This window comes from Podarcis raffonei, chromosome 11 (assembly GCF_027172205.1).
Source record: "Podarcis raffonei isolate rPodRaf1 chromosome 11, rPodRaf1.pri, whole genome shotgun sequence".
NCBI lineage: Eukaryota > Metazoa > Chordata > Lepidosauria > Squamata > Lacertidae > Podarcis > Podarcis raffonei.
Genome location: NC_070612.1, coordinates 33,649,602 through 33,793,780, shown reverse-complemented (window position 1 = coordinate 33,793,780; position 144,179 = coordinate 33,649,602). Strand labels below are relative to the sequence as shown.

General features: G+C 40.8%; 1 long non-coding RNA gene across 2 annotated transcripts; it reads right to left on the bottom strand.

Moving 5' to 3' along the window:
• Positions 1 to 51,810: 51,810 nt before the first annotated feature.
• On the bottom strand, positions 51,811 to 133,171 carry LOC128422999 (uncharacterized). Of its 2 annotated transcripts, XR_008332639.1 has the most exons (4): positions 133,057 to 133,171; positions 87,174 to 87,285; positions 86,371 to 86,471; positions 51,811 to 52,096 (listed from the first exon to the last, which is right to left on the bottom strand). It is a non-coding gene; the product is annotated as an uncharacterized LOC128422999 (long non-coding RNA). The 2 variants fall into 2 exon arrangements; XR_008332640.1 differs by lacking the exon at positions 87,174 to 87,285.
• Between the last annotated feature and the right edge of the window lie 11,008 nt (positions 133,172 to 144,179).

Here is a 144,179-nt window from a genome sequence, read left to right as displayed (position 1 = left end):
TCTTTTAATATGTGTTGGAAAATCAATAAAAATTTATATATATATAAAAAAAGAAAGTTAGTGGCTTCAAGTGGTTTCAGACCATACCCTGGACCTCTAGATATTTTGTAATGAGTCACAGTGGGAGAGCCACTGGAATAGTATTTTTTTTTCAAGGACAACTTTTTTGAGTGGGGGTCCCAGGGGCATATACAGGTCAGTCACTGGTGAATTAGTGTATCAAGTCTTTAAAATAGAGGGTACAGTCTATTTCAACATGCATAATGACTATTAAACTAAATTAAAAAATAAATAAATTAAACGAGGAGATTCCCATTTCAAAATCTAATAAATAAATGCTGGGGGGAGGGGTTCATGAAAAGTGATTTTTTAACAAAACATTTTAATACTAGTATCACAATCCTATGCATGTCTGGTTACAAGTGAGTCCTACTGAGTTCTGCAGATGTTATTCACAGTCCTAGATAAGCGTGTATAGGAGTGTAGGCTGCTTGTAATCTTCTACACAACTCCCTGGGAGTTCTACTGAAATCAAGTCGTAGTGAATTGGCCTGCTTTTGTGTCATTATGCATAGGGATTGCATTGTTATCCCAGTTAAGCTAGAGGAAGATGGAATTTACTCCCTCCTCAATATTCAATCCTGGTGTTGCCGTATTTCAAAAAGTAACATTCCTGACACCCACAAAGTTGAGCTTTTTTAAAAGAAGACCCCAAAATTGTTGAACTTTTTTAAAGAAACCCACCAAAATTGTTGAGTGATTTAAAGCTTTTTGAGCTGTTTCAGCTGCTTTTTCTATCACATTGCCATGCAGCTGGGTTTTCCCTGACATTTTTCTGGTTCGGCAAAATTCCCCCCAACGCCATCTTTACACCTGAAAACCAGGACATGTCAGGAATTTTCCTGATGTATGGCAAGCCTATTCACTCCTTGTGAATTACCTAGAAGTTACTGATATAGGAAGGACTGAAGCAAACAGACAACAAACCATAAAGCAACCTTCTCTGTTCCCCACACATATGTGTATATGATGCCTGACCTTTTGAATGAAATTGCTTAACTCAGTTTTAACCATGTGAAATGGTTGCTGGAATCACCACTTGGGACTCAACCCTTGACACGCTTTCCATGGTCTGCCGCGCAGTTATGAATTATGGCAGAATAGCATTGTTTCGATTTGCACTGCGGAGCTGACTTGGGAAACAAGAAACAACATTGGCGCTGTTTTTTCCTTTGGGGGATTACTAAAAAGGTCCATCAAGAGCTCCACCAAAGAGCTTCCTGATCACTAAAAAGCCTCATCCTGAAGCCAGTTCTGTCAGCTGTTAGGGCTAAGTGAATATCTGTTCTAATTACAGGGGGGAAACAGACAGCATTTTTCATTAACATTATTAATAGTCACTAGACCCTTACCATCTGTCTTGGAGGCATGGATCTGATTCCTGAAGAGAAATGTCACCAGCCTGGAGCATAATTCCGAGGTTAAGGAAAACAGACCATCGGGGCTCCAACACCTCTTGTTACCAAGGCTTTTCAGTCTTGGCTCAGAAGCACATATTGATTCTGGCACACAGACTGCAACCTGGCCTTTAGATGTCAAATCTGTTACAGTGCTTCTTCCCACTATAACACTGCTCAGCTTGCCAGCAGAGAGACTTTTGATATTTGTGGTCAGCTGGGAAGGAGGCCTTTGTTGCCAAAAGGAGGATGAATTGATTTTTAATTTTATACACACACACACACACACACACAGAGAGAGAGAGAGAGAGAGAGAGAGAGAGAGAGAGAGAGAGAGACTCCTGGGCTGGAAATGCCTTTGCTGTGGCTCAGTTGTGAAGTATAACGGTAGTGATGCTGTGCAGTTGGAGAGTGGAAGCCCCAAATGAGATTTTCTGTGCTCAAGAACCAAGCAGGATTCTACAAACAGGAAGTTGCCTGTCTAGCTAAGAATTGTCTACATCAGGGGTGGGGAGCTTGGGGCCCTGCAGATGAGACTTCAACTCTCATCAGCACCAGCCTCCATGGATAGTGGTCAAGGATGATCAGTGCCGCAGTCAAACAACCTGTGGAGGTTCCCTACATCCAGGGCTTGAGACAGGAGTCTTTCTTGAGATGCCTACCTTGAAGATGCAAGAGATTGAACCCTGGGGCATTTGCATGTAAGCATATGGTGTACCACTGAGCTATGATGATGTGGCAGCCAGGGAAGATCCAGCCAGTGATACAATTGCCAGGAGCAAAACTGGCATTTATCTACGATTGTGTGAATATTTGTCTGCATCACCATGGCTGCAATCTGACATCGGGGCTGTTGCATTAGTTTTCCTGGTTATAATGCTAGCACTTCTGTCCCAGTTTCAAATGTTCCTTTTACATTGTGGCATTATGGAACTGAGGTTTTTTGATAGCTACACCTCCATGCTGTACTAAATTTTAAAAAGAATTGCATGTCAAGATACCACCCCAAATTTGTCACGTGAAATTATGACACAAAACTCCTGCAATTTTCAAAGTTAACAAGGTTGCAAATGGATTCCCCCCCCCCTGGAAATAATTATCATGGAAATTAGCACATTTTTTTCCTCTAGATTCCACTAGATTCCCAGAAGTGGCTTTTATGTTGTGTAAAATAATCACATAAAATTATTATGTCCACTCCCAGCACAGCAAGCACCAGAAAAGGCTGATGTGAAGTTGCCGGTGTTTTCAAATGTCTACATGCAAGAGGACATGCCACTCATCCACCTTGGCCAAACTATTTCAAATCAAACCAAGGGAACTTCAACCCATTCTTCATGAAGATGAGGATTTAGAAACACTGCAGTTCAACCTTTTTCTGCATGCAATACATGGTATCCAAAGAAGCTTGCTCCCAAGTGATTTTACAGCTTAATCCCATGCTGTTTGGCACCCCTAAAACCATGGGTTTGGACTCAAGAGCCCCAAACTGCATTGGATTGCAGCTTTGGCATATTTTCAGATTCACCCTTTGCAAACAGTGGAAGAAAGCACGATAAGCACTCATGTGTAAACACCCTCTTTTCAATTCTTATGTTTGATGGAAGTCCTTTTCAGGTTACCCGAAATGGAGACAGTCCAAATCTGGCAGTCCAAAGACTCATCTTTTCATGAATCAGGAAGTTCTGGCATCACTATTTCACATCTCTTGTTTCATCATTTCATCATGTTTACTCAGAAGTAAGTACCTTTGAGCTCAATGAAATTTACTGCCAGATGAACGTGTATATGATTGCAACCTTAAAGTAGTCCATAAAGAAAGCTCATCTCCTAGGGATTTTGATTGATACTAAGACAATGTAGAAAACGTGACTACATTCCCCCCCCCATGTAAATTCTGAATGACCTCCCCAATAATCAATGTCACATGATGTATTCAGTGCTTATGCTATAAGGAACCAATGTTAGTTCCCATCCCATCTTGCCAGCTGTTTCTGCATATGCGTCACTAATTATGTGCATTAATTTGCCCAAGATTTACATGTATTAATTATGTATACAGTATGGTCACCTGCAACAATGTCTTTGGATTAAGACTTAATCCTGTTACTAGAATTTGTGAAGTGAACTTTCACTCGGCTGTGTGGTCATTATTAACTAGGACATATGAACTATGACGCTAATGAAATATGTATTCATATTAAGAAAATGTATCATTTCCAGTTCCATAATGCCAAGGGGTGTTTGTGTATGTGTGTTTAATGGTAACATTATCAATATTTTGTCATGCTGAGCTCTGCAGAAACTGGGACTTAAATTTTACCTATCCCTGGTTCCTCAGTGAATGAATGGGTTGTACTCAACCCAGTTTTACTCAGAGTAAATCCATTAAAATGAACAACCCTAACTCATTTCTATTGATTTTAATGGATCTACTCTGAAAAGGACTTAGAGTGAATACAACTCAATATGATTCCACTATGCTGGTCCTGATTGTGCTCTAAAAAACAGTTTTACCGGGTACATTAATTAGGACAGCTGTTTTAAGGTCATTCACCAATATTTGAGACACACATAGGGTCCTCCCCACATACTTTTTATATATGGAGAGGTAAAAATGTGCAGAAAATAGTGATTGGTGAATATCACATTTCCACACCATTATTTTCTGACATTGTAAAGTCAACATGAAGGTATGGGTCTCCCCGCTCCCTTATATCAATTTTGCATCATGAATATCCTTATATCCTCATAGAGTGTGAGCTGGAAAGTACCATCACAGGATAAACTCTAATTGCCTGTGGGTTCCCTTCAGGAAGTAGAATACCACCTCTTAACATGTAAAAAATATATACCATAGGCTTGTACCCATGCCTGTTTACTCTGCATCCAGCACGCTCTGGTTTGGGAAGCCACACAAATATACAATATATACTCCATAGTCTCCAGCGGTCTATGTTCATACCACCTTGCCATTTCTCCTACCAGTCTTCTCGCAGCTTTTGTCTAAACTCAGAGCTTTCACAGATAAGTGGAGGCAGATTTCTGCGGTGATTTTTGTGCTCCCGGTGGAGACCAGTTTCACCAGTCTCTAGGTGTGCCTTTGGCTGGTTTTGCTTTCTTGTGGCCTATCCAAGTAATTGGTCTGAGTTTCTGGAGTGAGCCCAAGTGGGGCTCCTTCTCTTCCTCCTAGCTGCTTTCTGTTCAACCTCCCCACCTCTGTTTTTGACTATTAAATGCTATTGAACATCAGCCTTGCCCTGTGGGGATCCCTTCCAGACAACCACTGTCCTTGGAGACAGAGAGTCAGGTTGTGTACCCACAGCAGTGACGAGAGAAGGAAGGGAGCGCAGAGAGAAGAAATGCCATGGTGCATCTGCAGCATGGATTGTTTTATCTACCTGAGCTGCAACAAAACATGTCTTTTCCTCATCGGTTTCCACAGCGACAGCAGATGCTACAAACTTCCAATAGTTTGACTTCATCCCAAAAGGCATTCTCCTCCATTGTCTCCTGAGATGGATGGATGCCAACAACAACCTGCTTCTAGGGTCTCATGTTGCGTGTATGTGGACAAATCTCTCATTTTTTGAAGCACTGTTTTCGGTTACTGTCATCACTGCATGGGACAAGGGTCTTGCTACCTAAGCAAGTCTAAGGCAGAAGGCATTAAAGCAGATGGCGCTGTTGAAAGCTCCTAAAATTATATCAGATAATTTCAAAATGCCCTTTTGAAAAGAGGTGTTCTTCTTAGGAGAGTGTAAGACCGGCAGACAGTGTGATCATTTCCATAGAAGGGCCACACAGAGTCTGGACAAGGGACAGACAATTGTTGAAATTCCTTGGAGGGACCTTTGAACAGCATCTTGCACTTGGAGTCCATATAGTTGTGAAACTGGATCCCCCCCCTTTCCTTTTCTTTTTAGGTTGTGCTCTGCTCCGCCTCTCTTCTCTCTCTTTCTCGTTGTGTCATTCACTCAGCTGCTCCACGCCATGTCAAAGGTGACTGACCTTTTCCCTCGGATGACAAAAAAGCACTGGGAACGGATTGTGCTCACATAATTTGTCAGTCGGTGTTTTTAAAAAGAGATGAACAAGGAGTCTAAATGCAAAGCTTTGTCTTTGGAGTGTTGTCTCTTTAACCAGATTTTCTTTAAATTGCAATAAAGGCAGTCACTTCCATTTACTCCCAGGCCCTTTGGTACAGAGTAAACTTCCTACTAATCTTTCTTTGCTGAATTTAAATTTGATGCCTATCTCCCCCATGCAGTCCACTGCTTCTCTTAGGCAAGTTGGAATCTCACTGATTCCCACCCCCTCCTGTCAGCAGATCCAATTCATGTTGATTTTTAAGAGAAATTTATTGAAAACCCCCATCCTGCCCCACCTCAGGTGAAGACTGCAACAAACTCTGGCCTGCAAATATTGGAAAGCTGAAGGCAGCTTCTGTAAGGCCAGTTTCCTTTGGAGAAGAAATAACTACTAATCTGGGGTGTCTGTCATTGGTTATAACAGGGTGCATAAGTCCGTGTGCGATTCTAGACTCACACCAATGACTTAGTGACTTAGACTTCCTTGTGGAAACAGTACAAAAAGCAAGAAAGTACTGAACAAGAGACAGTACTAGTACCACATGAATATGTACATAGAATCATAGAACTGTAGAGTTGGACAGGATCACAAGGGTAATCTAATCTACACACACATCCCCGTAATGCAGGAACCTATTGCCCAATGCGGAGCTCAAACCCACAACTCTGAAATTAAGAGTCTCATGCTCCACCAACTGAGCTAACATGTTCTGCCACCATAATTCCCTGTGGGTGCAAAGCCCACAATGCACACATGGAGCTTGTGCACCTGCCTGGACTTTTCTATATATTTTAGTAAACTGGGAAGCTTCCTGTTCATAAGTGGGTGGTGGTATCTGATTGTCATCCTTCTGCTGAAGCAGTCTCCATCAGTGGAATGGGATGGTAGAAAAGACAATTGCTCTTCACCTTGCACCCCCCCGCCTTGCATTCCAGAGGAGATCTGGGGTGTGGGGGGCTTTGTGGGGAAGGGAATCACCCAGAATTACTTTCCTCCCTGTTCTGCTGATGTATGCCTTTTGTCAGCAGAAGGGTGGTAACTGGATACCACCCAGAGTGTCTGTCTCCGTTGCAGTGAGGCTGCACATGCAACATTTCTAACCAGGTTGGGGAAAAGAAATAGCAATGTGATATATATACCCTCTTTTCTCTGCAAAAACTTTAATCATATTCCATTTCTTTCCAGCATTCCGCATTAATTTCTTGTCTTCTTTAGGCAACATTTCATAACTGAGAACTACATACACAGAGACAGGCAACATGTACCTGGGCAACTGTGAATCTGTGTGTTGTGTTAACAACTCCCATGGATCTATCAAAGCTGTGAGGAGAGCATAGCTATTAATTAATGGGAGATATTACCATAACGGAGACATTGTGAGAGTCTTCATAGAGCTGTCAAAACATTAGGTGAGTTCTATGCAACTGGCATTCACATTCCTGACAAAACTGTATCTAAAATTTTGCTTTCTTCCCTTTGTTAGGCAAATGCAACAAAACAGGTTTTTGTGCCACCTACTAATCTTTTATCAATCAGGAATAAGTGTTTATGGCAAGCAAATCAAGTTTATTTTCATACCGAAGACATCTGTGAAAGCTATGGAAGATAATCCAAAAACTAAGAGCAACTTGGAGGGTGGGTGGGGAATTCAGATGTTGCTCCGATTAAATGGTGCAAAATATGTTGCTTGTCCATACTAATGCTAGCAGCATGTGAATAAGCAAACAAAATGATTGATGAATAGCCACTATCATCTGTGGAAGAGCCTGACTGCTCCTGGTGGCTCAGGATGGAGCTTTCTGAACGTGATTGTGGGAAGAGTGAATGACAACACCTTTCAAGCTAATCAAAAAATAATCTCCCGCCACCGATTCTGACCCCTCACCCAGAGATTTCCCTCTTTCTGTTTGAGAACCTAAGGAGGAAACAATTTTGGTCAAACTGTGCAACCTTTGATTTGTTTACCACACCTATATGCTGCCCAGTAATTGCTGGTTGGCTGTCAGCGGCCAGGCTGAGGAGTACTGCTCGGATGAGGAATGGTGGGAGTCTCCCCATCCCCACCCCCTGCTCCTGACCAGGATCCTGAAGCTGCCCAGGAGCAGTGGAGCAGTATAGATTTGGAACAGTTGTTTGCAGAGGGGCATAGTTCTGAAGACCAAAGTTCGGATGAACTGAAGGGTGAACAGCAAAGTGAAGAAGAACTGGAAGATAGTGAACAGACTCTCTCTCACTAGAAAGTGTTCCCCTTATCAGTCCAAGGTCACGTAGAGCAGATAAGGTGGCTACACAAAATGCACAGTGGTTGTGAGATCAGGTTGCAAGATGCAAAGTGATTCGGGGGAAGTGGGGGAAAACCTTAATTGGGAACACCGTCATTCCGAGAATGGCTACCTTGTTCTTTTGCTGTGATCATTAAAGATTCTTTAAATGGTAAGTGACTCTTTTCGCTTTGTCCTGCTTATCTATGTCCAAAGGGGCAGGGGAGGCGAGTCCCCGAAGCCTGACACTGGCTTACAGTATCAATAAAATATTAAAATAAATCACCAAACAATAAAACAGGAGATTTAAATAACAATATTTTAAAAAGTTATAGGAGATCTTTGAAAGTCTTAAAAGACATCAGAAAATAAAATAAAAGACCTGGTACCAAAATGGCTCCAGGTGAGCCTCTTTAGATAAAGCATTCTATAAGTGGGGTGCTAATACCAAAAAGGCCCTATTCTTAATATTCACTTAGTAGCCCTCCAGGCTGGTCTGGGTATATTCTGCAAACATATTTGTTGCCACAATAATAGTGCGTTAGTAATGGATTATTCTGCTTTACTTTGTTCTGTGATGCTTCTCCAAGGCATTATTGCTGTCAGGAGGAGCTATAATGCTACAAAAGTGGGACAACAATAAACCAGAACATCTGTGGTATAAATGATTTCAGCAGGAAGTTACTGGATATCCACTGACACGAAATGAATCAGTGTGACTACCTCAAAATGTGTCTGGACACAAACAGTATTGAAAGTGTGGTTGTATATGACTGCCCTGATAGCATCATGTGGACAAATCATCATGAATGTGCATTTAAAAAGGATGTCTGGAAGAACCCTTGGTGGCGGCCCAGGAGAAGATCTTGTGAAGATGGCCTCAAGATCTAGGTAGGTCTATATGGAAGGATCCTTCAATTAACCTGATCCCAGGATCTCAGGGACAGCACTTTATAACCCTAGGCTGCTTCCAGACTGTTTATATTGTGTCAGTGGGGTTCATTTGCATACTAGCAAATTCATGTCATGCAATTAAAGTTGATTTGGCACTTTTGAACAACCGATCCACATTTCAAAAGAAGCAGACTTTTTGTGGTAAGGAAAGTGGCAGGAAAATACACTGGAAAGGTGAGATAACAATTGCTTGACATGATGTCCTATAACTCTCCACAAGCAAATTAGAATGAATGCCCAAGAGACAGTGGATGTCACGTAACATCCAAACAAACTTCATGCTATGAAATCAGGATTAAATAAATAAACAGGATGCTAAATAAACAGGTTGTCAAGTGACCATAGAATAAGCTGTCGGCTTTAGTAGAATTCAGATGGTCAAAGTGGAAAATGCATAACTAGAGGCTGGTGTTTTGCATCTGATTCATAGACAGGTTGAAAATTCATACCAACTTCAGCTCTGCTTCTTTCTACGGTGTCCTGCAAGATGGGCAGATGCTCCCTGCTGTGCAGTGCTCTGCATTGAACAGCTGGTGAGCAGGCGTTATAGCATATAGCAAGATGGTGCTATGTTTTATTATATGCTATACAGAGCAGAAAGACTGAAGTCGGATTTTCAGTTTAATAGGCCTGCCGTGTGTTTGGTGTGTGTAGTCAGTGATTGATAAGCTTAAGCATGTAAAATAAACAGCAAATGAAATCAAATATGTCACCCAATATACCCACCAGTCAGCCAAATGTTCCTTTCTAATGGCTTTGCATGCTGGTAAACTGTCATTTAGTCACAGGGCTTCACAAGTGACTCAGCCAAATATGACTATACCATGAAGGCTGTCAGTTTCTACACCACTGGTCCCTAGGACATACTTTTCAGCTTGCAAAACAATTCTTTGCGGAGCAACAGAGGTCATGCTTGGCTTTCACAACATATAATGCAGAGGTTTCTTTTATTTTTGAAAAACAACAACAAGGTACCAAAGTTAGAATTAAGCTGCGTACGTGCCATACATTTAAAGCACATGACTTTCCCCAAGGAATCCTGGGAATTGTAGTTTGTTGAAGGTGCTGGGAATTGTTGGCCTCTACCAATCTTACAGCATCAAACTGAGTAATATGGCACCACTTATATTAGACAAAAATGTGTCAGGCTCCTCACTTAAATGGGAAACATGGAATGGCTTTTGCTGGTGGTGTGTGTGTGTGTAAGGAGTGCCGAAAAAGGCCTTTAATAGTTGGGAGAAAAGAGCATTTCAAAATATAATGGGCCTATTTTAGCTAACATGTTGTCAGCGGTTAATGACTAGTGGTGTAACAGATGGCTTTGATGTAATTTCTTTTGAAAACACGAGATTACAAGCAGTTTATTGCATTCCTGTCACCAGACTGCTCCTTGGATACAGCCGAATGTCAACGAGGTCAAAGGTCTAAAGCCACAAGCCAAAGGATTTGTCATCGTTTTACAGGTCACTTGTTGCTATGCACTGGGCAGGAAGGACAACTCCACGGAGCCTACCCAATTGGCAGGATTGACTCCGTTTGTTCAGAAATCTCATAGGAAAACGTCACTTAAAATTTGATTAATATAGTTTGCATCTTTATATCCAAGTGGTCCTCCACAGAGCTCCATTAGCCATATCTAAGGCTCCCAAGTGGTCCTCCTGATCAGACATTCACAAAACTTACAGAGTAATCCTCATATGATCTGGGAAGGAGTGGAGTGGCTGGCTCACCAATGTATCTCAAGCTCTTCCAGCTCATTCCAGCCAGGTGGGAAAAGGAGGCAATTCATTATTGCTATGCCAGCTCCAGGCTGGCAACGGCGAGGTGCACAAGAGTCATGCCAGTGGTAGGATCTGCAGAGATCTGCAACCTCCAGAGCCACAAGTGCCCCACACCACAATCTTATATGTGTCTACTCAGAAGTAAGCACTGCTGAGTTGGGTTGGGGTTTATTCCTAAGCGGCTGCTTAAAAGGATGAACCACATTTACATGTATTTAATTTAACTTTTAAATAAATGGGGTTTAAGAGGATGGTGCTCAGTGGTTTGAAGATATTGATACTGATTGAAGATATTGATATTCAACTTTTTTTAAAAAAAGCAAAAAGAAAATATAGTTGGTCAAAGTTTGGCTCAACAACCTTTTTGGTATTTTGCATTCATAAGGCAATGTTAATTTAACACAAATTATCAAAATATGTAAAAAGGTGAGTGTGCTGCTCTCCTGAGAACCTGACTAACAGTGGAGTAGCATGTGGAATTCTGACAGTGGATCCTTTTCTGACACAGGTGACTCAAAAGCTTCTCTGTTCCCTCAAAAGATAAGATTTAGCTCGCTTCACAACATTTATTTCATTCGGTTGAATTATTATTATCAAAAGGTTAATGAGAACTTAGCGGACAGAGAGGGGAGGTTCATTGCTGTTGCTCCCCTGTTGTCATTGCTCTGGTAGTGGAGAGGGCAAAAAGGGTCATGTGGAGGTCAGCTTCAGGGCGATGGGGCTGTTTAGTCTGGAGCACTTATTAAGGAGCAATGAGAGGGGAACACATCACCCAAATCCAGTGTGATGTACTGCTGGACTACGACCTGGGAGACCAGGGTTCAAATAACCCACTAGGCTCACTGGGTGTGACCAGTCACTTTCTCTTAGCCTAACCTACCTTACAGGGTTGTTCTGAGGACAAAACAGGTGAGGGGAAAACAAAACAGGTCAGGGGGGAGAACCAGTGCTATATTTCTAGAAAAAGAAGTGCCAGAACTCAGAATGAACACCTCCCTTTCTTTCTTAGAATGGCAATGGTGCCCACCTGAGATGTGCCGGAATTGAGTTCCTGTGAGTTCTGGCTGGAAAAAAAAGCCCTGGGCAGAACCATGCAGTGGTGTAGGAAGGAAGGTGTGGTGGGTGTGGCCGCCCCAGGAGGGGGGTGACAAAATGGCAAAAATATGTTTTTTTAAAAAAAAGGGGAGGCTCATGGCACCTTTTTTGAAAAAATAGTATTATTTAAAACGAGTTTAATAACTTTGTCTTACAATTAATTAACCTCAACAAGTCAACATAATATGTATTGAAACTTTTTAGTTCAGTCAACAAACGCAACGAAACGTGGCTGAACTTGACACTGTGTAATGGAGAGCGTATGGATAAGGAAGGGCAGGGGGGTGTTTCTTTCTGCCGATTCGCCAAAGTCTGTCTCTGCGGTTTGTACTCGAGCGAGATGTAAACAACCGGTGACTCATCATCACTCAACCCGCAACCAATCTTATCCTCTGCCATGCCAGTCAGTCACCCCACGTCATTCTGTTGAGTTAGTTGTGCATTATTATACTGAAGGTTATAAGTGCTGTGCTGAATTTATTTTTGTTACATTTTTTAGTTCATTGATTCATTGTGATCATCCTCTTCTCTATGATATTGAGTTTGGTAAGTAACGTAAACGTTATGATGCATCCTGTTTGTTTGTATTTGTACGTTAAGCCAAAACTGCAAAATTGTGAAATTAAGTAAAAAAATTCATCCATAAGAAATTCCCATTGTGAAAAAAAGGTTTTAAGTGCTTATGCTCACAATGTTAAGTAAATAAACCAGAAAATAACACTTGCAACTGTAAGTATCTTATTTTTCCTTCTTTTAATAATTTCAATGTGTGTGGGGGGGAGGACAAGAAATTTTCTGCACTGGGCACCACCTGACCTTGCTACGCCACTGGAAAACCATATACACCACCTTGAGCACTTTGGAGGAAGGGAGGGCTATAAATATCAGTTAATTAATTAAGAAGTAGAGAAACGGGGGGGGGGGATCCCATCACCCTTCCACCACAATTGCAGCAAGACTTTGGATTTGGTGGTTCGTCTACCATGGCTACTCCCTCCTGAAAAACCCTGCAGGACTGCTCTTCTTACATTGATGAAGGGCAGTGAAGGGAATAAATCATGGAGGGGCCATAGCTCAGAGGTAGGATATTTCTTTTGCATACAGAAAGTTCCAGGTTCAGTCAGTTCATTATTGGGGCAGGGGGCCCTCTGCTGGTCTTGGGGCCCTAATAAATGCCCAACTCTGCCAACCTCTGGATTCACCCCTGAACACCCCTTTTCAGTGGTGGCTCCCCAACTGTGAAATGCTCTTCTCATGGCTTCTCATCTGGAATCTAATCTGATATGTTTTAGACATCAGGGTAAGACCTTTCCATTCATCCTTCAACTACTGTTTGATAGCATTTTAACATATCCTGCCAACATTTAAACAACAACCCTGATTTAGTGTTCCATTGTATTCTTTTTCGGAAATCAGCTTTGAAATTGAGATGTAAAAGCCATTGTGGGTGTGTTAAAATAAATAAATAAAGTTGCTCTTTTGAGGAGTTTTACACATTTTGTAAATATGTTGCCTGGATATGTTTGGAGCATGCTGCCAATTTCTATTCAAAAATGCAGTAGATGTCGTTCTAATGAGAAGGGCTCATTGTGAAAATGTTCAGTGGTCTCAAGGGAGCACAATTTAAATTGAGCGAAATGTCTCTCTTTGGGGGGGGGGATGTCTCACATTTTGTCGTTTGTTTCATGGCTTCCTTGTAGTCAAAGCAAACACAAACTACCGCATAAAACACCTGTTTAAAAGAGGAGTGAGCGTTTCATAATTTTTTTTTAAAAAAAAGACGCCATATGCAGAATGATGGACTATCACTTTGCAAACAATTGCACACAGCAGAATTATCTGTAACCCTGAATGTATACCACAATGTTTGGGAGTTTTCAACCCAAAATAGGACAGCCATAGCCATACAACTCAATTAAACTGAAGGACTAGGATTTAAGACGATCAGTTTCAATGGCAGTAAATTAAGCACTTTCTCTTAATCTGACTCAAGAACTTCAACTCTAATGCATGGTTGCCTGCGTAATAAATTTGATTTCTTTTGTGATGTATATTGATGTGACTCCTGGGGAATCTAAATTTATAACAAAATGTTATAAGACCTGAAAATTGCTTTGTATATCCTTGATAAATTCATCCTCCCTACCCCTTTAAGTCAGATTCAGGTATATGTGCAAAAACATCTACAAGATAGGGCTGACCTTTCTGGCTGGCTTTTGTTAGTAATGATACCAGTATTTTAAAGACACTTAAAAACAGCCTTCCTGGGTCTTCTATTACCCGTGTCGTTTAGAGCAGGTTAGATTAGGAACACATTTACTGCTAGCTTTATTCAATGCCTATCATGTCCAGAGGAACTAGCCTAAGGGACAGAATAAGAAACCTGACCGCTGTCAGCATCCTTTTGTCCCTCCCCATATGGGGAGGACATGATTCCACAGGATTAGCCCACAATTATGTGCTCTGGACTGATCAGTTCAGTCAATTTACTGTGTAAAGTAAATTGATCCTTTGGAACAAAGGATCCTGTATTCAGCTGTTTGTACTACAGGTAGCTGAGAAAGCCCTGTGCCTCTGTAAACAGTTGTCCCTGCCCTCATGTGGAGTGGACCAGCGCCATATGGTGCCACTATGAACTTATTAACTGGTGGATTAACTCATCTCAGCATTTGGGATCCCCAGTTTCCAGCTGTGAGAATGATTGATGGGTTAACTACTGCTTCAGTCTTGAAAGTTATTTCCTCCATTTAACAGAGTCAAGAAGACAGAAAATTGCCCCCTTTGTAAATGCTAATCTCACCACTCCTTCGAACACCCAACATAACAATTTATTCAAGGCAAAGTCTTAAAATTGGTATAGTACACATCAAATGCATACTAATTAGCAATTTCTTTTGAAGGCTCTATCACTTATTAAGGGTCTCCTTTTCCATATGTTCATCATGCCCCACTTCACCCTTTAATTACAAAACAGCACTTTCTATTAATTGTGAGAAGGTACATTGTCCCCGGTATCCGTATTAAATACTACACCTTCAGAGGCCCAGTTTAGGGTCAGAGAAAAGGCCGTCATTAAAGCTTAGTACCATGGCCATCATTTTAAGCATATTCAATTTTTTCCCCTCAGTGGATGTGCTGGTTAAGGAGATTTGCTTGAAAAGAGTTTTTCTTTCAATATGTCAATTTCTGTGTTCCTGTTATAGTACTACTGGCCCTAGATAAAGAGATGGTGATTACTCCACTATGGTTAAGTGGCAATTATTCTACTGTCGACATTGAGCAAGAAAGTGCACGGTTCCCACTTGGAACCACAGCTTTAAGGTTCTCTGCCCCTCTTGTTTTGTAAACGCCCCCCTCCAAAAAAAATAAAAAATACATTGGGTCCTGTAATCAATGGAATAAAAGTCAATCCAAAAAAATCATACACAGGACAGTATTCATGAGAAACTGGTTTTTATTGAGGTTGATTAAAAATCAACGGCAACTAATTGCACCCTTAAGTGTGTTTATCAAATAGGCTAATTCACAGATTGGACATTTCCCAGTTAGTTATGCTATGTATGGGTTATGGGTCAACACAATAAATTGTAAAAGGAAATACACATGTACTATCAAGAACTGATCTCATGTCCTTTTAAAATTAGAAGTATAGATATTTCTTGAGCTCAGCTTTTACACATTGACAAAATAAGCTTGAGGTTTTAAGCTTCTTATGGTTGTTGCTATCTACATCAAGAACTGGCAGAGAAACAACTGCTGGTCAATCTCTTACTTAGATAAAATTGGCACAATTGACAAAATTCTTGTCAACTGGATTGTTAATACTTTGGTTGAGTTTATTCATAGCTTGAAAAATGCAGCCATTAAAGTATTGAGTGATATTTAAATAAATATATGAAACAAGTATACAGAAACTAGATATGGCAGGATGCCTTACTTCCCTCCCTCCCTCCCTCCTCTATTTCCCAGAAATAGTGTTCCCAGAGCATGTTTTAACTCTTCAAAAATAGCCACTGCTGCATTGCTGCTCCACTTGCAGAATGGCTTTTGATCCCGTGGAGCCAGCCACTAACTAAAAAGGAGAGGTGATTTTCTTCAGTTTCCCATTCAGCCCTCTATGCCACCTTCCATGTTATTCTGGAGGGTCCTGCAATCTTTGGAACAGATTTTCAGGGGGCTCAGGAGGCTGCAGTGGGAAGGTAGTATCAGTGGAAATTGTCTCCCCTAAGAACGTGAGAGCGTTAGCTGATGGCTCCATTGCAGAGGCAGCCCATTGATGAGGCTGAGTGAAGCACCAGCTCAGGTAGCAGAAACACAAGAGGCAGTGCCCTGTCTGCCCTACCAGTTCTGCCACTGGAGGAATGTCCCACTCTCACTTGGGGGTGTTCCCTGGTCTTCCCTGGTGGAGATGACAAACAGCAGTGCCTTGAGGAGTACCCCAGCTCTTTCTGAGTTTGGCGAGAGATTCCTCAAAGTGTTGCTACTCATCTCCCCCCCCCCCAAGCACTTTGTGGAATGCTCCAGCTCTCACCAAACTCATTGAGAGCTGGGACATTCCAATGATGGTGGAAGTGAGGGGCAGATGGCAGGGGGAGGGCAGGCAGTGGCACATTCCTGTTTGACCTCAGCTGGCAAAATGGTATAGGCTTCCCCTGCTCCATTAGATCAAAAAGCTGTTCTGCAAGTGGCACAGAATTTCACCCATTGGCCTTTTCAGAGAATATTGGTAGATAATTTCTCTACTATTTAAAATAACACGAATTCACATTATACAACCAAGTACTTACAACAGTGGTACAGGCTGTACGATGGACATTATTTCCATTTGGTGTTCCTATGCTACCTTTTCTTGTTATTACTGTCATTTCACTTCCATTCCCCACCAGGAAACCTCTTTTGACTGATAAGAAATCCACCTCAGGATGTACCCATCTCCATACTCTTGTTGACATCTCTCAGGCATTCCTTGCAGATGTGGGAATGTATCTCAGTGTTGATTTGCCAGAATCATAAGGAAGCACCAAGTGTCAGGAATCAGCAGGAAAAAGAAATTGGTAAAGAAAGGCAGACTGGGGGAAAAGAAACCAGCCTTCAAGGCATGTTTGAAGGCCTGCACTGAAGTTCCATAGGGGAGGAGTTCCACAACCATGGGGCCACCATCAAGAAGGTCTTATCCATTGTCAGTGGTCATGCTCATATATATATATACACACTTTAAAAGTTGGCTCCGTAAAGCACAAAAAGATTTAAAGGGCACATATATGTAAAACAACTTTTAAAAAATGAAACAATTTTATCATGTTTAAAAGTAATCCTATACTCTCCAAACAAGTCTGGCAAACAAACAACAAAACAGAAATAAAGCATATTTGTACAGTATCTGTTTTTGTTGTATCCAGTTAAATTATATCATTGAAATTAATGGACTTAAGTTAGCCAAATGAAGTAATTTCAATGGATCTACTCAGAGTAACAGCAACTTAGATTTAAAAAAACACCACACCATTAGGCAAACAAGAACTCTCAGAAATGAGCAGAACCATTTTTGTCAGGCTTTCAGTGCTTTTATAGCTAGGAAACACTCCACATGGAAATGTCTTAGAAGTTGTCTTTCTCTTGATTGTTCCAAAGAATGGTTTCCCTCCCTGCTCACGCCAGACCCCCTTCATGGGGAAGAGACAAAATTACATCTGGCTGTCAATTTAGACAATGTGCCAGATTTCAACCTCTTGTATTTTGAAATGGGCCAATATTTTAAATACCCAAACCCATGGTTTAAAATGGAACTGACAGCCTCCTAACTACAGCCTAGCAAATGCTGATGCTATCATAATGAAATGTAATTAAATTGTCTCTGTCAGGGAGAGAGCTGACCAGTCATTCAATGTATATCTTATTGCTGTCATTCATTTAATTAGCTATTAGCTTCATTATCCTTAGGTGTTTTATTTTCAACCAAATGATCACACTTCTCTCATTCCTGACATAGCCTCTTTCTGTATTCATTCCTAAACCAACTTTTTTTTAATAATAATAAAAAATCAGACAACCCCCGCTTCCATTTGACAAGAAGAAAGTAATGCTAATCATTTTATTTCCTTTTTTAAACACAGGACTGCCAGATTGGAACCCATAAATACTGCCTAACCAGGTGTAAGAGTAATTTCTCTCTAGAGTTTTATGTAGTTTTTTATAAAGCAGGTGTCAAAATTGACCAGTGCAGGGGTTGGCTAGGCAAAACCATCAGATGTCACACTCTTCCTTTTAGGTACAGGGGTCTAGCAGCAGAAGTGTGGGGCACTGTGGACATCGTAACTGCAGCAGGCAGCAATGGATACTATGATGAATGGTACTGAAAACTGCTTAGAGGTACAAGGGAATCAACAAAAGTCACTTTCCACCTGTCTCTCTCCTGGTGTAGGTCATCCAACAGGGGAACCAAGAACTTCTCCATGACATTCTGAGGCCTAAAGCCAGACTTAAAGAGAACTTCTCCAACCTGCTGTTCTCCTGTAAATCTCACCAGCCCCAGACAAATTGGTCATGCTAGCTAGGATGGCTGGTGGTTGTAGTCAGTGCTATTTTTCTACAAAAAGAGGTGCCGGAACTCACCATGAACACTTCCCTCGTTCTCTTGGAATGGCAGCGACACCCACCTGAGGCATTCCAGCAAGTTCCAGCTGAAAAAATGCCCTCTTGTAGACCAAAACATCTGAAGGGCACCAGGCTAGAGGAGGCTGTTGCTAACAATTAAACCTGGGACCTTCTGCATGTGAAGCAGATGTGAAGCTCTGAGCTACATCCGTCCACCAAATTTCCTCCCAATTCAAATATCAGTTTCAAAGAATGATATTTCTCAGCAAGGGAGGAGATGGTTAAAATTCCCTCTCACATCTGCCGCAGCATCATTATCAGCCTGTAACAGATGCTATTTAAAGGGTGGGTATGAATGTTTTAAAACAACCTGCACCTTAAATGCAAAAATGCATTTAACTGGGCTGTTAGGTGAGGTCTCAAGCACCTTCTATGTGCAGGAAGAGAACCCATTTCCAAATGTCACCATCATGGTTTTTAGGACTGTTCAGTCCATTGTGTATGCCCACCATAGTAACCCACTATCCAACCAAAATAACAACAACAACAACAAGTTAATGCTATATCAAAAGGTGAAATGCAAACTGAAGTACTAAAGTGCTCAAGTTCCGAAATGCATGTTCATTTTGTAGCCTTTGCTAACAGTGTTGCATGAAATTGGATTCATGTTTTGATCAGGGGCACATGAATACCAAAATTCCATTCATGAATATGCATTTGGTCAATTCATCCCAACTCCATTGAAAATTTTTGCAGCTGCTGTGTGCCAACGGAATGTCAAAGGAATCACACGGCCTCTTTCACATCCCAGTTCAATTGAATCACTTGTATTTAAGCTGATTTAGTCCCACTGAACTCAGGCAGTCTTATCCTGTGGGTCCAATTTAGCTACAGTGGCACAAACAGTGGCTTAATTTATTTACCTACCTTCTGTTATGCTTTGACACTCTTACTATTTGCAGCTTGGATCTTAACTGTGTGTCCTGTATGCATCTAATAAAAAACGACTGTGTTCTTTTTTCTGCTTAGAACATTTATTGAACTTTGGATTTTGAAGGTGTGCTTCAGTTCTAAATCAGGCACTGAAGAGGCCTGGGGAAGGGTTCTGCATAATCTGAAAGTTTGCATCAAATTAGGGTCAAATTAGATATTATTCTAATTTTCTAGTTAGCAACCATGTCTGCTTTTTAAATAAAATAAAGTAAAATAAAATAAAAAATGTTAGGCATCAGGGGAGACCTGATTGCCATCAGAACTCCAGAGTTTGGGTAGCAAAGTTGTACCCTTCTCTTTCTAGCTAAAATGTTAAAGAATATCTTCTCCACATTTAGGAGGTGCCAATGGAAGATCCCCCCTCCCGAGATTAATTAGAGTGTGTGTGAATTTTTATTAGGATTATAGCTAAAGAGAAACAGGTGAAACCTCCCTTTCCCACACACTGCAGTCCTGATGAAAATCAGCCCTCTAGTAGTAGTAATGGTTTTCCCAGTAGTGATGTATGGAAGTGAGAGCTGGACCATAAAGAAGGCTGATCACCGAAGCATTGATGCATTTGAATTATGGTGTTGGAGGAGACTTTTGAGAGTCCCGTGGACTGCAAGAAGATCAAACCTCTCCATTATTAAGGAAATCAGCCCTGAGTGCTCACTGGAAGGACAGATCATGAAGCTGAGGCTCCAATACTTTGGCCACCTCACGAGAAGAGAAGACTCCCTGGAAAAGACCCTGATGTTGGGAAAGATGGAGGGCACAAGGAGAAGGGGACGACAGAAGATGAGATGGCTGGACAGCTTTCTCGAAGCTACCAGCATGAGTTTGACCAAACTGCAGGAGGCAGTGGAAGACAGGAGTGCCTGGCGTGCTCTGGTCCATGGGGTCACGAAGAGTCGGACACGACTAAACAACAACAACAAAGTAGTAGTAGTATTTCAATAAAAACAGGCGTGATTGCTAAACATGCAACTAAAGTAATATGTAATTTGGCCTGAAGTGGGCCTCAAGGCCATACGGAATATGATGCCCAGTTGAAGTGCAGGGGTTATTTATTTATCATTAATAGCTGCCAAGGGTGTGTGGAAGAGATTTGTCAGGCCTGCAACACACAGAGAGGAGGTTAACTCTTTCCTCTACTGCCACTTACCCTACAAAAACAGTCTTCTCCCGACTCATAGTAAGTGCCCAAAGGTGGTATTAACAATTACCTTTATATTGCACATGAAAGATTACCCAGTCAAAATCTTTTAACCTCACTTCTGCAGCTTTCCCCAGGAAAACCCAGTTTTTAATCCTGAATTGGAACAAATGGCAGTTCAATGGTAAAGAGAGGGTATTCATGGTGAAAGCACTAGGACAAAAAAAGCACTCAGACCCAGTGCTTTAAAGTGTGGACCTGTGTCTAGAAATGTGACTCAAAAGGAAGTCTGGATGAGCCCTGATATCTAGCAATTTTTAACTGTCTATAAAATGTCTTTTGTCTATTGATCAGACTTAGAAAAACACATGCAATCAGAGGGTCAGATCTCCCACTCCAATCATTAGGTTTTTCTCTTAGAAGTTGATAGAGATAGATGATAGATAGATAGATAGATAGATAGATAGATAGAGATAGATAGATAAATAGATAGATAGATGGATAGAGATAGATGATAGATAGATGATAGATAGATGATAGGTAGATGATAGATATAGATAGATAGATAGATGATTGATAGATAGATAGATAGATAGATAGATAGATAGATATAGATGATAGACCACAGATGCTCAGAAAACAGAAAACAGATGTGGCTGGGGAGCAGTCAAAGAAACAATGGCTGTGTATGTACTAAACACCACTGATGAGCTGAGTCCCCAGAGTACATGAGACTTCTATAGAGGTGAAAGGGCACAGAATTAATGAGAAGGTCTCAACAGTGAGTGTGAAGGGAAAGGTAAGTCTGTGTTCCTGGCATTGATCTTGAATGTCCTTTTATTGGACACATTGTCCAAGGTCATCAGTTACAAGTGAAGGCATTGTAATGGTCAGGTTAAATTAAGTAGAATTCTAGGATATGCCACCCCACTAAGATACCAACTCCCCACTTCATATTCCAAAAGTTAAGGCTTTTGCAAATTCTCTTGCAGAACCATCTTGGCTAATTCATGGAGCCATATTTAATGATCAGATAATCAACTTTCCACTTTGCTTTTCCCTGGTGAAGCTAGATATAGGCACTTCATAAAAGGTACATGGCAACTCTTACACTAAGTAAAATATCTGGGGTGGATAAGTTTCTAGGTGCTGGATGTGCAACAACCAGTAGACAGATTTATATTGTGTTTGGTGAGCCTGCCCCTCAGACGATGACTCTCTGCACATGCGTAATGGCACACTTTCCTAAATAAGGGCTGTACAAGTCCTATTGTGATGAAAACAGCAAGCTTAAACATTGCAGTCCTACCATGTCAAAATGTTCCAGACGCTACTACTTACTCTGGTGTAATTTACATCAGATCTCTGTGCTCAGGATGCTCTCCTTGCTTGGATTTCTTACCCACTTTTCACTATAAGGTCTCAAGGCAGGTTCCAGCACTTAAACACAGCTATCTTTCAAAGTTCCCCTTTCCCCTGAAGTTTGCAATGCAATTCTCTCACCCCTTGTGTAATGTGTTGTATTTTAGGAAATTGCTTGCCAAAAAAATGTACATTTTAGAAATGCACATAAAAATGCATACTAATTTTAACATGGACTTAAAAAAGAATTGGAATCTCATGTGGGAAAGGGGTGAACCGAGAGATTCATCCATTCTGCTGCTTGCAGCTTCTCATAATGAGTAAGTAGTCCCAGTGCTTTTTGATGCTGTTAAAAAAAGGAGGCACCAGTATTCATATCCTGATCACGTGCCGTGGGTGCCAGCACAAAATGGCTGCCATGGGCACCAAAACAAAAGAGGTGATGGTACTCCATACTAGCAAATACTGTCAAAGAAAGACCACTGCTAAGCCCAGGTTTGTTGTATTAAATGGCTCTTAGTCATAACTATTGGCTAAATTGTGGTTGGTGTGTCTAGCCTTCCTGCTGCCCAACTATCCAATTCCCTGGTCACATCTCTTTAATGACTAGCGTGACATTTTAAAGCATTTATGGTGGTGGTGGTGGTGGGGTGCTGCTGTGATGAGTAGGTGTGATTTGGTCTTCTAGGATGAATTGCAGCTGAAATACATGAATTAATTCCATGGAATAGTAATAAAGGGTAAATACAAAAAGGAGAATAGACATGCCTCTGAATCCTCAAATCTTTATCCTTGGGGATTTGGATTCCATTACAAATATTAGCAAAGATCAAGGACATTTTATTTTAAGGGCAAGTCTAATTGGAAAGGAGTTAATTCTACCAATCTGGAAGTCAGCTAAAGAAATTAAAATTGATGTGCGCAAATGTAGAGGGAAGCATTTGCTCCTTCAGGGTGCAACTTACATTTGAGCTCAACCTGAATCTCCAAGGTATCTCACTCATATATTCAGTTATATACCTGCCTCCGAGTCATGAAAATCTCCACATTACAGTTCATGAAAGTCTCTTAAGGATTTACAACTCTCATGATTTTTATCATGCCTCTCTTTTAGGTGTATTCTTAAATCCTAAATGCCTGATACCAGGTAAAACTTAGCCTCTTTATCATATTATTTTTTGATGTGGTACAGCCACGGTGATATTTTCCCTGCCATTTTCACACAGTGAACCGCATGTAGTAAGATTTGTGCCCTGAGTTGGTAAAGCTGATCAGGGCAGGGGCTGGGGCAGTCTTAAGGGCCAGGCTGCATGTCACAGCTTTGGTACAGACATTTTCTTAAATCACTCCACACTGCAGTTGAAACGGTGTGGTGAGCTGGTTGCATAATGTGATTCATGCCGATTGGAAATTGACTCTGGCTCCCTCTTCAGCAGGAGTCTTCACTGTGTTGAAGCCCTTTCTGCAAATGGAGGGGCACATCTGGATTCAACCCATATTTTTCAACAATGTCCACAACAGTGTTCTCTTGTTTTTTTTACATTTTTATTTTTATTTTAAAAGAACAATACAACTACAATAGCCATACGTATCAGAACCTCACCGCAAAGTATATGTTTTATATAAGACTTGAGATTGAGTCCAGCATATGATTACAGCCCTGTAATGATAAATACTTGAAATTTCAGGTCATCTGAATAGTTAACATTACCTTAGCCCAGCTGTTATAAACTGGAAATGTCAGAAAAGGAAAGCTTCAGGGTGGTTGTGTATCCTGCTTTACACAGCACAGTTGTCTATTTGAAGGGATGGCAGAGGGCTGTCCTTTATTTTAAATAGTCCCCTAGCAGAAGAGCTGGTCTAAGTCTAGTCTAAAAATGAAGAACCACAGGAAAGGAGAGTAAGGACCCTGAGGCTGTCCATCAAAGGTTAGCACCTGAACAGCAGATGGGCCCAGCACACAGGTCACAGTCTTCCCTGCTATTTCTACTGAAATTATAGTCATTTCTAAAACTCCAGATACAAGCATAAATTAGCACATGCCAGTTTTATGCAGATCTCTATCTTCTCTGGTCCTCTTTTTAAAGCAATGCTGTGAAAGCAGCCACCTTACTTGCAACAGCATGATAAGGCGCAAGTGGTTGAAACATGCCTCTTGAAGAGGCAACGAACATCAAGTGGAGCTCATTGGAGCAGCTTCCATAGATTGACCATGGTCTGTAAAACATCTCACAACATACCCAGTAGAGGTTAAGCAGTGAACCAGGAGGAACGCCATTCACTTCTTGATTGGGCCACGAATGCAAGTCAATATTCTCTTAGCCTCAGCATCCTGCCTGTGAAACTAATGTTGGACTACCTCATAGAGCTGTTGATAGGTTCACTAAGCTACTGTATTTGAAGTACTTAAATTCAGCTTCGTAGCAGAGGAGGCAAACTTGGGAAAAGCAGGTAAGGAATAGACCTGTGTTAAGACTGAAAATGTATCCTGTGCCATGGATGGACTTTTGCCCCTCCTCATGAACGGCACATAAAATGGTCAAAAACAACTGCAGAATAAATTGTGCAAAGTAAGATAAATTATTCAAATGTATGTATAACTCACACAAAGCCAGTCCAGCTCTTCTTGGTGTAGAATGTGAGTGACCGTGACAGAGTATTTTGACACACGTAGAAGCAGATACAGCTGTACCCAACCTACAGGGCAGGATCTTGCAACACATCTTTACCTCTGACTTATCTCTACCATGGGGAGCCATTTTGAGTAGCCTCCAAGTGGTATATTATAATTTGATCAGGCCCTTTGAGTTCTTGAGAAAACAACAAGAGGGGTTTTCAAACAAAGCTAAAACTTTGCTTACTCTGCATGCCTTGCAGGGAAGTTGCAAGGCTTAGCAGGGAAGAGCGCTTTTAATTGCCTAGCAGCATTCCATCATGGAGTCTACTTTAGGCCTAGCCTTTAGTTCTTGGGCACACCTATGGTTTGAAGGATTGCAGCTGGCTCCAAAACAGGCAGCTACTGCAGTTGAGACAGAATGTGCTGTCAAGAAAAGAGGAGAGAGAGCGCATGTCCTCTGAGAGGGTCGTTCTTCTGGGTCACAGGTGAGGAACAAAAACAGCAGGGGTTAGACTCTCTAGGTAGCACATGGCTATTTATTAAGGTGGGGGAGGGGAGATGGCATTACAGGCTTTTGTGTCACCATTCTGAAAATGAAATGGGACATTAACTGATTCAGGTGAAGGCTGCAAATGTTGCTACGTGTACCCCTAAAAATAAGATCTTTGCAAACAGACATATACCCTGCTGGTACATGCTCCAGGGATTTGGAATCTGTTGCTTCAGCCTGTACAAATAAGAGTTGGCAACTCTGCCGTGTCAGTTCTCTGTTTAAAAGGCTAGAGATGTGGCAGCAACAGCTTGATTTTATCATGATATCATGATCTTCAGGGCCACCTTGAGTGTGAGGTTGCTGCCTGTGCCTCCTACCAGTGCTGCTTGGTTATTTAGCAGCAGTTGAGCATGTGCAGTACCAGGCATGAGACAACTATGTCATTGGGAGTGGGTGGGTGGGAGTAGTTTTACATCCCGCAGGGTGAGAGACTGCTGTGGTGTAAAATTGGGCCCCTCCCAGGTGAGAGATGAAAAGAAGCATCAGATAGTCTGGTGGTGGTGAGGTACAAGCCAATTAGTGCTTCAGAAATGGAAAGTATTTTATACATGTATGCTAGGCAGGGGTCCTTCCTAGGTGATTGGTGAGTTGATGGAAAGAGTGTTTGATGTGGTGAATGATTATAGTGGTCATGTTGAAGAGTGTGTGAGATTGGGTGAGTGGTTGTTACAATAATGTGTATTACAATTGTTTGAATTCTATATTATACAGGCAACTCCCCATTTACGCAGGGGCTATGTTCCGAGGTACCACACGTTTAAGTGAAATCATGTATATCTGAAACACCATCGGAAAAGCCTGCAAACATACTATAAACCTCTAACTCTGCCAAATTCCACCACATTCACTCCTCCCAAACCTCCTTGCTCAAACTCCAACTCTCCACAGGCTTCAACCGTCAGTGCAAATGCTCGTGGGATTGCTAAGTGCTGTTTTCACACCTTTTCTGTCTATTCTCGGCTCTTTTAGGGCATTTTAAGCCATTTTTAAAGTCACTTCCAGGTTCCGTGCAGTGCACATATGCGTGGTCACACAACAATTGGATGTGCATAAATTGGTTGTTGCCCATATTGCTTTTTTAAAGCTCTCTGGTTGTATTTGTATTAATATTATTTATATGTAGGGTATTGTGTACACATTTGTCCTCGTATGTAAATTATTTGACATGATTTTTATTGTGTGTGTATGTGTAGTATTTATCTGTTGTAAACTGCTTATAATGCTAAGTGGTCTATAAATGGGAAATAACAAATAAAAATAAATAACCCACATCCCACTGAAATTAAATATTTGGGTTATGTTATGTCTCAGCAATGAATTAATAGGGGGCACATCAAAGCTCACCACTTTGGCCTCAGAAATGAGTTCTCATCTCAGAAGAAGAAACAAACATTACAAGGTACCAAACTCATCTGCCCCTTAGATTAAGATCTGGTTTAGAGAAGAATTCCCAGCTTCCTTCCTGCTCTTCACAACTTTGCTTCCCAATGGCATCATCAGTCCACAGGAAGAGGGAAGGAGAGAGGTCTATCCCTTCCTTTCATTTTCCACTGCCCTCAGTGTGAAAACTTTGTTGATCCTAGGGAAATATACTTCCAAGAACTCCTGGAATGGAACTCCTGGAACTTCTTTCTTTCTTTCTCTCTCTCTTTCTTTCTTTCTTTCTTTCTTATATTTTTATTATTTTTTTACCCAAAATTTGACATTATTCAATTCACTTTCAACAGTGATCTCTTGAATGTGTATATGCAGAAGACAGCAATAGCAGGAATCTAGTCATTCCAAGAGTGCAGCATGGCAGATGGCTTTTACCAAGAAGAAAATAAAATAAATGAGAATTTTTTAAAAAAACAGCAACACATATACCTGGGCGGGGGGATATCCAGGATACACAGAAATGAGCAATCTTTTCCTTTAATATGTGCCCATTTAATGCTCATGAGCCATCAGAACTATAAGATTTTATTTCCTATCTGAAAGGTGACACTTTAAAGAATATCCTTGGGTTTAAAACATTGTCTCCCTCCATACATCCAAGCATTTCTAGGTGAGATATACAAAACAACAAAATAAAACAATATAAGCACCAAAGCTGAAGGTAAAAATACAGTTAAGAGTCAGTGGTGGATATGACATGATTCATGTTTATCATTTGGGATCCAGTTTTTATTGCTACTCTTTTATCGATAAGCCTTAGGCAACCAGCCAAGCAATGAGCCGCTGATTAATATTACAGCACCACACCAAGCCTAGGCTTAGAGACTGTGTTTTGTTTTTCTCAAATTGTCTCTCTTAGAGCCAATGTTGCCTTCAGGGGCAGGATCTTGGGGCAAAAGGTGGCATGTCCCACTAAGCAGAATAAGAAGCAGGGCATGTGGAGCACAGCAACTTTCTGAAGTAAGTGAAGGAGGGAGACCCAAAAAGAGACATTTCGTCTGGAATTACTGAACGGTACCTCTTGTAAAGAGATCCTGAATTTAAGATCTTGATCCAGAATTTAAGGATGGAGGAGAAATTTGATAACTTTTGGATTTAAAGGCAAACCTACCTAATTCACATTTTCTGAAATTTCTTCTTCTTTGGCGATCACTTGTAGCCGAGTAAGATTGTCTTCCATAAACACGGTTTTAACAATGAGTCCGTAAGTGACTGTGGAGGCCAATTCTGGACCCACACGTCCTTCCACAGTGGGGACATTGGTTCCCGGGTGGGAGTTGATTACAGTGTGGATTTGCCATGCGTGCCTTCCTCTTAGCACGTTTCTCCCTTGCGTTCTGAGTTCGATTGTCTTCAAAGTCCATGACACCTTTGGTAAAGGCTGTTCTCCAACTGGAGTGCTCGCAGGCCAGTGTTTCCCAGTTGTCGGTGTTTAAACTACGTTTTTAAAGATTTGCCTTGAGACAGTCTTTAAACTTCTTTTGTTGACCACCAACATTACGCTTTCCATTTTTAAGTTCAAAATAGAGTAGATGCTTTGGAAGACGATAATCAGGCATCCACACAACATGACCAGTCCAACGAAGTTGATGTTGAAGAATCATTGCTTCAACACTGGTGATCTTTGCTTCATCCAGTACACTGATATTAGTTCTCCTGCCTTCCCAAGTGATGTGTAAAAATTTTCAGAGACACCGTTGATGGACTCTTTCAAGAAGTTGGTGATGGCATTTGTATGTGGTCCATGTTTCACAAGCATACAGTATAAGGTTGGTAGTACAATAGCTTTGTAAACAAGCATTTTGGTTTCCGTGTGAATGTCCTAGTCTTCAAACACTCTGCATTTCAATCGGAAGAAAGCTGCACTTGCAGAGTTCAGGCGATGCTGGATTTTGGCATCAATGTTGACCCTTGTGGAAAGATAACTGCCAAGGTAGGAGAAGTGATCAACCTTTTCCAACGTTACACCATTGAGTTGGATTTGTGGCACTGCAGAGGGGTTATTTTGTACTTGTTGGTGCAGCACTTTGGTTTTTTTGATGTTGAGTGACAGGCCAAGCTTTTGTAAGCTTCTACGAAGATATTTAGGATGGTTTGGAGGTCATCCTCTGAGCATGCACACACTACGTTGTCATCAGCATACTGAAGCTCTATGACAGAAGTTATGGTAACCTTATGCTTTGCTTTCAGCCTGCTCAGATTGAAGAGCTTTCCATCTGTTCGATATATGATTTCTACCCCAGTGGAGAGTTTCCCTTCGACAAAGTGTAGAATCATGGCAATGAAAAGAATGAATAGAGTTGGGGCAATAACACAACCCTGTTTAACACCTGATCCCACTGTGAATGGTTCACTTTGAGAGCCATTGTTATCTGCGATTGTTGCTGGTATATTATCATGGAGGAGCTGAATGATGTTTACAAATTTATCTGGGTAGCCAATTTTCAGAAGGACAGTCCACAGGGCATTACAACTTACAGTGCCGAAAGCCTTAGTCAGGTTGATAAACGCCATATACAGGGGTTGGTTTTGCTCTCTGCATTTTTCCTGAAGCTGTCAAGCGGTGAAAATCATGTCCACTGTTCCCCTAGAAGGCCGAAAACCATTTTGGGATTCAGGAAGATCACCTTGGATATTGCTAAGAGACGGTTTGCTAAGATCCTTGCAAAAATTCTGCTGGCTGCAGCTAATACAGAGATGCCTGGATAGTTTCCACAATCAGTTCTCTCACCTTTTTTAAAGAGATTGATAATTTTGGCATCCCTAAAGTCTGCTGGGATCGTATTAGTAGGTGACCTGTCCAGCAGTTGTCGGTGCTTGTCATAGCTCTGGTAAGGAGCACATCACGTCGATCTTTAGCACAGACAATAACATAGTCTAAGAAGTGCCAGTACTTTGACTGAGGATGCCTCCATGAAGTTTTTAATTTATTTTTCTGTCAAAAGCCTGTGTTGGTAATAACAAGGTTATTCCTTTGAAATTTGCATTTTCCGAATTTTCCAATAAAGTTTCCCAGATAAGTAATGTGTACAAAAATGACACTAATGTGAAATGTGCATATAAATGCATAGATTGTTGAAAACAATGTGCAAAATGCTGAAAATAACATACAGCAGTGATTCAGAATGCGTTACTTTGGGAGTAAGGGATGATATCTAAGAATTTTTGTTGGGGTGAACTTACCAGTGGAAATTGGGCAAAAGAGGTACTGCCAGTCCCCACCTTCTTACATACAACCTGTCCAGGGAAAGGCACTGGTTGTCACTTTCCTGCCACTCATCTATCTCACTATTGCTGATGTAGCAGGGAGACGGATGGGACTAAAATAAGGAGGCCCCGGCTGCCATTGGCCTTGGTTCCGCCCACTGTTAGTCTCCTGGCCTTCCACCTTGCCTGCCTTAGTCTACACCAGTCACCAGTGATCTTACCATTAAGGCAAAGTACTGGAGGGTTTTTTGTTTTTTTTTATAAAACTTCTTTGCTTTTTTGTTAGCAGCCCATTCACATTCTTCATTCCAAAAATAAAAATAAAAAAAATGTATCCATGGGACTCTTGCTACATTCTAAGCAGTATTCAACTAACTTTCTGCTTGCACAGAACAAGGCCCTCTAGCGCAACAGGACTTTTCTGCTCTGGAGAGTTGGGAGAAGCTCTGAAACTCACAAGTAAGGAGGAGGCACAGAGCCCCATTGCCCAAGTGCAAGTCCTATTTTGAATAAAGTGTTCACTTCAGAGATGCACAGTAGACACACAAAAAATGCATCTTTCCTGAATTGGGTGAAGCTAAACTCTTAAAAGCACAATGGCCTTTTTGATGCTTCAGGTCCAAAGGGTCTGTGGTCCACTGTGCTGTAAGAGTGTACCCTCATAATATCCTTCAGGGACCGAAGGAACTGAACAAATTACTCTTAAGTTTAATGACATACCTTATAACCCAGTTCTTCTATTAAAAACGTTTAAGATGGTTCAATTACTTAAATGGCAAGGGAGGATGAGGCATGATGACTACCTAATTTCAAGATAAGTATTGCGTTCCGAAAATGGAAACCCCAAATGATGCCACCCCAATTCTGAGCACTAGATTTGTGCTGCTCTGGAAAAAGTTTCTTTGCAGATACCATAGAAGGTAGGTTTTCTTTCTTTCTCTTTCTTTCTTTCTTTCTTTCTTTCTTTCTTTCTTTCTTTCTTTTAAAAAAGGCCTACAGCAAAGTTCCATGGTGCTGAAGGAACTTGCACTTCCGCAAGTTTGTTTTCTGTTGTTATGTTGGGGTGTAGCTTAATGTAGATCTGTTTTGCACATGTAAAATTCCAGGTTCAATTCTTGGGATTTCCAGCTAGGGTTGGGGATATCCCATTTTTGAAACCCCAGAGAGCTGTTGCCAGTCAGTGCAGACAGCACTGAGCTATCTGGAACAATGGTTCTGACTCACTCTAAGGCAACTTTGAGGGTTTGTTTGTTTTTCTAAAGTCAAGCGGTAGATAATTTTTTTTATGAAATAAACGAAATAAGCTTCCTATGTTGCATTTGAGATGTGTGCTTTTTGTCCACCTTAAAATCTTAAAGCGAGATTGGGGGATCTGTGGTCCTTCAGATGTTGTCAGACTCCAACTCCTATCAACCCCTGATAGGAGGTGCAGTCCAGCAATGTGGATGCTCTCAAGTTCCCCATCCCTACCTTAAATGCGCAATTAACACAAAATCTCATATACAAGCTTCCCAGAAATTAACAGAAGGTGGACAAGAGCTCTGGAGGGTGACAGTACCATTAACAGTATGGTCCTCAGCCTAACACTGGTCTAAATTATATATTTACTTATTATATTTATATACCACCTTTGTCTTCCAAGGATTTCAAGGTCTCCTCCTCCTCATTTCACCCTCACAACAACCCTGTGAGGTAGATTAGGCTAAGAGATGGTGACTGGCCCAAGGTCACCCATTGAGCTTCAAGACTAAGTGGGGATTCAAACCCTTCTTTCCCAGGTACAACACTCTAACCATTATACCATTAAGTTTTATAGATATTTGTAGACTGATTTTATGGTATCTTCTATATTGCCATCTTGTTATATTTTATGAAAGAGTGCATTTTATTTTCAAATAAACAAACAAACAAGATGATGGAGAAGTGCAGAAACATTTGAAGGCATTGAAACTCTTCCTCAACCTGGATGCTAAGCATTTTTTATTTTTTTTAAAAGGGAGGGTAGGAGAGAATACAATGAAGCAGAACATCATAAGCAAATCCTTTTCTGCAGTTTGGAAATAGTCTTAAAAATGGAATGGGGAAAGTGTTAATGCAAATTTAATTAGGTTAGGTCATCCTAACCAGATCTCAGTTTTCATCAAAAGCTACAGAGAAAAGTGGCTGCTCTCCCTTCGAAATGATAAAGGCTAGTGGTTCTTCACACAGCACATAGTTAAACTATGGCACCCACTCCCACAAATGCCGTGATGGATGACTTGAAAAGAGGATTGGACCAATTCATGAAGGCTAAGATCATCAGTGGCTGCTAGCCATGAGGCTATGCTCTACCTCTATGGTATCAGTTGCTGGGATCACAGGTAGGGTCAGTGCTGTTGTGCTCAGCTTTTGTTTGTGGGCTTTCCAGTGGCATTTTATTTGCCCCTGCGAAAGCAGCAGAGATACTATATTCTTCATTACTCCATTCTGTCCAATCAAAACACAAATGGCTCTTGTCAGACAAAGAGAAAATCATGGTAGCCTTATATTAGCAAAGGTGGAGGCTACTTTTAGCGGATGCACCAAGTATAAAAGTCTATAGAAGACAAATTGAGTGGTGTTACCTAGTGGTTTGGGAGCATGCTATTTCTCACATAAATAAATTCCATTAGTGGGTGGGAGAAGGTATGGTCATCCAATGCTAGACTCCTCCACTCAGATGGTTAAATGTGGGATTCTCCTAAGGAGGGACAAACCCCACAAGTAACTGTGTTGTTCAATTAGGATTCAATTTAAATGCTTGGTACTCAGCCTGATAAAAACTCTTAATTACTTTTGCTCACTTTTTGTGATTTGTTAATTGTTCCTAATCCAGGTATTATCCTAGTTGCTTTTGGAATTTTTTCACCCAGTGACCAAAAGGGCTGCTAGCATTTTCTATCTGCTTTAGTAATATTCCAGTAACATTGTACAGAATGGAACATTAGGAAGCTCCACAGGGTGTCTGAAAAGGTATCGCACCAAAGGCAGCAAGCATTTTTTCACACAATCCTTGTACGTCATTTAGCATTAAAGGAATTAAATTGGGAAGGGATGATGTGATTAGGGCCCAGAAGGGGAAATCCTTTAAAGTCCAGAGCAGATTTTAATAAATTAGGACTATCCAATTTATGACACTGCAGCACTCGTTTTTAAGAAATTCTGTCACATCCACAAGTGAAGCTTCTCCAGTTGATGGAGCCAGAGTCCTGCTGTTTTCTAACTACCAGAAAAGCAAAAGTGTGGGATTGTGCCTTCAGAACAATTGTGAAACCAAAGAATCTCATTAGTTTCTAAAACAAGAGTTCATTAGATCTAAAACAACTAATTTCAGCAGTGGTCTCCTAAAGTTTGAGGGCCATTTTCCCTCAGGAATGGCAGCAACTAGAAATGAGCTGTCAGACGAGCTTTACAGAATTTTGTCTTCTAGGAGACTCCATGGCTGCTTAGGTCTTTCACACCTTGTCAACAATTTCCTTGCTTTTGTCTCCTTAAAGCAATATGTTGCTATCTCCTCATGTTTGCTATGGAAAAATGGTGAGGGAATCTAGAGAACTGATTTTGTTCTCAGTCCAGCACAGACTCGCTATCATCTCTGAAGTCCTCAATGGCCTTGCTTACATATATCACCACCCTAATAGAATAATATATTCCAGCTTTTGCGCTTCCTTCCTCCATCTCTACCTTCCTCCATCTCTATTGTCAAACTTCTGTTGCTCTTTCATTACACGTTCTTCCTTGCCATACCCTCTCTCCAAGAATGCCACCTAGAAAACCTGTGAGATGCCACCACCATCTCCTTTCAAATTCTTCCTACCTTTTCTGTGAAACCTTGGCCTAACTCTTTTGCCATCATTCCATATTTGTGTGACTGATCTCCTATTCCTTCTTTGTTATCCCCACTTCCTCCTCTCCTTCTGATGTGTTGTAGACTGTAAGTACTTCAGGGCCAAGATACCCATTTCTATTACTCTGTAAAGCACTATGCATACTGCAGAATAACAGCTACAACAAATAACAGTAATAGCTGTTCCCCTACTTGGCATTCCTTTTCTCTCTCCCCACAGAGGACTCCTAGACTTGCTCTATTTTATGTAAGGTACTTCTAACCAAAATTTAACCTAAACCTAAAACTTCTAAATTTAAAATTTTAAAAGATGATGCTGTTAAGGTGCTACACTCAATATGCCAGCAAGTTTGGAAAACTCAGCAGTGGCCAGAAGATTGGAGAAGATCAGTCTACATCCCAGTCCCAAAGAAGGGCAGTGCCAAAGAGTGCTCCAGCTACCGCACAATTGCACTCATTTCACACGCTAGCAAGGTTATGCTTAAAATTCTACAAGGAAGGCTCAAGCAGTATGTGGACCGAGAACTCCCAGAAGTGCAAGCTGGATTTAGAAGAGGCAGAGAAACCAGAGACCAAATTGCAAACATGCGCTGGATTATGGAGAAAGCTAGAGAGTTCCAGAAAGACATCTCAATTCAATTCAAAATCCTTTATTAGGCATATCACACCTCACATTAACAAACAAACATCATATACAGACTGTATAAAATACGGGCTCAGCGAACACAATTTATCCCAGTCCTATTCTTAACTCCAAAAAATAAATCAATGTACATAAATAATATAATACAACACAGCAACATCACCTACCATTAAAACCACTAAGTCTCTTTATCATGGCCCATTCTTTCTTCATGGACAGCACTTAAAAATTCAGCCGCTATTAAAGTAATTTGATCATCGCTGTCCGCCAGCAGGTCCTGAACAGTTGGTTGTGTAAAAAACTGTCTATTAAATTTTAGGGCCTCAAATAATTGTCTTCTGGCATAGCTGCCAAAATCACAGGAAAAGAATATATGCTCTAGAGTATCGGGTTCCTGTTTTCTGCATTTACAGAGACGCTCTGATTCTGGGATAGCTAAGTATCTTCCTCTCACTACCGCCGAGGGAAACATGTTAAATCTGGCCAACATAAACAGCCTACACGATTCATGTTTCTTCAGATTTGTCATGTATCCCTTTTGGAAATCTCTACACAAAGGGAGATTTAGGTGGATAGGAGAGCAGGTGCTGCGCTTTGCAACCTCAAGCATGGCGAGAACACTTTTTTCTGTGAGGGTCTTCCTGATAATTTCCCATATATCTTTGGGATCAGAGATTTCAAAATCAGGTAGTCAAGCTTCCAGAAAGACATCTACTTCTGCTTCATTGACTATGCAGAAGCCTTTGACTGTGTCGACCACAGCAAACTATGGCAAGTTCTTAAAGAAATGGGAGTGCCTGATCACCTCATCTGTCTCCTGAGAAATCTCTATGTGGGACAAGAAGCTACAGTTAGAACTGGATATGGAACAACTGATTGGTTCAAAATTGGAAAAGGAGTATGACAAGGCTGTATTTTGTCTCCCTGCTTATTTAACTTATATGCAGAATTCATCATGCGAAAGGCTGGGCTGGATGAATCCCTAGCCGGAATTAAGATTGCCGGAAGAAATATCAACAACCTCAGATATGCAGATGACACAACCTTGATGGCAGAAAGTGAGGAGGAATTAAAGAACCTTTTATTGAGGGTGAAAGAGGAGAGCGCAAAATATGGTCTGAAGCTCAACATAAAAAAAACGAAGATCATGGCCACTGGTCCCATCACCTCCTGGCAAATAGAAGGGGAAGAAATGGAGGCAGTTAGAGATTTTATTTTCTTGGGCTCCATGATCACTGCAGATGGTGACAGCAGTCACGAAATTAAAAGACGCCTGCTTCTTGAGAGAAGGGCAATGACAGGCCTAGACAGCATCTTGAGAAGTAGAGACATCACCTTGCCAACAAAGGTTCGTATAGTTAAAGCTATGGTTTTCCCAGTAGTGATGTATGGAAGTGAGAGCTGGATCATAAAGAAGGCTGATCGCCGAAGAATTGATGCTTTTGAATTATGGTGCTGGAGGAGACTCTTGAGAGTCCCATGGACTGCAAGAAGATCAAACCTCTCCATTCTGAAGGAAATCAGCCCTGAGTGCTCACTGGAAGGACAGATTGTGAAACTGAGGCTCCAGTACTTTGGCCACCTCATGAGAAGAGAAGACTCCCTGGAAAAGACCCTGATGTTGGGAAAGATGGAGGGCACAAGGAGAAGGGGGCGACAGAGGACGAGATGGTTGGGTAGTGTTTTCGAGGTTACCAGCATGAGTTTGACCAAACTGCGGGAGGCAGTGGAGGACAGAGGTGCCTGGCGTTCTCTGGTCCATGGGGTCACGAAGAGTCGGACACGACTAAACGACTAAACAACAACAACAACTTCTAACCTGCCCTTCACCATTAAGTGATGTGCTAAAACCAACAATAAAATCAATTTAAGTCTGTAAACTGTTTCTTATTGTTGTTGTCATTAATGGTTTCTATTGATTGATTTATTGGTTTGTTTGTTGCTCATATAAGATATTCTGTTTTTTAATATTTGATGCTCTGTTGTGTTTTTATATATGTTGTAAGCCATCCAGAGTGGCAGGGGAAACCCAGCAAGATGGGCGGGATATAGATTAAAAAATTATTATTATTTATTTTTATTCCTTGAAACCTACTGTCTTTAGCCTGCAGCTGAAAGTTGATAAGTTGAAAGGTATCTATTAAAAATTCATGTCCATTAATAAAAAGGTCAACCTTCTTGTTATTTCCTCCTGAACTTGATCTGCCTTTTTGATGAAGCAGAAATTGTTTTGTATACCTGCAATGAGTGAAACATTAGGTATTTCAAATATGGGGAATGTTTAAACAAAAACAAATACACCAAGGAACATAACAGCTAAATTTGCAGGTGCTATTGTTTTCCTCCCTTCATTGTCTAATGAGGTTAATGACCTGGGCTGTTTCTCTTCCCCAAGCCTGGAAATACTCCTAAAAAAAAATGACTTGCAAAAAGTTGAAGTACAATTCCTCAGATCTCCTGATTTTGACAGACAATGACTCTGCCATAGAATCAAAGCACTTCCTATCACAATAAATGTAGAAGCACGATTCACTAGAGGTGTCCTTGGGGCACTGTGTACGTGTGGTTGTGTGTATATGTGTCAGAGAAAGAGGCAAAAGAAAAAGCAATACTATATAGCATCCAGCACATAGAAGATTTGCCTTTCCCTCAAATACAGCTGTGCCAGGGGACCCAGTTGCAACATAGTCTCATTGTGCTGTGCAGATGGTACCTTGACCTTTGAGTCTGGCTATACAATGCAGCCAAGGTTCCATCGATGCAACAAAATAAAACCATGTTTTAACTTGTTCAAGGGACAACCCGGTTGTCGAAGTGTGTTTCCTTGACAAGCACCTTCTTTTTAATACCGGCTAGCCTTTACAAAGCTGGTTATTCTATTATCTGCTAAAGCAAATTATTGTTGGTGTTATAAAAGTCTCATCTATTCCCATCCTGTAACCTCTGCTGTGTAAAAGGAAACCATTTGCCAGTGGCAACAGCTGTAATTCATTCTTTTCAAGTTATGCTATTATGGATTGTTAAATAATGTAGTTTTCAATAAAGCCACAGCTGGAAATTTTGCTTCCACAATGAGCAGAAGAAGAGCTATGCTGGATTGGACCAAGCATCTATGCCTGTAAGTCCAGGATTCTGCTTCTAAAAGTGGACAGATAGATGTTTATGGGAAACCCATCGAAGGGCATGAAACCTACTCTTCGCTATCATATAGCAATCATGCCTGAGCATCAAGTGATGCTAGCAACAAAATGTTGTACTATATCTGAAGTCCCTAAGATGGGGCTTTTCTGTTCAGGGGGTCAGCCAGCCTGGAACAGGAGCCTTGCAGTACTATTCAGGCCTCCTGAGATGAAGAATTCATTTTTCTTTCCCATCCTCACTAAGGCCTCCCACTTTCTATGCTCTACCACCTCAGCCAGAGGTTTTAGGTTTGGAGCTGGTGGCCAGTTCTGAATTGGTACATTTGATTGCTGTACAGTGGCAAGGGAGATGCTCTGGTGAATGGAGAAGATATGAATGAATGTTGCCATAGAGCACAGGGAGGAGAGGGATGCTCTTGCTGCTGCTTCTTTTCTTTTTTTCTAAACGCAGAAACAAAACATCTCGTGGCCCGTGTGCCCCAACCTAATCCACCAGCCAGGGCTAGGGGAACCTTGTAAGCCCAAGGACCACATTTCCTTGTGGGCAATCCACATGCCAGTGATGGGCATGGCTAAAGGCAAACGTGTGTGGGCAATGGAGGTGATTCTTACCTATGGGTAGGCAAACTAAGGCCCGGGGGCCAGATCCGGCCCAATCGTCTTCTCAATCCGCCCCGAGGACGATCTGGGAATCAGCGTGTTTTTACATGAGTAGAATGTGTCCTTTTATTTAAAATGCATCTCTGGGTTATTTGTGGGGCATAGGAATTCATTCATCCCCCCCAAAAAAAAATATAATCCAGCCCCCCACAAGGTCTGAGGGACAGTGGACCGGCCCCCTGCTGAAAAGGTTTGCTGACCTCTGTTCTTACCTTTGTTCCATCGGCTACATTCCTGCCATGCCCACACTTAGAGAGGCAAACAACCTCTTCCATTCAACTAAGCAAGAGCTCTTACCACAGTTTAATGACATAGTCTAGTACCTGAGGAGGGTAGAAGCAGGGCTGGGGTGGGAGGGTTCTGAATGGGTCAAATATATTTCTTGTGTCTGGGGTGCAAATGTGACCCAGTGGTTGTCTTTTCTCCTTCTGGGCTAGGGACATGTGTGCCTATGTATTTCCCCTCAGAGGTGAAAATGCTTTGAAGTGATGGATTCGGAAGGAAGCTGGAAACTGAAGGATTAAGCGGTCTCCCGCCTTTTCTGCTCAAACTCAGCTTCCCCAATGTTATTTCATGTGTGTGTGTGTGTTTCTAAAAATGTAACTGTGTACCCATTTATGCACAGCTTTGTTCCAGGCAATTTCCTTGGCGCACTCTAAACCTTCATAAGGACCCAAATCAAAGAGTAATTCAGTCTGTTCTCAATGCAGATCATGAACAGATGGTTTCTGCTGAATAAACAAATAAATCCTGGTTTCTGGACCTTTTATTTCTCTGATGAAGGCATCAACCTGCAAATAACTTTCTGTTCTGTCTTGGGCATGCTGTTGACAGCCTAAAACATAGCCTATAATTGATAAGAGAAGAACGCAGAAGGCGAAGCCAGTCTAGATGGGACAGAGGTAGGGCCATTTGTGGGATCTGCTCCATTCATATGGTGTGTGTCTTATTTTGAGCCATACTCTCCCTGTACCCACCATTTGCTTCCCACAAAGGTTTTTCTTCTAATATCAGAGCTCAGTGAAAGGGTGGGAAAAGAAAACACTTGAGGAGACAGTACCTGTGGAGAACTAAGCCAGAAGCATGGGAGATTTTAGCACACTCCATCCAAGCACCTTATTTCCCTTTTATATATGGTTGAAACGAACCATGGTTTAATCAGACAGGTCTGCTGCCACCACTTCTAGTTTGGCCTTCACACACCAGCCAATATCTTGGCCAAAGGCATCACCACACTGAAAGGATTTTGAAATGACACAATTTGGCCTCCAGGAATTTCAGGCAAATCAACCATGAAAGTAAGCATGACTCCTGCTATTTATAAGTAGAAGACTTCAGAAGGTATTTGCACAATTTCTCATCTATTAGCCATGATGTCTATGCTCTGCCTCCATGGCTGGAGACAAGAATGCTTCTGAATACCAGTTGCTGGAAACCTCAGGTAGAGAGGGTGCTGTTTTGCTCAGGTCCTGCTTGAGAGAAAGATGTAGGTTAACCAATTTGGCTTTGGTACGTTTAGAAGACGCCTGCACAACCTTTTACCAACAGGATTGTTTATACAAATGAATGGCTTGCAATTGGGTGTTTACAGCATCATTCTTAAGATTTACCCCAATTCAGCAAAAGCAACACATGCACATCGGAGCTGACACATGCACATTATCTACTGGACTGGAAGCCATGCACTGGAAGAACTGCTGTATTAGGCCTGGTTCTGGGTCTCACATTGTTGTGTCCATTTCCCTTTAGTGGATCAGGAGCTCAACTTACAGCCCCAGCTGGATGCTTGGCACTGTACACTTTGAGAACAGTCACTTTTGGAGGGTGGCATGGATTCCAACTCACACCACATTCGAGCAAACAGTTGGTGCTGTTAAACCTAGAAGCAGTGATTGACAGGAGAGTATGTACAGGGGTGTGCTGTGGCACTAGAATGTGACCATTGTCTTTTACAGATTAATGTTCTTCAGTGGGAATAAAAAAATCAATCACATAAGTGGTTTGGAAAAAATGCTTAAAGATGAGTCTAGGTTTATTGTTATTGTACTTCCACCACATGCAACTCCCAATATGTTACAGACTCCTGTTGGAGGGCAGGGATAGTTGATAGTACTGTGACTAGGAATAGGAGGATCTGCCAAGTTTTCTTCTCTCAGTTTCTCATTTTTCCCAGCCATAAATTCAGTTCTTTACATTCTGGGAGCACATGAAAAATTTTCAGCATTTTAATTCAAATTCTTTCTAATAAACATATTTTTGTATGAACCTTTGGTGAATGTACACATTTTTGCAAGCAATTTCTCCACATATAATGAATTTTTGTATATTGTTTTCAGGAATATAATCATATTTACACTACACTACACTACACTACACTACACTACACACACACACACACACACACACATTTTTGTAAACCTTATTTGGTTGGAGAACTGTCTCACAAAATTTAGATAAATGCTGATTTCAAAGGACTGCTGGGTGTGTTTCAGGTCTCATACTTTTTCAGAAAGTGTGAATTCAATAGATTGCCTACAAATGCAAACTGAATCAAATTTATCCTCCTTTCCTAGTACTGGTGGTGCCAAATGACAGTGGAACAAACTATCTGTGGGATTGCAACAAAGCAGAAGGCTGGCATTGCTGCTGTCTCCCTCCTTTCTTGCCCAACAGCCAAATGTTCTCTTTGGTCTGTGAGTAATGGAAGAACTATCAGTAAACAGTAGCACATGTTTGGCTCGAAAACAATTGTCAGGCTCTGATATAAAGTTTAGAACAAATTTATTTCATGCTAGGGGAAGATTTGAGGCCTCATAAAACTCTTTGGTTTCAACCCAATGAAATAAGGTTAGCAAAATACATAAACTCTGATACAGCAGGGTGAAGCATGCCTTCCATCAACCGCAATTCACCAGTGGCTTTCCATGAGATATGCCACTGCAGCTTGGTTGCTTGACGCTGGTTTCGACCAAAGTTGCATCCTTACAGCTTCTCTTCCTCCTCACCTCCTGCCCCCACTTCTTCATGCTGTATGCCAGGCTAGGGGATTGAGATTTACTGATTGCAACCATCAGTGCTCAGTATTGATGTTTCAGCAGAATCTGCAGCAAGCCACTTGAATGATAAAGACTGTGTTAGCAAGCACCAGCCTGAGACAGAAATGCACACTTGTAGAATTAAAAACAAAACCAAACCACCAGCAGATGAGCAGCAAAAGCGGGGGTGGGGGCGGTGGAATCAGCTTTGATGATGACTGGCCTGTATCATAGGGAGGAAAAAGCACCAGGCAGAAACACCATTTCGCCCCCACTCCTCCATTCTCTTATATTTCATACACCATTGATGTGATGCTGAACAAGTGCTATTAATCAAGCGGTCTGTAATTCATTAGGCACCACGATCTACTTGAAATGTGATATTGTTCAAAGCTTCTGTAACTGATTGGGAAGAAAGTAAGCCAAGATGAATTAGTGACTGCATTTCTAAAATCAAGGGCAAACATTAATAGGGAATAGTCATTTACTTCCTATAAACTCCCATGATAATAGGAATAATATATACAGGGCCAGCCCACCCACCTCTTCCCACTGTAGCTCCTGGTGTGATTCCCCAATCTGCTTTAGAGGGTTGAGAGACCCTCTGGAGCAGATTTGCAGAGCATAGGCAACTGCAAGAAAATGAGGAAAAGGGGGAAACTGCTTGTGCAACACTGGATAAGTCTTATGAATCTCCTCTACTGCAAAAAAGCTAAGAAAAAGAAATAGAGTTTCCCATAGACAGTAAATATGAATTCATTCATATTCTCAGATCTTCTGAGTTTTTAATTGGTTTTCTTTTTGTTGTGTTTTTATCAGTCTGTATTCTGCTCTATGTGCTAGAGAAGAAACAAATGTACTGCAAATATACCAAATATACTGCTAATATCAGTGGGTGCCTGACACCCAGCAAGTTGGTTAAAATGTATAGAAAGGGATCTAAATTGTGCTGTAAGTGTTAAGAGGTTGAAGGAACCTTTATGCACATGTGGTGAACATGTAAACAAGCCAAGGGTTATTGGGAAATGATCTATGTAGAGCTAAAAAAGATCTTAAAATTTATATTCCCCCCCAAACCCGAGACCTTCCTACTAGGCTTAACATATGATGATATCCCCAAGAAGGCACTCTGTCCCTTCTTATATGCAACAGTAGCAGCCCGAATAATGTATGCCAAAAAATGGGAGGAAAGAGAGACCTCAACTAAAGAACAATGGCAGAATGAATTTATAGAATACATGGAGCTAGCATATATGACAGCGAAAATAAGAAACCAAATAAGAAAATAAGAAACCAATATAAGATACAGATAAGAGATGAGTGGCAATACCTGGGAGAGTACTTAAAGAGATATAATATTTAAATTAACTTAAATGTAGGAATAGCAGCATGAGCAGCAGTTACTAATAATAAGGGATATTTATAGGACAAAACAGGGTAGAAGAAAAGTATACGCAGCAAAATAAGGTTTGAATCAGGTGCCACGGGAGGATGGACTGGGAAGTCCTGAGAAAAATGATTTATTATGGAAAACATATGAAGTATATTCAAAAATCTGAAACAATTTTATAAAGAAAAATAAATAGTTGGCATTAAGTGGCAAGTATTTATGGGCTATTTGAAAAGAACCAGGGCAGGAGGGAAGAGTCATGGTGTTACATCTTCCTTTATACCCACTTCTCAATGGGTAATGTAAGCCACTGCACTTCTGGTTCTGATGACACAGTTAGTGTGTGTCCAACATAACCAATTGAGAAGCTGCCTTGAGGAAGTCCCTTTAAAATGAATGGCCATTGTACAAGAGCAATATTTCCACATGCACTGAGAAACATGAGATTCAGGGCTGGCATTACAGGTGAGTGAGCTGTGTTTTCAATCTGGGTGCCAAGCTCAAGGGGGTGCCAGTGTCTTGGTGTGACCAAGGCAAGATACCTGAGAGGTAGGTCTGGGCCCTTATCATGGACATTGCTGGGAAAGCCTAGGAAAAGGGGAATCTGTCACACTGCTAAGTTTTGCAGACTTGTGCAAGTCACATTGCTTGGCAATGCTGCAAGGCTGACCACAGGGTGGGGTGCAGCTGAAGGCACTGTTAGCCCAGGGTGCTATTTACCTAATGAATGCTGTTAAGTGGCCCTAATCCATTAGAAGAAACCACATTTATATGCTGAGGCGGGTGCACAAATGACACTTCTTTTGGAAGCAGGGTGAGACCAGCTGCCATGTCTGTCTCTGAAATACTTGCAGTCAGCTACCAGCTCCTTCCGTGTAATTCCGGACAGCCATGAACCTCAAGTGGCAGAAGAAAAGCTAAACATTTTGCTTCATGAAGAGGTTTCACAAGACATCTCAAAATGCATTTGACATCAGCCCTATTGAAAAATCTCTTTTGTTAGCGAGGAGGATTTAACTGGTCCTTTCTCTCAGGTTTGTGTGTTTAATTAGCTGACAGAACAGCGAAAACAGCAGGAGCCTGAAAGCTGAGGACTCTCTGCTTCTGTATGGAAGCACACGGATGATCTGAATGTGTCAAACACTGTTAAAGAACAAAAACAGGGTGGAATTTAACTGGAGACCTGCTTACCTTCTTCCCATGGGCATGTGGTTGGTGATGCTGAGACGAGATTGTAGACTAGAGGATGGCCTTTGGCCTGGTCTAGCAGAGTTCTTCTTAGGACCATTGCCTGACTATTGGAATGAGCTACAACAGCTTTTTGGTGCTTACTAAAAACATGCCTGTGATCCTGGGCTTTTGCGGGTGCTTAATTTCCAGTATAACATCCTTGGGGTTTTAAACTTCCATCAATATATTGCAATTTTCATGGTGATGTCTGTACTTCTCAAGTTGCTGTTTGACGCCTTGGAATTGGATGTGAAAGGCTGTATAGAAATACTTTAATAAAATAAATAATAGAAATAAATGAGAAATTCTTTGTCAAATTACCCTCAAGGCAAAGGTGCAGTGCTATTCTTCAAGGAGTTTCGAATAACTTCAAGAGAAAGGCATTTAAGCTGCAATCCTAATCAAGTTTACTCAGAAGTAAGTCCCACTGAATTAAGTGGGGTTTACTCCAAGGTATGCGGAGTTAGGATTACAACCTCAGGCTGCTAACTACTGCTATGCATGCTTACCTGTGTAAAAGTCTCATTGAACACAGTGTTTGTGTAGGACTGGATTGTCAGAGCGCCTCGGATTGGAATGTCAGTAGAGGATTGGAAAGTTAGAGTGCATTACGCACCCCATTCAACCTATCAGCAGAAATCTGATTGAGTTCAATGGCTTCCTGGATCACAAATTCTGGGAGAAACCCCACCCATAGGCAAATGTGATGCAATCAAGTAATTCCACTTATACTGCACTCCTGAGAATATGTCCTATTGAACTCAATGTAGCTTACTTCTGAGTAGATTTGTAACTGGCTGACTGACCGAACCCAAAGGGTGCTCATCAATGGTTCCTCTTCATCCTGGAGAAGAGTGACTAGTGGGGTGCCACAGGGTTCTGTCTTGGGCCCGGTCTTATTCAACATCTTTATCAAAGACTTGGATGATGGACTCAAGGGCATCCTGATCAAATTTGCAGATGACACCAAACTGGGAGGGGTGGCTAACACCCCAGAGGACAGGATCACACTTCAAAACGACCTTGACAGATTAGAGAACTGGGCCAAAACAAACAAGATGAATTTTAACAGGGAGAAATGTAAAGTATTGCACTTGGGCAAAAAAAATGAGAGGCACAAATACAAGATGGGTGACACCTGGCTTGAGAGCAGTACATGTGAAAAGGATCTAGGAGTCTTGGTTGACCACAAACTTGACATGAGCCAACAGTGTGACGCGGCAGCTAAAAAAGCCAATGCAATTCTGGGCTGCGTCAATAGAAGTATAGCATCTAGATCAAGGGAAGTAATAGTGCCACTGTATTCTGCTCTGGTCAGACCTCACCTGAAGTACTGTGTCCAGTTCTGGGCACCACAGTTCAAGAAGGAAACTGACAAACTGGAACGTGTCCAGAGGGGGGCAACCAAAATGGTCAAAGGCCTGGAAACGATGCCTTATGAGGAACGGCTAAGGGAGCTGGGCATGTTTAGCCTGGAGAAGAGGAGGTTAAGGGGTGATATGATAGCCATGTTCAAATATATAAAAGGATGTCACATAGAGGAGGGAGAAAGGTTGTTTTCTGCTGCTCCAGAGAAGCGGACACGGAGCAATGGATCCAAACTACAAGAACGAAGATTCCACCTAAACATTAGGAAGAACTTCCTGACAGTAAGAGCTGTTCGACAGTGGAATTTGCTGCCAAGGAGTGTGGTGGAGTCTCCTTCTTTGGAGGTCTTTAAGCAGAGGCTTGACAACCATATGTCAGGAGTGCTCTGATGGTGTTTCCTGCTTGGCAGGGGGTTGGACTCGATGGCCCTTCTGGTCTCTTCCAACTCTATGATTCTATGAGATAGGCATATGATTGCATAGTTCTGTAGTTCCACTGCATTCAATTGTTAACAGATGAGGAAACGTTCTGGAGAAAAGGAGAGAGCGCAAACCAAAAACGCCATAATTAATGCTTGCCTATATGCATGGGGATAAAGGATTCTGAGCAGCTGGGCACTGAGCTATTCACAACTATGGCTTGAAAATGGTGTTCCCTTATACTGAGTCAATACATTGGTCCATCTAGTTCAATATTGTCTACCCTGATGGGCAACGGCAGCCCAAGGTCTGAGGCAGGAACCTTTCCCCACTATATTTGGAGAGGCCAAGGATTGAACCTGGGACCTTCTTCATTCAAGGTAGATGATCTACCACGGAGCTATGGCCCTTCTGCTATGTGATCCTGCCCTTAATATCAGCTGGTGAGGTACTTTTCTGGGTTATTCTGCTGACTTATTCCTGCTGAGGTCTGGCAGGTCAATAGTGGCAAATGAGCATCTTTGTGGTGGCACTCCATTTGTGGAACTCCCTCTGCGGATTGGTGCACTTGGTGTGAACACATGTGCATTCAGCACTAGGGATGAGTGAATCCTGTCATTTTCAGTTTTGTCCCATTTCTCATTTTTCCAGTTGTAACTTCAGATCTCCACATTTCCACATCAGTTTGCTTTTTTTAAGTGCACATTTCTCCTAATTATTACCTTTGGAAAGCAATTTTACTTACTATAATGCATTTTTGTATACTTTACCCTAGCATATGCAGTTTTATACACATTATTAGCAGGAGAACTGCATTGCAAAATTCAGAGAAGGGGCCGTTGCAAAGCATGGCTGTATTTTGCTTTGTGTTTGCAGCTGCTGTTGTTATTTCTTTAGGTTCTTTCCACTGAAAATTTATCTGGATTTCTTTCCCTGTTACTTGTTCTGAAAATATAATAGCATCTCAAGAGGCCTTAACAGCTTGTACAAGTACCTTACTCTTTTCCTGTTGTCTGTTTCATCAATGTGTCACATGATCATATTTGAACTGTTATCTCTAGCCAGTCAAACTTTCTGTCTTTTTTAAAAAATAGTGTGGGTGTATGAAGTGGTGGATCATCCAGTACTTCCAAAAGCCTGCCAGCTTTTTATTTCCAGGTGGGAGTGTGGCATTTTTCCTTTTGTCTTGCCTGGTGGATCTCCATCTTTCAGAATTACCCATCCCATTAAAATCAGTGAGGCATGGGCATGATCCTGGTGTTCATCTGGAGCTTTGGATCCAGCAGATAAAGCCTACCTCTTCCCTGACTCTGCCCCCAAAATGCCCTGTTTTGAGACCTCACACTGACCACCAACGACAGTAGATTCATTCCTTAAGAGATTTCCATGGGTATAGCGGAAGGTTTCTGAGGCAGACAATGGAGACCTCTGCCCCATCCTAACTGGGGTTAGGATTGTGCTCTGTAATAGGATCAGGACACCAGTTTATTTTGTTGCTATCAAAGGTATTTCAAAGAGAATCTAGGTGCCTAAATGCCCTGTTGTTGGCCACTTTGGAGTTAAATATTTCTTCTAGAGGAGCAGAATAGCTAGCTGGATAATTCCCCCCACCCTGTTCCTTTCTGTTTGAATAATCAGCCAGCAATAAATTTACTGATCTAGAGAATTTGGCGCAAAGTGAAAGTACTGTAACTTAATGATATAAAATAACTCCTCCCTAGAAATTGAAGAAGAAAGCCTACACTTTCCTTACATTATCATACATTAGTAACAATCCCAAATAATTGTAATGTATGGAAATTGGGTTTCTTGACTAGAATAACCATCTCTTCGGCATGCAAGAGTAGTGGATAAATGCTTCATCGTCTCAAGTATTCATGGAAGAGGGACTTTTAGCAAGTGAATAAAAATATATCAATGTGAAACATGTTAACTCAATGTAACAGTGTATAATTTAGCATTCACATTAAATGTGTGTTATAAAAGCATCATCAACTTTATTTTAGTTTTAACAGAGAAAATTAAATGCACAAATTGTGCTAATGTAATGGTGTAGCTCAGAAGTGTAACAGAGAAGTTGAAAAATCAGGATCATGCTCTGCCCCCACCCGCAACTCTGGCAACTTCTTCAGCAAATGCAATGGTTATTTTCGAGGGTTTAATTTAGCACTTAGCTTCATTCAAAAAGTCCCATTTTAGGTGCTTAAGTGAAGGGGATATGTGGGATGCATGTTCAAATATTACATCAATGCTGGACCTAAGAACCATCTGCATTGTTAACATTGTAGGTGGGTTACACCATTTGGGACTTTTCAGTTTAGGGAAAATGGTGAGTGAGGGGAGGACCCGACAGAGCTGCAGACAATTACGTATGGTGTGGAGAATATGAATAGAGTCCTTTTCTCTAAAAATACTAGAACTCAGAGCCATACAATGAAGGTGAATGTTGGAAGATACAGGTTAGACAAAAGAAATTACTTCACAGAGCATATAGTTAAACTGTGGAATTCACTCCCACTAGAAGTGGTGATGGTCACAAACGTGGGTGGTTTTAGGAGAATTAGGCAAATTCATAGAGGATAAGATTATTGGGGCTACTAGCCACAATCACTATGTTTTACCACCACTGTTAGATGCAGTTTCCCCCTGAATACCAGGTGCTGGGTAAAACAATTGGTTTGACACAGTTAAAACCAATTAAAACTCAGTTAGAATCCTGTGATCTGTGGAGCTCTGGAGCCTGTTTTCTGATCCATCACCATCTTAACTGGAAGTCATCTTAACCAGAAACCCAGGTGTTACATACTCAGGTGCTAGATTTTGTGCTGCCATGATGGTTATTTATCAAAGGATGGTTTGTGCCACAAACTACGCCTAAACAGAAGGCCCAAAATGCAAGACCTGTTTTCCATCACTCTCCCTCTTAACTGCTTGTCTTTGTTTTTATCTTTTTAAGTTATGTATGATATAATCATTTTTTAACTACCAGTTTTTATCCCTTACCTGTTTTAAGCCTTATGTGTTCAGTTTATCCATATGTTTTATCATATGCTTGTCTGTGACCGAAAAAAAGTTTGATACAGGAGCTGGGAATCACAAGTAGGGAGAGGCTATTCTGCTCCTGCTTGCAGGCTTCCCATAGGCAGTTTACAAAAATATAAAATAAAACATGAAGGTTCTTGATTTTAAAAAAACACAGCCTGATTAAAGCAAGTATTGAAAAACATTCAAAATATGATTAAAGACAGCAGTAGCTAAAAAGAGATAAAACACATGTAACTTCCACATGTCTGAATGGCATAGCTTTCAACTTTTCCCTTTTCTTGCAAGGAATCCTATTCGGAATAAGGGAATTTCCCTTAAAAAAAGGGAAATGTTGACAGTTATGCTGAATGGGTTTACCTCACTGCTATTTTTCTAGAAAAAGAGGTGCCACAACTCACTATGGACATGGCCCTTGTTCTCTTAGAATGGCACTGGCACCCACCTGAGAGGTGCCGGAACTGAGTTTTGGTGAGTTCCGGCTGAAAAAGAGCCCTGGTTTGCCAAAACAAATATGTTTTAAGCAAGCACTGAAAAAACTATAGCAAATGTGCTTGTTTGATTTCAACAAATGGGGCTTCAGCCTGATCCAGAAGGATCCTTCTGATGACAACCTGCATCATGAGAAGAATGCAAATATGCTACATATCCCGGGCGTTCACTGTTACTCTTGCAGTAGGGCTGCTATTGTATAAGCCATGACACGAGTAGAAAGAAGTGGCCACTTCTACTCTGATCCAGGTTGGCCTGCATATGAGACTGACCAAAACAGTTACCTCAGGCGGTTGAATCCTATAAGGCAGTGGTGCCCCTGTAGGCCCCTTGCCTGCCCCTGCTGCCAGAGCCACACAGCTTCACAGGCAGCTGCAGCTTCCAGCGAGATCTTGTGAGAGTTATGAGGAAGATTTTCTCATGAGATCTCACCAGAAGTTGCTGTGTGTCCCCAGCAAGCAAGGCTTTGGTGGGGGTGGCAGAAGTAGAGGGGCATCTTCCTGTTTTGCCTCAGATAGCAAATGGGACAGGCTGCCCCAACTCTAATAAAACTAAGAGGAAAGCTTTGAGAATTAACAATTTGAAGTATGCACCAGCACTGGAAACTCACTCCAAGGAACGCTGGATGGGTGCAAAGAACTGGCTACTATCCCGGTTATTGCCACTTAGGCGCTAGGAGAGAGCAGGTCACTGAATCACAACTAGGGGAAAGGAGCTATATGCACCAACATAGCCTGAGTGAGATTTTCTGCTTGTATGCACTGCAAAGAATTGGATTAGACTCTTAGGTTGGAGACAGACAAAGCTGAAGATGGCATGAAAGAGTCATCATTGCCCACGGTATGTGAAATCATCCCACTTGTCATTTCTCTTCATAAGTTTTGCTGGATTTTGTACCTATGCTTTCAGCTCACAAAAGATACTTGATAGATCCCAACCCACAATATTTAGAATTTAGATCTGAGACATCAGAAATAGTACCCTTCAGATGTTCTGGACTACAACTTCCATTAGTCCTAGCCAGCACCACCAATGTTCAGGGATGCTGGGAGTTGCAGTCCAGCATATCTGATGGCAACCCAATATCTGGATTTCACTAGTGTGAGCTTGCTTTTTATTTATTTATGTTTGGTGCATGTAATAGAAACTGAACGAAAAAGAGAGAGCTTAACATAGGTTTGACAGACCCCACCCCCAAACCACAAAAATTTAATACATTCACATAGCCTGCATCTTACATGTATATCCAGGTGGTTTTCCTTTTACCTTTAACTCCATACTAGAATGTTCCATATACCTCTGATTTAAGAGGTCATTTGAGGACACTGCATTCCACTGCAATGAAGAGCAATAAACCGGTAGTTTGGAAATGTAGCAAAAATGGGAACTCCCCCAAAGGATGTGGAAGTGGAATCAAAAAGTAATGGGGCAGTCAAGAGAGAGGTTTATTGAGCCAATGTGTTCCGGACCCTACTGGTCCTCCTTCAAGGAAATTAAGAGAATGAACAATTCAACAATTAGATGTGCTGCTGTTTCTTTCCTTATGCTTAGGGCCTGAAATGTGCTGGATTAATAGTAATCTCTTTTGCCTACTCCATTGCTTTTTTGCTTCCACTTCCAGTTAGGATTTTTGTTTGCTTGCTTTAAGCCTCTACAGCACCACATCAGAAATGGAAGTGCAATGGGTAGGAATTTATGGAGTGTCAATGAGGAAGACCTAATCATTAAAATTCTGAGCATGAAAGTCTGAGGAGCTAAAGAAAACTTAGAGAATAGTAAAGGTTTGGTACATTAAAGTAGCAAAAGGGAACTTCTCTCTAGACCTATGCAATATGGTGAGAATATGGTTTCTCTTTCCCCCCAACACACACACAAATGTGCACACACATACACACAGAGTTGAGCAAAACCTCTTCATTTGAGCTCTTCCGTAGGAGATGCTAATTGGCCTATAAGGAATAATCTCCCTCTGATGCACATGTGTAAATTGGCATTTAGTGAAAATTAATTAATCTAAATACAATGGTACCAACTGGAGGACATGTAATCAGATGTGGGGAGAAAAATAAGGGAGACCAATCTAGAAAACCATGATCTTTCCTATATCTGCAGTATTTCATGAGTATAAACCTGTTTGGTTAGAAATCATGACAAAACTTTGTAACAGGAGTCCCAATTAGTGGACCAGTATCTTCTAGTTTCTGATAATTTTGCATACCCTGTAAAGATGTTGATGTGTCAGATCAACAACCAAGATGAACGGAAGAATTAGGCCAATTTACACCCCACTCCTCACATTATATTTGCAATGAAGGAGTAGTGCAGACAATCTCGAAAGGATTTTCCCCCACCCCATGTGGTGATCCACACTATGCAGATGGGTAATCATGAGAAGTGCAATATATCACCCAGTTTCTCTCTGGTGCTGGAGAACTGGAAGTACGGTATGTTGGGGAAAGGTGTGATGTCACACTTTATGTGATTGATTCTCTCTGTGCTGGGAAGCATCACGAAGAAAAGGCAGGATTTGATTTATTTTTTATTTTTCTAGGGATCAAAGTCCAGGGGCTAATTAGCATGATCATCTGGACTGGGGGGGAATTTCTGTGGATAAAAATGAAGTGTAAATTTTATCCCCTTCAGGCAGCATGGCAAAATTGTCAAGTGGCCACAGTTCAATATGCAGCTACTGTATCGCATCCCCGCATCTTGCGATAGGGTGGAAATATAGCATCTAGACTTGTAGTGAAGTGCTATTGTGGCCATTTAACCACAAAGGGAATCATTCAAACCACATTTGCTCAAGCCCCACCACCTCATCACTAAAAAGAGCCATGTGGTTTGGCCTGATGAATTATGCAGCTGATGAGTTTGCTGCTTGTGAGATACATGTTTCCTAAAGCACACTGAGTGCCTTAAAGGGCACACATGGCTGTAAATGCACTCAGCTCATGTCTGCCATGGTGGTAGTGTGTGCAGCACATGCATCCTAATCAAATATTGAGTATTTGTCAGAAGATACTCTGTGGATAAGCACATATCTGTGCACATATCTGGCACATGAATCATGTTTATTCCCATTAGATATCAATCCAAAATTCTTCCACTTACCTGACCGGCTTCTGGGGTTGACTGTCCTCCAGAAAAATACATAACTACACATGAATATTTTTTATTTTATGTTGACCAAACCTGGTATTCAAGCTGCAGTGGTGTTAAATGCTTGGGTTGAATTCAGCGGGCTGCTTCAGTTTCACTGGCGTAAGGATGTCTGCAAGAGATGAGAACATGATTAATCAGGTGTTTACATTTATGGGTATTGAAGATGACTTTTGCTGTTGTGAACAATCTCTAATCTGTTTAAAACTTAAAGAAATTGTGAATGGTTTTCTCTCACACACCAAACTGGCTGTCTCAGAATAAAAGCATAAGAAGAGCTGGATCAGGCCAAAGGTCCTTGTCCATGGGAAGCCATAATAATAAATAAATAATAATATTTCTATTATTTATATGCCGCCCATCTGACTGGGTTGCCCCAACCACTCTGGGAGGCTTCCAACAAATTAAAACACAGTAAGACATTAAACATAAAAAATTTCCCTATACAGGGTTGCCTTCAGATGTCTTCTAAAAGTCAGATACAGTGGTACCTCTAGTTGCGGACACGATCCATTCTGGGGTGCCGTTCACACCCCGACAAGTCTGCAACTAGAGCAGCGCTTCTGTGCAAGCGCAGAGCACAATAGAGCACTTTTGTGCATGTGTGAAGTGTGCAGAATGCTTTGCTGCGTTTGCAACCCAAAAAGCCGCAACGTGAAGCAAACGCAACAAGAGGTATAACTGTAGTTGTTTATTTCCTTGACATCTGATGGGAGGGCGTTCCGCAGGGTGGGCACAACTACCGAGAAGGCTCTTTGCTTGGTTCCCTGCAACCTCACTTCTCACAGTGAGGGAACTGCTAGAAGGCCCTTGGAGCTAGACCTCAGTCTCCAGGCTGAACAATGGGGGTGGAAATGCTCCTTCAGGTACACAGAGCCAAAGTCATTTAAAGCTTTAAAGGTCAGCACCAACACTTTAAAGTATGCTTTGAAATGTACTGGGAACCAATGTAGATCCTTTAAAAACCAGTGTCCTGGTGGCTGCTCCCAGTCACCAGTCTGGCAGCCGCATTTTGGATTAGTTTCTAAGTCACCTTCAAACATAGAGCACATCACAGTAGTCCAAGTGGGAGATAACCAGAGCATGTACCACTCTGGTGAGCCAGCAAGCAGGACCTGGGTACAACAGCATTCTCCCAACACATGATTCCCAGAACTTATTTTCTGAAGGAGTCTAGGGTGGCAAGGCCTCATCGTCACTGATAGTCGTATCCTCCATAAATTTGTCTAATTCTCTTTCAAAGGCATCCTAGGTGGTGGCCATCACTCTATTAAATACATTGAATGTCTTTTCAAACACTAAATGTAGACAAAGCATGTATTCATTGCAACACACACACACACACACACACACACACATCATCTAGACTATATTTCCCTTGATCATATCTGGAGAACAATGTCAAAATGTAGCACAACAACAACGCACCCATAAGCAAATGATGATTGCCCAAACACTCCCAAGGAAAAAAAATATTGGTCCTAATTATAATCACCGTAGATAATTGGTAGGCAATAAGGACAAGCACAATAGTTCATTACAGCTTATCCTCAATTAGTTGACGACTGTATTTCTCAGCATACATAATGTAATTTGGAAGGAAGGTGTGTCTATTTCTAGACAACGAGGAACAAAAAAACTGCGAGAGTCTTCTTTCCTCCAGAATTTATTATTTAGGTAGAGGACAGGTGCATTTTTAGGTAGCTTAGGCTTGTTTAGGTAAGGGACAGGAACATTTTTGCAAGGAACTGGACAACAGAAGAATTAGCACATTTTTTGCACAATCTGAAAAATAAGGCACATGAAGCTTGCACAACCACCTCCCCACACCTTGATAATTATTAATAGAAACCTAGCATGCTGTATCTTCCTTTGAAAAGTCAAATCAAATTAAAATACAATTAGCATTATAATTCAGCCAGTTCATCCTGAGTGGCATTTTAAGAAATTAAAGCTCTGTAGCTGGTATGCTATATTTATAAAAATTTGCTTGGGAAACTGTGTCAAAGAGAATCACCGCAGTTTCGGCACCAGAAGCTTCAAAACCTGCCATTGCTCTATGCATCTTTTTGTTATTAAGAGCCAAATGCAATTACAAGTGGTTTCAACCTTCACATTTAGCTCATAATCAAAATATTTATTAATGATGTGCATTCCACAGAGAAAGTATTGCTGGATGGAAGTATTGCAACAGGCATTGAACGAAATCAAAGGTGAACACCGATAGATGTCACATGAGGAAAGTAAATAAACAGAGGCAAAGCAACTATTAGAGTAAAAAAAAAAAGCGTATAGATCAATCAAAAAAATCAATACGGTCATAAACATATGGTGAAAAGATAATTAATTCTTTTCTTTTGTATGCGTTCCTCTCAAAAGCATCTTGCTTTGTATGCAGCTCTTTCATGTCTCATCACACTTCTTTTTATCACTGCAGTATTTTCTATCCTTCCAAAGATTTTTATCTGTCAGATGTTTTTTGATACTAATATTTTAAACATGCAGCATGTTAGTAGCAGCAAAAGTCTTAATATACTTTCTGCATGGATATCATGAATCACCTCATTGATGAGTGCATATTTGAAGGGTTTCTAACCATCAAACATCAAAACATTTTAGCTATTAGAAAGGTGACACATATTTTTCTTTGAATGCTGGACTACTTTGCTTCATTTTCTTAATTTTTATAACTGTGCTGCTGACTACTAGGGAAAGCTTTTTATATGCTCCCCCTCCCCGGCTCTCTGTGTGCTGTTCTTTCAAATAAGTCTATTAATAATAAATACCCCAAAAGCCCTTATCTTTACATACTAGGAACAGAATTAATATTGGTATCATTATTATCTGAACAATTATTTCATTCTGCACTAATGGCTAATTTGAGAAGTATCACTTCAGAACATTTTGTTGAATCTAGCCATCACTTATTATCATGGCATAATACAATGTCTATTTGGAAATGGATTGTTTAAATCAGTATTTCCCCCCCTCACATTGTAAACTATGCTCAGGAATTACCTCTGACAGAGAACTGCTGTAATTTCTGATACACACATAAGAGTGAAAAATATGGAAAAGACCTTTACAGCTCAAGTCTATAGCTTGAGTGTGACTGAGAAACAGCACATTCAGATTAAAAGCACTGGCATTGACTTTGGTACGATGTAAGACTTATTTTCCCCTTTATTATGTTATTTGCAGCTACAGTTCGAAATGCATTGTGATAATAAGAGTGGGGGGGGAGGGGTGTTCTCCACTGACCGTAAATTAACACCCAATGTTATCATGAAGAGCTCCTCTAAGCTAACATATTCAAGCAAGACCAAACTGATTGTCACATAGTGAACACTGATGTCTACAATAAATAGCCTTGAAACACAGTTGGTCTAACATCAAATATTATCTAGGTCTAACATCAAATATTATTCTGCCTTTTTCGAACCACATATATTTTTGTAGTTTTAAAAGTGCTTTGTACTTCTTTTGAACTCAGCAACAGGTGTTACGAATATTTCAAATTTCCCTTCCCTCAAATCTTGACTTGAATTTGCCACCTATAAGATTGTGGGCACAGCTTCTTGCAGTTACTGTTGCAAGATGTTGATACGGCTGTAACTGATGATGCTGGCACAAATGTAAATTTGTTCCTTATATAATAGTTTGATGGTAAGTAAATAGTTTTATTTATTTATTAAGTGCCTGCATGGGGAAAAAAGCACTGGGAGGTTAGCTGGATTTAGTGCCCATTGAAGAAATTGCAATTCTCTGATTCAGGCTACTATTGTTGGTTTTAGTTTAGCTCCCTCTCAATCAATATCGAACAGGGCATGATTTAATACGGTTTTATAATCTCCCAAAAAATGGGGGGAAGGGAGTTAAAGGAGAGAGGAGGGCAGTTGTGTTATTGTCATTCATCAAAGGGGCCCTTTCACATTTCTTTGCTTTCACCTGCTGAGACCCATTTGGTCTCTTTCAAAGAGAATGCAATGACAAAATGAATGAAAAATGCAAGAATAAGAGTCCCTTTTTCTATCCAATAGTATAATCAATGGGTACTTGTTATCCCTATTGTATTTCACAGAGGTAGTTGTAAGACAATTAAATCTCGCTTCTCAGGCAAATAATTTTGGTAGTTAACCTGAAATAGCCAACAATATTGAAGAGAATGAATGCATGTGAAGCAGTGATGTAATGGGACACTGCTTTGCCAGGGATTTATTTTTTTTAAAAAAACCACAATTCTTTACAGCTTCACTAAACTACAGTATATGTGAACTGTAATTACTGACTGATACCATCCAAATGGAAGACAGAGAGAAGTGGAATGTTCCAGCAGATGACAAACAGGGTGAACAATTGTGATACCGTCTTTAAAATACAGAAAAGTAAAAGAAAGAGAACAAGTGCTAAAGCAGCACAATATTGCATTATCTTTCTAAAATCTAACTGTATCTTAATAAACAGGAAATGTTTACATAGTTAACAACTATGGTGTAACAACTAATTTAGTTTTGATTCCTTTTGCACCAACCTACATTTGCACATTAATCTTTCCCTCTTCTTACTGAATTGCTTACATGTCGAAAGAAAGATTGCAATGGGTTGGAGCAACAGAACACTCATTTTATATATTTTTTGTTATTTATGCAACCTCTTTTGGAAGGTGCTCAAAGCCCTTTCCCGATCTCAATTAGAATTTACTTCACCACCTAACATATCTCTAAACCTACATAAGCTTATACCTCTGTTGAGAATTCTGTTCCATCGGTCTCTATACAATTAAATACTCTAGCTATTCTTTCCCTCTGGTTTTAGTGAAACTGGTCTCAGCCCTTAACTATTTAATTCAAGCACAGTCTAGATAATTTAACCCCTATTGAATGACAATGGACAAATCTTCTGGCTCTGTCTTAATAAGTGGCTCCTGCACATTCTTGGGCCTCTTTCTTTTGTCACAAGACTTATCCATGCACTTGATCAACCTCACATATGAGTGGGTAGCTCATAGATCAAAGATACAGCAGTTTCCCTGATCTTCAGAATATATTTCAGAAATTTAGAGAGTATGTTCCCAATATAATTGGTGAACGTGGTGCTTCAGCATACAGTACACCAAAGCATGGCATAATGCGATGTTGGGCAAGCACTGCAGTGATATTACAGTGGCTTTGAAAGGAGAGAAGACAGTGTACATTTTAGAAGCCCAAGCAGAAAATTCAGATCGCTGGAACCATGGCACACACATCGTTGCTTCAAGGTTCATAATGTGCTGAATCCTGGGTTCAGGGAAGGGAGTCTGATCGAATGGAGGCTTCCTCTGGCAGATATTGGATATTGGTGAGACTTCAACTCTGATCCCATGACTCTCTGCTTCTTAATAGTAGGACATTGATTACAGTGGAACTTTAAAATCTAAAATTATGGCTTAAGTTATTACAGACCTGGATGCTGGTCCCATTGAAATCAACAAGACTAATGATCCTTTAGTGACACTTGCAAAGAAAACCACAAAATGTTCTATTCCATCTCCTGAACCAATGTAAGGTCATGAACTATCACATTAAAGTCACTGCTACTGGCATTTGATTCCAACTTTGATAGACAATTGGTAAATATCCATTCTAGGATGATAGCTATTTGCATGAATCACCCTTTCGGTATAACTAGTAGCAGACTGAATTGAAGGTTATGTGATAGAGCCACTTGCTTGGGGTGCTTTTTTAAAGCCTCCTGCATTCAATGTAACACATGTGTCTGCACACATACATACATACACCCTTCCCAGATGGTTGGAGCAGTCCGCAGTGACAGTGCCAAGAACAGTGTTGGGGCAGATAGGAGATTAAATCCAGGCCTCTGTTCCTCCTTCCATCAGCTGATGGAGCTGTCAAAGGTGACACTGTTGACCTTCCATTTAGAAATTACATGCATGGAGATCTCTGCGCACAGAAACATCTGTAAGGATCTGTGGATCAGGACCTCTGTTTTTGTTTTTTTAAAGCACAAAATGTGAGAAAAAAGTCATTATTTTTTCATCAGAGGCAATGAGAACACTGTGATGAAGGGAGTTCTTTTTTTTAAAAAAGTACAAAGAAACATCAGTTGCACAGTAAATAATGTGCCTGGGATTGTGGCCTCCAATGGTGCTCACGGATATTTGTTAAGAATAGCCTTCTGCACCATACAGCACTGTCATGATGGATCGAGACGTGCTATGGTCTCAGTTTCATTCATCCCAACACTGGCTTTGAGTCCATGTCAGATTCTGTACCCTTCAACAAAAAATGATTGGCAGATTGTTTCAGACTGAGGCGTAGGGGACCAAGTGCTGTTGTTAGTCAAATTCTACTGTTAATTCAGTGCAGAGAAGCAAATGAGAAGAAGGATAATAGACCTTCCTTCATGTTGTGCAGCATTTCTGGCTGATACAATTGGCCCTCCAGAAAGGAACACAGTTTCTGGAGCTGCTATTGTTTAGTACAGGGAATAAATTGCATTCTTTCTGGCATTCTCTCTCTCCCTGTACCCTCCCGCCTTCTTTCATCAGCACTGTAGGGGGAAGGTAGAATTCACAAAACTAGCCCCTCATTTAGTTTTTTCCCTTTCATCTTTTCCGCCTCCGTTATCTTTTATTTATTTTCTCTTATTGTTTATTTATTATGAGATTTCTGATAACTGCCCCTTTGTCAATTAGATATCAGGGCGGTGTACAAAATGAGACCGAAGATGGTTATACAACCATAAATAACAGCCATGAAACTGAACAGCAAATAAGCAGTCAAAACAACTTTCAGAGGCAGTAAAACACCATCAGAGAAGACTATGCAGCTAAAACACCCAGAGGACAAACAGACAAGTTTTGACCTGGCATCAAAAAGAGAACAAACTTTGCTATACTTAATGCCTAACACATTTCTTAGATTTTGGAAAATCAATCTTTCATCTAACTAACTATTTATTGTTTTCTTATTTTCACAATCCTGTTCATGTCTCATTTAGCACTGTTTTAATAGTTTTCCTGCATATTTGTAATATTGCATATTTAGTTATTGTTATATCTATCTATCATCTGTCTGTCTGTCTGTCTGTCTGTCTGTCTGTCTATGCATGCCAACACTTTTTGGAACTGACTCCAATATTCCTAATCAGATGTCCTACATTCAGAAAATTAGAAATGCTTGTTGCTACCTACTTTGTCAGAGAGTAGGCATAGAGACCAAGACAAGAGACAAGAGTCTGACAAAGACAAGAGTCAGACTAGATTTAATGGCCAGCTTTATGAGTTTAAATAAGGAATTCCCTGCTTACATGGAAAGAGCTTGCCACTGCTTACATCCCTGTAACCCCCCTGCTTCCAAGTGCTTTCCCTTCACCCTCCCTGCACGGAAGCCACTTCTGGTATTGGAGATCAGTGAAGGAGGAAAGTTGTGGCAAGATCTCTGTATGCATCAGACATGCACCTCTTTGCTTTCTAAACTCAGATACCTCCCCTAGGCTCCTCCTCCTTTGTGACCAGTGTAGTTCTGTGTTTAAATGCAGTAAATTCCTGCATTTAACATTTAGTCTGGCCCTAGCTAACCCCAAATAAGGTTCCCTACTGACAAAACAGTACAAGTCTGCCAATAAAATCTAAAGCAAATATACTGATAGTCTCAAAACTATCAGGATGCTTTGATCTAAGCAGACAGACTTGGAAAGAAATCCCCTTAGCTTCAGTGGGATTTGTTTGTAGGCTCACAGCTTAAGGATGCAATCCTGCACCCAGGTAGGCACATTCAAGGTCACTTTACCTGCCATTCCCATACAATTTATGAATAGAGGGGGAGAAGCATGCATACTGTCTCATTTAAAGTATGATTGCCGTGACTACGCAGGGTGATATGTTAGCCGGGATACACTAGCTGTGTATTTTTCAGAAATTCTGATGGCATACCTATTTATTTCTGCATGGGAATTATTTCCATTCAGTGGGAGAAATGTCCTATCACTCCCACTGAAGTAGATGGTTGCAGTCCAGGTGTGTAGGTGGAAGACCACACAGGCGAGGCATATGTAAGCTGCACTGAGCTCTTTAGATGAAGAGTGTGGCGCAAGCTTAACAAATAAATGCAGCCAGAGTTAATGATGCACTCACCTGCACTTCCATTTGCCCCACTGCTTTCCCCTGGGAAAACTAGCTGAATCAGAACAAATGGCAATAGGGTTTTCTGAGGATTGGCGTTCGCTCCAATTTACCGCTAAAGGGTGGGTTTTCTGGGGGAATGCAGCAGATCAAAGGCAAAACTGCTTGGGCCTATGGCCAGAAGTCACAAAACAAGCAGAAAGCTGCTTGGAACTGTGCTTTCTAGGTATGGCACAAGCAGAAGTATATATGAGCCCTATGTCTAAATCTCAGTGGAATACGTGCTTCTCAGTGCTCTCCATTCATGGGAAGTTCTTTGATTCAGCAGAGACTTCCATGAATGAAAGGGGAAGGGCTGTGATTTCCTCAAGTTCACTTTTCTTCTAAAGCTTTCCAAGCCACCCCTATGATATTTTGGAAAGTCTACTCTACAACAGATGGAGAAGGTCATCAGAGATTGCAGAAGGAAAGGGAATCAGTAAAGAAATGACTTACTTCCCCTACTTTTGCTCTTGGAAACTTCTGCTAGATTAAAGAGCAATCCCTGGGTGGAAATGGAACATTAGTTACAGGCCTGAGTATTCTAAACCTATGGCTTACAATGGGATTTGGTTTCAACTACCTACTCATTGAATTATGCCCAGTGACAGGTCACACTTGGCATGTGAGTATGTTGTCAACAATGGTTTTTTGAAATAAATCTATTAAGTCTTGTTGTCAGGTAAAATTGGATCATCCAAGTTGGTAAAGATCCATGGAATATCTTCAAGAAAAAAAGAAAAAAAAGAACTAGTTCACAATCTGGCATGGTCAGCTTTTAGGGGTTCCATGGGAAACTTCCCTGTGGAGAGCTGTACTCACAAAAGCTCACCTTTTCACCCTCCTAAATATGTAGGCATTTGAAATCAGGGTTCCAGAGCACTTGCTATTTGGGCTGGGGAAGAGAGGTGCAATCTCACTGACCACTTAATGTGTTGGATGGATGTACTATTGCAGATGGATTTAATCACCAGCTATTATGTTAAAAAAATGGGGGGGGAGTTGACTTATGGAAAAGACTTCTGGAACTTTGGTTAGTGAAAGAATGAAGGGCTGGGGGAGATTACATTAATTGCCTTGCCTAAGATGACCTACTAAGCAAACCTAGGGCTACCTGGTGTCAAAATGAGGCCGCCCCTCCATCATTTACAATGCCCCCCATTATTTTACCTTTTTCTGAATCAGGATTATCTGCTATGAACCCATTCTGCGCATTTAACAATTTCTGCCACAGATGTGCTTTCTGGTTTTGGGCAAGTTGCTTTCAGTCCCTCTACATACAGAGCAGAAGGAAACTGGTTGCTTCTTCCAGTGTTATTTTGTAGGCCTCAGTTGAGTTCAGCAAGCTGATTTGAATTGGTCAGCTTGCTGTTCTCTGTGGACTTCCCAAAGGAATAATGGGTATGCATGTTTAGCTCTTTGGAAACTTTCTTAAGAACTACAGTTATAGAAAAAAATATTATTTAAACTTTTATCTCTGTTCCTTGAGAAAGCATTGCTTATGTAAAGAAATTCTGGAGAGGGCTGGCAGCAACCAAGCTAGGGAGGCTTTGGTTGGCTGGTGAGAGTTGTAGGGCAGTCAAGCCTTGAGCACAGACTCTCTTATGAGGGAAATTGCCACTGCTGACATCTGTAGCTTTCAGCTCAATCTACAGTACAATCCACCAAGTGTGTTGAATCCAAACCACTTTCTTCCCAAAGAAGCCTCCTCCTGAAATATTAAATAGCTGCCTTTTAGTGTGGTGTCAGTAACGTTCAACATCAGGTCCAGAATTAAGGGTTGACATTGTTGGGCATCTGCTGAGACCCACACCTAGACATGGACCTCACTGCTGGTCACCAGGAGCTCCCTGGTCTTGGTGCTATTAAAAATAGTGGAGAATTTAAACAGCTTTGGAAACAGCACTGGAACAGCATCAGTTAATGTGTTCATTCCCAACCCAGAGCAGAAATCTGGCAAGTGAATGTGATGGGTATTTACTTCCATTGGTTTTTTAAAGTTCACAAATGTAATGTGAGTGATGGCATTCATGACCCCTTTTCTTGATGTTCCCTTCCATTGAATTGAATGGTGTGGCCTCACATTAGGTTCGGCATCAGCAGATAGCAAGCCAAACAATGTTTTCGCAGAAGCCAAAGTACATTGGGCTGGAAACAGCACTGCTTGTGGCAAATGCAAGATGCATTCATACATCCCCAGTGTTCCTCCTCTTACCTTGGCTACTTACTGGCCCACTTTTCTTCCTTTGGAAAGGAGAAGTAGCAGCAGGTAACATTGCCTGTTCGCTTGCCTAAGCTCAGCCTCTTAGTGGTGAGGGATAAGCAGACAGAGCATCTTGCCCAAGAATTCCCCACCACAAACACACACACAATCGCACATGGGTCAAAACTGATCTGGATCAGAAACAAACCCTCCAGATACTGCTGGATTACACCTCCCATCATTCCTGGCCATTGGCCATGCCAGCCGATGCTGAGTTCAGCAATATCTAGAAGCCACAGTATCCTGATCCCTAGTCTAGGTGATTCATGGATCTGGATTAGCCTGCTGCATATGAGGCTGAGTATCCATACCTCCTATGCTAATATCTACCCCTTGTCTTAATTATTTGTTTTCTTGGATTTGGGAAAAAAACTGGGGGGGGGAATCCCAAATTTTGAGCACACCCAATGTATTGTTTAGAATCACAATTGGGCGAAATTAACAGTGTCTGCCTCATTCTAAAATGAACCAGAGGAGAATTAGTTCAGATTCCTAGGTGGGTTAGAAAGCAGCATGCAGATCTTAACTATCCTTAAATAGAGATGCATTTTTAAAACCTCTTAGATTGTAAGAAATACATATGATACCAGTTCAAAAAAGTATAAAATGTATTATGCAGTCTCTGTATAAACACAACGATATCAGTAGCACAGGGAAATAAATTATGCTGCTCACTTTCCCAGGGTGTAATATCTTTTCTGAGCATATGTAAATTTGCTTTAAGAGGTTTAAAAGGAGTTTCTTAAAATATACTCCAAACTACAACAGATTTGTCATTCATGCACTGCTGAGCATAGAGGCTTAATTTTACTTTTTTTGCTATTATTTTAAATCAAGGCACTTATCCAAAAGATCAAAACAGCTTTTAAATGGACATTTTTGTGATGGGGGAAATGATAATATGTGTAGGAATATGGTAATTTTCCTACTGTGGAAGTAAAGATAGGTACCATGAACATAAACCTGCACCAGGAAAAATTAATCCTTCCTGCAATCTAAATAACATTGCCCAGTGAACAGAAGGGCTAAATTTGTCTCCATCAGCCGATATTGGGACTTGTCAGTATAGAAATATGCCGAGAACGCTCAGTTTCTATCTGAAAATTCAGATGAGGACTGTAATAAACAGAAAGGGTCCAAATGTAGTATTTGAAAGGAAAGGTAAAAAAAAAACCCAGATATTGACTGTGACTCTGCAAACCAAGTTAGAAACATAGTCCCAACATCAGAGATGGAAGACTGAGCAAACTCATCTATGGATTGTCTGTATTGTTGACCAGTGTTATGTTCCGTGTGTCTTTTTTGACAAATTGTCTGTCGACAATCTGGTTGTCAAAATATATGGAATTAAGCCAATCTAGCCCTTTGGGGAAAGGGCACACGCCAACCTTAAAGTTTCAACTGAAATGGATTAGGAATTGACCAGTTTGGAAATGATAATTTTGAACTGGGCTGTCATTTTCTCATCCTTCACAATCTAACCCTTAACGAAGGGGGGGGGATCAGTGCCAGGAAGAAAAATGTGTGCATGTGTGTGTGTGATTTCTCTGCATGCATATGCAAAATAGGCCATTGTGAGGAATGGCAAAATACATCATAACTTTATTTATCTGTTTCCAGCACAGAATAATGTTAAGGAAAACCCGAACTATTTACTAAGCAAGGTGGCATAATGATGTTTACCCAATTAATTGTCTTAGTTCAAAGCTAATCCTATTTTTATGCTGGGCGGGGGCGACGATTGTGTGTGCTCAAATCAGGCATGAGAAAGACCCCCCCCCCAAAAGCAGGTGAATCATATGTGACTAAACAGGGCTTGGATAGCAAATATACACAAATGGTTTACCATGTGGCACTGCAGGGATGTCCCAGGGCAGTGCTCTCCCGCCATCTAGTGGAGACAGGGAGTCAAGGAAGCTTCCTAAATCCTTGAAGCCCACAAAATGCACTCAGCGCGGAGCCTAGTCAGCACTCGGGGGTGATTTGAATTTGTTGTTATGAAAAGCTGCCATAATCTTTTCCACCATGTGTGTGACCAGACAGCGATGAGTTTAATACTGTTGTAGAATAATCCTATCCCTGTCTACTCGAAAGTAACTGCTATTTTGTGCAATGGCTCCCAGCAAAGTGGGCTTGAGCCTTAGTTAAGCGTTTTAGCTTCCATCTACATCAGAAACACATTTGAATGTGTCTACACATATTTATAAATGTACATAGACGTTGCCTAGGTACAGGTGTAATATTGCCCAGCCCTCTTCCTGCTCTGTGTTCTCAGCCTTTCTCGACACTTTAAAGCACACTGTGAGAGAATTTTATTCCTAAGTGTACAAATAAGCATTTGAATCGCAACAAACACACCTATCTTTATTTCTCCCTTCTCACAGACTGTGAGGCAACAGATTGCCACAGATCAGTTGAGTAACTATACCTTAGATTCCAGCCAACTGGCACCCTAATTTAAATTCCAGCCAATTGCAATCCAAGTGCATTTTTCAGTGTTACGTATTTACTTGGCTATCCATTCATTAATTTATTCATACATACATACAATTATGAATCACCTCTGGAACTCATAATAATTTTTTGAAGGTGCCTACAGAGTGTGTGTGTAGTGGTGGTGGGGACTGAGCTCTTTTCTCATCTGATCCCAGTTCTAAAGTGCAGCCCAATATCTGTCTGAACATATTCAAAGTGTCTTCTTACTTTAGAATCCCTACTCTAACAGAACTGGAACAGCTGTTCATTACATTAGTGTCTGTGAGTAGTAATGGAAGGAGAAATAAAAGTATTTCATGTTTTTATATTGTGATTTTATGTTCTAACTGCCCTAAGACCTGTAGGTACAGGGCAGTATACAAATAAATAATAATAATGATGATGATGATGATGATGATGATGATGATGATGATGATGTAACATATAAAGGCCTGAACAACCTGACACCGGGTTACTTGAAAGACTGGCTGCCCCTGTATAGACCAGTATGATCACTTAGATGATATGGGAATTTTTTTACACATGGCATTGCACCCTAAAGAATATCACATGGCATGGCAGAGACTTAAAAATGGGCATTTGCCCCTGTATTGTGGTATGTCCCTCCCTCTGCCATATGTGAAGATTTATTTATTCATCAGTTCCTACAGACATCTCATAAAGTTGTATCTATTTTCCCAGGCTTTTCCATGACCCTGATACTTTCTGTTCTTATCTGTTTTTATAATATTGTTTGACTGAGGTTTGTGATGTATCTGTTTTTAATCACACCGTTTTATTTTTTGTGTGTTGGGTTTTTTGTATACCGCCTGGAGATGCTTAAGACTTAAGTGTTTCAGAAAGCATTTTTTGATTGATTGATTGATTGATTGATTAGAAAGTCACAAGTGCCTTCTTAAATTGCTGAATCATTGTGAGACTCTACATGTCCCTCTGCGCATTTACGTGAAATTAGTGTTAACATATCAGGCCATCAGGGTTTTGTTTTTGTTTAGTTTTTTTTCAAAAAAAAACTAAAATTGATTATTACTACTTGTTAGAATAATTGCTAGGCTGAACCCTGTCACTAGCTTTTATATTGATTAAGGGGGGGGAAAGTAATTTAGTCTCAGTTGAATTCCTCCTGAACCCTTCCCACAACCAGCAAATTTAAGTGCTGGAATTAAATTTATTACCTGCTCATGAAACTGAACTACTGGTCTTAAAGTGTATTGTTGAGGCTTAAGTATCCCAATCCTAAATGCATTAACTTGAAAGCAAGCCCATATGACTCAATGGAATTTATTGAGTAAATAACTGTGATCCAGAGTGCTGCATTCATGGCATCCTGCCCCTCACCCTATGCCAGCTAAAAAGCATTGCTCGCCTATTGGAGCCGAGAGGCTGGTCTGAATCTCCTTCCAGCACAGTGACATCATCACAGTCATTAGTGCTATCAGAACAGACAACACTAATTATGCATTCAGTGTTGCTTGGGGATACATTGTGCACACTGCTCAGGTGTTGAATATGTGACATATGCAATTGGGGGAAGTGCTTAGACATCTGTTTCTGCATGCAGATCACTTCCACTATATCACAGTTTGTGCTTTAACGCGACTGTAGGATCATCAATAACCACCCAGATTTCTGTTGTAGTACTCTTGATTTATTTAACGAATTTGTAGGTCAACCTGTCAGTAAGTATCTCCACCCTAGCCAAGTAAATGTTGTTAGAATCGGAACCTTACCCCTTCTTTTTGCGGTGAGGGGCGTCTTTCACATTATGACAATGAAACTTACATTGGAGAGAATGACAATACAATAGGAAAACTTGTAATTTCTGTTAGGTATCTTGCACTGGTAAGGGACGCGGGTGGTGCTGTGGGTTAAACCACAGAGCCTAGGACTTGCCAATCAGAAGGTCTGCAGTTCAAATCCCTGTGACAGGGTGAGCTCCCATTGCTCGGTCCCAGCTCCTGCCAACCTAGCAGTTCAGAAGCACATCAAAGTGCAAGTAGATAAATAGGTACCACTCCAGCGGGAACGTAAACGGCGTTTCCGTGCGCTGCTCTGGTTCTCCAGAAGTGGCTTAGTCATGCTGGCCACATGACCTGGAAGCTGTACGCCGGCTCCCTCAGCCAATAAAGCGAGATGAGCGCCGCAACCCCAGAGTCAGTCACGACTGGACCTAATGGTCTGGGGTCCCTTTATCTATCTTGCACTGGCAACATCCACACATTCTTAGGCTCTGAGAATCTCTTGTGAATGCAACTGGAGTGAAACCAGTATGGTCTTCTCCCCAGTTCATAATAATTCAGCTGGGCTACCGGCTGTCATAACATGAACGATGTCCCAGCAATCTGGGTGTCATGGGCTGAAACATTCTGGAACTACTTTAATCAGTTTACTGCATGTATCCTCAATGGATGCCTGGCATGGCAAACTGAAATTGAAAGTATGAAATTGAAAGTATGGGCGCAATCCCATCCAATGCAGCTTTAGCACCCATGTGCAGAGGATTCTGCAGGTTCACTAGGATTACAGAGAGGATAGCATACATTCACAAGCTCGAAATCACCTACTTGTACACATGTACTCACACACTTCCCATATCCTCATCCATGCTCTGCACTCCGGGAAGGTTACTGTTGTGTTCTAGAGTGTAAATAAGCCATGCAGAGGGGAGACTAGCTATAGATGCACAGACCTCCTATTTCCCTTCATGACACCTGGTATTCCATGAATGTGTGCTCTCACACATGCAGAAAATAAGATTCTACCAAACCTGTGGGAACTCATGGTCTACTCACAATAGACTGGACATCTAATATTCAGTGCATATGCATTTTTCTACCCTGCATATTCTTACATTCTGACTCATTTCTCTCTCTTTCTCTCTCCCCATTTTGAAGTACAGATGGAAAACTCAGATATCTGAATAACAGTGCAGTTAGCTCTTGCATCTTTCACACGCAAGTTCAGCACTGCATTTTTTAAATGCCAATCATTGCCAAGAATGGAGCCGCTGTTTCTTTTTCATAATTTCTTTAATTAAGGCTGAAGCTGCTTGTGATTATTGTGCAATAATGTTCCTATTTCGTGAAACAGTTTCTTAGCTCACATGCCAAAATTATGCCCAACATGTGTAGAAGCACTGCTAAATATGCAATACAAGTAAGATAGTGTGATTGATTTTGTGATCGTAACACGTTTAAGTAGCTGGAGGAATCCACAGATCATATTCTTGGGAAACGTCTCTTAAATCCACATCTTCATTCACTCATTAGACAAATATACACCTTGCCTTTCTTTAGGCAAAGAAACCAGAGCATCTTACAGCAATAAACATTGTATCTATAACAAAGCAGCAGTAGCAAGACTTGAGTCTAAGGATGTCTATGACCGAAAATAACTTGTTAAAAAATGCACTTCACAAATAAGTGCATGGGTGTAGCACCCTGCCTTAGTACACTAAGGATTTGACTCTGGCACATTAAGGGAGACTGCCAGATCTCTCCCCATTTCCTCACTGTGCAGAGACTTAAACCAGCATAGAAATAGCAGTGGAAAGAATGTAACACGGATTGATGGTTGAACAGAGGTGGATCCAGGTGTATATTTTTTCTAAAGGTGCTAAAGCATAATCCAGAAAAAGCTGAGCATGCTTAAATCCTGTTTAAGTAGGGTTTATGCAAATGATTTTGCAGTTAGAGTCTTCTGGCTCTCATACAATGTAAGCATACCTAACTCTCTTTTGACCACTTTGGGCATTTTGAAGAAGTGGCAGGAGAAGAGGAAGAGGGAGTCACATATTCATTCTCTGTCACTACTTCTTTGAGAACCAAAGAACATAAAGTAAAAAAGTGGAATCCTCCAAGCCTCAGTATTGGGACCTGTGCCTTTTAACCTGTTTGTAAATGATCTAGAGTTAGGAGAGACCAGCTGGACCATAAAGAGGGCTGATCGCTGAAGAATTGATGCTTTTGAATTATGGTGCTGGAGAAGACTCTTGAGAGTCCCATGGACTGCAAGAAGATCAAACCTCTCCATTCTTAAGGAAATCAGCCCTGAGTGCTCACTGGAAGGACAGATCCTGAAGTTGAGGCTCCAGTACTTTGGCCACCTCATGAGAAGAGAAGACTCCCTGGAAAAGACCCTGATGTTGGGAAAGATGGAGGGCACAAGGAGAAGGGGACGACAGAGGACGAGATGGTTGGACAGTGTTCTGAAGCTACCAACATGAGTTTGACCAAACTGCAGGAGGCAGTGGAAGACAGGAGGGCGTGGCGTGCTCTGGTCCATGGGGTCACGAAGAGTCAGACACGACTAAACGACTAAACAACAACAAGTAAGGTGACCAAGTTTGGTGATGGTACTAAATTGTTCAGGGTCATTAAAACAAAAGAGATTGTAAAGAGCTCCAAAAGGAGTTGTCCAAATGGAGTGAATGGGCAGTAAAATGGCAAACACAATTCAAGATAAACAAGTGTAAAGTGATGTATGTTGGGGCAAAAATAAATAAATAAATAATTCACATATATGCTCATGGGGTCTGACCTGGAGGTGACAGACCAGGAGTGAGACCTCGGGGTCATAGTAGATAGCTCTATGAAGATGTTGACCCAGTATATGGTGGCTGTGAAAATGGCAGCTTCCATGGTAGGGATCCCTAGGGAAAGAATTGAAAACAAAACTGCTAGTATCATATTGCCATTATGCAAATCTATGGTTTGACCGCATTTGGAATATTGCGTACAGCTCTGTACACCTCAACTCAAAAATTATATTGTATTGTAGAGTTGGATAAGGTTCAGGAAAAAGCAAACAAAATGACCTTTTGGCAACCTCTGATGAAAGGTTGTAGGCGAGTAAGAGGCAACATGAGAGAAGTTTATAAAATTGAGAAAGTGGGTAGAGAAAGCTTTCCTCCCTCTCATTACGCTGGAATTTGTGGACATCCAAGGATGCTGAATGCTGGAAGAGTCAGGAAAGATAAAAGTACTTTACACAGTTAAACTATTGAACCTGTTCCCACAGGAGGCAGTGATGACCACCAAGACAGATGGTTTTAAAACAAGGATTAGGTAAATTCAAGGAGGAAAGTATAATTATAATTATTGTTATTATTAATTAATTAATAATTTTAATTAATTAACGATAATTAATTAATTAATTAATAATTTTTATTTATACCCCGCCCTCCCCAGCCAGAGCCATGCTCAGGGCGGCTAACACCGAATATAAATTACAATAAAACGTAATAGAAAAAATAATAAAAAACAGTTAATTAAAATACAGCTTAAAATGCAGCCTCATTTTAGTAGTAGCCCATAAATCAAAACCATAAAGGGAGGAAACATCAGATATTCGCCCGAGCCAGCTATCCATGCTGGTCCTACATGGGCCAGCAAAAAGCCAAGAGAAAATTTATATACCAAATCCCATATAAGGGGTCAGAGTGAGTCCAAGCCGAAGGCCAGCCGCAATGGCTACAAGCCACGATGTTTGTACTCTGTCTCCATGATTGGAGGCAATAATGCTTCTGAATGAAGAGAGAGGAGGCTTTTCTCTGTCGGATATGAGATTATATTATGAGGCATCTTGTCTGCACTGGTTGAAGGAGTGGCTGACATTGAAAAATCCATATATTTTAGATCTTGAAGGTCAGGATAATAATTTTGGTTGGCATGCAAATCTGTTGTATGAAAAAAGTGAAAGTACACAAAGGATTTACAAACCATATAATCAGAAAAAACTTGTATGGTGTCTGGGATAAATACTAAAACTTATTTGGAGGCGAAAACACCACTCTGGCTTTCAGCATTAGAACCATATATAATGGAAGGATGGGTAGCCTATAGATATGTATTAAGAGAGGAGGGAGGAGAATTAAAATTAGAAGAATTTAAAGAATTATCAGGAATGTTAACAACATAGATGCAACCCAGACCGGTCATAAACTGGTAATTACAATTCAGATCCCTCCACCATTGGAGTATAATATTAAACATTGTAAATCATAGTCTTGAAAATCAGAAACTGTATATGTCCTCCCAACATTCATTCATTCATTCTTTATTTATTTATTATAACAATAATCCATTATTAGCATTTATATCCTGATTAGTATCAAAGCGGGGATAATTTGAAAGGAAAGCAGAAGGAAGGAGCATCACATTAGCTTCCTCACTTCCCTGAAGTGGAAAAGATGCTTCTCACTCATCATAATTTAAGCAAGATAACAGCAAAAAAAAAAAAAAAAAAAAAAAATCTCCCTGGCTTCTAATTTAGACTTTCCAGTAAAGCTCTTCTTGTCACAATGTATAGCTTTCTTCCCTTTGATAAGGTCAGTTTGCCAAAAAGAACAAAGTGCACATGAGTAATACATTACTCAACCACTTGTATACATACATTTATTTTTCTTACCAGGTCTCACTATTCAGAAAGGTAAAGACATGGCACCATGATAAAAAGGGTCATTTAAAAGACTTCGCAGAGGCTCTGTACTGTGAAGGATTGAATTTTCACTTGAATGCCTACATTTCTACATTTCTTTCTTTGCAGAAATATTCTTGTTGAATGGCAGCCTCAGCCTAGAAGGTGGAGTTTTTATGTCACTGACCAGCATCTATAAAATATCTGCGCAAATTTGTCCCAGCAGAGGAGTAAAATTTAGTGAGAGATACAATAATACTCTAAACAAGCCTACTTGTCCTCCCTCCAAGGCCGGATTTAGATGAAGAGAGGCCCTAGGCCCTAGGCTACTCCACTTGTGAGGTCCCTCTCCATCCCCCACCCTCACAACTAGAAGAAAATGGAAGAGTGTTATAAGCAAAATTGAGTGAAGCCAAGGATGATGACAGGTATTTAAAATTCTGCAATTCACAATTTTTCCTCTAAAGGCCTTCACCCTGGCCAGGCCTTCACTTATTGTTAAATACCATGGTGATTTAAAAAAATTCTCCAATTCACAATTTCTCTTCTAAAGGAGATATATTATTGCTAAATGCCATGGTGATTTTAAAAAATGCATAAAATTAATACTGAAAAACCTTTGCAAGGCCTGGCCTGGGTGGTCGTCCTCTTACATACCTGCTGGGATTGACAAGGCATCTGACCCTCACCTGAATCTCATAACTCTCCTGACCGGTGATTTGGTCTGCAGCCACAGTGTGGAAATAAAGGATGAGATTGCCCACCAGATACCAGGCACTCTACTATTCAAATTAGGTCCGAGTGTTTTTGTTACAATCCCCTTCTCAATGAAGTAATCAATTTTAATCTAGAATTTAAATTCTCAAACTTGCTTATTTGTTAATTCGAGCAAGTAAACTACTGCTCTCACTTCATTACAAACATTCTTTCTACCTGCAGCACACTTGAGCAAACCTGCTCCGCTTCCTTTCAGGTATTTTGTTGCCATTTGCAACTGTAGCTGCCTCTGATTAGTTATCATTTAACTCTTTGGGGAAAGAATTAGCATCACACGTCATGTGCATGGAAGTTGCCGAACCAATTAACCAACTAGAAGGATCACTGTTAATAGCACCAGTTTTCCTATAACTTAATATTGCTGGATAGTTTTGATGAACTGCAAAAGCATTTTTAGTTTGCTTTCTGTTGCCACCCTGGAACTTTTCTTTATTAGTGTCACTTTGTTTTGTATGATTCCTTGCAAATGAAGGAAAACAACTTTTCTGCTTGTATATGTTGATAATATAATTTTGGTTACTGAGAACAAACAAGATTGTACAAAAACAAGATTGGGCGCAGGCCTGGTCAGGACATAGGCGTCCTGACTGTGACAAAGGTGACCTGTGTCCTTGCTTGCTTGATTAACAGCTGTTGGGAACTTCAAGGTCACTGCTCTCCCTTCTTATGGTCTTTGTACTGGACCTGGGGACTTCAATAGAGAGCATTCCATGTCAAGAAGGAGGGCAAGGGGGCACCCTATCAAATACCAGGGCGGGAGCTACACAGAGCAGGGCCTTTTCACTGGTGGTTTCCATTGAATGCCTCGCTCTTCCCAGACCTGCTCTCTTTTGGCCTGTATTTTGGAGCTTTATAATTTCGGAAGACTTTGGAAGAACTGGTTGACAAGTATTATTATTTGCTGACGTATGAGAGGATTTTATTTGCTGCTATTCTGTGCTTCTGGTGCACCAGGGTTTACACCAGGGTAATAGAATTGGCCAGGATGCCAGAAGGGATACAATTTACGAGCTTTCTCCATTATCTGCACAGCAGGGGGTGTTCAGTCAACAGTGCAAAGGCTGAGCTGAAGCGTTCCCTGCTGGTTACCTGCTTTCAGCAATAGGGAGCGCTGTTTGGTAATACCCCATTGGTTAGCTGTCAGATTCTAGAGCTCCCTATTGGTGACTCTTAGGTAATTCACAAAATACAGAGTCCATTCATAAAACACAGTGTTCATTTATAAAGCAGTGACATAAATCTCCATTGCTATATATTGGGTGTATATTTCAGCGGTTGAAAGTACAGGTTTATGGCCATGCTGTAGTGTAGTGCTTATGCAACTGTGAATAAAAGGTGGCTGGGCTCATTGTCTCAGGGTTTGGGGGGGGGAGGTGATGAAACTGATTTCCAATAAGTGTCCCCCTTTATTTCCATAAAAGTCCTTGAGTCTGTACTCTGAATAGTGACACCAGGGACCTGGAAGGTGCAGGGCTTGTCAGTCGAACCCCTGCACAGTCTCATCAGGGCTAACCTTAAGGCAATTGGAGCAATTTGGCCCTGTGTGCTGCCCCTAAGGCCGCCCCCCCCCCCCCGCACCAGGGCAGTCTAGATAGATTTTATTTGCAGCCTTTATTTGCAGATTTTTATTTGCAGACAAATTCAAGTTGTGCCCCACTGCTTCAAATTGGCCCCACTGGCTTACCCTGAGTCTCATAGTTGCTGGGCCTGAGTTGCCCTGCCGTTGCATGAAGTCTTGGGTTTGCAATTTTGGGAGAGGGGAGCCTGTGGCACTGGGGAGCGGGCAGGCTGGCGAGGCCCCCTATATTTAGAGGCCCTAGGCCCTAGGCTTCAGCCTACTTAGCCTATACATAAATCTGGCGCTGACTCCCTCCCCCCTTTTTTCTTTGTTGGTATTTATCTGCCAGGCTCTTTAAGGATCTTTGACGTTGCTCCTTGGAGAATGGTGATTTAAAAAAAAACAGTCCAATCTTTTAGGAAATGAATGTATAATGAATTGGGAAAAAAATGCTGAAAATAACTTTTCCTAAGAAACCAGAAGTTTTTCTTTTAGGAATTCTAAGTACGGAGATCCCGAAGGATCAGATGATACTATTTATGTACTATTTATGTATGCAACCATGGCTGCCTGGATTCTATCCCAGAGATGGAAAGAAGGCACAATTCTGACCAAGGAAGAGTGGCAGATAAAATTGACAAACTATGCTGAAATGGCAAAACTTACAGGAAGAATTAGAAATCAGGAAGAGGCAGATTTTAATAAAGAATGGGGAAATGTCATAATTTATTTGAAAAATTATTGTAAACAATTACATTCATTGGTAGATTTGACAGAAAACTTGCAGTAAAAATTTGAACTATGGATTGGCAACGGATTTATAACAATAGAGTTACGGAAGAGATGCAGAGGGGAAATCATTATATGAAGATCCACAAAGGGGGAGGGGGAGGGAAATCAAAGGGGATTTCATGTATGTAAAATTTAAAATGCAAAAGTAAATTATAAAAAAATGAAAAAATATATTTAAAGCATCGATTGCATCCTTTCAGAGAACATGTGGAAGAAGGATGATGATAATAATAATAATAATAATAATAATAATAATAATAATAATAATACCCTGCCCATCTGGCTGGGTTTCCCCATCCACTCTGGGCAGTTTACAACTCACAGGGCATCTGCTTTGCATGTAAAATGTTCCATATCCAACCAGGAACCTCCAGATTGGGCTGAGAATGTCCCTTGAAACCCTGGACAATGGTAGGTTTGACTTGCTGTAAGGTAGCTTCTTAGGTCCTTCTCGTTGAAAACTAGCAAAGCAAGAAGAAAGGGTCTAGCCAGCTCTCTGTCTACTCCTCTTGTTTGTTTTTTTACCTGTATGAAGTGGTTAAGGTTTGGGGACACAGATGGGATCTCCCATTTGATGTGGTACTATCAATTTTAGCATCTCATTATGTTCCGCAAGCAGGACCTGCAAACAAATGTTGCACTGTAGCCTTCCTCTCTAAGGGAAGTGTGCCTGTCTAGGATGCCAGCCAGCCATTCCAATCTACCCTTGCCCACCACCACATCCTGTCCTCTTCATCTTCCAAGCAGCCTGCATTCTGTGGCCACCAAGCATGTTTATTCCTCATTTAGGCTAGGCTAGGGTTAACGGAGGGCCCATGTCTCATTTCCTCCTTCCTCCTTCCTCTTTCCTTCTTTTACTTTCACGTTCTCTCATTTCCTTAGACTGCTGAAATTAATCTATCCCCCATCATTTCTTTATTTTTTAAACATTTTGATGCTAATGTATGTCTTTGTCTTGTTGGTTTTTGCTACGCTGCTCCATTATTTGTTACTGCCACTCCATTATGGTTGGGGGGACATCCATTTATTCATGGAAGCTAGCACTTTTCTAAAGAAGGTGTCATTAGAGACTCAAAGTAAACTGTCTGTATTTATTGCTCATCATTCTACTAGCTGGATTCTTCTTTAGCCTCAAAGTCCTAGGGTCCAATTATCCTGTCACTTACATGCTTGCGAACCTAAACCTTTGAAATGGCACCAAGTCCGTACTTTGATTCATTCATGTCATTGCCTTTTAAAATATGTACCGTGTATTTCTAAATGGGGGCACACTTGATTCATTAGTCATATTCTTTTTGATGATTGTTTGTATTTCCGTTGCATTTAGATGCCTTAATCCAGATGAAAGGCTTATTCTGCTCAGTACAATGAGCATATACATAACAGAACACTTACACTAGTATGATCCTACTCCCAAATGAAGCAGGAGAAGATTTGAAGATTATGAGGCAGTTCGCTGAACACTTAAAACACTTACAACAGTGTGGCCTAATTGCTCCTGCAAACTATGTACTCCAGATAGGCTGAAGTACCAATGATTACAGTATGACAATGATAGGGTATGTGGCTTGAGGGTTGGGCCTTTGTAAATCCTGACCTGGAAAACTCAAATCCTTTAAAAATGATGGTATAAATGAGGGGTGTGAGTGGTCTGTGTTGTGTATGAATTGCATTTAGGTGAATGCTTTGTGTATGAGGGTGGGTCAAAGGGTTGTTTGCATGGGGTGACTTTGGTGTGTGGGACTAGACAGTGTAACAGCTATGCATGCCTGAAATGCAGATTCGGGAAAGTGCTGGAAGTGAGTTTATATGTGAGACAGAATGGATATAGACAAGGTATTACAAAGGATTTCCCCCTCCAAAAATACACAAGTAAATCCCACACCCACCGTTTTTATGTGAATTGTGCATATTTAATCTAAATTTCATGAGAGTATTTGTGCCTTTTATATAAAATGCTGCAGATACAGACTTGGGGTGTCATATTATACCCACTTACCTGGGGGTAAGCCCCACTGAACACAGTGGAGTAACTTCTGAGTAAATATACTGTATATAGGATTACACTGTAAATCAGTTAAACTCACTTTAACTAAATTTCAATGGGAAATTTCAATCAGACATGACCCAACTCAAATCCTGCTGAACTCACTGGAATGAATTCAGTCTGAATCTAACTCAGAATTGTCAGTGGCCTATACTAATATTGGTCTTCCTTGCAGGGCTGCTGAAACGATTACTAAAATAATGACTGGGATCCAGACTTCACTTACACCAAAAGAAGGAGAGACACGTGACACTAACTGATTCCCCTTCCCCCTGCAGCGCTTTCTCCTCTATAAAAATATTCTCCAGAGGGTTGGGAAATAATCCAGAACAGTCTGGACTGCCCAGAGGGGGAGGAATCACTAGAAGTCACTTTCCAATTTTCATCAGGAGGGCTCCTCCACTGAATGAAAAGCCATTTGTGAAGGCCAAAGGATGGATGCAACCCAATGTATCTGAAGAACTTTTTCAGATAAAATATCTTAAAATATTCATTGTTGTGATTATCAGAATAGCTAGTGTTCCATGAGTTTTTGTCACAGTCTATCCACTTGCCTGCCCAAACTGGTAGGCTAAAGGTCAAGAGACACGTACATCACCTTACTTCCTCTGTGTGATCATTTCATGGGTTTGGAGTTGTGGATCGAGGGCCCGACCCCCGCTATGTGAAATAAACACACAAGGACACGTGATATAAGGTTAATGGGCAAGAAAAGGCCACAACTTTATTGATTACAGCAGTGAAAAGGTATTGGCTTAGGCATTGGATGACTATAGGAGGTGGGTTTATTCAACAGTAGGTGGAGCCTGTTGATGCTAATCCAACTATAGGCTCACCCCCTGATGTCACCGAGGGTCGTGCCATGGCCTCCCGCCAAGCAGGCATCGGACGGAATACACGACCGCCAGATTCCTTTAACGGAATAACCCACGGTAGATAGCATAGGCGATGGCCACACCTAGCCCTTGACACACATGAATCCAATGCCTAACCTACCCACCAATACCACAAAAGTTGTGACGATTGCTACGAGGTAGGCGAAAAAACCAAAAAGCCTAATGCCAAATGGAAAAATTCCTACCAGGCCCCCCAGACAACCGGGGCGACCAACCTAAGGTCCATAGCAAGGCCAAAAAACCTAGACCCTGAGCTAAATGGGAGTGGAGGGTGGGTGACTCGCTGCGGGACGATGACGACTGAGGAGGAGGCGGAGCTGGAGCCGCAGCATTAAGCTGCCAAACACGCCCCCCGGAGTCACCTGGTTGGCTGCCTCCGGTGGGCGTGGGCGCCAGCCAGGTGAGGGGCGGGGGCTAAGGCCCCCAGCCAGGGGCGGAGCTCGGGCTCCCGCCCACAACCACTCCCCTCTCTTCCAGGGAGGAGAGTCTTTGTAGCTCTTTGGTGTGCCTGTTTCTTAATGGTGCTCAGTATGAATGACACACTTTATCCCCATGGTCCCTGCCATGCCTAGATGAACTTTGGAACCCGTACTGAAATTTTTCAAGTGACGATGTTGATGGTTTCTCCACACATTTACTGCTTTGGCCATTATGGCCATCCCATCAGCAATATGATGCAATTCTCACTGTACTGTATTTATTATGACCCTTCCCTCTTTTAGCATTTCTCTCTCTCTCTCTCTCTCTCTCTCTCTCTCTCTCTCTGTGTGTGTGTGTGTGTGTGTTGCACAGCCTGCTGCTATATTAATTACTGTACTTGGACCAGTTTTCAATGGACTGTTTGGCACACACACAAGTATTGGCTCTAAAAGGACATTGTAGTACATTGCCATCTGGATCCTAGATATTTGTGTAGCTGCTGTGTTTAGCAGAGGGTGGCATGTGTAGACATAGCTACAAATTTCAGTGTCCAAGTCAACTCTGGTATGTCTCAGTTAGTACAAATTATATAAGGTGGTTTCAGAGAAGCTGGAACTGCAATGTTCTAAAGACCTGTAGGATAGAAAGATAGTCCTCTCTACCTAGTCCCTAGCATATTACCTCTGCACATAAAATTAAGGCAGGGGTCAGCAACCTTTTTCAGCTGTCGGCTGGTCCACTGTCCCTCAGACCATGTGGTGGGCCGGACTATATTTTTTTGGGGGAAATGAACTAATTTCTATGCCCCACAAATAACCCAGAGATGCATTTTAAATAAAAGGACACATTCTACTCATGTAAAAACACGCTGATTCCCGGACTGTCCACAGGCCGGATTGAGAAGGCGATTGGGCCGCATCCGGCCCATGGGCCTTAGGTTGCCTACCCCTGAATTAAGGCAAGCACATCCCTAGTAGCATTTTTTTAAGGTGGCATATCTTTCTCTAAGCCAGCAGTTGCCACACTTAGCAACAGCATTGGTCCTCCTCTTTGGAGAGGGATGTAAATATTTCCCTTTCCTGGTATTTTTTTCATACACTCTTTCACAAACACTAATTCAAACTATTGATTTGTTGCTACGGTATGTTCATTCCCAGGTTATTTTTTATTACTGAGGTTCTTTTTATCACTGAGGGGTATGGTTTGTAATTTTAGCTTCTAGGCTACTTAATATGCAGCATGTACAAATGGATAATCCAAAATATTTGGGGATTCAGAGGTCTGCCGAAATTGATGTGCAGCTGTCATGGGGTTTCACGACTATCAAGTTGTATGGACTTGGGAGTCTAGTGCTGCAGACCTTGGAAGCCAAATGTTGCTGCCCCTTGTGGTAAACACAAGAAGAGCCTGAGGAATCATGCCAGTGGCCCCTCTTGTTCTGCATCTTTTTCTCACAGTGGCCAACCAGATGACTGTGGGATAAGTAGTACCTTATAACAAAGTACATATGCATTTTGGGTAAAGTGTGAAGCCGGCACTGGAAATGCAGTGAGCACACAGTAAACAGGAATGTGAACACAGTCAAAAGAAAGCTTGCTTCACTGCAGAGCCCTGCTTCCCTTCTGCTCTGCAGTCTGATGGAATGAAAAGAACATGGGATGATCCCTGCATGCCTCATCTGAGTGCTTACATGCAAGTGTGTTGAATGCCCAAATAACTATTCAGAGAAATGTCAACCCCAAGGTACTCCACATGATCAGTGAATACGAACCAGAGCATGGTGCTATTGGGTCAAAATTCCACGGTCTCACTCAGCAGAAAGAGCAGAGGGTCCCCTAGTCAAAGGTGGCTGGTGCACATTGAGACTGGTGGGATGAAGGTAGGGAGGCCAACACTAGGTGGGGCCAGAGCCAATGACAGGCACAGCCAACTAATTTTCATCCCCATCCTCCTTTGTTCTACAAGGGCAGCACTGACAGGCAGTGCCGCCGCCTGGACAGGATGTAAGTAAGCAGGCAAGTGGTGGGGCTGGCTGAAGACAGACTGAGGTGGGTGGGGCAATGCCCAGTGGTGAAGCTGCATGCTTCGGCACTGGGGGCGGAGAGCAGGTGGGGGCATGGCATGCATCTGGGGGTGTGGTGCATGTCCCAGAGGCATGACACATCACCCGTGGGGGCGGGACGTCCATCCCGGTGGTGTGGCATGCCGTCCGCGGGGGCGTGGCACATGTCTGGGGGACAGCCGCGATGGTACCCCCCTCCCCGATGGTGCAGGGGGTGGTGCACTCCCCCCGCCCCACCCCCGTTCCTCCACCAGTGGGAATGCCCCATAAGCCCCAATGGATGCAGAGCAAAATGTTGGACCTCCAGTCTATAAATCCGAGAAGAAGTCAAATGAGATTTCTCCTGGCAGATTGGGACAAAGATATCACTGCCTTAGTAACTTCCTTTTTAGCCACAATTTTACCAGAATGGGTTCCCAACGAACCATCCTTTCAGGGAACAGACAGGGCAAAGCAGAATATTTAAGTGCACACCATCACAGTGTGACCTTATTACCCTTGACAACATCACCCTTGTCCTTTTAATTATCCCAGTGACCTGAAATGTTTTATACTGTGATACTAATAAAAGTATTTGATTTGATTTGCCCCAGTGAATTAGCCTCCACTGCCCCTAATGAAGCAGGGCTGGTGCGCCACATTTTGAAGCAACACACCTCTCTACCATCTGAAATGGGCCCTCTCAAAGACCAGGATAGTCTAATATTACTGAAGTGCACCACTGGATCCAGAGCCCATTTGCACAAAGATATCCTCTTTCCGTCTTCAGAAATGCCCCTGCCCTGTTATAGAAAAGAATGATGCGGCTTCTCTCCCATTGGGTTGGGCCCTTTCAATTCATAGCCAGAGTGATTAAGATTGATCGCTAACTCTTGTGTTTTCTTACTGAAGTCAGCAGATCATCATGGATGCCCCCATTCAAGTGAATCACACCCTTAAGTGCTTTTGAAAATGTCACCCGCTCACTGTAAATGCAATTGCTGTGCCAATGTTCTTTTATAGAGCCCATTTCCAACCAGGGGCTGTGCTGTATTTTAAAAATGTGGTTGGCCAACCTAGGAACTTTACAGTACCCTGCATTTCTCATTATACTTCACCACCACCTGACTCCCAAATCTGAGAACATATCCACATACATTAGCAAGGGAGCATCCTTAAATAAGCATTGTTGCTGTACAGTTAACCGCCGTTATTTGCTGTTCTGGGTGAAAACAAAAGATTCTGGCATTATTTTTCATATAGCACCATGTGTAAAAATGAAAGCACATGCTGACTTTGTAACAGCAACAATTGAAATAAATAGTATGAGAAAATGAGTGTTGACAGGAGAGCATCTTGTTCTTGTTAAATATAACATAGTAAACCACTTTGGCAAAATATTTCTCTGTCTCTCTCTCTTTTGGTCGGCCTCCAATTTGCTTCCTGAAAAGTTTAGTTAAGAGAGTGAATGCAGCTGAGAAATAGTGGCTGTTTTGTGCGTAATGTCATAGGCAGTAGCTCATTTTCAACATTGCACTTACATTTCCAAATATTCTGGGCTGGTATTATGAACCTCACTGTGTTATGTAGCTTGATCATTGTGGTCCATGCTGCAAACCAACATGGAGCCCGGCATGCTTGAGCCCCATGGATTAAATGGGGTTTAAATGAACATTATAGTGCACTGTGTTATGGCCATTAAGTTGCTAGATCTTAAGACTTCAGCAAAGCTATACATTTCATTCCCTTCAATAACTGGTGTGGTTCATTCAAGTTTTAAAATCACATTACCTTCATTTCTTCATGACAAAACATTCCATCATGGACTAAGTGTCATGGCATAACAATGATTCCTAGAGGTCAACATAAAAGTATAGATAGCTGTCTTTCTTCCTCCTCCTCCTCCTCCTCCTCCTCCTCCTCCTCCTCCTCCTCCTCCTCCTCCTCTTCTTCTTCTTCTTCTTCTTCTCCTCCTCCTCCTCCTCTTCCTCCTCCTCCTCCTCCTCCTCCTTCTTGTACTGGAACTCAAAACATTGCATATATGGAGACAAAGCTTCTCTTGATTTTATACACACTAAAGCAGGAGTAGCCAGTGTGGTTCCCTCCTTACATTTGTTATTGGGTTGCAGCTCCCATTAGCCCCAGCCAGCATGGTCAATGGCAATGAGAGTGGTAGCCCAAAAATATCTAGGGAGCACCACATTGGCTACACCTTCATATATCAACTTGATGGGGGAGTCTGTGTCTTTCAACATAAGTTTTCAGGAAACTATAAAAGACTAGTTGTGCTTGTGGAGGGAGGTGTTATTACAGCTCTAACCTATAATCTTACAGGCACCTAGATTATGAACGGCCGTTTACCGTCTTGTCGGTGAGCAGCGGTTGTGACTTGACGTGACGTTCTACTTGGTTTATTTGAATCCATGTTTTTCTGTCTTAATGGTCTTGTAGATGAGGTTATAGATTGGCCTGATAGACACAGAACAGAGTCCCAAACTTCTGCTAGTAGTTTTTCTTAAGCACTATTCCCAGGTTACACAGCTGAGAACAATAGTCTGAATGAGGAATGTGGACACTGCTTTACCACAAAGTTCATGACTTAATAATGAAAGATTTCTGAGAATTTCAGGAAATCCTAAAAGACAGGACTGAATGTAATCTAGTTCCCTCCCCCTAATCCAAAGCAGGCTATTCCATGAATTAAGAACACACATGCACACACACATTAACCACACTGCAGGCTAACTCACACACATCCCCCAGTCTATAGTCTAGAATAGGAAATGATCCCTCAGACAAAAGGTGCGGCTATGATTTAAAAGAATAATATAGTAAAACAATGAAATAATGATACAGTTTAGTCAACAGCTTTGTGCATTTTCACTTAAATGTGGATGAAATGTTATCGGAGCAACATTAATAGCAGCTCAGCAGATAGGATGGGAGTTGGGTAATCCTTAGCAATAAAAGGAAATGAGGGCAACCCAACAGCTAATTGAAATTTAATTTAATTCTTTGATTTATTTGCTTTGTCACTGGTGGGTCATCGATACAGCATGACTTATGATATTTTTGTAGGCATCCCCATAAGTTAGCAGGTCAGCTTACTGTCATTCTGAGCTAATGGGAAGAATAATTCCACAATTCCCTGTGGCACCACATTTAGCAAAATGAATCACACACTGCTTCTTCCCCCTCCCCCCTCTAAATTGTAGTTCATCAAGTGATTTATTTATGGAGCAATGTATAGTGAGTAAACAAATGCATTCACATTTTTATCCCAGTGACCTTCAAATGTATTTAAAGCATGTGTATAAACATCTACCTTTTCCCTTTTCCCTTTTTAAATATTTATTTAGGGAAGGAGACAGAGAGAATCAATGTCTTCCTTGTATGTTTAAGAAAACCGACAATAGTTCTGGAAAATAAAAGGGAGCTGTATTGCTGGGTGTTTAGCAAGAAGTGATTTACATACTGGAGAAGATCTTTCATGAATTACATGGACAAAGGAGAAGAGGGGAGGGGGAGGGGGAGCTTGCAATGGCTCTATACCACTGTGCATGTTGATGAATCCCTGGCACATGTTAATTAATGCCCTATTGTGCTTGGCAGCTTACCAAGGACTGTGACTGCAGACAGAATGATCCTTTCGACTAACGGAGGCTTAGTACATATATTGAAAAGGAAGGGGGGGAGAGATTTGTATTTATACAAGCTGTGAATTTTCCTTAGGAATAAGCCTTTTTGCTTTTAGTGCAATTAACGGCGACGAGCTGCCATCTATCACAATATTTTAACATTACTAAAATAAAACCCTACAAAGCGTGCTCAAAATCAGTACCAGACCATGAGTGGGAAACGGTCAGCAAACATGTTCTGCCTTACACGCACGTCTAGATGCAGATACGTCCACAAAGGAATGGCTATCTGGTGCAAAGTGATTCAGCAACGGGGCATCTGATGTTGCAAAGTAACAATTCCAGGATATTTGTTCAGATTATAAGCAGATGCATTTAATTCACCTTATGTTTTCTCTCTCTCTCTTTCTTTCTTTCTTTCTTTCTTTCTTTCTTTCTTTCTTTCTTCCTTTCTCCTTGTAAATATCAGGGGGAGATTATGACAGAAAAGCTCTCTGAATAAAATTAATCATTGGGGAAGAAGATACACTGCAATTTTATTTAAATCACATATTAGTAAATTTTAGAAAGGGTGAATTTGAAATTATTATTAGGAGCAGAATTCTAACCCTGGGAATTATTTTTACGCAGTGTGGAATACAAATACACTTCCCAGACAATGAATTCAAGCAAAACATTGGGGCGGGGTGGGGGGTATATTGACTACACAGTGAACTGCCAACTAATGAGCCACATGTCCGTAATAAGATGCTGGCATCACTATATGGACAATACAAAATCAACATATTTTGAGAACTTTGCAAATAGTTGCAGGATAATGTGAACAGAAGGGGGGGACAGTAAAGGGGGGGAAAAGACCATCCATCCCATTGATTACTATGTTATGTCAAAGGACATTCATTTAAGGAAAATTTAGTGCCGCTAACTGCTGTAACTGTATGAGGTTATGCATTCGGAAACAGTATAACTATTATCAATTGTGCACCTAGTCCACCAAGGTGATATAATACAGTATATCATTTTATTTCTCTCAGCTCTTCAGACAAAAATATGTGTGGCAAAAAAATGCTTGAAAAGGAAACATTATCTGGAGCAATCATAGTTTTTAGCCCATTTCAAAGATGTTTTAAACTGAAACCGATTAATGCCCATATTGTCACATTATATTTTGTTTTACCCAGGAGCTATTTGTGGACAAACTGCAAGGAGGAGACCGGAATGCAAAATGAAGATTCCTCCCTAATCTTCAACGCATTGTCTTTATAGTGTAAGCATGGCTTCCCCATTTGTCCCCCAAGAAGGACACCCCCCCATATGGACACATTTCCACTGGGCAAAGGAACTGTAGCACTGTGACTGTGCACCAGGTTTTTAGTATTAAAGGTGCTAAATTCAATCCCAGGCACCCTCAGTTTATGACACAGACAGGAGGGCTAGGGAAGATTAAAAGGTTTAAGTGAGCCAGAGGAACCAGTGATCTCAGATGGTGCTGTACGTGCATGTGGCTGTATGTGTGTGTGCACTAATAAAAAAATGGGGACATGTACACAAAGGGCTTGCCATATAAACACGGCCATTTACTTAAAAATCAGCTTTGTAGATTTCAGTGCAAGCTTTTCCCAACTGTGCCAACTTCAACAAGTTGTGACACCAGCATAGGAGTTTACAATCAGAGCAAGGTTTACTTATCTATTTGTTGCACTTCTTAACCACCTTTCACAAATGAATCTCCATGTGGTTTACAAACAAGTCAACAAAATACAGATTAAAAATATAACCTATCATTGAAATAGCAATCTAAACTTCAGAACAAGAAAAAGTAGCAACAAATAGAAATTTAACTATATATAGATACAACAGCAGACATATTACCCCCCAACTGCAGAACCTTGGAGAGTGCAATCAGCACTTCTTCTGGTTGAAGAAGTCTGTTTTGACTTGGCACCAGAGGACCATCAATGTAGAGACCAGCTGAGCTTCTAGGGAGATTGAATTTCATTCTGGGGGCACCACTTCTGAAAAGGAGCCCAATCCCATGTTAGTGTACTGTGAACCATTCTCACCAACAGGACAACAAGAAGGGTCTCTTCTGCCCATTTTAGGACCCATGTTACTTGGTAAAGCAAAAGACACGCCAATGGATAATGAAGTCCCAAGTTGTTGAGTGCTTTGTCAACATTAACATCTTAATTGTGGCCTGGTGACACATAAAATATCCAGTGCAGACCACACAAAATAGGTGTACCATGATTTTTCACAGATAATTCAGACAGCATCCTAGCAGTAGCATTCTGCACATACTGAAGTTTCCAGATGGTCTTTAAGACATTACAGTAATTAAGATATTACGATACCATAACATGCAACTAGACACTCTCTCTCTCTCTCTCTCTCTCTCTCTCTCTCTCTCTCTCTCTCTCTCTCTGAATAACTGTAGCTGGTAAACTAGGCAGAGCTGCTCAAAGGCTCTCCTAGCCACCTAAGCCACTTGGCTTCCACTGACAATGATAGATAAAGGAAGACCACTGGGTTTTGAACCTTCTCCTTAAGGGGGGGTTAGGCCCCATCTAGAACAGGCCACTGACCCCAAAACTTCAAAAACTGTCAGGATTCAGCTTCATCCAGTCCCTTACTATCTTGAAGCACTGCCACAGCCTCATCTGTTTCAGAGGGCCAGGTTGGGTGTTGTCTGCTTACTGGTGACACTATGCCCCAAATCCCCTGGTGAAGGTGCCTGATGGCCTCATATGTCTATAGCAACAGCATGGGAGGCAGAATAGTGACATGCCCCCTAGTTGTGTTGCAAGGTCACAATACCCCCCCAATATCAGACTCTGTAAGTGGTGCTGGTGGTGGAGTAGAACCACTGAAAAACCATACCTCCAACTCCCAACCTGTACAGCTTCTCCATATCTCCTGTGATACAAGTAATCTTGCAAAAAGGAGAAAGAGGAAAGAATCTGTTCTGGCTGCAGCTTTTCCTAGAGGTGGGAAGAGAAGAGAAATAGGTGTTGGCCCAAGTGTTGAAGCCATATTGCTACACCAGCATCCTCCTGCCATCCTGTTTGCTTAATTGCTGTCCTTCCATCCACAGAGAGCTTGGACTGAGGAAGGGAGACCCTCACATGCATTGGAAATTGCTCAACTAACTGATTGTGGAAAAACTTACAATTCCACCAAAGTGCTTAAATCAATAAATCATATGGATTAATCAGTTAAAGCTTGCTGCCCTTGTTTAAATGCCCAGTTTGGGATTATAGTGCAAATGCCACTTAAAGTGAGCCTTTGAGGTCTAATAGAGAGGTGTCTCTAGGGCAGCTTTTTCAGCCCTTCCCCGGAAGTGTCTCTCTGTGTCTCTCAGCAATCCTTCTCCAGCGATGAAACTGGAAAATATAATTTGTCATCCACTGTTGGTAAATTTGGCCTGGAGCTCCTCCAGTCCCATCACTGCTGTTACTAGAGATGAGTAAAGCCTTTGAATTTCAGTGGTGGATTTCACTTTTGAGGAATTATGAATTATTGAGCAGCACTCAATTTTTAATGTTTTGCTCTCAATTTCCTACAAATTATGAAGGGGTAGATTGTATTGTGAACCTAATCATTCCCTCCCTCCTCCTCATTGGCTTAAAACGCAAATGATTAGAAGCACAGTAACCTGAAGAACAGTAATGAGAAATACTAACTCTTGGTGCAGTGGATGAGTAGAAATCTTACAATCGAAAGGCACGGGAGAGGGTTGTGTGGATTAAGCTGCCTCACTCATTGTTCTCTCCTGCCTGATGTCAGTGCTGAATGCTACAAAAATCAGCAAGTGCATGTTAGTTTGGTTTGAAATTTAGGACTTATCAGGACACAATGGATCTGGTGTGAACAATAATGGGTCTTGTGGCACCATAAGGACTTTAACATAAAGCTTAAGAAGAACCTGCTGGATCAGGCCAATGACCCATCTAGTCCAACATCCTCTTCTCACAGTGGTCATTCAGATATCTGAGGGAAACCTGCAAGCAAGATTGAAGTACGAGAACACTCTCCCCTCCTGCAACTGGTATTCAGAATAATACTGCCTCTGGTTTTTGTGGACTAGAGTTCACTTCCACAGATCAATCATTTTGTCATATGAAGTGGAAGTCCATTCTTCTATGATAAAGTGGAGCACCATCCATGGAAGCAGATGCCACAATAAATGCACTAGTCTTTAAAAAGCCACAAGATCCCTTACGCTTTTGGCTACAATAGGCTACCCTGGCTACCCCCCTCTGGATATCTGGTGTAAGGGATGTTTGCATCTGTGCATTTTTTTAAAAAAACCTCTGTGGATTCTGGAACCTGCTTGACCAAAACTGACTTTCTCCCTGATGACTTCAGCTTTATAACCCTTCCATTGGTCACATCAATGCAGAAACTCTCATGCCATTGATTTTGGATACAGGCCACATCTGCACTATACAGTGGTACCTCGGGTTAAGAACTTAATTCATTCTGAAGGTCCGTTCTTAACCTGAAACTGTTCTTAACCTGAGGTACCACTTTAGCTAATGGGGCCTCCTGCTGCTGCCGCGCCACCAGAACTTGATTTCTGTTCTCATCCTGAAGCAAAGTTTTTAACATGAGGTATTATTTCTGGGTTAGCAGAGTCTGTAACCTGAAGCGTCTGTAACCTGAAGCGTCTGTAACCTGAGGTACCACTGTACATTTAAGTGGTAATGATACAGTCATAGCTTCCCCCAATAATCTTGAATGTGGCTTTTCATCTCAGTGATCAAATTAGTACACGAAATGAAAACAACTACTTATCTGGGTAAAATCCACTATATTTTTTCTTTCCCACTCTGGTGAGAATATGCACAATAGTTTGATCCGAGGGGATTCCCACAAGCACTGGGAAACTTTCAGGCAGTGGATACAGGTTTGCAATGCACTGCAGCCACATCCATTTGTAAGAGTTGGATTTTGCAGCGAAGTAAGTGCAGAATATTTATGTCGTGCAATTTGCGCACAAGAAATGAGTGGAAAAAATGTCTCCTGAAACGGTGCAAAAACTGGAACTGCAAAGCTGTAGAAAGAGATAACAGAGGGAAATTAAGTGGATTAAGACTTGTTCCCTGCAATAACTCTGAAGGATTCTGGCTCTTGTCCATGTGGTAAGTTACACATAAAATCAACGCAGCAAAGCTCAGGAAAGTGTTATAATGCAAAGAAATGTGAAAAACAGAGTGACTCATTTTATGCTTCCTTGATGGTTTGTCTGGGTGAATTATCTTGGAGACTTCAGTTCTTTCATTGATGGGAAAACCACTTCCTGGGTCATCTTGTGGGTTTTTCACACTTTTACTTACCTGTCCATCATTCATGCACCCATTCTCCCATTTTGGATGAGAAATATCATGTAGCATCATAGAAAAATGATCTCTTGCTATGAGCACGGCAACACTGAGAAATCTCCATTCCATATTACTTAACGTTTGTATATCTTTCAGAATAGATCATATCACCTGTTATACATTACTTGAGTGGCCCATATGCAACATGCTTTTTGCATGCATTTCAGAGTTAAGTTTCTTTTTTTAGGGGGGTGGGTCTCTCCCATATTTTAGTACAGAACTTTCACTGATAGTCAATTAAGTTTTCCTCAGAGCAGACCCACTAAAATTGACTAAATTAGTTCCATTAGTTTCAAAAGGTCTACTCAAAGTAAAACTTCGGCTCCCATGTGCACAATACATTTAAAGCAGTATCATACCAGTTTTAGTAGCCATGACGTCTCCTAAAAAATTATGGGAACTGTAGTTTGCTAATGGTGCTGAAAGTTGTTATTCTGCCTCCAAGAGCACTAATTCCCAGAGTTCACTGGGAAGAGGAATTGGCAAGCATAGGTCTGTGAGGAGAATAGTTGTCTCCTAACAATTCTCAGCATCCTTAACAGACAGCAGTTCCCAGGATTCTTTGGGGAAGTCATAACTGTTTAAAGTAGTATGGTACTGCTTTTAATGTATAGTGTAAATGGGGCTTTCATTGAATGCCACCCTTAACCCTTAATAGTTATGTTTAGTTATGACATAGCAGTGATTTGCCCCTGAAATTGTGTGATGCTGCGTCTGATCCCTGATGACACTGGAGAGTCATTGCCAGTCGATATCACCGATTTTGAGCTAGAGGGAAGAACACACTGACTCAGTACAGGTCATTTTTCTTTATTTTCTTTTATTCCTTTTCATAGCAACACTTCTGGCAAGCAGTGTCACATTTTCCTTACTGTTGTCTGCCTGTGCTAAACTATAACATGGACAGTAAGATGTTATTTTTCACTGATTCCATTCATTAAATTTGTCAGAAATGTTAAAGATTTAGGGATCCTGCTTTGGATTATAGAGTTTGAGGAAACTCAGTGCAGTGGACTAGATGATGTACAATTCCGTGATTCACCAATGCAAACAGCTGTAGTATGTTTGAGAAACCCTTTTCACGTGATCATTGGGGTGAGGACACACTAGTGTGACTTTATGTGGAGATAAAGCAATAAGAAAACTTCAAAACTATTTGGCCTGTGAAATGTATTAACAATTTAGGAAGCAGAAATCTGGTTTTAGAGAACTGGTGGCTGGAAGCACCTTAAAGACTGACCATTTTATCACAGCCTTTTTCTTTTCTTTTTTGGAAACACTTGACTAAAACATAATGCCAGCCTTTGAATTTTTAAAGGTCCCTCCCATTTCAATTCTGCTTAAGTTGCATTTATAGGCTGGTAGCTGAACATGAACAGGCACAAAAGAGCTAAGCACATTTAAATCTACTGATTTCAAAAGGTGCACACCTGTGTGCCTTGTTTAGTTTTTATTGTGGGAAAACATGTATCATGGTCAGGGTTGCCCCTATCATTAGGCAGACTGAGGCTACTGCCTTAGACAGAAGATGATTACGGGTGAAGAGCAGTGGGGGTGTGTTGGTGGGCAGGTTTGTGTGTGCCACGCGGCCTGCTCTGCACCTCCTAAGGAGGATTGCTGCCTTCAGGTACATTGGAGAGTGCTGTCCTGTTGTCAGTGCTGAAGTTAGATTCAGCTGGCAGGCCACTCAGCTTTTTCACATGAAATAGAAAGGGCATCATTTTGTCCCTTCCTTCAGGCAGAAGAATGTCTTTGGCCAGTCCTGACCAAACAGCTTTCAGTGGGGATGGGGAGTCAGGGGGGAAAGCAGAAAGGGTTCCTCTATGTTTAATAACTGTATAGCATTTTCTGCATGAAAATTCCCCTTCCCCATACCTATTGTTTAATTAGAATTTAAATATTAGAACTATGCAAGGCCCTCAGTTCAGTTTGTAGCTTGGATCAGGCCTGGAGCAGAGTGAGGCAGGGCCTTAGCAGTTTGGGTTGGCTTGAACAGGATTGCTAAATTGGGAATAGGAAAATGGTGTTGCCTTCACAGCCCTATTTGTAATTTGTAAAAGTGATACATGTACAAAGATAATCAGATACCATCATGATAGTTGCATTCTGTAAAGATCTCAGAAATCTGTGGATAGATGAGTTTATTTATTACATTTCTTTCCTGCCTTTCCTCCAAGAAACTGAAGGAAACATGTGTGGATTCCTCCTCTCAGTTTTATCATCACAACAACCCCGTGAGGAAAAACTCCAGAACTGGGGTTCCTTTCACAGTACAGTATGGTTTATATTTTTTAAAGAACAGTATAGAACCAGATCAGATTTTCATTAAATGATAGCAGTTAAACTACTTGGGATCCTGCTGAAAGGATGGAAATTGAGTTCACTTGCAAATCTGGAAGTTGCAGTCTGTATAAAATTTGATTTTTAAAAATTTATCTTGATGGGAGGTGTTGTTTTTTTAAAAAAGTCATCCTATTCAGCTGTAAATTGTATCATGCATCTATAAGTAAAATTAAAGATAGAGATAAACATATTAGAGGCATCACAGCAGAATTACAAAACAATATTAAAATGGATGCACTGTGGTGAAGCAACACTAGCACAGAGTTCAAATTGAAAATGATTGGTGATCCAATCTAGAGGCATGGATAAGGAGAAGTTCATATTGGGGCATGCAGGTTGACTCATCCACAGTGACACAATTCAGTGCCAGTCACAAAGTGACACATTTGACATTTTGAAAATCTGAAATATATAAATTTTCAGCTATGCCAGGATGAAACAGAAATCTCTCTCCCTCCCTCTCTCTCTGTGTGTGTGTGTGTGTGTGTGTGTGCACGCGCGTGTGTGTTTAAGACCCCATTCCTTGATGGACTCGTAGTGTAATCTACTAAATGCTTGTTTTGAAAGGAAATATATTAATGATTGTGCCAGGAGTCCAACCAGAGGGACAAGTAATCCATAATATGCTGGTGTTGGCAACAATGGTCTCAGATACAGATATTCGGGTCTGTGTAACCAATGAGAAAGATTGCCATTTACTGAATATTTTGAAAATGGTTTGCTCATTTGTTTCTTCTCTATGTGTCCAGATGGCTCTTGAGATATCATTGCCAAACTCAGCACAAGGGTTCTGGAGGGAGCTGGGGCTCAACACATCTGGAAGCCACCATGCTGGGCTACCCCTGATGTGAGTTTTACATGTGTTGGAATGCAAAAGCAAAGGAATAGCCTTGGGCTTTCAAATCCGCTTCCACCATGCCTAGAATTTTGAACATGAACTGGAGCATGCAGGCATAAATATGTGTGAGGAGGATATGCTCCGGTGCACATTCAACACCTACAACTCAGTGGTAGAGCAGCTGTGCAAGTCCCCAGATTCAGTTGCTGCCATTTGTAATTAAAAGGATCTCAAAAGTAGGGCTAGAGAGTTGCTTCTACTCACACCATTGGTCTGACTCAGTATAAGGCAACCTCCCATCTTCAAGAAGATCTACGCACATTGAGGATAGGTGCAAACCCCCAAGAATCACTCCCTTACCCTGCCAATTGTATCATGCCAGGGCTGTGTGTGACTTAGACCATGGCAGGAGTGGGATAATAGGGCATTTGAATAATACCAGTAGAAGCCTTGAGGAATTCAAGTGTATAGTCAGTAATGGAAATGGAAGAAGAAGGCTGTAAGGCATACGGCAGATCCATTCCGTGATCTAGACCAGGATTTCAGAATTACTAGGCCCTAGTCAATGATCACTCCTGGACTTACAGGGAATTCTGGAAGGAAGAACACTGGTCTGTATGTAACTATGAGCAAGGAAATAAAACAGACCTCTTCATTAACAAACAAAGCCTCAGTCCAGGTTCTTGATTCTAAGAGCCCCAGGCCTCTGAACTCAACAAAGGTTGCTCATGGTTTTTAAATGAATGTCCAATGACTGATTTTCAACAAGTCACTTCATATTTATGATGGCTTCAAAATGAATTATATTCAAGGAACTCTGCATGATAATATATGCCAACATTTCGCTGCAATTCAGGCAAGCATATGCTTGTCCACAAGTACCAGATTTTTGCAGAATTTGTTTTTCTGAATGCTAAGAATTATGCTCACAGCTTGAAATATTGGAGGTGGTTATCCAACACTGTGGGAACGTCCATGCTATGTTTCTACAGAATTAAGTATTTGGTTATAGCATACTGGCTTATTGAGGCATATTATTATTATTATTATTATTATTATTATTATTATTATTACTATTATTAGTTGCATATGCATTCCCACACTCACCCTGGTCTTTTAATCCTGTGCAAGTTACAGCACGGGACAGAGTCCAAACAGAAGTGGCCTTCCCTTGGACATTCTGGCACAGAAGAGTTTGCGAAACAGAAGGGAAAACCTAGGGGAAATATATTTAATGCACCTTATTTACCTAAAACAACAAGAACAAAAAATGTATAACTTGCTGTTGAAATGGAATACTCAGGATGAAACGGTGAAATCTGTAATGATTAAATGGGCACAAGACATTGGACATAATATTATGTTTGCTGACTGGGAACAGTTGTGGACCACCGGGATTAAATTTACGGCATGTAATGCCTTAAGAGAGAATATTATGAAAATGATATACAGGTGGTACATGACCCCAGTCAAGCTTGCAAAAATCTACCATTTGCCCGATAATAAGTGTTGGAAATGTAAGGAAAATGAAGGTACATTCTTTCACCTTTGGTGGACGTGCCCCAGGATTAAGGCTTTCTAGGAAATGATATATAATGAATTGAAAAAGGTATTTAAATATACCTTCTTGAAGAAACCAGAGGCCTTTCTCTTGGGCATGGCCGGCCAAGTGGTGCCAAAGAAGGACAGAACTTTTTTCATGTATGCTACAACAGCAGCAAGAATACTCATCGCAAAGTATTGGAAGACGCAAGATTTACCCACTCTGGAAGAATGGCAGATGAAACTGATTGACTGTATGGGATTGGCAGAAATGACGAGCAGAATCCGTGACCAGGGAGAAGAGTCGGCAGAAGAAGATTGGAAAAAATTTAAGGACTATTTACAGAAATATTGCAAAATTAAGGAAAGTTAAATGGTGTTGGATTGAAATTGAGGGGTTTCTAGCTGTAATGATATAAAGGAACATAGATGGGGAAAAAGGGTCTGGAAAATAAGGTAATAATATAAGCTGTAATGCTTTAAGTGAAGGATTTGCTGAACAAATAATTTTAATTGGAATACAAGGAGGAGAAGTATGAGGAGGTCTGAGAAATTTGTTATTGAAAAGTATGTTTTATGAACTATATGTCTTTTTAAATCTTTTTGTTTGTTTTGTTTTTGTTTGTTTGTTTGTTTAAAAAAATTGGAAATTTTAATAAATATCTTTTTTAAAAAAACAAAACAACAAGAACAGAGTTCACAACTGTATAAAGAGTAAACACTAAGAAAGGAGTGGGGAACCTTTGTCCTTCCTGATGTCGCAGAAGACCCATCAGCCCTAGGAAGCATGGCCAATGGCCAGGGATAAAAGGAGCTATAATTCAACCATATCTGGAAGACCAAAAGTTCCCCACACCAAGCCTTCCTGTATTTGTCATTTAAGATAGGACTTAATAATATCATAATGATATTTTTATCCTCTATAGCAGGGTTTCCCCACACTTGGGTCTTCAGCTGTTTTTGGACTACAGTTCCCATCATCCTCAGCTAGCAGGAACAGTGGTCAGGCATGATGGGAACTGTAATCCAAAAACAGCAAGAGGCCCAAGTTTGGGAAATGCTGCTCTACAGCATGGGTGAGGTATAATCTTACTCACCTCCATTACAGGAGGTGAGGCCAACAGCCCAACCTCCAGATCCAAGAGCTTCATGCGGGTCAGAAGACATAATCAGATCAATGAGAGAACAACTGTGGGCTTAGTCAAACACTGGGAAGCTGCCTTTCCAAAGCACTTGGAACCATCTTGGACCAGGTTCACATACAATCATACATATTTCACTACTGCCAAGCCATGAATGTCTTCTTCCCAAGTCCTGAAGTGTTGTGCACACTAGAAGCTCTGGATAACCTGGTTCTATCAGCTAATATCAAGAAGGGAATTGCAATATTTGCTAAAAGAATGCTTGTGATGAAGTGGAATTCTGCTAACTCCACTTTCATACAAAGAATAGTTGAAAGAGCTCCAGTCTCAGCCACTGCATTTGTGAAAGAAATGACCCTGTTTAACATAAAGGCCTTGAAAAACTACAAGGACATCTCTTCTCATATGAAAAGGATGTACTCTGTTGAGATTTCAAATACATCTGCCCCATGACCCTTTTTTCTTTTTTCCTTTCTACCATGTTGTATTATTTCTTTAGGCTGCGTTCCAAACCCTGTTAACTCAGAAGTACATCCTGTTGACTTTAATGGCGTTTACCACCAGGAAAGAAGGGTTAGGCCCACAGTCTTAGTCATTCTAACAAATGTCCTCTGCTCCTAATTCATCTCTAGTCACACACAACAAATCACCTGCAACTAGTGGGTTGCCATCCATGCCAAACGACAAATCTAGCAAATTCTTTGGGGCACGAATAATCATCATGCTGTGACTATAGATGCCAAATCAGATGCATGTAGATGTCTCGAGGTCAGCTACTTATTTTGTTTGTTTTACATTTTATAATGAATGACAAATGAGTGCTGAATTTGTCATGCAAGGTGCTTGCTTGGTATTGTGCCACCGTTTTTGTGGCTTATTGACCTTCCGTTTGGAAACTGGGACATGTTAATATTAACACACACTTATTTTAAGAACATAACTGTGGGAAAAAGTAAGGTGTAAGCTTTAAAAATATATAGGAATATGTTTATTTTTAAATTGTTTAGTTCCACTGAGTTCAGATGGACTCAATCAGCTTATATCCAGACCCAGTGCTTAATTGGGCTGCAGATCAGGATTTTAAATCCATATTCATTTTAATGAAGTGAATAGCTGTAAGGTTTCCACCTGACTTTTCATTTTAAAGAAAAAGCATATGCCTAAATCCATATACTGGAGTGAAATCAGAGAAACCATCTCTCAATTTTGATTTACTCTATACTATTAAACCAACCTTAAAAGTTCTTCCTTTAATGGAAGCATTCTACAGGATTATATTTACCCTGAATGTTAGGCATTGAGTTGACAATTTCTTTACCCCTCTGTAAACCCTTCAATTTTAATAAGATTGCTCCAGCGTAAATGAGCTGCAGAATGAGTTGTAGAATGCTGCTTATGTTAGCATGTGCATGATTTTATTTTATTTTTTGAAAAAATAATACTAATAATAAATTACATTAAAAACACACCTGGGGGTGTTTCTAGTCTATGTCAAATCAGGGAAACAAATTAAACTAAATATAAGTATGTTTCCTTATATATTATGCATCTACAGCTCACTTCCTATTTCTGTCTATGTCACCGCTTTATGAAAATATGTATGTATGAAATTATACTTTATATATGTTCATGCACTATATAAATACACATTACACATAAATGATTTATTATAGAAATATCAGTGTTGCTAGATTACACAGCATACTAGATGAGCTGTCATTAGCATAGAAAGGATACATAGCTTCTCAACAAAAGAAAAGAATGAGTCTGCCAGAGAGTTGCAGTGGTTTAGGCATTTGTATGTGTATGTGTGTCTTTCCCCCCCTCCTGTATCCATCCCTGCCAATCTTTGCGCTGCCAGTAGGGAAAACCATATCCATGGCAACCAACTGTACCATTCCTACGCACATCAATGACGCCTCCAATCTAAACTGTCAAATATTCTATGCACATCATGTAAAATAGGTCTCTTTTCCTTATACCTCTGTGCCTTCAGTTTCCGTGGCTACATGTTTATGCAAATGAGAATTGTCCTTTTTCTCTCAGGTTGATTGAACGCTGAATTTGTTTTGCACCTTGGCAATGCACAGCCATGCGGCCTTGGCACCTGCTCTGCCGCGTAATTGTAAAGACTATATTAGCACGATAACTGTCCCAAAATTAGCCCAATTACACCATCTCTCCGGATTGTGCAAGGGAAAGAAATCTGAATGGGCAATAAAGACATTAAACTAGGGCCAAGAGATGGGAGTTGTGGTTAATTGGCTCTCCAGTGTCTGTGATTTCCAGAACTGAAAACCTACTATTTGATCTGGTCTCTGTGGTGTGTGTGCTTTTTTTTTTTTAAGTAAGAAGGAGGGGGGGGGGAATCCCTTAAATTCTCAATGACAAATGTGACCATTAGGAATTCTTTCTTTTTTATGCTGGAAAGTCTGGGGGGAAAGTTACAAATCCCAAATGTGTGCCAAGTCTGCACTATCATATACAATTTCATTAATTCAGCAGTCACTCCCAATTCTTTCTCTGTTCCATCCTTCAACCCTGCCCAACATACATACGTGTGTGTGTGTGCACGCATACACACAGAACACACGCTTGTAAACAAACATAGAAAATCTCTGTTTCCTAGATAGGCTGGAAATTGGAAAGACAAACAATAAAAGATTACAACAAGGAGAGCTGGGAGAATGTTTAGTATGTGTAGGCTCAGCCTATGTAATGCTCTCTCTCTCACACACACACCCTTTGATTTTACAAGCTAGTCCACCATATGAGAATATGCTTTTTATGATGCTCTCATGTGCAATTGGAGAGCAGCTGTGTTTCTCTCTTAGGAATTCATAGTGTACCACTTTACTGAGAACAAAACACATTGCCTTCTGCTTTTACATGCGCAGGATCACCTGCTCCAAAGGTGTAGCCTTCGCTGCTTTATGTGGCATCTAGAGGTGTGCTACAAAATGCTCAGATTAGCAGGTTGTCTATGACCGAATGCTAAACACCAAGGCCCATAAGGAAAATGGTGCTACATCTCTGTGTAGATGCCTCAGAGGCTAATTCCTAGAAAGGAAGTATAGTGCCTGAGAGTCAAATATAATAAATAGATTTCATACCAGAGCCATCAATATACCAGAAGCTAGTGTAAAGAAAATGTGTGTTTGGTTTCTTCTGCGCCATACTACCTATGACCAGAATTTTATTAAAGTTAGAGGGCGGGATGAGGTCAAGTACAATGTATATTTTTCCATTACAGAGAAAAATCCAATCATTAGTGACTTCAGATTCAATCCACTTTTCCAAAATTTTGCTTTCTAACAGCGTTAAAGGAAAAGGCCACCCCGCCCCACAAATTCTTCACACTAAATGAAATGAATTAAACTACTTCACAATACAGTGTCACATATTTGTCTGTCTGTCTGTCTGTCTATCTATCTATCTATCTATCTATCTATCTATCTAGGTATCTATCTATCTATCTATCTATCTATCTATCTATCTATCTATCTATAAAACTTCTAATGGATTGACATGACCAATGTAGCCATTTTTGATAGTCCTAAGTAATCCTACAAGCCAAACACATGTGCATACTTAAGCCATTTTTATTCCCAGAATAAATTGTTGGGTGTACATTCCACTGACAAGATCATTTTTCTGCATATCAAATGATCTGCTATTGAGTCTGCAGTAAAAATAAAAAGTTCCTTGTTTTAATACAAATTTCTGGATTTTTTGTCTAGTGTACCTTGATGAGCTGGTGCTTCAGACTTTGCAATAAATTGCTAACTGAATAAAATGGCCACATAAAATAAGCCATGCAACCCAAAATACTAACCCAGACATTTGGGTTACCAATCTTTTGTACCGTTGTACCAAGTACCGGTACCAAGTACCGTTGGAATGAAGCTTTAGGTGCACATCTGAATTATGCGCATGTCCTCTGATCCAGCACATGACTATTTGAGCCCATGCATATTTCCTTATTTAGATCCAGGCAATTGTACTGCTTTTGTACTGTTCTTGAAATGCATGCAAAAATGGGTGGGCACATTTGTCAGTCACAAAATGGCTGGTGTGGGTTGTGCAGCATAATACAAAATGGCTGCTGGGGGTAGGCACAACATAAAATGGCTGCAGCATCTAAAAGAGCAACAATAAAAAAGAAGAGGCAGGCACACAAAATGATGCAAACCCCCCTGCCAATGGGAAAAGGTACCTACAACAGCCACCACTGCCTTTGCTCCTGGTACCTCTCCTTTGCTAAAAGTAGATGGGAAAATGGGTGTTCAGTTCTGGCATTTACTGAAATGTAGGCATGTTGGAATGAGAACTTCAGAGGAGGAGGCCAAGTCAGTGTAAACAGGAACTGGGCAGGAATAGCAAACAGTTGCACGCGCATTGTAGCTTTTTAAGGAACTATTTGTTAAATACTTTTGCAGGTTGCATAAGAAGGCACACTGGCATCCAGAGGTGCCAGGCTAGTGACCCTGATTTAGGTGTATGCTTTTTGCCTCCATATATGAAGGCCGGGGGGGGGGGCAATGTTGGCAGATATAACCTCAATTCCACTCCATTATGTGTTTCAATTCTGACAAGGAGAACAGCTGAAATGGGCTCGAGGCTGAGGAAATTAGAGGAAACACTAAGTGAAAAATGAAACAGAAACAAGTGAAAAAGAGCTCGAGTCCGGGGCCAGATTCTCCCACTTCAGGGGGATGAGACTCTACAGCTAGTGGGAAAAGAGTCCTCAGATTTGGTGCTGGATAACTCTGCTTTCCCAGAAGGCTCTCATTTTCAGGAACCTGTGTCACAGCTTAATGAGATCACTCTGATTACCTCTGAGGACAGTCTTCCTTATATTGTGAGTCAACAGTTGCTGAAGCAGGCAAGGCCACTTTTATAGGAAGAGGTGTCTCTAGAAGAACAGAACTAACTTCCCACACTGGACTGAAGTCCTGTTTAAGTCTCAGTCTGGGGTTCTTTGAGACTGAAGCTGCATCTGGTCAAATGATTCTCTAATCTAGCCTGAGTGTTAATAGGGAGCTATCCAGGGTGCTAATTGGAACTTGAAAATGAACTTTTTTTTTTGTTTTGCATTCCTGAAAACTGCCTTACTTCGCTTGCCCTCCTGAAACCCAAACTCTCATCCAGAACTTTCTGCTTGAGCTGAAGCACATCTGACTGAGACCGTCACCTGGGACAGAATACTATTATTATTGCTGCTGTGCATCAGAAGTTATCACCGGTGATGGAGAAACAGCAAAGAGAAACATTCAGCAGTGTAGGAATTCTGTGTTGAAGCTGCTGATCTCTACCAGGAATTTCTCTAGCCAGCAGGGACCAAAGCTATGCTTAATCATGGCTTTGAAACTAGTGACCCTGGATTCCAGGGAAAAAAAAGATCTTCTAAAGCAATTGCTTATTGAGCTAAAATCATGTATAGCATGCAACTGGAAATCTTCCAAGCAATCTTATAAAAAGCAGTAGATTGATAAAATTTGGGAGACCATGATTATGTGTAAACTTTCTCTGTAAGCACAGCAAGCAATGAATTCCAATTTTTAAAAAGTTGATGTTGAAAATGAGCTTTCCTTTATGGTACCTTGGTTTTCTTAATCTTTTGTTTGAAAGACCCTCATGCTTCTGTTCACATTCCAGTCAAATATGGATGCTTATTTTTTCTGACTATGAGTCACCTCCACAACTTAAACATCCAAACTCCCACAATGGTTAGCAAGCCTTTCCTCAAGTTGCTTTACTATAAGTGTCCTATAAGCCCACCCACCATATATTAAGACTGAAATTAGAGGCTTTTATTTTCACTTATTTTCTCTTAATAAGTGGTTTTACTGTATTATTACATGGTGTTCTTCCTGTTCGTTGCCTGTCATTTTCAACTTTATTTCAAAGTAAAACCTTCATGTGAAAAAAAACAGGTACAACCAAAGGTTGCACACACACCATACATTACAAACCCCAAAGAATACTGGGAACTGTAGATTACACCTCACAGACCTACAGTTCCCAGCATCTTGACAAACTACAGTTCATAGGACTCACAGGAGGAATGTAATGCACTTTAAATGTCTGGGGGGTGTTATCAAATAATTGTGTGATACTGTAAAGTAGGAATGGTCCTCTAGATGTTGTTGGACAACAGCCTACATCAACCCCAGTCAGCATGGCCAATGATCAGAGATGATTGGAGTTGTAGTCCAACAACAACTGAGGAGCTACAGGCAAACAGCAGAAAGCAAATGCATTTACTCAGCAGTAAATCTCACTATATTCAAAGAGGCTTGTTTCCTAGAAAGAGTGTTTAGGACTATGGCATGAGCTTTCATAGCCTAAATCACAGTCTATTTTGTCAGATGCTTGTAGCAGTATGGAAAATTTGTAGGTACGTATGTAAGTATGGATGCAGTCGATGAAAAACAGTTCTGTGTCATGAAACTTAAAGCAGAGGAAGTGCAAGAGATAACAGCATATGGTATAATCAGAATTAGGTATCCCAGCATTATAGAAGTCTGAGAATATAGATGCTTTGTGATTCATTCAGACGTAGGTGGGCCCCACTCCCACTGTTGCCAGAGGGCATATGGGGCACCCAACTCATGTCAATTAGTGTTCAGTCTATGTAGCTAGAAAGATAGCATTAACACCACATGGGGACAATTACTGTCCACAGTGAGAAAACCATTCATAATGCCTTTTCTACCCAAGAGGGGGAAGTATCAAATTTGCTAATGAACTCTAACTCTACAGCTTCACGTTCCAGCTTCTTTCTGAATGATTTTCCTTTGAGTATGGTGACTCCAAGGTCAGTTATAAACTGTCATGGCAAAATATAATGCTCTCCTTACTAGTCCTGAATGTTTTCAGTTCTAGTTTCTAATTTCCCCCCATTTATTTACTTGACTGTTTTGTACATATATGCCTTGTATAAAATTTGACTGAAGGAAACTAATATAAGCAAGGCCTTTGAGAATTATTTAATTCTGCAGTTGTGCCATACAAGGGGGGGGGGTGGAACTCAGGCAAAACATTGCTGGTTTTATTACACATAAAATTCACTATCCTGAGAGTTTCAGCTTTTTGTTTAAAAGGATTGTGTTTCTAGTCTTTAAGCTGATAAGGTTTGAATGCAAGCATGTGCGCAATATCTGTAGTAATCTCAGAAATCAGCCAGCTGTATGTGTTTGCACTTAGCAGGTTTGCCAATGATAAAGGACTAGGTCTTCAACAAAACACTCTTTTTTTTTGCCTCTACCTATGATGAACAGATGCAAAATAAACTATGTAAAATAATCAATCATATTTGCATTCCCTTAATTATACAGGTTGCAGAATTTGTGTAGAATTTGTGTTACCATGATGCATAACTTCTATTTATGAGTTTAGTGCAAAGTATAGTGAATGTTGTTGTTGTTGTTAGAATTTTCTGAGAATTACTCAAGTAGTTTCCAAAGGGATGTATCCGATGATACTGTTAGTAAAGTAGAAGCACTTCCAAGCACATCAGGTTGACTAAGCAACATGAAATTTTTGTGGTGGGGGGGTCTTCAGCTTTGACTTAGCTAGTCCTGTTAACATTGCAACCCAACCCAGGTAAGTAAAAAGCACCCTGTTACCATTCACACCTTACATTTCAGATAGAAACAATGCACACTTCTAGCAAGTTCATATGGGAGTGTCCTCATGTAGGTCTGAAGGGTAAAACCTGGAATAATTAAAGACTGATTCCCCTCATCTTCATGAAAAGCCTATACCTTGTCTTTGCCACATGGTGGGTTGTTCCCACAGATGTTCTGTTCATTGGAAATATGCTCCTATTCAGAGGGTGAAAGAGGCAGCACCAAGTCAACTTTTCTGGAATGTTCCATGGCCTTTCTACTCACACTGGGAATTGTACCAGGCAGATATGAACAAGATGTCACATTGGTCATTGTCCTCTTGTGTATTAACTGAGCTTCCTGCACCATATACATCAATGCCAGATCAGCTGGGTCTTTCAGAGCTCTAACAAATGAGCTTTTTCACTAATAAGCTGCCTTGTGTATTAAGGATGCAAATTATCTGAAGTCTTGATTATATCTCATTGATCCTTAAACTGTCTGTCAGTACTTGAAAGTGGAAGGTCAATTGTTACTCTGAGCACTTGTTGGCAGAGTTAGGTTGGTGTCAGTCTCAGAGGATGCCATCCATCTATCTACTTCCTGATTGAGACTTATTAGTTTCCACAGCAGGTGTTAACCATTGGTGCCCTGATCCACAAACTGGGCTGTGTTCACATTCCCATTTACTGTGCACTCACTGCATTTCCAGTGCTGGGTTTTTAATCCATGTTCACGTGACATCAGTTCAAATGCAGCTGTCCCCTTCACTTTGCTATAAGATACTACTGTTTGATGTGGTGTTTCTCAAGCCAGCTTCACACTGATTGGGGTCCTTAATCTGTTCCTAATTCATCTCTAGTCTTTGCATAAGGGCGAGGACATTCCCCCTCTTTAGTGCCCTCTAGTGTGCACATAAACAAAATTACTAAATTGAAATCATGCTGATGTGAACATCTGGGTGGGGGAGTTAAGGTGAGTACTGCTAATTTAGTTGTACTCTGGCCACACCCACACCATACATTTAAAGTGCTATGATATCACTTTAGATAGTCATGGTCTCCCTGCCCGCACCCAATAATTCTGTGGAATATTTTTGCCTTTTGAATGTTGTTTTATAAAAAGGTTGAAATTTATTTGAGAATGGTAAAAGAGACACACACAGAGAAAGAAAGAATTCTAGTATGCACAAAATTCAGATTTGCAGCATTAAATCAGAGCTGGGGTTTTTCCAGTGTCTCCAAAGCACAACTCTGCTACCCCTGCCCTACAGAATGCCCTTGCGATTCTAGTATGGAGCAGATACAGGCAATCTGAGTGAATTGCACCAGACAACTTTATAGCTCTGTGATTTGCTGAAAGAGTGGATGGGACCGAGAACTATTTTCATCATTTTCTGAAGTCCCAAAATATTGCATCAGGAAACAACGGATCATATCACAAAACAAAATGGGGAGATTACAGATCATGTGATCCTCCTGTCATGATTGATGCCTGCTACACCTTTTGCTCCTTGGAGGAAAGGTGAGATATAAATGTAAAAATGAAAAACAAACAAATGTGGAGTAACATGTGCTTATGTGTACATCATGACATTGCTGGATATGATTTGCTGTGGATGGTATCTATAATGTGTGAGTGCTTTTATTTTTTCTTCTCAAGTAGGTCACATCTGCTGCGGGGGGTGGGGGGGTGGAGACCTGGCATCTTTGTTGTTGTTTGCCCTCAAAATAAATCCCATAGCATGGACCATTGGTATTCCTATTTTACAGATTGGATAATGATGCTGGGAAATGGTTGAAATGCCTTCAGGCTCCTTGCTGCTTGGGGATTTGAACACAGCTCTTTTGGCAGCTTTTCACAACAGACAATCAATCTATCTGCATTTCCCCTCTGACTTCAACCCATGTTATATATGTATGTTAAGATGTTAAAAGCATTTGGACTTTCAGAAATACAAGTCCCAGAGTTTTCCAGTGCACCTTTCTAGTGTATCACCACTAGAAAAAGAGCTTTCCTTAAAAAGAGCCTGTTTCCCCCTGCTGTCAAAAAAGGAAGAAATAAATCAGCAGCTGACACATCTTTAAAACTGTAGCTTCCTTAACGCAAGGAAACATGTGTTTACCAGATTAACAATCTTTTGAGGCTTCATTCTTACAAACAGTTGCTTTCCACATGAACAGTGCAATTCTGTCTATTCTTACTCAGAAGTAAGTCACATTGAGTTCAATGGGGTTTGCTCCAGGTAAATGGATGTATGATTGCAGTGTAACTCTTGTATCAGTGAAACTGGCATGTTTGTTTTAATATGCATAAGAGAGAAAAGGGAAAAGAAAGAGATTCAGTAAGCCCCCTATGTTCAGTAAGGCTGCTCCCTAGTACATGTGTTCAGAATTGCAGTTTTAAAGTGTTCATGTATTCCAGTAATCCCCGGGAAGCCATCTCTGTGAAGTTCAGTAGTCCTAACCCCAGTTAAGTGTGAGTAAGATTGCAGCTTACAAGCACAATCCTACAGTTGCTTACACAGACATAAGTATGCTTGCATTCAGGAGCGCCAATTTGTCCCCCTGACTTTGGGTGCCTGGGGCTGTAGGTGCCATGCAGCGTGCATGGCCCTGGCACTGAAATTTGTGGGTGCCCAGCCTCTTCATGGGGAATTTTGTGGGTGTTCGGGCACCCAGGGCCCCAGGGAGTTGGCACCTATGCTTGCATTCAGTGGGGCTTATTCCCAGGTAAGAATACGTAGGCTCGCAGTCTTTGCATCATCTGTGGAAGCCCCATGGATCCAGTGTACCCCCATCAGCTCACGAATCACTCTTGTTTAACCAGGTTATGAACAGAGTGATGAGACTCGATCAACATAATCACTAAGCATGTTTGTCAGCATTGTGTTCTCAATATTTCCTCTTGTGGTACCTTTTCACAGTCTGAACTGCCACAATCAAAATCCAGGATAGGTGACTGAAGAATTGTGGATTCTGAATCAACAGACAACAAGAGAACATGAAAAAAGATGAAAACAAAACAAAATATGCTCTGTCTGGAACAGTACAAACCCATTCAGTTTGGTAAGCGTCTTTCAATCATCACTGATATCTGTGCTTTTGTTGTTTGCTTAATTGAAGTTCGACTCTGTCATTAGCAGATCCATCTTGTGTCATTCACTGCCTTCAAATGAATTTGTCTTAAGTGTAAATGATATCCCTGCTCTTCTGGGGAAATTGCATAGCAACGAAAAAAACAGTTTCTCTGCTGTCACAATTCAATCCAATCACCCCAACTTTCTTATCTTTGCAGTTCCTCTATCTGAGCTAGGACACTATCAAAAGACCAAATCTTAAAGGCCCTGCTATGACAGCTGCTTGGAAAAAGCTTCTAATGAAATGTTGATGAAAGATGAGAAATATTTAATAGAAGCAGATGTCTCTTTTCAAATCAATTCTACTCAAATCGTAACGGCATCATTTTCATAATGGTGCCAAGAGTATCAGAATTTGGCACTACAGAAACACCAAACGTATTCTCAGAATAAATTATGCAAAGCACACAAATAAATTTAGAATATTTGGGTAGCAGAAGAAGGGAAATGGTAAGAGGGACAAGAAGGTGGCCTGAGAACCCTAAGCCGAACCATGTTTGACAGCTATTAAATTCAGTTGGGTTTACTCCCCCAGGTAAGTGGGATTAGGAGAATAGGGACAAATCACAGATATGATTTATTTGTCTATGCCTTTAAGAGGCAGTTTTCAACAGGCTACTTTTTTCTATTTCTGCCTTTACTATTAAAGTAATACTCCACAGACACACACCTGCTTTATTGGTGAACGAAGCAGAGATGTGAGTGAAAAATCAGAAGGTTGTATTTACATACTTTAGAAAGCTGACCTTAATTAATCTGCAATAAATTAAATGTGCAGTGATTAAGAATGAGTGACTGATGTTGTCAGCCATTATCCATTGAAGCATAATGGACAGAACGTTTACTTACCAGAAGTCCTGCAATGTGATTTCAGAAATTTTGGGTGCATTTGCTAAGCAGCTGCCCACTTTATCATTTCATCCCAAAACAAAGGCGTGCCATGTGGGGGCAAAGCCAGAAGAGGAAGCTGCCTCTGTGGCCTCATATGCAACCTAAGCTGATCCTGCAGTGAAGATGAAGAACAGAGGCAGGAGAAGCCAGGACTGAAGCTGACAGCACGTGTGGCCTTCAAGTGTCCAAGTACCACTTTGGTTGGATAGTGTCTTCAATTAACACCATAAAGTGTGATGTAGAGGTGTGCACTGGATTTGGCCAAGGCCCAAATCCTGAGACAAACTGGGTCTATTCAAAGAGATTCAGGCCTCATCTGAGATAGATTGCTGTGGGTTGGATGAGCACGAGGGATCTGATGATGTAAGAAGGGAAGGGCACAAGGCAGGTAGGTGAGGCAGGCATCCCGTAAAAAGGCCAAGACGTACCACTGGTTGTGTCTTCCTTGGAGAAGGGAAGAGCCTCCAACTGTCTGACTCCTTCCTGCCTGATGCCTTGCCTGCCTCACAGGATTAACACCTCCGCTCAAGGAAAGCCACTTGCAAAGCAGCACCACACAGGACTGATGCCTCTGCACAACAGCTGTTCAACAGAGGCATCAATCCAGAGTGTTTCTTTGCAAGTGGCTTCATTGCAGAGGAACTGGCCCTTGCCTGTGCACTATCAATCAGGGCTGTATGTTTAATTTGGATAGAAGAAGAAGAAGAAGATGATGGTGACGACGACGTAATTAACATTATCACCACCCCTAAACTAATTTAGACTATATCCAGGGGACTTCAACCTGAATGGGGGCTCCTGGATCAGAGCCCCAGGGTGAATCAGAATATGTGAAGGAGAGCATGTGGCCCTCCTGATGGTGTTGGACTCCAACTCCCAGCCAGCATGGCTAAATCAGAAATTATGAGAAATAAAATCTAGCAACATATGGAGATCTGCATGTTTTCCAAACACCTGTTTAAGCATAGCATGGTCCTTCGCCATCAGAACTTTGGGCTTCAGGTGAAGGTGCATGAGACTAATTTAAAGTAGCATTCCTCAGGCATAATCAAAGTCAAAAACTAATATCCCACTATGAAACTAGTTCTCTTTGTCTTTAGCTTCCAGGAATCTTAGCAGGCAACCAGGATAATTTCTTCACAAGATAATCTTACGAGTTTGGAGGAACATTGTCTCCAGAGACTAGCACTGCTGCTCAACAAACAAACCCTTACGACAGAAGGAGATCTTAGAACAGGATGTGGAATTTTCTGGTGGTTTTTATATCAGAAGAGAGGCAGGTGGGAATAGTATACATCTCTTTTAGCAAAAGAATCTGGCTAGTGATCATTGATGATGCTCCACCTGACTAATGTATTAGATTTCAAGTTTTGTTGTTGTTGTTTTTTAAAAAAATCATTTCCTGAACTAAGTAACTATTCACAGGAGTGGACCCAAATTCATACTACTTTTTTTTCTTCATCTTTAACTTTTCCATTATTTCCTTCATTTGTGAGAAGCTTAAAATGAGATGAAGAATTATTGAAAGACCTTTGATGTTCAGTTGTCAGCTGGCCAATGAGATCATAAAAGACTGGAATTTCAAGCTTTTTTTTCCTAGGTAAAAGGTTAGGATCACCATACAGGATCTTCATCAGGGTATTTCTTCTGCTGCATTTGTTTTCCAACTAGCACCAGTCATTTGTTATCATTTTGCTATCAAACACCAAAAATGGGTGTCCTGGAAATAAGATAAGCTGAAGTGGGGCAGGATAGCAGTGGGGCTTCACTTGAACATGTTCATACATTGACAAAACATGGGGGGAGGGTACATGGCAAGTCTTCTAGCCTTTCTGTAAGCATAAGAACCTTAGAACCATGAAACTAAGGCCCCATCTTCATTATGCATTTAAAGCAGTATCATACCACTGGGGTGTTAGGGGAGGGGTAGTACTTCTGGTGGGGGACACACTGTGCTCCTTCTGGGGTAGTCTGTCCACCTTTGACCCCCACCCTGCACTCAGCTCTCACCTGTAGCTCCCAGAAGCTGTCTGCATGCAACAGTGACCACACCTTGGGAGACTGCTTTGATGGGCCTGCTAAACCAGGTGAGGGTAGCTGATGGGTCTCAGATCCTCAGTGAGTTTGGGACTTGGCCTGCATGCAAAGATAGGCTCCAGTGGATTGAGCAGACAAGACCAATAGTGGGTCCAACAGTCAAGAAGGCAGCTTCTGCATGTGCTGTAGAGGGAAGTGAGGGTCAGATGGGGCTCATCAATCTAGGAAGGTAGTCCATCTAGGAGTAGGAAAACTATTGTCCTAAACCTCCATTGCCTTGTGAGATATCTTCAGGAGAAGAAAAGGTTAAGGAATAAAACATACACAAATCTGAAGTGGAGCCCCTAAGACGGTTGGATAGTGTCTTGTACTCCTCCTTCTGCCAACTCCTGCAGCCATGCTGGTGCTGAGCATTTTGCTCTGCTTTCTTTGGACCATATCAATGAGGCTTGAGAGGCAGGTCCTGTAATATGGGTAGCCCAGGACCTCCATACACAGTGCCCGAGCTTACACCCCAGGGAGGTCATTTCAGTGCTTCAAACACAGTGGTTTGATTTCACCCCTGGAGGTGCACTCTATTGTCTCTTGAGACAGATGGATGCTGACATACCACTTTAAACAGTCCAAAACTTCCCCCCGAAGACTTATGGGATCTGTATTTTGTTTTGAGGTTCTCATCATGCTGTGAGCTTCCACGTGTAGAAGAGGTTCCCTGCTTCAGACTTCACCCTCCAGAATTCATGGAGAATGAGCAGAGGGCAGAGTTTGGTGTTCTCATTGCCATTCATCCTGCTCATGTGTAGCCTCTACATGTGAGCAGCACAGACTTCCACTTTCTGAGCACAATTCAAAGTGCTTTTAAAGTCATTACTTTTACAATCCTGAATGGGTTTGGTACCAGGATGCTTGAAGGGTCATCTGTTTAGGGAATTTTTTAAATGTTTGACCTTTTATTATGTTTTTGATATTCTGTTGGAAGCCGCCCAGAGTGGCTGGGGAAACCCAGCCAGATGGGTGGGGTATAAATATCATCATCTTCTTCTTCTCCCAGATGCAGGATGACATGTATCCTCTAAATGACAGTCCTCTGTTGGGGGACAGTTCTGCATATGAAAGAGTTGTCAGTTTGAAGGGCTGTCCAATTAGGGACAACAGGGACCTTGACAAAGCTCCTCAATAGCAATGGCCATGTATTTCAAAGCTTTGCTTGAGTGCAAACCAAGCCACTCACTGAAGAATACATTGAAGACTATTTAACACTGCAATCCTGTACACATGTACTGAAGTTAGCCATATTGTAATTACCGGTACATATTAGGAGTAAGGACTTGGTCCTAGGCAAGTCTTGGCCTAACTGTATAATCTAAATGAATGGATAGATAGATGATAGATTAATAGATGATAGATAGATATTATTCACACGAATATCTCAGTGGCCTATCCTGCAAATTAATACATATTCTTAGTCATAACTATAATATAAAATGATGGTTAATTTGATATATATCATGGGTGTGGGAGAAAAAGAAAATGGAAGGAACTTTGAAATAATTTTCCTGCTCTCCAATCCAACACAAAATTCAGGGTGGTGGTTTTTTTTAAATGCTAATATCCCTCTAATATCCCAGAAGTCCACTATTCACCCCATTCATTCTGAAACAAGCCTCAACTTGACTGGGATAAATGTGATGTGACACCCTGTATATTAAAGATAATCACATATTCCAGAGATTTCCTTTGATTCACGACTAACATAAGTCTCCTCCTTTCATAGGCTAATAATCCTCCAAAGTATATAGAAAGATTTTTTGTCTTTGTCCCTGAACTGAAAGGGCTATGTTTTAGATTCCATTTCTGATCTCCTTCATTGTCATGATTGAGTATTTCTGAGTACAGTTACACATGATGTAAATATTTCTATTTCCATGAATTTAAGAAGTGGCAGTTCTCGACAATCAGAATTGGCCACTAAAGAAATTGCAAATTTATGGTTGAAATACTATCGCAGCCACAACAGTGTGCATTTGTGTTGGACAACTAATGCTATGTAAAAAACAAGCAGACAATGAAAATGACACAGAATTAGAGCTTGCTTCTCCGAATCACCTCTCAAAATTTTGTGTTTTGTTGTTATTGTTATTCATAATAATGCATTTATACAATAAAGCATTTCTTTGCTTTATTAAAAACACAGATATTGCCTTTTATTTTCAATTATTTTAGACTGTATTAGTGGATGCTATCATAGCCTTTAACAAGAGATGGAGCTGTGTCAACTTTTTAAACACCTCATAGGGTGGGTGGCAGTGAGATGAAACCTAATGCTTTAAGTAGGGGGAGAGGGTGAAGAAATTACCTTACTTAACTTTAGCCTGTGTAGTGTAATTAGGGTTGCCATATTTCAAAAAGTAAAAACCAGGACATCCCAAAAAGTCCCCAGAATTGTTGAGCTTTTTTGCTTTTTTAGAAAACCACCAAAAATTGTTGAGCACTTGAAAAAAACATGTTTTTAATCGATTTGGGTAAGATCCAGGACATAGCGCTGCCTTTCAGAAATTCCCCCTGGACATCAATTCTGCCTTTGAAATGCCGGTAGTTTTCAGGAAAATCCAGACGTATGGCAGCTCTGGGTGTAAGAGTGTTGAACCAGAAACTGGGGAGACCAGGGCAGTGGTGGAGCTTCATGGCACTCGTCCTAGGGGTGTGGTGAGCCGCCTGTGGGGGTGGGGTGCCCAGCGTGGGGGGGGGGCAGCCGCAATGGCACTCTGGGGATAGCACTGCTGGGGGCGCTGCGCTCCCCCCGCACTCCTCTTCCTCCACCAGTGGACCAGGGTTCAAATCCCCACACAGCCACGAAGCTCAGTGAGTTATCTTGGGCCTCCTCAGCTTAATTGCCTCATAGGGTTGTTGTGAAAATGAAATGGGGAGGAAGAGAACTGCGTATGCCACCTTGAGCTCCTTGGAAGGAAGGTGGGTTGTAAAGGTGATAAAGAATAAATAAATAAATCTTATGAGTGGCTAAGGACCTTCCTTGCTTTTTTTAACATAAAAAAGCCCTGCACCACCCAAAGCTGGGCAAGCCTCTCTCCACAGCTTCCTACCAGCCTTGGAAGGTTTATACTGCATCTTCCCCAGAGCATTTCAGGTAGCGTGGCCAGTAGGAAGCAGGGCCAGTCTCTCTCCTTGGCTTCCCACTAGTTGCACCTCCTGTGGGACCAAGTAAGGTAAACTGCAATCTCTACTGCTCCCTCCCATTTCCCCCCCAGAAACTGGAGAGAGAACTGTAGGAGATTTTGGCTCATCCTTATTATTAGTCACTCCTCATTTCCTTTCAAAACTAATTCTCCACCATGCCCTCGGTCTTCTGTTCATCATTAACCACAGCATTTCCTCCATTCGAAATATTTCACTTCTTTCCTCAGCTTTGTTCTGTCTTTTGTATACCTCGGAAGGGAAATTCTATTAATTTTATTGGAAGTAAAATTCCAATAGAAAGTTTGCCTTCCTTATATCTGTTTCAATCTGCTCCGGAGCTCAGGCTTAACTGGCTAGTTCCTCAGAAAAGTTATTCCATTGGGAAGTGTGTGTATTTATTTATTTATTTATTTTTATTCATAGCACTTCAACTGTTGCAACCATTACACAGAGAGGTTGAAAAGAGCTGGGTCCGTCGTACAATAGGTGCTTTACAATTACTCATTTTGCATGAGGAATCAGTTCAGGAGCTGACAACTTGCTGAATGGCTCAAGTGGCCATACTGCCTAGAAGAGGTAATAGTACTGGGAAGAGTTCCATCAAGGGTCCTGCCAGAGCCACATTTCTTCAACTCCATCCAGAATAGTAATACCGGCAAACTTGGTGTGACATTTGGGACTGAGGTAATGTTATTTCTCATGCCAATCTATGCAAATTTGTGCTAAAAGGAGGAGGAGGCCCTCATGCACCACTAGATTAACATATTCTTTTGCTGTAGATAGTTATAGTTCTCATTGAGTAATATTTTATGCCATTATTTATTTGCGTGTTCAGACCCAGAAACCTCCCCCCCTAAATAAATTCACACCTGACTCAAAATTTTAGTTTGGTTTTTGGCAGAATTTAGGTCACAACTTTATTGATTACAGAAAGTGACTGGTTGCATAGGCTCTGGTTTGACTAGTTCCCTGCCATGCAGGTAGCGCTGACCCAGGGTTCCAGCATAGGTCAGCCAAGGGTGAACACCTGGAGAAGCGGAAAGCCGGAAACGGGCTAACTCCACCACCCAAATGTCCCCCTGGACTCAGGCACAGGCACAACCCCATCTCAGGGGTTGACCAAACCATCGAGCCCCTGGATTCTTTTAACGGAATGCCCTTCACATAGGGATGGCGAGAGCGTTTTCCCATCCCTATCACCTGAACCAGAGCCTATCCTCAACCTTACAAGTTGTGACGATTTGCTACGTGGCAGGTGAAACCCAAATAGCAACAGCCAATCAGCCAAGTGGGGAAAATTCCTGCCATGCCCCTGTCCCAACGACAGATGACACACAATGGCATAGCAAGGTCAAGCGCAAAGCCCTAAAAGTAGGGAGAGGTGGGTGGGTGTTCTGTATGCACACACCGAAAGAAGAAGCTCTGGGTCACATGCATGGGCATAAATAGGTCCCTCGAACCGTTTGGACTGCGTCTCATTGGCCAGATTGTACCCAGCTTCGAGGGACCTACCAATCAGGTGTTGTGGCTGACCAATCGTACCCACCCACAACACAGGGTGTCGGTTTTCCAGGTCTCACTGCAATACGTGCCCCCTTTAAGGGAGGACCCGATTTCCTTGAGCAGTTTAAGGAGATTAACAAGAAAAAGAAAAGACTTCTACCAGTGCATTTTTTTTAAGGAAAAAGGTGCTAGCACTCACCATGAACTTGTTACAGTAAATGCCACACTTTTAACATTTGTGGGGGAAGAAAAACCAACACTGGCTTTAACCACAAGGCAGCCAGATAAGAGTACAATCAATTGCAGCTCAAAGTCCCATCACAGATGTTCAATAGGTGTGCAACCATACCAAGTTCCTCTAGGTAAAGGATGAGGAACACTTTGCCATCGAGATGTTCTTGGACTGCAACTCCCATCTTCCATGACAATGCTGGCTGTGGTTGATGGAATTTGGAGTCCAGTAACATCTGGAGGACCACAGGCTCTCCATCCCCACTCTACATGATCTGTTGGTTCCCTTGCCATCTGTTTATTTACAAAGCTCAGTAGTTATAAGTTGTTCTTTTCACCCTGGAGGATTTGTTTTCCAGTTCTGCATTAAACTGCAATCTACTTAGCTAAAATTAGAATCAATGGGATATGAAAATGTTGGCATATTGTGTTTTCTACTCATTGCTGAGCTTCTTTGCAGTAACAAGAGATTAAAAGCACAAAAAGTGTTAATGCAATACAATTGAAGGTCCACAGACAAAACACTAGGCTATACCATTGTAATAATAGCAAGCATTACGGTTATCCAACTTGTGCTCTATTTGTATAATAGGAAGTATTGCTTATTGTGTGAAAGTTGAAAACAGGATTTAAATAAACACCAACACATTATGTTAAATTATTTTAAAGAAATAAGTGAGGTCCTGATATCACACCAGAAAGTATTGCTGTAGTAGGATTTTAAAACATCACACGGAGTATGGTGAAATCATGCCACATGGAATTATTTTCTAGATTATAATTTTCTTATGTTAAGAGATAATATATGAATGGAAATGCTATATTATCATTCATGTCATTGGGGCTTCTAGAATATTTTACCTTGACAGTGGAAACTCATGATTAGCAGAAAATCAAAATGTCAGCCCAGGAAGGTATCTATCCCTTTTGAAAATTTCATAATCAAAATGAAACAAAAAGGTAGCCTACACTCATAAATACTAGAACATTATTTGGGGGATATTGTGCAACACTGCATACGATACATGGTTAAAACATGAAATAAATAAATTGTTGTTGTTGCTAATCTGTTTTTTAAAAAAAATCTGTAGGAAAAGTATTGAAGTTTATTTATTCCGTTTATGGATTGCTTCCTATGGGGCACCTCAAAGGTATTATATTTGCTCATTAAGTATATATTAAGAGGAATGCAAGTTGAGCCATTGTGCACATTCACTGGGCTTCTTGAAGTATGTCCATATAATCTTTCCATGAAGAGGGACCTAGGCATATTTCCCAATCAATATACATAATTTCCAAAGCGTCTTGGGGAATGTGCATCTCTCTGCTCACAGTTTTACATTCTCTGGGAAATGTGCATATTCTCTGGTCCATAGCCACAACCTCCAAGAAACATGCCTTTTTTCCAATTTCTTGTTCAGAAGTGTGCAAGGTGTGCTCCCTGGGCTGCTCCTGTCCCACTGCTTCATGTTACATCACCCACAGCATACTGTCCCACTGAACAGCTGGGCAGTGGGTGGGTGGGGACTCCAGACTTTTTTCTGGATGTCATGTTCTATCTATTTATAGATTGCCGTGGACTTTGTCTATGAGCAGTGAAGTCTAGATGTAAAAATATTGTGCTTTTATGAGTCACAGTCATCTTAGAAGAAGCATTCTCTCTTGTACAGTGGTACCTTGGGTTAAGTACCTTGGGTTAATTCGTTCCAGAGGTCCGTTCTTAACCTGAAACTGTTCTTAACCTGAAGCACCACTTTAGCTGATGGGGCCTCCCGCTGCTGCCGCATCGCCGGAGCATGATTTCTGTTCTCATCCTGAAGCAAAGTTCTTAACCTGAAGCACTATTTCTGGGTTAGCGCAGTCTGTAACCTGAAGAGTATGTAACCTGAAGCGTATGTAACCCGAGGTATCACTGTATGTGAAAGAGAGCAGAATGACTGTACTAATATGGTGCTGCCATGCCAGGCAGGGCAGCAGCCAATGCCCAGCCAATCAGCAAGGAACCACCCTCCAAGAGTACCTCTGATTGGCCCATTTGAAGTTGCCCTCTTTGGCTGGAAGCCAGCCCCTCAATCCCATTGGCTGTATAGGAATTTCCCACCAACCTCCAGTGAGTGAATGTGTTCTGGCTGCCAGGGATGCAGGCAGGGTGCGAGGGGCCCCAACCGTCGCCCTCTGTGAAATTGGCGAGCGGCCTCTCTACTAATCACTCTACTAATATGGTGCCTGCCTGAGGTTTTTGTGGTAAAAATAGTTTAATTACTTGCTTGCAAAATAAATAAAACAATTCACCGTTTTTTAATTGATCACACTAACAGCAGTTAGCATCAGCAACAGTAGTAGTTTTGGATTGTATCCAGCTGTGCACCTCTGCCAACCAAAATATTTTTTCAATCCAGAGGAGTTCTGTGTGAGCAGAAATGAGGGGAAGCCATTTTCACTGAATCTAGTGGAGATCCCGCTCTCCAGATATGCTCCACAAGGCTGAAGAATCTTTGGAACACCATGCAAGTTGGTGTGGGGTGCTTTGAGACAAAGGTGGAATACTATAATGTAAAAATTATCTCCCTTCCTGTCCATTCACAGGAGTCAATGCTGAATCGAAGGGCCTTTTTCCAGAGAAGAGACATAGTTGGATACAATGCATCAAAGTATATAGTCTGTCAACATGTCTTGAAAAATCCCTTAAACCATTTGGATTTTGTATTGTTTTTTGTTCTATGTTTATATTTTTGGAAATCAAATAAAAAATATAGAAAAGAAAGAAAAATCCCATAAACCTTTGCAGCACATAAAATCTACATATAATAGTCTATCAATAAATCAGATAATTACAGTCTTAACTTTTACTTTCACTACTGTGGTTTTGGGGCAAGAGATATTAATTTAGATGTGAAAGTCTCTTCACCATGAAACAGATTTTCTGCTGTATAATGTTGTAGGAACCTAAAATCCTATTGTCCCTTCAATGGTGTTTCTAATGTCACAGTGTGTGATTTTACACAGGCATGGTCATAAGACATATTTTGGCTTAAATCTACGTCCTTGAAGTAAGTCTCATTGAATTGTATAGGCCAATATAGCACTATAAAGCATGTATCTGTCCAATACAGTTTTTTTAGACTGAACTGTAAGATGTGAATTTCAAGTCACTCTGGGTATGATCTAGCTTCCTGGAAAAGGTGTGTGGAGGGCAGATTGCAAATTGACATGAATACTCTCACTGTAAATTCCAAGCTTTCCACAGTGAAAGTCTTCTGCTTGTTCAGAACTCTCTCAGTGTGTGCACTGGGATTTTCTTGTGCACACAGGAGATGAGGGTTTGGATTGAGGTGTCTAATATATCAAATGAAATCATGACACCTTGAGATATGTATAGATAGACAGATAGACATGTGATTGTGCCTGTCTCTCAGTATGTCTATATAAAAGTAATTATACTTTAATTGCCCTTTAACAGTTTATCATAAATGCAACACTGGTATTCTGGTCTGGTATATTGCTGCTGCTGCTGTTGTTATTTAGATTTATATCCCGCCCTTCAAAAGAAGCCCAGCATGGTAAATACATCAGCAGTAAAACTATCCATTTAAAACTTCCAAAAACAGTGAAACCAAACTTCAAAAGAAGATTACAAATGCCTAAAAGAAATTACCTACTCTAAAAACTACCATTTTAGGACTGTCAGGAACAGATCTTCCAGCCACTAAATACCTGCATGAACATGAATGTTTTTAATTTTTTCCTAAAAGTTAATATTGTGGGAGACTTGACACACCTCACTAGGGAGGACATGCCACAGACAGGGAGCCACCACCAATATGGCCTTGTCACATATCATTGCCACCAGGCCAGGGCAACCCCCAGTGGTGGCACCTCCAATAGGGCCCTATTGATTGTGGGGCCCATAAACACCAACTTGAAAAAAAATATTGGGGGGCTGCCCCTGCTACCCACCATTCTCTCCCCCCCCATCCCTGCACTCAGCAAAGTGGTCATAAGATCCCAACACTTCGCATTGGTCAATATTTTTATGGTAGCACCCAAATCTCTGCATGTGACAGATAAACTAGGAGACACTCTTCATTCTGGCTTTTTTGCTTTCCATGTTCGGACAATGTGGTCTTCACAGTTGCTTAGACTACCTCAGCAGACACAGACCACAATACAAACCTTTCTCCATAATGGTGTTAGTTCTGTTTTTAAAATACCAACAAGTGACTGAGTAAAACCTTAAACTATGGTGGTTTTTTATTTTAAAAAATTAAGGATTCCTAGGCTTAAGGTTTTATTTGAGTTTAAGTTTTATTAGCTGCCAATGTAAGATAATTGTGTCAATAAAGAAATGTCACAGAAGAAGAAGAAATGAATGCCATGTATATCATGCACAGAACTGAGTCAAAATTACAGAGCTTTCTCTTTTGTAAAAGAGAAGCTTTGTAAAAGAGAAGAAATGAAAGGCAGAAAACCTTAGGTATATTAAAATTATCCATTGGCAAAGAGACTGCCTACAGCTCACTGTAGCTGAACTTATCCTGAGGTAAGGTTTTTTTTTAACAGATGTATTGTAAGCTTTGGTTTCAGGAACGTCAACCCTGACCACAGTAGCAAGGGCTCATGGGAAAAAGTAATAATAAGATTAATTATGGTTCTGCTTGTAATGAAAGAAGACTTATTGACAAGGAAGAGAGGATATACCTGGGACAGGTAAAATTTGAAAAAAGAGATAAAGACACTGGTGTCCAAACCCCCTTTTTTATTTTCTTTCTACTGATTTAGAAAAAGAAAGAAGGGAAAATGAGTAAATTGGGGTGGAGGCGGAATCCATGCTGCCCAACATACTAAAGCCAAACTGTGGAATTTGCAATTTGTTACAGTCAGGCTGCAAGAGGTCATTGAAAAAATAATTCAGCGGGACTTTCAAAGAACTGGATATAATTTTATAAGCTTTTAACATTTGCTCTTATGTGGGTGACTAGAATGATACAAGGGAGTTTAGACCAAATGCATTAGGCAAGAAGCTGATTACCTGCTGGGGTTAGCAGGGAACGGTATCCCATGTCATTACTCAATTGGCTAGATGGATTATGAAAGGTGTCATCGTGCATGCCTTCAGGCAACCAATGTTCCTTGGCCCTGCCAGAGGCGGATTCTACACTTAACAGACAGGAAGTAATTAGCATCCAAAGCTGAATATTACTTAAACTGATTTTTCCCTTCTGGTTTATACATTCTTTTTGAGGAGATAACTAGAACAGCTCAGAGCAAAGGGTTTAATTTTTTTTTTTAAGGGGGAGGAAAAAACCCAGGGCATTAAGCATTTTACTTTGCTTCAAACTCCCTTTTCCCAAGATCATCCTGACCAAGGAAATAAGCTACCACTTTTAACAGCCACAGAAATGTATGGTCACCATTTAAAGGCTACGACATGGCTTGCTGATGCCACTGCCAAATTAATTTCCTCTTATTCATTTAACACCCGACTCCATTGACTTCAGGAACCAAGGTAAGATAAGTCAAATCTGATGAGGCACTTACTAGAGATGAGTGTTTACCCTTCCAGCATGATAGCATCTGTATTTGAAATACTCTAGCTCTCTGTGCTAGCCTACTGTCAGACTCTATTGACAACACCCTTAATTGTTGGGTTCTCTGCATTACTGTGCTTCTCTCTCTTGCACACGTATATTTAATATATCCTGCTTCTGCTTTCAACTCATCCACAAACCTGTCAATTTCCAGATATGCTGCTCTCCCTCTGAATGTCTACATTTCTGATGATATTGAGATAACTCACACGAAAGGTATGGCATCCTATTTCAAATATGACACTGTTCAAGGCTGCCAGCCTATTTCAGGAGTTGTATGTGTATGGGGTTTTTTCTTTTTTCTTTAAAGATGAGTTTATCCACATGGAATGATATTTCAACAAAAGCATGTGGAAACATTAAGGGATGACCAACTCAATAGTCCTGGATGGCTTCCACTTACATGAACATTATTCCCAGTAGTAAATAGCGATTACTTTTATTTTCACAGCTTTAGCCTCACCTCTCCTGCACATTATTATTTCGCGTGCAGCTTCCTATACAAATTGTGGGGGAAATAATGAGTGATATTGTTTACAATAGGATTATTTTCTAGTCACTCTCATGACACCATACTTTTTGTTTTTTGTTTTTACGTTTAATATAAGTGTATTGCAATCCCACACTGTTCTTCTATTTAGCCTGGATGTCTACAAAAAGCAGGTAGAGAACATGAGGTGCAATCCACATTCCTTTGAGTCCACCATAGATTCTGGTTTATACTTAATAAGCACAGGAAGGCACTCACAACCCTTTAAACATTAAAATAACAAGAATTTTATTTCATGGCTCTTTCCTTCTGCCTGCTTGTGTGGCACTTTCACCACTTAGGCACTTTATATTATTATTAAAGTAAACCCACTGATGTCCCACATCACATTGAAGCACTATAGTGGCACAAATCACATTGTCCTGAATATGCCTTATGTCACATGAGAAGAATAAAACTGTTCTATATATTCCCTTATCTAAAGTCCCTCCCAGTTTCTTATGGTGAGTTCATGCACAGTGAGGCAACATGTATTAAGATGCCCAATGTTATGTGATGTCATCACACTGTGAGGATCACTGCCTCCAGAAATGGCCATCATAGATGTGGTGTGCGCAAGTGGGGGAGATTACAAAATCCACATCATAAGGAGTTTGGCCTTACCATCAGTCTATCAAAGACCAGTATGCTGGGTCAAGACATCGCCAGCACTCCATGCACCAGCATTGGTAACCACATATTTGAGATATTTGAGGTGGTAGACAATTTTGTCCACCTGGGTTCCCTCATAACCATCAGCTTCTTCATCACTGCTGAGCTGGCCAGGTGTACTGGCAAGGCAGCTATGGCAATGGCTCACCTTTCCCAAAGGGAATGGGAGAATGCTAACAACCAATACCAAGATGGAGGTCACCAGGTAGTGAGATGTGGGCAACTTAGAAATGTCAGGAGCGACACCTCAGCGCCTTCCACATGTACTGCATCAGGAAGATTTTGGAGATCACATGGCAAGACAGAGTCTCAAAGAAAAACTGGTCACCAGTCATGAATATTTTGAAGGAAAAAGTCAATGTTTTTTCCTTCAAAGTTGCCCTTCATAGCTATTGCCATACAAATGAATGCATAGAGGAGGGATGGGAGTGGCTCAGGGTCTCAGTGTGCTATTTGAATGGCTGTGGAACCAGATCAATTCACCTAGTATAGGTTGTGATGCCGAACAGCATAGCATGGAATCCCCCCCCCCCGCGGGTGCCATTGTGCCACTTTCTGCTTACACTAAAACAATACAGAAAGGGGCAGGATAAGAATGCTGAACTGGACTATCCATAGTCCTCTAGCTCTTTTCTCCCCCATTGTCCTGCATGCTGAACAGGTTGACTGTCAATGACTTAAAACAACTAGAGAAAAATGAGAAGTTGTCTCTGCATTGCCCTCCATTTATTTTTGTATTGTCTCATCGGTCTTCTATTTATTTTTGCATTGTCCTCCATACTGAATAGGTTGCCTGCCAATGACTTAAGCCACCCATAAACCTTCCAAAATATATCAGAATCCACACAGACCCTTCCAAATGCACAGTAAAATGAAGTGTCGTATAGCTACATACCATTCTAGTCTCTTTGTTTCCCCCAGTTATTTTTGTTTGGGTCTTGTTTAAGACATAGAAGAAGACTGCTTCTTTGCAGTTATTTAAAAAGCGATTAAAGTGCACACAATAAACACAGAAAACACAAAGAGATCTTATTGGCATTTCCCTTAATTTGTGGAGGTGGAGGAACGGCCTGGAAATACTCTTGCCGACAAATTAGACAGATCTAAACAGCTGTAAAGAGAATAGCTAATTATGTGATTTAAATGACTCCATATTTATTCATTTCATGCCCCATCATGTCATATACATCTGTAATCATGTAAAGACACATCAGGGTACATTTGGAAAGCCCTGCAGGGTAATTTTATGCACAAATCCCAGAAATAATGACATTTATGAAAAGCTCCAACATAGCCTATTGTGCCGTACACATCAAGGTGGTATTACTTTCTCCATTCTTAGGGATTTTTGCCTTCATCCCATTTGAAATCATGTTCCTCCAAAGGGTGTGTGTGTGTGTGTGTGTGTGTGTGTGTGTGTGAAAGAGAGGGAGAGAAGGAGAGGGAGGGGGAATGGATGTTCCAGGTCTCTTCCTGCATTTTTTCTGTCTCTTAACACTTAAAAACATGGTTAATGTGGCATAAAATGTCGGAAACAGCCATTTTTAATTTTCTGGAAGTGTGGCTGCTTAATTTTAATGATCTGATGGGTGTGTGTTTTCCTGTTCCTGTGAACATTTGCAGTCTGCTTTGTCAGTTAACAATAACCATATTTTGCAACAGACATGCATAACATCTGTGTTTTCTTGATGGTAGTACAGGCACTTATACATTGCCAAAGAAAAGGAAATGGGTTACCAAAAAAGAGAGAGAGAGAGAGAGAGAGAAGAGAACAAGGTGCTATAATATAAAATTTCAATCAACACGCATACATACAATCACTCACCCAATCTCACTCATTCCCATCTACACAACTGCTACAACCATTCATTACCTCAAATATTACCTCTGTCAACCACTCAAACAGAAACCACTCACACTCAACAATATTACGACCTACATAAAAAGGGTCACTGCCAAGCATACATGGGTAAGATACTTTAAAATATCTGAAGCACTAATGGACTCATGGTCCACACCAGCTGAACTATGTAATTCTCCTCTATAAATAAATATGATACAAACCTCTATAGTGAAGATGCCTTTGAGTAGGCCATATATGTGCCTGCCACATCTGCAGTCCAGGGGTTCACTGCTATTGGGCAACTTCAAGGTCCTTGCTGTCCTTTCTTATGATTCATTAATGGACTTCAATGTCTGTACACTAATGCGCAAAGCATGAGAAATAAACAAGATGAGCTTGAGCTCTTGGTACAGCAAACTAAATATGACATAATAGGCATCACTGAAACTTGGTGGGATAAGTCCCATGATTGGAATGTAATAATGGAGGGATACAATCTATTTCAGAGAAACAGACCAGACAAGAAAGGAGGAGGAGTGGCGTTATATGTCAGGGATGTGTATACCTGTGAAGAGATCCAAGATTTATAAAAGGATGTCACATAGAGGAGGGAGAAAGGTTGTTTTCTGCTGCTCCAGAGAAGCGGACACGGAGCAATGGATCCAAACTACAAGAAAGAAGATTCCACCTAAACATTAGGAAGAACTTCCTGACAGTAAGAGCTGTTCGACAGTGGAATTTGCTGCCAAGGAGTGTGGTGGAGTCTCCTTCTTTGGAGGTCTTTAAGCAGAGGCTTGACAACCATATGTCAGGAGTGCTCTGATGGTGTTTCCTGCTTGGCAGGGGGTTGGACTCGATGGCCCTTGTGGTCTCTTCCAACTCTATGATTCTATGATTCTATTCTATGATTGTCTTTAAATCAGACCTGGACCAGATAGCCCTTCAAAAACAGGATGCTTCAAACAGAGGACTGTCCTCTGCAAAGTAGGACACAGGACTTCCCTATCTAAATTGACTGCACTAGAAAATGCTATTTTGCACTGGGGGGGGGTGCTTATCCTAAGCTACCCTTTACTGTCTGAAATCACATTTAGCAAATTTTGGCTTTTTTGTGCATTTGAAAAAGAAAGGGAAGCTAACCTTAACTTTGATACAATTGTACATTGATTCTAGAAAAAAATGCAAAACCGCAACTGTCCTAAAGTATGGTTCTTAGGTGCTACACATTTTTTCTCTCTCTGAAAAGGTGTCTTGTGAAACTACCATTCGGTACCTCATCCAGCAAGCCCTTCCCTTCCTCACAAATGCAAATAAACGCCGCTGCAGCCAACCATAGACAACCAACCACATCCTGGGCCCCAATCCCTCTCACAACCAAGGAAATGTAACAAGGGACTAGAAAGAGAACGTATCCAGTTGATGCTGACACAAAACCCCACACATACACTGTAAAAAAATTAAATTTCACCACTCCTCCTCTCACCGTCCCCCTTATTCCTGACCTTATAATGTACTCGACGCTAATGTATCATAGCAAATGTAACTGATCTGTAGGAAAGAATGTACAACCAGGAAGAAGAAACAAGGCATTTACTTTTGTAAACCAAAAAAATCTTTAATAAAAAAGTATTTAAAAAGAAAAATTTCCCCATGATTATCAAGCATCTTTATTAGTTTAGGAAAGGAAGTCTATTGTGCTATTAAGGGCTCACTTTCACTGACTTCAACAATTATTCTCCCCAAATGCTTGACCATGGTTGCATTGTGATCATCATTGAAGACCCCTCTTTATGTGCCTCCATCACAAGAGGTCCGGAGGGTGGCAACACAAGAATGGGTGATTGCGCAAGTGGCTCCCCGCTTGTGGAATGCCCTTTCCAAGGAGGCTCGCCTGGTGCCTTTGTTACATATCTTTACATATCCTGTATACCTGAAGGAGCGTCTCCATCCTTCAGCCCAGACACTGAGGTCCAGCGCCAAGGACCTTCTGGCGTTTCCCTCTCTGCGAGAAGTGAGGCTACAGGGAACAAGGCAGAGGGCCTTCTCGGTAGTGGCGCCCGCTCTGTGGAATGCCCTCCCATCAAATGTCAAGGAAATAAACAACTACCTGACTTTTAGAAGACATCTGAAGGTAGCCCTGTTTAGGGAAGTTTTTAATGTTTAATGCTGTATTGTGTTTTTAATATTTGATTGGGAATCACCCAGAGTGGATGGGGAAACCTAGCCAGATAGGCAGGGTATAAATAAACAAACAAGTATTATTATTATTATTATTATTATTATTATTATTATTATTATAAAAAACATTACAGTGGTACCTCTGGATGCAAACGGGATCCATTCCGGAGCCCCGTTCGCATCCTGAAGCGAATGCAACCCGCATCTGCCCTTGCGCGGGTCGTGATTCGCTGCTTCCGCACATGCACATGACGTCATTTTGAGCATCTGTGCATGCGTGAGAGCCGAAACGGGGAAGTAACACATTCAATTACTTCTGGGTTACCACGGAGCGCAACCCAAAAACGCTCAACCTGAAGCTACTTCAACCCAAGCTATGACTGTACTCTTCTCCCAGGCGTTTGGCTCATTAAACAATATATTATCTTGTGTGGAGCAGGGTATTGCCTTTGTTTGTTATTATGGTATATATTTGTTTCATATATTGTAAACCACCTTGTGATTTTTGGATTAAAGGCAGTATCAAAATTTGATTAATAATAATAATAATGTCCTTTTTCTCTGCATTTTATTATTTTATTATTTATTTATTTATTTATTTATTTTTGTATTGGTGTTGTTGCGATACAAGGTTAAAACTGAACTTTTGGGGAAATAAGCTCCACACTAGTTTTTAACTTCTTAGTTACAGCATAAACAATTTTGTTTGTTTTATGTCTTTTGGTATCCTCTTGTTCACTGCATCGTTAACATCTTTCCCACCCCTCTTCTGAAACAAAAAAATTTCATGCCTGGTGTTCTACCTAGATTTTCTGTTAATTTGTCTTTTACATAGCCCATTAGCACTCTGCATGGAGGAATAGTAAAGAGGAAGGTCACTGCCTTCCCCTTCCCTCAGCCTGGCCCTCACATCTTCGCCACCAGTGGGTTGTGGGGGAAGTTGGCTGGCACTATGTGCCTCCCTGCCAAAAAATAAATAAATGCCCCAGCTTAAAATGTGGCTGTCCTATCTAACATGGAAAACTGACGGCAGGGCTAAGGCCCACCCTCTCATAGGAATTTGGTTTCATTGCCCAAATTAGCACATTGAAGCCCACTTCTAAGGTGCCTACAGCCAATCGGTGAAAATCTACCTCACTATTTGGAAATCACGGCACTAGGGCTTTGGAAATCGCTAATTCAAGTGGCTTGGAGCTCAAAAAATCATGTTGAGTTTAATGTTCTTTACTGTCACCCATTGGTCTAATGACCAACTCCACTGAAATATCAACAACAAAATTGCAACAATGATATTGTACAACTGAGATGCCATCTGCCAACAGGAAATCAATGAGTGCTGTCAAAATCCCATTCAAAAACACAACCCTAGGATTTCCAAGTATGGGCAAAGTTGCAGTCATTCTCAGGCTACATTACATATTGTCACAGAAGAAGAAGAGTTTGGATTTGATATCCCGCTTTATCACTACCCGAAGGAGTCTCAAAGCGGCTAACATTCTCCTTTCCCTTCCTCCCCCACAACAAACACTCTGTGAGGAGAGTGGGGCTGAGAGACTTCAAAGAAGTGTGACTAGCCCAAGGTCACCCAGCAGCTGCTTCGGGAGGAGCAGAGACGCGAACCTGGTTCACCAGATTACGAGTCTACCGCTCTTAACCACTACACCACACAGATCTCAATCGCTATCATGCGGAAAGAACTTTGCCTAGTCGTCTCCCTATCTTTTGCTTTAGATACTTCAGAGAACGTAAAGGACTGCATACAGTTCCTTCACGTCCTGTGCCACATGTAAAAGAGCCCAAGATGTGTGTCGAACTGTGAGACATGATTGGTGCCAATGGTATGTTTATTTGCTAATGGAAACAACAGAAGCAAGAACTAAAATGACATACCCAAGGCACCACAGCAAGGGGGAACCCATTTTGGAGATTTTGAAGTACCCTACCACCCAATCAATAACTATTGATGATAAAAACACTATTTTATTTTCATTTAGTCTGCATAAGAATCAGAATTGTCCAGAGGCAGAGAGGAGGACTAGAAATGGTCAGGCTGGGAATTAAGTGTGGCCCATTAACAAGTATCAATCTTTAAAATGGGAACAGAGTTTCTTATGTGGATCAATAATAGAACAAAGGCTGCAAAGTGCAATACAAAACAGAAAGTTGCTACATAAATTATCAATAAAAAGTAGGTATTTCAACATGATTTTTTTAAAAAAAGTTTTAAATGCCTCATGGAAAATCATAGTTGTGTTTTTTTATATATATAAAAAATTAAATTCTACCAACGTATATCCTATTTTATAAAGCTTTTAAAATATACATAAATAGGGAATAATTGTAATGCTGTTTTAAAGTTTTTAAAGCATTTTATCTTTTCCCTTGGTAGAAAGCAAGTGTATCACATATATATAACAATCTGTGAGATGGAAGCATTCTGCATATCTTTTGTTCTTGCAGAATTGTGCCAATACTAAGTTGAAACATTTTTAATAAGACCTGCTCTGCTTGTGAGAAGAAAAGCTCTAATAATAATCTGAACTGTTGGTATTTAGAGAAACTGAAATTATATGAGTCTGATCAGCTATGAAAGTCTGGATATGCTAACAATTCATTCATTATGGTAAAATGCCCCCCACCCCATTACAGCTATTTTTCTATTGTTAATAATCTGTCAGCATTTTCATTTCCAATCCTGATTATCAGCAGTTTGCAGAAAAATGTCTCCAAAAGTACTCAGATTTTTGATGCTGTCAGGAGAAAATAGAGAAATTTTTTTTGCAGAAAATTAAATGACTACAAATGCATTATGGAAGAATAAAATGGTGTGTTAATGGTTTGAGAATACTTGCTACATGTCAGTATTCCCCCCCTTTCATGGGAGGAAAAGGAGAATAAAATTCATCCAAATTTCACATATTCCATAGCATTGTTTTATTTCAAGCACCCTGGTGGCTTGCTTGTGTTAGTTAACTTGCCTTGGGTCACTAGTATTACTCTGAAAACATAAGGCCTTGTTCTCTTGGGGTATAGCGCCATAAACATCTTCAAGAAAACGCAAGTGGTAAGTACTGTGTCAGTACTGACACATTCTTCACTCAAGTCTATGACAACTATTGAGGTTGTGCTTAAACCTTTAGAAATCCTAAAATGTGCCTTACTAAGCAGGATGCAAGAACTTTGGGCCAACATAGTATTTGTTCCTTTTCAATGGATTTTGGCGTTGGTTGGTTTTTTGTTATGTGTATATATTGTACATCACGATCCACCCACATGTATGGATGAGGGAGAATTTTGGTTAAGTTCAGATTTATAGGTGAACTCATGTAATTCGCACTTTCCAAAACAATACACAACCTGAGACAGTCATCCTTCAAAATTCCCATTTCTCTTAATTTTTCAGGGCAGTTCTCCAGCAAAGTAATGGGTACAAAAATGCATACGGTGGGGTAAAAATTCACATTCATTCATTCAACCTTTATTGGCATGATTTGGACAATAAAAATCATAAAAGAGAGAGAGAGAGAGAGAGAGAGAGAGAGAGAGAGAGAGAGAGAAACCATGCATAAAACATTGGTAATCCAGACATATTAAGCACATAAAACGTACACATAAAGACTCAGCAGTCACCACTAAGTAAAATATAAGTAGTTTCAAATTTGACTTTTAAAATCTCTGCCAAATTCACATATTAGTCAAAATAGTGCATTATATAGGGGGAAATTGTTTTGCAAAAATGTGTACATTGGGATAAATTTCCACCAAAATGCTGGTGGATTTTAATGTGAACTTCTTTAAAAAAAAATTGCAAACCGATGTGGAAATGTGGAGAACCGTATTTAAGAATGGAAAAATGAGAAACTGAGAGAAACCTAAATTGACAGATTTGCCCCTCCAGTTTTCTCTTGATCATCTGAATTTGTAAAACTCCTATTTTCCTTAATGGCCACCCACCTGTAAAATGAAAAGCCTTATCAAATAGAGGAGATCAATAAAACAATGTGTGGGACCACCCTAAACAAGTGAAGTATTTGGTTGCAACAGGAAGAACCACAGGAGAACTATGGAACAGTCTGTTTCTGTTTCTCATTCTCACCCAGGGCATATGGCCAAATCCCTTGATCAGCTTGATTATCAGCCATTCACAGTCACATCATGCATAGAAATAGAGCTAGTTTAAAGATACTCAGAAATGAAAATTTTCCAGGAACTTTGAAGTCTTGCCCATGAGATATATAAAGAAGATCTGAACAGCAGAAAACATTTTCATGCTGAAAATTCAAGCCTTGTTCTTTCTGTATTGGCCAGACACTGTAGTCTTGGCTGGAGAATCTATGTATGGGCAGCTCTTGTTCAATGCAAAATTTATTGGAGCCAGCACCTCTGTGTGGCAGAGTCTGGGATGAGAGACCTTTGTGCTCAAGGAACTTTCTTTTCCATAGCTGACACTATGTAGCGGGCTGGGGAAGGTTTCATATAAGACTCAAAGACAAAGTGAAATAATCATCTCAGTCAATAGCCATTAACGACCTACAGTATCACAGAAGCACCATGCAAAAAAACGAAGTGAGTATATAATTGCCTTTCTGAGATTTTATCATTGTTTTAATAACACTTCCTTTTAAGAAGGGTTTTAAGATCAGATGGAATAAAGTGTTCTTTTTCTTGAAGATCCATCATATTTGCAATTCCAGTTCAGTTATATGGTGAAAAATCTTGCAACATGCCTTGCGACAGAGAGTTCCAAGCCTAGCTGTTTTAGAGTTGTCTGTCAAGGCCATGCTTTTCTCCCTAAGATATATAAAGCCTGGCATTCATTCTCCTATTATTTAACGCTGCGCTTAAAAGAAGAAGCAGGTCGGAAGAGCCTTATTAATGTCAAGACAGTAATGCTAATTGCACTCTTCTTATTTCTTTGGTTTCCCCTCCCCTCTGTAATTATATTGTGAAACAAAAAATGAATATTCCCATTGATTATGAAATATGGTGCCTAAAAGCATTTAGTTCATCTCAAATGGAAAAGGCAGAGTATTGCCAAAAGGGGGATATATTGTCTCCCATATGTTGCCAACCAACCTCCAAAATTTCTGCTTTCAACCTATACAACCTTAAATGACTCAAGCCCGTTATATTTACAATCATGTATTCTCCCATAGGCCCTTCCCTGTTCAGTTAGCTTATTCATTCATTCATTTATTTGTATAGTTATTTTTAAAATCACTTTCTAAACCACTTAATATTTTAAAATCTCTAAGTGAATTTTAAAATACAACATAAAAACACTAAAATGATATCCTAAAATCAGAGGTACAAACATACGTTCACTAAAATGGTACCATAAAACAAGACAAGGACAGACGTTCAGAGCAGTCTTATGGCTTAGAGAAAAACTAGGCAAAAAGATGTCTTCTGACGAGATGACTCAAGCAATGAATGAATGATGCTTCACATACAGGAATTCCCATCAGCCCTGACCATTGGCCATGTTCACTGAGGCTGATGGGAGCTTCAGTCCAGCATCTGGATTGGCTACCTTGGTCTTGGTTCTTAACATTCCCCTCTACCTGATGTTTCTGTGCTCCTAGGCTGACTGAACTTCCAGCTGTGGCATCTGCTGGGTGCACAGCTACTCTGTATCCCGACCTCCTTTCTCCAAATGAAGACAGATCTCCACTACAGTTCACTACCCCACTACCCCAAACCTTAGTGATGAGGTGCAGGATGAAATTAAAAAGAACGAACTCCTAGTGAAAGCCTAATATTTAACACTGAAATACAGTTACAACTTCAGTTTATCAAGGAACTATTACCACAAACATTATCTAGTGTATTCTGGAGGTGCTTCGGGCACATTGAGCTCACTAAATTCTCCTAAACTCATGACAAAAATATTAATCATCAAACCTTATCAATGTAATGTGTGAATTCTAGACTGTTTCATACACTGTGAATTAACAGTGAAATCATGCACATGTTTCCTTAGATGCCATGGCTTTCCAGTAGCAGCAAAACTGGATGCCCTCATCTTTCTCTCCTTCAATAAAACATGTATCAGTCTCTACAGCCACAGTGGGTGTTGTAACTCTCTAATGGTTTGACTTTACTCTTGAAGGCACAATCTCTCACTGTTTCCCAAGACAGATGCATCCCAACAACAAAAATTCCTTAGTAACTACATTTCAGATTATAGTGTTATAGCCAATGGTGTACTCCCACTCAAAAGTCATTGTCTTTGCTCAGTCATGCAATGGAAAGGGCTTGTACATGGGGCACTTACAAGAAAGCTCAGAATTTTTCTTCTGAGAAGGTATCACCTTCCCATATTGCGACTGACACTCTAGAGTGAATTACAGAAGCATTCCCATTGTACTTTGCCATTTTGATTTGGAAAAAGTTCTTGAATTAGGGTGATCACATTTTTATGGTAGGTTGCTGGATACAAATTTCACAGGATCTAAGTGGAATGTTTCGTTCCTGTTGCTGGCATCCGTGTCCTAAAATATTCACCTGTCTCCCTACCTGCAAAACTATCTTGCAACATGAAGATGTATAGTATCTTTCCCATTTACCTGCTGGTGCAGCAAGCCTTAGGACTGGGCCGTTGGTCAGGCCAAGGTCCCACAGGGAGCTGGAACAATTTGGATTGATTCAGAGCCATAGGGAGCTTTAAAGAAACATAGAAAAACACTGTACATGTAATTTTATTAGATTTGGATGTTTAATGGGTCATATTTAACTTGTCAACCCAAGCACTATGGTGCTGATGTAGAAACAAAGTATTAATTTGCTTTGATTTTATTTTTAAAGGTTTGAATGCTTGCATTATATAAAATCCTGCATGCAACATTTATAATTTTTGTAGTTTATTTTTATTGATATTGAAAACAGCTATAGAGAGAGTGCACATGTACATGTTGGTGTGTAATACACGTATATAAACTGCCATAGCCACACTGTCTATTTAAAATGTCATGGTGTTTATTACAGCTATAAACATCTAATGGTTGAGTATTGAATACACGGTTGTTTATTAAATCCGGCAAGATTTAATTAAACAATTCTTCTGCTTTAAATATAACATTTTCTCATTTTCTGTAATCTTAGAAAGGATTTCCATTGTTCTCTTTTAAATCTTTGAAATTTCCATCAGTTTCCCTTTCAAAATTCCATGTGCTGAGAAATTGTAGCGGGGCGGGGGGGGGGGTGACATGACAAGCAGGTAATTAAATAAATGTTTTGAAATATCCTTGTTATGGAAGAACTCCATTCAGTTCGTGTCTTGGAATATGTCTTTTGATTCCATTACAACGAAGAAAGTGTAATTAAGAAAGAAAGAGAGTTGCCCCAGATAAGTAAATCAATAATAATAATAAAAAATCACCACCAAATTGATTTCCTCTCTTGGGATTTGTTTTTCTCTTAGATTCATGAGTATGGTTATTATCAGACCTGGAAAGCTCTTTCTCTATTCAAATTAAGCATCACATTATTAGAGATTCCTAGATAAAAGAACACACTACATCTGCACACATCTGCATTCTCAGCATCACATTACTGTGGTATACCAAGCGATTGCAATGTGTACTCCTCTTCTGCAAGGAGCAGTGTTAAATTATCACTTAAATACAAAACATATCTTTGGTTCAAACCCACTATCAATGCCATGCTTTTACCCACAAGATTTATGACATGTATCCAACCTACCAATTTTGTACTGTTTCATGGCTAAATGAGTGGAGTACGTTTAATGCATGCGACACAATATTCAAAACAGTGGCTGCTCTTTATTATTTCTTGCTTTAGATCTGAATGATTATCACCGGTATCCTCATTTTTGTGATCCTTCTGGATCAGAACCTTTTCTGTTAACCACCTGGTGCTGTGATGCTCTGCTCTAAACTGATTAATTTTACACAAACAGCATAACACTGCATACCCTTAACCTCAAGTGACTATAAGGTAAAATGGGAAATGGTATTTAGTCCTAACAAATGCATTGTCCTCTAATTTCTCAGGGCCCTTAGGCTTTCATTAACCCATTCCATCTTCAAAGCAATAAAAGGTCCATTTCTTTCTCTAAATGCCATTCATAAAAGCAAACAAAAACACCCTTCATTCCGTGAATAAATACACCCCCCTGCCAAGCCCATATTGGCATACACCGAAAATTCTAATGATAAAGTACAGTAATAAAGAATATAGTGCAGGATGTAAGATCATAGTGTTTGGTAATCCATGTTGTACGAGTTCAATGGCATCTCATTTACATGTTGCTCATGTTTATGCAAGTTACTGGCAAATGCAGCAGTAGTGGCCATTGCAATCAGCTATACAGGAAAAGGCTGCAAATGGCAGCTACTGTCTACATAGTAATGCATTTTTTCCATTTAGAAACAAAAGCAGCAACCAAGATATACAAATATCTGGCAGGAAAACCCAGTACAATTTGCTTTGGGAGTGAAAACAAAAAAGAGAGAATCACATATTTTAACACACACACCCTCCTGATATGTTCAATCCAGCCTTCTTCTCCTTTTTTAAAAAAAAAGAAAAAAAAGAAATGGCTTTTATGTTATAGGAATTCTGCTGGTGATGAAAACACCATACAGCCAATCAAACTGTGATGCTATAGAGCCATCCAAAGTAGAAGCCTAGCTAGTGTTTAAAATAACCCTGATGAATTATTCATTGAGAGTTGATGTTTATGCAAATTTCCAAAGCGTATGCCCACCTGACCGCCATGGGTTAATGATAGTAAGGGGGGGCAAAAACCCAAAACCATGCATACGAAAACCAAAACCTAAAGCAAACCACCAATCTTTAAGCATTCTCCAGAACCTATATAATCAAATGATAATACTCTTTCATTAAATACATAAAAAGAATTACAACCCTTACCTGCTTAGCTTTGTAGGGCCCTCAGATTTTCTGGATGAAATAACTGTGGTGCAACCAATAAAACTGAACTGAAAAGCTGATTAAGGGCACTTACTTAATGCAAAGCCACTCACTGAATATTCATATGATGCCTGTGTTTATGCAAATTAAGGCAAAAGAAAGCCCAAGGGGATTGGTTGCCATAGACCACAAATACTGTGTACAGCAGGAAGGGGGGGGGGGACTGAGAGAGAGAGAATGGTAACAAATAAATCTTGAAATTCATAGCTCGGAAATAGCAATGTGGAGTAGAGTAAAATATCAGAAGTCTAACATGAATTACTGTTTTAAGGAGCTTTATCTAATCATATCATTTTAGGCCTATCAGATATTTGCCTGCCGTGCAGTAATCTATAATTATCATCATTCCAAGAGGTGCTGTCAGAAGTGTGTTCAATGTTATTTATTCTGTAACTATTTATGTAAGCAAGGTCCTTAAGCATATCAAGTAGGAGGGGGAGGGGAGAATCATAATTACAACAGAACTGCTGGTGTAAGTACAGTGGGAACAAAACCCATAGGCAAATGCCACCCTTTATTAAGGGTGACTTTTCAAGCAAAATGATCCTAAAAACTGGTGTGTCAGCAGGAGACTGCTGAGGAGGGATTTAGGTCTTGACTTTCTTAATTTGGATGCAAAGAATGCTTTGTTTCCGACGTGCCTTTATTTTCTTTGATGTTCCTAGCCTTCTGCACTGATACGTCGCTTCATTCCCCCCCCCCCCCATACCATTCAAAGGGCTTTTCCAGAGAGGGGGGAAACTATTTATAGATTACGTTTGAAGGCTACACCAAAAATTCTGTCTTGTTCAGGGACAGACTGTATTTGCATATGTTCTTGTTAGTAGCCCCATGATGTTAATAACATTTGATACGTTTTCAAATTGGAATGCTGCGGTGTACCAGCTCGACTGCTTTTCTGATAGGCAAGAAATGTAAGATGACACAAAGTGTTCCTCCCCTTTAGATAATTGCATATGACTTAGCCTTACCTTTTCCATTCCAGTCAATACAAAATTCAGATTTTGATTCGATGATCCCCATTAGGGGCAATCCATTATTAAACCTGATCACTGTTATCTAAAACTTTGGGAGATTTCAGAAACTGATATGTGCATGGTTTGCTCCTCCTTTCCTGTTTGTGGGTACACAAATGGCATTAATAGCCCCGTTTCTCAATCATTAGTCAAATGCTGTGTCTTATGGTCGCTTAAAGATTATTGCACCAGCAAACAATTTCCTACTGAGAGCCAATAATGGTGGTATGATACCTATATTCTATTTTGCTACTTTTAAAACCTGCACATCTAGTATCCAGTTATTTCTACTGCCATCTGTTGGCATCTGGCAACACTTCACAGAATTGTGTGTACCTGGCTGACTTCTATTCAAGGAAAAAGCAACTTTGGGAAGGGTGTTTGCATTGAAGAAGTGGTAGGAGGGAATGTTTGACCATTCCAACTGCTGCCACTTTTCTGTTCCAAATCACTTTCAGTCAAGCTGCTTTCCCCCACCTGGTAGAGAGCCAGAAAATATGCTTCACCTCTTCAAATGGTATTGGAACTTCATAAAGGAGGGGGAAGCAGCAATTCACAAGTACCTTAGAAGAGCCCTACTGAATCAGACTACAATCTTATCTAGTCCAGCGCCCTGTTCCCCCAAAGTGGCCAAACAGATGCCTCCTTGAAGCCCACACACCAGAAATGAGAGCAACAGCCCTCTCCTACAGCTGTCCCCCAGAGACTGTCAGTTTGCATTTCTTAGCACATAAAGTATTGATCTGATGTGTTGAGATCTTTCCTGTTCTGCTTGGTTCAAGAGTGTTCTGGAAGGTTCTTGTTTGGGTTATTCCTTCTGAGAAGCTGAGTACAGCTGGTTTAAACTGGTTCTGTTATCTTTCTGTCAAGGTCATGCTGGCTATAATAGTAAGGCCAGGAGGAGCCTGGGTTTCACTTACTTTCTCTTTCTATCTCTGTTTTGGTGTTCTGTTCTGTATGCTATAGTGTTAAGGTCTTATTATAAGTATTGTAAATTTTACTGTAAGTGCTGCAACTGGATTTTTATGCACTGTGCCAATCCTGATTGTACTGGATTTGTGACCATTATGCTTATTTGCCTTCAGTAGCAGTAAAGCTCTGCTGGATGAAGTACAATTGCCTTTGGTCTATTTTTTGGGAACTCTGCATCGTGCTTAAGTTTTTTCCTCCCCAGAAGGGAGCAACAGAGACTGGTATTGAGACATAGTGCCTCTGATCCTACAGATAACATATGGCCATGCTGACTAGTAGCCTGATAGGTGTGAAGAACTTTTTCATTGGGCTGGTGGAAATTCGTTGCAATTTCTGCAGCTACCCTTAGGACATAGCACACTTCTTTATAGACTGCATGGGACGCGGGTGGTGCTGTGGGTAAAACCTCAGTGCCTAGGACTTGCCAATTGCATGGTCAGCGGTTCAAATCCCTGCGGCGGGGTGCGCTCCCGTCTTTCGGTCCCAGCTCCTGCCCACCTAGCACCCCTAAGTGCAAGTAGATAAATAGGTACCGCTTTATAGCGGGAAGGTAAACGGCGTTTCCGTGTGCTGCGCTGGTGCTGGCTCGCCAGAGCAGCTTCGTCACGCTGGCCACGTGACCCGGAAGTGTCTCCGGACAGCGCCGGCCCCCGGCCTCTTAAGTGAGATGGGCGCACAACCCTAGAGTCGGACACGACTGGCCCGTATGGGCAGGGGTACCTTTACCTTTACCTTACAGACTGCAGGGGCAGAAGAAGAAGCTTATATCTGCCCATGGTAGGGTTGCCATATGTCCTTTTATTCCAGGACACAACCTCTTTTTCATGAGTAGAGTCATCATAGCGATCGATAGTTAAAAGTAGAACTTAGCAAATGTGTCCTCTTTTCTGCTCTTCAAAATATGGCAACCCTACCATGTAAGTGTGATGATGAAGAAGAAAAACATAAATGGGAGAAATAAGTGGAAAGGAATCATGCTGATCAAAGACAGAATAGAAGTGTGGACCCAAGGGATGTGTGCATAGCAAAAAATTGTTGTTGTTGTTTAGTCATTTAGTCGTGTCTGACTCTTCGTGACCCCATGGACTAGAGCACACCAGGCACTCCTGTCTTCCACTGTCTCTCGCAGTTTGGTCAGACTCATGTTTGTAGCTTCGAGAACACTGTCCAACCATCTCGTCCTCTGTCGTCCCCTTCTCCTTGTGCCCTCAATCTTTCCCAACATCAGGGTCTTTTCCAGCGAGTCTTCTCTTCTCATGAGGTGGCCAAAGTATTGGAGCCTCAGCTTCACGATCTGTCCTTCCAGTGAGCACTCAGGGCTAATTTCCTTAAGAATGGATGCGTTTGATCTTCTTGCAGTCCATGGGACTCTCAAGAGTCTCCTCCAGCACCATAATTCAAAAGCATCAATTCCGGAGGCGGCGCCATCGGTAATGGTGGATTCCCTCTAGTTCTGAGGGAGTAGCTCCGCGGAAATCGGGTCTTGCTGCTACGGCGAAGCGGGGACCCCTTTGAAATCACAGGCGGGTGAAGCCTGTGACCGTGGGACTCGGCGGGCACCTTTAGCGCCCCCCCAATCGGCGAGGGAACCCTGTAAGGGGCTCCAGAGCGAAACGGGGAGCCTGGCGCGGTGCTGAGAGTCAATTGCTTCTTCCGTGGAGTGAAGCCACACAGCTGTTGCCAGAGAGTGCTGACCTTTTTCCTGTGACAATTTGGCTACTAAACAACTACCCGTGAGTAGGTCAAGTTTAAAGATCGGGGAATTTAAGAAAAAAAGGATTAATTTGGCACTGAAGCGGGAAGGCGTAAACAGGAAGTCCGCCTTCCGTTTTCTGTATACAGATCAAAGCAAAGACTGTCTAAGCTAAGACCTGGAGAGTTGCGTTAAAAGAACTTAAATCCTAACGTCAAATCAAAAGAACTCCCTCCCTGAACTGCAGGAGAGGGGAGGGAAGAGGGGAAAGTATTTTTTGCCTGCAAAAAAAAAGAAAAAAAGGAGAGAAAAGGGAATAAAGACCACCACTTAATCCTTGGGAATGGACTGCCAGGATCAATAGAATTGCTGTATTGAGAGTCGCACTGTTTATGGACAATGTAACTTTTTGACAGGTAACTCTGCAAGTGAGATACTTTTTTCTGAAGGGGTTCTCTGGACTTGAAACTGTTGCTTATTTTGTTGAAGGGGGACTTTGGAAAGTTGGAAAAGATACTTTATTGTAATACCATTGACTGTTACTGTGTCCCCCTAGAGGAACACTGAAATTGCTACAACTAGTTGGGGAATTTTCCACTTCTAACTGGCCATGGAAATTTCCACTGCAAAACAAGCTTTGGCAAAAGAAGCTTTGGCCGTGGGACTGACCTTGATCCTCAGATAAAGTGTTATGGCAAACTTGCCTCAGGATAAGAACTTGCCTCAGGAAAAAACAACAAGATCGGGCAAGGTTAGACTGCAGCAGACCAGTGCAGCATTGCAGCAGCGTAGAGCATCTGCATCCGGCCCTTCTGCACCACAAGGGGAAGATCCTGCACAAGCTGGGTCAAAAGGAATGGCATCTGAAGAGGGATTTACTTCAGTATTAAGTAAAATTTATGAAACTTTGGAAAAATTAAGCAAACAAGTCACTGAAGCAACAACTAAAATTGACTAAAATACTACTAGCATCAACAACTTGGGGCAGAAGGTGAATTCAAACACAGAATCTATTGAAAAACTGCTGCAAGAATCTACTTCGAATCGAAAGACAGCTGAGGAAGCAAAGGAAAAAGCATCGGCTGTAGAGGAAAAGATAACACCGATATGTAAGCAGCTTGAGGACCACCGGTCGCTTTTGTCTATGATTGAACTGAAGGAGAAACAGACTAATTTGAGGATCAGGGTGGTACCTGAACTTGAAAAAGACAGCCTAAGTGACTTTCTTACACAGGAATTTGCAGACTTTTGGAACCTGGATGATAAGCAAGACTTCAAGATAGTAAGTGCTTTTAGACTTGGAAGAAGAGGGAGAAAGAACAGGGTGAGAGACTGTTTGATCACCCTCCAAACAAAAGAAGAGAGAGATAAAATATTGAGTCTGCATTTCCAGCAGACTTTGGAGATACAAGAGTCAAGAGTAGAGATTTTTAAGGACATTCCGAAATATTTATTGGATCTTAGGGCTAACTACGGAGAGCTGGTGGCCCTGCTGAGAGGAAACAGAATTGTTTTCAGGTGGGAGTTTCCCCAAGGCCTTTTTTTCACCTTTAAAGGGAAAAAAATCAAAATAAGATCAGTGGAAGACAAAGAAAAATTTCTGAGAGAACATGGAGAAAACCTACAAAAAGAAGCTGAAGAAGAAGAGCCAAGAGCACTAAAACCAGGAATACTAGACTTAGTGTCACTACCTTTGGGACTGGACAAACTAGAGAAAGTCACACCACCAACAGAACAAGAACAATTACTTGGCGCAGTTGGAAGAAAAGTAAAATAACGACATCATGTCTCTGCAACTATTAAGTTGGAACGTTCACGGATTTAACTCCCCTGAGAAAAGGAAAAAAGTTTTTCATTTACTGAAAAAGGAACAATTGGACTTGATTTGTTTACAGGAAACACATGTGATAAGGCTACATAGGAAAGTACTGATTAATAAAAGATTGGGCCAAGAGTTTATTTCATTGGACAAGGTTAAAAAGAGAGGAGTAGTAATCTATGCAAAAGAGAGCCTATCACCGAAATTTATTTTTAAAGATGACCAAGGAAGATTTGTGGCAATTGAAATCCAAACACAAGGAGAAAAAATTTTGATAGTAGGAGTATATGCACCAAATGAGGGGAAATCTGAATTTTTTAAGAAGTTGCATGAGACATTGTTAGACTATATGGATTACAACATTATCATGATGGGAGATATGAATGGAGTGGTATCTACAAACATGGACAAGTCGCAGAGACAGGTAGTTACCAAAGATGGCAGACTACCAAAAACCTTTTTTGAGATGACTGACAATATGGACTTGATTGACATTTGGAGAATAAAGAATCCCTTGGGTAGAGAGGGAACCTTCTTCTCTGAAGCCAAAATGACATGGACAAGAATTGACCAAATCTGGATAACTAGAGGACTGGCACCTAAGACTCAAAAAGTGGAAATTTGCCCTAAAACTTGCTCCGACCATAATGCTGTGAAAATGGAGATGAAATTAACACCAACCAGTTCCTTCAGATGGAGGATGAATGATACCTTGTTTAGAGATCAAGAGGTTACCAAGAAGGCCCAAAAAACCTTGAGAGACTATTTTGAGATAAATATGAACACCACCATCGAAAAAAGAGTAATCTGGGACGCAAGCAAAGCAGTTATGAGGGGGTTTCTAATTCAACAGAATGCAATAAAGAAGAGAACTCAAAATGAGAAAAAAGACAAAATTTTGGAAAAAATAAAAGAGGGTGAGAAGAATTTGAGAGCGAAACCAAAGTCACAAGAGATTCTGAGAGAAATAAAGTTATATCAAGTTCAATATATGAAGATGATGAATCAGGAAATAGAATGGAAAATTAAACAGATGAGACAAAGGACATTTGAATCGGCCAATAAATGTGGAAAATTGCTAGCTTGGCAAATGAAAAAAAGACAAAAACTTAACACCATTACCAACTTGGAAGTGGAAGGAAAGAATATTCAGAGTCCAGTGGAAATTAGAAAATGCTTCCAGAGGTACTTTAAACAGTTATATACACAAGGGCCACAGAAAGAGTTTGATATAGACCAATTTTTAAAAACAAATGGGCTACAAAAAATTTCTCAAGAAAGTAAGTTAATGTTGAACTATAAAATAACAGAACAGGAGGTGGAAGGTGCCATCCAGAATATGCAGTTGGGCAAATCTCCAGGGCCGGATGGCTTAACCTCAAAATATTATAGATCCTTGAAGGACTGGATAATTCAACCACTAAAGGAGGTTTGTAATGAAATTTTGGAGGGGGAAAAGCGCCAGAGTCGTGGAAGGAAGCCTATATTACACTTATACCGAAAAATGAGTCTGAAAAGACACAACTTAAGAACTACCGCCCCATATCCCTGCTTAATGTGGATTACAAAATTTTTGCAGATATCTTGGCTAAAAGGTTAAAAAAAGTATTAGTGGAGGAGATACATAAAGACCAAGCTGGCTTTCTCCCGGGTAGACACTTGTCTGACAACACGAGGAATATAATTAACATTTTGGAGAAGTTGCAAGTGAACATTAATACTAAAGCAGCCTTAATTTTTGTAGATGTGGAGAAAGCCTTTGATAATATTTCTTGGAGTTTCATGAAGAAAAATCTTCAGGGGATGGGGGTTGGTCAAGGGTTTGAAAATGGTATAAGTGCAATTTACTCAGAACAAAAGGCTAAACTAATAGTTAACAACGTGGTGACAGAGGAATTTAAGATAGAGAAAGGGACACGACAAGGCTGCCCAATTTCCCCATTGCTTTTTATTTCGGTCCTGGAGGTTCTGCTAAATATGATCAGAAGGGACCGTCTGATTAAAGGTATACAGGTCGGAGCCAAACAGTACAAATTGAAAGCTTTTGCAGATGACTTAGTACTGACGTTACAGGAGCCAGAATCTAGTACTAAAAGAGTATTAGAATTGATTCAAGAATTTGGTCATGTGGCAGGATTTAAGTTGAACAAGTTAAAAACCAAAGTTCTTGAGAAAAACTTAACACCGATTGAGAAAGAGAGGTTTCAGAAGGAGACAGGTTTAACATTGGTTAAGAAAGTAAAATACCTGGGGGTTAATATGACTGCTAAGAACTTAAACCTATTTAAAGACAATTATGAGAAATGTTGGTCAGAAGTGAAAAAGGATCTAGAGATATGGTCAAACTTGAAGCTTTCCTTGTTAGGTTGAATTGCTGTTATAAAGATGAATGTATTGCCAAGAATGTTATTTTTGTTTCAATCATTGCAAATTTTGGACAAAATGGACTGTTTCAACAAGTGGCAGAGAGACATTTCTAGATTTGTCTGGCAGGGCAAGAAGCCCAGAATAAAATTTAAAATATTAACTGATGTAAAGGAAAGAGGTGGATTTGCCCTGCCAGACCTTAAACTCTATTATGAATCAGCAGCATTCTGCTGGTTGAAAGAATGGCTGCTTCTTGAGAACACAGACATTTTGGATTTAGAAGGTTTTAATAATGTTTTTGGGTGGCATGCATATTTGTGGTATGACAAGGTTAAAGAACATAAAGCATTTAAAAACCATATTGTCAGGAAAGCATTGTTTAATGTCTGGATAAGATATAAGGACTTACTTGAAAATAAAACCCCAAGGTGGTTGTCACCAATGGAAGCAAAGGCTCAGAAAAAGCTCAATATGGAGGCCAAATGGCCGAAATATTGGGAAATTTTGGAACAAGAAGGAGACAAATTGAAATTGCAGAGTTTTGAGAAATTAAAAGATAAAGTGCGAGACTGGCTTCATTATTATCAAATAAGGGAGGCTTATAATTTGGACAAAAAAATTGGCTTCCAGGTGGAAAAATCAAAATTGGAAACAGAACTGTTAGATCCCAAAACAAAGATACTTTCAAGAATGTATAACTTGCTGTTGAAATGGAATACTCAGGATGAAATGGTTAAATCTGCTATGATTAAATGGGCACAAGATGTTGGACATAACATTATGTTTGCTGACTGGGAACAGTTGTGGACCACAGGTATGAAATTTACGGCATGTAATGCCCTAAGAGAGAATATTATGAAAATGATATACAGGTGGTACATGACACCAGTCAAGCTTGCAAAAATCTATCATTTGCCCGATAATAAATGTTGGAAATGTAAAGAAAATGAAGGTACATTCTTTCACCTTTGGTGGACGTGCCCAAAGATTAAGGCTTTCTGGGAGATGATCTATAATGAAATGAAAAAGGTATTTAAATATACCTTCCTGAAGAAACCAGAGGCCTTCCTCCTGGGCATAGTCGGCCAATTGGTGCCAAAGAAGGATAGAACTTTCTTTATGTGTGCTACAACAGCAGCAAGAATACTTATTGCAAAGTATTGGAAGACACAAGATTTACCCACCCTGGAAGAGTGGCAGATGAAGGTGATGGACTATATGGAACTGGCGGAAATGACTGGCAGAATCCGAGACCAGGGAGAAGAGTTGGTGGAAGAAGATTGGAAGAAATTTAAAGACTATTTGCAGAAACATTGTAAAATTAACGAATGTTAAAATGATGTTGGATTGAAATTAAGCAGCCTTAGTAACAAGGTCAATAAGAATATGTAAAAATTGATTGATAACGGATGAAAATATATAGTTATAATATGTTGAGATATAGAGTTAAGATAAATGAAAGAGGGTAAGGATTTGCTGAATTTACCATGTGAACGGGAATACAAAAAAGGGAGGTGTGAGGAGGTCGGGGAAATAAGCAAACGAAATTTAAGATATGAAAAGATTGATTTGCTTTTAATTTTTTCTATGTATTTTTGTATTTTTTGTATTTTTCTCCTTTTTTTCTCTTGTTTTCTTTTTATTCTGTAATTTTCTTCTTTTTGTAAAACTTCAATAAATATCTTTTTTTTAAAAAAAGCATCAATTCTTCGGCGATCAGCCTTCTTGATGGTCCAGCTCTCACTTCCATACATCACTAAGCAAAAAATTAAAACACATTTAAACTGTGGAGGGGTTTCCCTCATCCCCATATTGTCTCTCATTCAAAGCCACGCCCAACTTTCTATGACCCTCTCTAATCACTGTAGACAAGAAACAAAACACTGGCTAGAGATTTAGAGGGAGAGCTTTGGATACAATAGCCTTCATGGTTATCAATGGCGGCGGCAACCAAGGTCAGTGAAGGAGCGAGCCAGAAGTAAATCACACCCAGCAAATTGGAGTTAGTTCTTTATTAGCAAAAAGAGGACCTTCACATGAGTGTCAGCCCTCATGAGCACAGCAACTCATCTCCAGAAAGTCTTACCCTCATGAAGCAGTTGCTGAGACAGAAGGTCCCTGTCTCCCTGCAGCTGCCTAAGTGCCCCATCTCCAAGGTCTTTCCCAAGCAATCTGAGACTGTGCTAACTTCTCCACACTCTTCATGCCTCTCCTGTGAACATTTTCATGTATGCACTTTTATATGAGAGGTACACTTTTATGTAAAATGCATGTTTTTCAATGTGCGTAATTCAACTGGATGTTGTGTTCATATCTGCAAGCAAGTTGGGGACTGTCAAATCAGGCCACTCCAGTGGAAAAACTGCACCAGATGAATTCATCCTCTGCAGGTAGTGACAAATACATATCCTGGAGAAGATCAAACACAGAGTTAAGTGTGATTATTAGGCCCATACAGTTGAAGCAAACAATGCTGCTATGCGCAACTATGGCCCCTTTTTGAAATTACTGTGCAGCTCTAGCTCAGATGTTCAAATTCATTATTAACTGCAGAACTGAAACTTAAAATTACTTCCTCTTCAACTCAAAATTCTGTCATCATAAGAACATAAGAGCCCTGCTGGATCAGATCAAAGGCCTATCTAGTCTAGTATTCTGTATTCCACAGTGACCAAGCAGATGCTGGTGGGAATCCAAAAAGCAAGACGTGAGGACAATAGCCCTTTCCCATTAGTGTTTCCCAACAACTAATATTCAAAGGGACACTGCCTCTGACCTTGGAGGTAGCATATTGTTGGAGGTATTGCAATTGTTATATTACCTCCCCGTCTGCCTCCACCACTCCAAAATATGGTGCAATTGGTACGTGTTTCATAAATTGTTGGTTTATAATGCTTGCATAAAATACACTGAAATGGCACCTGTATTTCTTTCCCCGCCTCCAAAAATGAAACAGCTTTAAAGTTAAATAACACAGAGAGAGGCTGACAAAGTCTTACTACTTCAGTCCCAGTTTTAGCAAAGGGGTGTGTGTGTGTGTGTGTGTGTGTGTGTGACCTGAATGGGTGAAATATTTCTACAATATAGTCCTGTCAATCCCTCACCTTTCAAGACTCACTAAACCAATAAAGTAAATAATTTCAAAGAACCTGGGTAGGGGAGAGAATAACCTGATCCATAAATTGACTTCTTTGTT